The 107,960-nt window shown below is 35.5% G+C and overlaps 1 protein-coding gene and 1 long non-coding RNA gene across 7 annotated transcripts, besides 2 other annotated features; one reads left to right on the top strand and one right to left on the bottom strand.

Annotated features, from left to right (window-relative positions):
• Window positions 1-11,203: 11,203 nt before the first annotated feature.
• UBE2E3-DT (UBE2E3 divergent transcript) lies at window positions 11,204-14,886 on the bottom strand. Its single transcript, NR_187176.1, has 2 exons — window positions 13,940-14,886; window positions 11,204-13,540 (listed from the first exon to the last, which is right to left on the bottom strand). It is a non-coding gene; the product is annotated as a UBE2E3 divergent transcript (long non-coding RNA).
• Window positions 13,897-14,756: a silencer, noted in NCBI's record as "silent region_12155". NCBI's record gives its function as "represses an Ori minimal core promoter by ATAC-STARR-seq in GM12878 lymphoblastoid cells {active_cell/tissue: GM12878}" and the evidence as "EXISTENCE:reporter gene assay evidence [ECO:0000049][PMID:35858748]".
• UBE2E3 (ubiquitin conjugating enzyme E2 E3) lies at window positions 14,234-97,299 on the top strand. Of its 6 annotated transcripts, NM_182678.3 has the most exons (7): window positions 14,234-14,420; window positions 14,816-14,847; window positions 15,892-16,110; window positions 17,917-17,967; window positions 91,567-91,699; window positions 94,539-94,686; window positions 96,665-97,299. In NM_182678.3, exons 3-7 carry the CDS (start codon window positions 15,917-15,919, stop codon window positions 96,760-96,762), a joined length of 624 nt encoding a protein of 207 aa, NP_872619.1. In that variant the 5' UTR covers window positions 14,234-14,420; window positions 14,816-14,847; window positions 15,892-15,916; the 3' UTR covers window positions 96,763-97,299. The 6 variants fall into 6 exon arrangements, with proteins under 6 accessions (NP_872619.1, NP_001265484.1, NP_006348.1 ...); NM_001278555.2 differs by lacking the exon at window positions 14,816-14,847; NM_006357.4 differs by lacking the exon at window positions 14,234-14,420 and having other exon boundaries at window positions 14,479-14,847.
• Window positions 20,118-20,197: an enhancer, noted in NCBI's record as "active region_16822". NCBI's record gives its function as "activates an Ori minimal core promoter by ATAC-STARR-seq in GM12878 lymphoblastoid cells {active_cell/tissue: GM12878}" and the evidence as "EXISTENCE:reporter gene assay evidence [ECO:0000049][PMID:35858748]".
• Window positions 97,300-107,960: the final 10,661 nt, after the last annotated feature.

Consider the following 107,960-nt stretch of genomic DNA (forward strand, 5'->3'; position numbering starts at 1 on the left):
AGGATGTTTTGTTGTTGTTCTAATGGCAATCTCCCTATTTTTAGGCAACTCCAAAATCTGCACACTAAAATAAACAAAATGCAGTCAGTATATAGTTTCCAAATGCCTGACCATAGAATGAGGCTGGCATAGGATATTTTTAATTGGTCCTTGGATGAAGTGAGAAAAATAAAGACAATGTAATGAGTTTTTTCAAAATTAAATTTATTTATGTATTTGCTCTTATATTTCTATTATTATCTTGTAAAATTATATATGCCACTGTCGTGTTATAATTTTAAGCAATAAGTTTAGAATAAGGCAGTAAAATTAAAAGCTAGCAATTGGTTCCAGAACTTTTTGGAACTTTTACTGGTCTATTAAATTCCTAAGTTTAGTAACCATTTACCTAATGCAGATAATCACGAGAATTTTTCTACCTTATTAATTGTATTAGTTACTTATTGCTGATGTAGCAAATTACCACAAACTTACATCAACAGTGTATTATCTTACTCTTTTGTAGGTTAAGACGCCTGAGGTAGATCTCACCAGAAGAAAGTTCACTCACTTTTGGAGGCTCTAGAGGAGAAACTCTCTCTTTCCTTTTTCCAGCTTCTAGAAACCTCCCACATTCCTTGACTTATAGCTCCTTCCTCCATCTTCAAAGCCAGCAACAGCAATTGAGTCCTTCTCAAAACACATCTCCTTCTTTGACTCTATACTTCTGCCTCACTTTTCCATTTTTAAGAATTTTATTATTAAATTAAAATTTTAATTGAGTTATTTAACAATCATATTCAACAGTTTGATAAATATGACTAATCTTAAAAATTAGTGTTTTTTTGTATGTGCTTTTATCATATTTCATAAAATTGAAAATTTGATTCTAAAGTATGTCATTATTTTATAAACTTCTAAGAAAAATTGTTGTCAATTAAACAATAGCTCACTATTAAATCAAATTAAAAATTTGATTCTAATCAAATAATGAATCATTGTTTTATGTGCTACTATGGAAGAAAAGTCACTGCCAGTTAAACTACGATGATTTTTTTTTACTACTTAGAATTGTTACTTTATGTTTATTGAAATAATTTTCTTCAGCTTAATTGGACTTATATTTTTATCATACATCATAGCAATATGAAGAGCTACGGCCAAGTTCATGCAGTCACAGGCAATGACAACTATATCACCAATGCTGCCTGGCTGAGAGTGATTTAAGACATCATTGATTGGAAGGTATATTTTTATTTGAGAGAAGTTAAAATGTGCATGTTAGAATCAATGACATTATATATTACGGAGACTGTTAGATTATGTTGATTCTTGATTCCCACTCTTTGGTAGTAACTGAGATGGTTCTGGATGGGAGGTGATTTCTGCTTTGCTGGGAAACACATTGCACATGTTTCCTGTTTGGTGCACAGGACAGGGTTCCTCAGTTAGTGAATAAGCCTGGTGGATTATGCACTCAACTCGCACAGCTATGAGTGCACACTCGTGCAGAAACAGACACTCTCCTTGCCATCTGATGCCTAAATTTAAGTATATGCAAAGATTTCCTATAGCCTAATAAATAGCAAAGGTCTACCATGGGTAGTTACAGAAAATAGACATATATTCCCAGGGAGAAAAAAAAAGCAGGTTTTCAAAAAATCTGTTTGAATAACTAAAAATCGCTACCATTTATTCAGGGCTTACTACATGCCAGGCACTATGGTAAGAATTCTGTCAACATTTCCCCCATTTAATCTCCCACAACTAACAACCTTACACAGACGATGTAAATATAATCCTTTTATAAATGAAAAAAGTGAAACTCTAGACTAGGTAAGTGATGTGCTCCAGGAAACATGCTAGGAGGGGGCAGAGCTAGGTTTTGAGTCCTGGTTTGTTTGAGTCTAATCAGTGTACTAGACAGTCTTCTATATTCTACATTGATTATATCTAATCAAATAAATAACTGCTTCCAACTTACTGAAATTACATTAAAGTTGGAGGGAATTTTTGTATCTCTACTATAACTCACTTTTCTTACTGGATAACTCTAAGATACCTCAGGAAAACATACTTTATGAAAATGAATATAATTAAGGAATAATAGTAGAAAGCATAGATTTATCTTTTTTCCCTAAATTGAGAATGACTTAAAAATCAATTTCCCAAGGACACCTGTCACCTCCAATTACCCATTTGAAAATTATTCATTCTGCCTCATGACTACACAATAATGTGTATATTATACATCAAAACCACTTTTTTGAAAAATGATTAAACAAATTAAAAATAGTTCTTATATGACCACAGAGGAAATCTATAGGAAAAAATAGTTATCATACATTAAAATACAGGGGCAAGTGATTTACTGGTGTACTTCAGATCACATTTCTATAATTTGTAAATTTATTCTTTCATGCAATAGATGGAACTGAAGTTAGGATGTTTCAATAAATCAGAAAAAAAACAGCCTAATAATCTCTTTCTATACATCACTGGTCTATGGCAATTTGAACAGTCACTAATGTTCATTCTTTAATTTAGCGAGTAGATATTATTTTCTTACCATTTTTCCACAGTACTGATTCTTCACATTCCTACCACTAAGTTACATAAAGCAATGATTCTCAACCTTGACCATACATTGGAATCACCTAGGAGAGCTTAAAAAAATATTAATGCTGGGGTCTCACCCCAGAGCTTATGATTTAATTGATTGGGAGTATGGCCTGTGCATCAGGATTTTTAAAAGCTCCTCAATCATCCCCAGATGATTCTAATGTGTAGCCAAAGTTGACAACCACTAATATGAAGAGTTAGATAATCAAAAACACATCTGTCAGTTTGAGAAGGAAGGCTGACTCAAATAGCTTAACAGTGATACTTTTGAATTAGCTACAGATTTCTTTGTGTATATTATATATGTTCTTATAACACCATAGATAATGGAGACTTAGTTATGTTGCCAAATACACTAGGCATTTCATGAACCAAAAAATATAACCAGATCCTTATCTGATTATAACTTTGCTCCTAAAATTATCTTATTTGTTTTTAGAATTATATAACAATTTGTGTTTGGATCATACCACCATAAAATCCACTACTACTACTGTCTTGGGGGTGTACGTGGGAGTGTGTAGTAAAAAGGTTTAAAATTTATAACTTGCCATCTTGGGCAGCAATCCTGGCCAAGTTTCTTAAAAGACAATTTGATACACTAATAAAACTTCTGCCAAAATAATCTTTTACAGAGCCAAAGTAACTTTAGGTATGATAAGCTGGCCCCAATGCATGAACTTATGAAACAAACAGACAGTAACAGGCTATCTGTACTTCTGATATTACTGTTTTCTTGAAAAATATACATAGAAGAAAGTAAGATTTTGTATAACAAGTGGTAGAGATGCCCCCAAATAATACTTTCTATTCACATGTAACTTTATAATCTGTAAAGCTTCTTTACAATAAAATTCCTTATTTGGTTTCTGTGGTTATTTAAAGTCACTTGACTCCTTGGTAATGTTCTTAAATAAATATCTTTCCAGCTCAAGTGGTATACTAATAAGGTAATTTAAAAGAAAATTCATGATTGGTTGATGAGAAGCTGTCATGATGCTGTCAAGAAAGTTAAGGTAACTCACTATGATGTTTATATGTAGCATTATTGCAGTTTCTAACTAGCACATTTACCTCTGGTTCAGATTATACATCAATACTCCACTTTACCTAGCTCCTTTAATATTATGCCTTCTAAATAGACAATTGGCAACTACAATAGCAAATACTCTGTAAGAGGAAAATATGACCTCTTAAGAGGAAAGTGTCATCTACTGGGACTTGATGTCAGCAAATGAATATTCATTCAAATAAACATCTGTTACTTCCACAAGCCACTGCAGTAAATCAGTTTTAAGAAGCTGTACAGAGATGAATACCATATCACCTTTCCTCACCCCAAATCAATCTCTTTAAACTGGGATCCCTGTTGTCTGGATTTTACATTGCACATACCACATTAAAACACATTGTAGCTAGGCAATACAGAGCCTGTGCATGTGCTCCTGATGTCAGTCCCCGATATTGGTTTTAACTTACTTAATATTTGCAGTACTCAAGTTACATGTGTTTGTCAAGTTATGTGGTTGAGATTGCTGCAGTGTCAGTCCTCATTTGTAGTGTCTTTAACAAACAAGTGCTTGTTCCTGTAGCAAACTGACCATCTGTGCACACACACACTTATATGTATATACGTATGTGTATACATATTATATATATATTTGCACTCTGTTCGATTAGAGTAAGTACACTCAGATTAAGTCATTAGTCCAAACACTATTTGTGCCACAGTAGACACAGATGCCTGGTGATACTGGGAATTTTCCCCAGACAACTCCTTTAAATAACTAACAATTATTTTTATATACTCACAGTTAAATGCACAAATAACAGCTTATCAGTGATTTAGTGTTCTTTACAGAAACTCAGAGATTTCAGCATTCTATAAACTATCCCTCAGCCTACATTAGGCACACATGAACTTCTTGTTCCCGTTATAAAGTGAAGGGTCTAATCAATGTTCCTAAATCTAAATGGTGGATTTAAAAAAATGTAAAATAAATTGTTAAATTTTAATAGGAAATGCTTTGTATTTAAGATTTGGCCATATCTTCTAATATTGAAGTGACAGAGTACCAAGATTTATTTTTCATAATCTCTTACTTTTTATAGTCCACTTGGGGACACTACTCTTCTGTTAAGAGTCACTGACCTCCATGTTCCTCACCAATAAGAAATCATTTTTAAGTTACTTCAGTTGTTTTCTTCTAATGTAAGTGGAGTGTGTGACGATATAGACATTTGATTTAATAAATATTTTAAAATTTAGCTCAACATTATAATCGCCTAAATGGGATAGTAGAGGAAAGGGACAAAGAAAGGAAATGTCATAAAGAGAATGAACTAGAGAGAGTTTGGTAGAAGAAAAATTGCCCGGGAAGACCACAAATTGTTTCTGATTTTTACAGGAGCTTCTTTAAACACATTTCTTCCTCATTGGACAGTCACTGTCAATCCCACTATCCAAAGGCTGTCCAAAAGCAACCTCCTGGGGATGCCTGAAACCACAGCACTTCCCCACTCTTCACTGGCTGTCAACATCTCCAGGCTGTCCTAGACATCTCAATCCTTTCATGCCACTGTGGGGCCAATGATGCTGTTAATTTCTTCTCCTCTTTCTCATCTCTTCACTTGGAATGCCACTTTTTTCTTCAGAAATGGCAGCGCACAGCAGCCAAGAGCATGTGTTTTGGGGCACAGTCCAACATTTACTAGTCATGTAATGTGACCTCGGGTATGTTGCTTTCTTTCTCTGTGCCTCAGTTTCTTCATTTGTATTTATTAACATATAATAATTGGGGTTATTGCGGGTATTACCTAAGTCAATGTATATAACAGACAGCATAAAAAACAGTAACTGCTACAGACTTGTTTGCTATATTTATTCAACAAATGTTTACTAAGCTCCAACAGGGTGCTAGGAACTGGGGATACAACTGTGATGGTAGCAAGTGAGTGAGAGAGTCCAACATCTGAAGTATCCCAGCTGAAAGGTTGAATTCTGAATTCTATTTTTTTAAAAAAAGATAACCTACCACAATGTGAAAATAATTAAACTGCTGCTATTTAACCACCATATAATTATCCTTAGAACTTGTTTTCTATCTACTCAACTAGTCCCTATTTCTTCAGAGACTGCTCTGTGTGCATGCATGCGTGTGCTCATGTGTGTGTTGATGGACATGTCACCTATATTCAAAAATACAGTTTTCTCTCTGCAGGACTAGATATTACAAAACACAGTTTTTTCATTTGTTGAATAGGTACTCAATATTTGTTTGCTGAGTCAGTATATAAATCTACCTTTCATATGCTCTGGCCTACTCTCTAATGCATTTGAAGGTAGCAAAACAATTCCAAGGGGCTACTTATTACCTAAAGAATAGGTAAGTGAAATTCAGCCATTGTCTTTTAGGTAGGAAGTTCCTGTTTTTAGACCTTGAGGCCATCCCTCTTAAACTATCCTCCTAGATTATAAATCCTTTAGAGCAGAGATGCCATCCTATTTTGTTTGGCACATATCACTCTAGAGCCTTTGTACTATACAAAGTCCTTTAAAAGGACTTTATATATTTATTATATGAACAAATAAAGTCTCAGATATGCATGTAATTGTATTTCCTAAGTTCAGTTTTATGGGACTTTTTGTGTGTATAGCAAGAGTAGCCATAAGGTAGTAATAACTTTGTTTTTTAAGAAATTCTTCTAAGAACAAGAAAAAAATTAAGTTTAGAATTAATCTAACCAGAAAGTTGAAATCTCACATGATAGAAACAACCTTATTAAAAATGAAAAATGACATCAATTATTTTTTACTCAATTCTAAACAACTTGAATTGCTGATGTATTTTTTCCCATTTAAATTGACAGCTGGTTTGGATACACATATGCTCATATAGCCAAAATAATGGGGAAAAGGTGGCGCTGGTTATGGTATCCTTTACATAAGAAAGACATTCTAATTTTTAAAAGCTAAATTGAATTTTAACAGTTAATCGACTCATGTGGATACATATGGACTTAAATCATCACTGGCATAAGTGGTGCCTTTAAGCACTGTTAGTTTTGTTGTTGCTGTTTCTGTTTTTAAAGATGCTAACAACCATGTTAGTTAATTCAGTGTGTTCAACATTATTTATTTAAACAAGAGCATAAATCATAGGGATTCCAGAATTGGAAAGGACTTTCAGACTCTTCATTTTACTGATAAAGAAACTGGCATCTAGAAGGCTGAAGCATTTTAACTAGGACTTAAACTTAAGATGCTGGGTTTCTGGGTCAATGACCACGATGTTTTGATAAAGTAGTAGAGAAAGTTGGACCAAATGTATAACAGTTTTATTTTCCATCAGTTCTTTTAAATTGCTCTGCCAATGAGTCTGAGATTGATTGAGGTGATTGATTTTAATCTTAACTGCCAGACTTTAGCTTTATAGAACACAGAACTTGATCTCTTCTACGCAGACATTTTATTAAGCAGGTTAGAAAAACTGTGCTGCTCTGCTACACTTTTAGAAAATAGCGTAAGTCTACAGTCCAGTACTCATTCTCTGATCATGATCTTATTAGAAATTGGGTGAGAAAATGTGGTCATTGTTCTCCCTGACATTTATCTCAGAGGTTAGAGTCATATACCAAACATCTTTAATTTATTTCACTGTATGAAACTACTGTCCTTTAATTTCTCTAAATACCTTTCAATTCCTGTATGCTTGGCCTATGCTGTCTTTAATGAAACTGGCTCCATAAATATATTAGGCAGTGTGAAAAGATAATTTTTCTTGTTGTTATTATTCCATAACATTTCCTTCAGTTGGCTCTCTCTGAGTGTGAATGAAGGTAACTTGGTCTCATTCAAGAATTATTTTACTAAATATTATATGCCACGTATGCCAATATACTGTCTTAGGCACAAAAAATGGATATGGGACCTTCCCTCCTTCTAGTAGGGGGAGAAAAATATTGCAGAAATAATCACACAAATAAATATTTACTTATAAATTGTGATAAGTCTTATCAAGAATATATAGGATGATTATATAGAGAATGATTATTACAGGATTACTGAACTTATACTACCATATTAGAGAAGGTCTCTTTCATGTTTATGAACAAAGATGCAAAAAGACTGTTAAAGTTATAATAACTTTCTGATGACAGTCTTTTGACAATCTCTACAGGAGCTGGTGACTTGGGAGACTGGACTCTGTGCCCTGGTAGATAGGACAGCATAGCAGAATGGGCATAGAATTCCAAAGTGCTTTGCACAGTTCTGTCAAGAGCTACCTTTAAGACTTTAGGAAAGTGATTTATTGTCTCTAATCCTTAATTTCATCGGTAGAAAAAGTCTAGTACCTCAACATCCTTTTCTGGATTATTAGTACTGATACTAAGTGGTCATTCCTTTATGAATCTAAGTTGGAGATGTTCCTTACCTCTACCACACAGAACATATATTCTTTTTGAAAATTCTGTATCACTGTTTTTTTAACTCATTCACATTACTCTGGGATATTTACTTTGTCTGAGTTATTTTGGGATATTATAATCCAGAGAAGTTAAAATCATATACACTTTGATATTTTACTAGGCATAAAAGATTTTTGAGATCTTTATAAATTATAATGAGCCTTTAAAATGGACCTGAATAAAACTAAAAGTCTTACTCTTGAAACAGAAACATTCTGTAAAAATATTTTGTTTTACTACTTTAGTTATATAGATGTTCAACTGGCACATAAGCCTGATTATCATATCAAATTAAACTACTTTATTTGCAGCCCCAAAAGAAAGCACACTACTCCTTATTGAGTCTTTTCTAATTAGATAACCATTTATGCAGTATGGAAGAGGTAGCCAGAATCACAAGCAATCAGGCTACTTATTCCAAAATAATTGTTTGCATATTTCTTCCAAATCTCTATTATACATTTTTCATCCATCATGGATACAACTTTGTTTTCTGAAGCAGAAAGGATACATTTAACCTGATTTTACAGAAGATGCTATAAGACATCTCAGAAAAATTTAAGTGACAATGTTAAGTAAAAATATAAGTTAAAAAATGATGTATGACACTTTTGTTAGTCTTTTTAACTAAGCAGGACATGAGCTGATTTCATAGAAAAGGATTTTCTGACAAGGAGGAATTGATAAACTGTTAGGTATAATACTCACCATTTTATATTCATGTATCATATTCTATCGAGTGAATGAACCATAATTTACCAAGCATAGTCCTTATGTTGGACAGTTTGAGTGGTTTCCATTTTTATATAGTATAAATTATACTGGGATAAACACTGTCAGGCATATAGCATTTAAAAAATATTTTGGATTATTTCCTTAGGATAGATTCCCAGAAGTAGAATTACTAGGTTAAAAGAGTATGAACATTTTTATGATTCTTGTAACACATTGCCAAATTGCTTCCCAAAAAGGTTATATCAATTTACAATGCCATCAGCAATATAGGAAAGTGCCCTTCTCATAATACTCCTCCAGGTATTTGGCATTACGGTTTTTAGATTTGCAAATTTTGAGGGCAAGAATGTTGCACCTCATTTTAATATATATTTCTTACATTTTTAAAGGCAAAGATAAATATTTTTACATGCAGCTTAATAACTTCGAATTTCTAACATGTTCTTTAACTATTTTGATATTTTTATAAGCCTATTCAGAATTATATGTGATATATACTAATCATTATTCATAGTATTATACAAACCATTTTATCTAGCCTGTTGTTTCAACTTGCTACATGTACATGGTTCCTTTAGGAAGGCATATTGAGGCTTCAATTTTTGTATCTGGTCAAATGCGTTGTTTCCTGTAATTTTTTGTGTTGTTGTTGCTTTTTAGCATAGTATATCCTAACTCTCTATCTCTGCATCATGTACTCAAATTATTCTAATTTTCTTAAGTAGTGACTTTTAAAAATGTTAACTCTTGAATTCACTTGTAATTATGTTGATGTACGAAATAAGGCATGATTTTAAGTGACCTTTTCCATATTGGTAACTAGTTATCTCAGTCATTTATTGCATAATACTTCTTTTCTGTATGTTTTAGGTAAAATCTCATCTGTTACATAATTAAATGATCTAATTCTTGGTTACTTTTTTTCAGTGATCTATCTGTCCTTGAGCCAGAGCTTATTGTTTTATTTAATGTGTAGTCTCTTCACGTGACTTTTTTCAGTATTTAAAATTGGTTTCCCTATTTTTTCTTACATCAAATTTAAAGTCCTGACAAATTCTAAAACAGTTTGCTTGAACTTTCATCATTTCTTTTAATTTATGTAAGAACTTATTTTAAAAAACTGTTAAAACAAAACAGCATTTATTTTTGCCAAATCTACACCCCTGCATTTATTCACATCTTTTTTCCCCTCATAAAAGTAGTACCTGCTCATTAAACTAGAAAAACACTGAATATAGTAAAAAGAAAATAAAGTTGTTCATATTCATAGTCACTCTAAAATCTAGGTACTGGTCAACCTTTTGTTTTCAGACATTTTTGTTTTGCTTATTGTAAAAATATGATGCATATTCATTCAACAAATATTTATAGATGATTTACTTTGTGCTCGGTACCTTGAGAGGTATTGAGGCAGGCTCTGATTTCCCAGTAACTAAAATAGACAAACTTCTACCTTAAGTGTATTTTATAATAATCTGTTTTTGTATTTTAGCTTGCTTTTCACAACTGTTATTTTAATAATGGCAAATTTAATTATGTGGGTGAATCAGTATGTGTAATCATTTGCATATTGTTGGACATTTCCAGTTTTTCAGTATCATTTTTCTCACTTTTAGAATGTTTCCTTGAAGTACATTTCTTTTGAAATGGAGAAATCTGGTCAAAGGGTATGGCCACATTTAAGGCTCCTGAAAAAAATTTCCAAATTCCTTTTCGAAACATGTACCAATTTTCATTCCTACTAGAAATGGACAAAGGGATTTTTTAAAAAACAATTTGCCAGGAATTATTATAATAACTAAAAATTGTTTTTGTTATTTTGATAGATATTTCATTTCAACTTTCCTTTCTGGATAACTAGCAAGACTACATTTTTGTTATAATGTTAAATATTTCTTTAAAAATTTTTGCCTTTTGACATACTAAGGTGCTCACGGTTTTGTTTCATGTGTACAGGCTCCTTACCATGACATGAGCCTTTTTTGGTATATACCTTCCCTGAGAGTTATCTCAAAAGAGAAATACAGAAAATAATCACTGAGTTATCTGACGTCAAACCAAGGCTTATGCACCTTTCCAACTCCAGGGCCCAGCCCTTGGTGTAGGACACAGCAGGTTTTCCCCTCAGGATGCAGTGGAAGTGCACCCAGATGTCAAGCGGCACATTGGATTCTGGGGGTCCAAAGACACTGGGACTAACAATGACAAACAAGGCTGTGTAAACTAAGGCTGAGCCAAGAAATACCTTCCTAGTAAACCAATCCAGTCTTTATGGGTAGAGAAAGAAAATTTCTTAGCCAGAGAACTGAGGATACAAGTAACTGGAAAGCATCAGAAACAGCCAGTAAAAATGAAGGGACTCTTAGAAAAGTTATTGACTGGAAGGAAACAAAGTACCTTAAAATCAACAAAATAAATTCATATTTATTCTACATTTTTTACATGTGAGGGATGCTGCTGGTCATGGTGGATAAGTAGAGGTCTATACCCCAGCTTACATAATCATTCAATTCAGAAACTTCTTAGGTAACTCAGTGATAGATCCTGTGAAATTCTTAGTTATACATACTCACAGTTATGTACACAGATAACACTGAGACTCATTGAAAGGCGCAGGAAAAAGCATCTCCCAAACTAGGGAGGTGCAAAGGATTCTGGGGTCTGCCTTATTTGCCCTTAGGCAGGCCTCTTTTTGTCACAACATTTGGTGGATAAGGGGATAAGAGATAATCATTGTAATACTGCAATTGGATTCGGCATCTTCCCTCTTACCACTGCCCTTCTCAGGGTTGTGAGAGGCTGGCAGGACCCCACACCAACAAGAGAAAATAAAAGAGACTGAGAGGAAACAATCTTCTTTGTGGTAGCTGGTGTCTGCTTGTGGAACTATTCTGAGGGACCTTATGGGAAAAGGGCCCTTTTTATATTTTATGAAATAATTGCATTAGGTCAAATTTGTATGCTTCCAAGAGTGCCTGTGAAACATGATCCTTAATTTCAAGGATTGACATAGCAAAAACAAGAGAGAAAAAATAATTACAAAACAGGTTGTCACACAAGGAAGAACTAAACATTAGAAACAATTTACACCTTACAAGTTACTTCTGGTGGAGGTGATGCCAAGTCACCTGGGAGAGGAGCTGTGAGCTGAAATCATTTGAGCAACCCCTTGAGTCAGCTGAATGAAGGCAGCCAGGCACCTCACATTGTAGGGGCAGGGCACTACTGCCCCTAACCTTATGGAGCCATTCATTATCTTTACGGTGACTTTAACAATAGGTATTATTTGTTGAACACCCAAATTCCAGGTATTTTGCCAAGAGCATTATCTATATTATCTACATTATCACTGGCCCTAGTGCTCTCTCCAGGACCAATCTAATGTTTCCTTCTTTGACCTTTACCTCATGCCCCACAATTCCAACCTGAATTAATAGTTCCATTATTAGTTAATTGATGATTAGTAATGCTCTTTTCTCATTCTCTTTACTTCTTTAATACAGCACTTCTCATTCTGCAGGCTACGTTTCTGGCTGCCCCACTGCACAATTGAGCTTGGTTAAGAGCATGACCCATGTTTCACTCCAGTTTCCCAAGCAGTTAGTAGATCCTAAATATTCTGTTGGGTGAATGTTAAGTTAAACTCCATGACTTCAAGTTCGCCAAAGAATCACGGAATCATGGAATTTTTGAGCAGGAGAGGACTTAGAACCTTTGATACAATCTCCTTTTACATAAAAGTAATTGAAATAACTTAACTTGCCTGAGGTCATATGAACTTCGTAGAATGAGGATTAGAATACACTTCCCTGGCTTTTCAACCCAATACTATTTCTTCTGTAGAAGATGTTACCAAACAACTAAATATCTTTCTCCCCTAAGCTCCTTACCCCACTAAATCCTATCAGCAATTGGCCTTTGGGCCTTCAGGCTATTTCTGTTCTTAAATTTCCTAAAAGAACCCATGTTTAACGTACAGCTTTCCTTTTCTGTCTCCCCATTCCAAACAAAGCAAAGCTTCAACTCCAAATTGGCTGGCTTTTGCTGTAACATCACATCGTGTAAAGCTGGGGGAAAATTCTGCTTTTATTTTCACTAACAAGCTTTTCCCACAAGCACTCTTTGACCCAGCCAAATCAAAATGCTTGTCCACACACAGACCATGATCTTTTTTGAGGCATGAGATATTCTATCTGTTCATTCTGAGTGGAATATCCTTACTACTTATGAACCTAGCGAACTTTAATGAACTGTTCCCCTTCTGGACTAGGAGCTCTTAGCACAGAGTAGAGACCTGGCTTTAGTCACACAGCAATTGAATGAGTGTATGTCCAGCACCTAGCAACATATAGCCCTCAATAAAGTTAACTGAATGACTGTGTCTTTGGAAAATTATGGAAATGTAACTTACTCTTTAGAGTTGCTATCAAGCCTTTACCAAAAGTTTTCTATTAGGAGAAATAGTAAGCAAATACGTTGGCTCACTCAGTCTTTTCTTCTTTCCCTTAACTCTATACATCTTTTGACTGCCATTCTCACTCCCTTTGTGAACTGCACATTCTCACAGCACCCCTGCCCCTGGACACTTGTGGGAGAGGAATCCACAAATTCCTTTGAGGCTCCATCACCGGAACAAGTTCTCAGTAGCTGGAGAAGGCCTGGGTGGCAAACAGGAAGTTTTTGTATTCTGGCTACTTTGTGCCGTGGGGTAAAAACCGCAGAGTCCACCTGGAGACTGCAAAAAGAATGGTAGAACAAACAAAACTGTCACTATCTCCACCTAAAGCTTTTCTGGGTGGACATTCTGACTCAACATCACTCAGAACTTTTCTTTCCAGAACTGGCTCCTCATGTGCAAGACAGAAGAGTCCCGCAGAAAAGTGTCATGTTTTAGCTCTCATCGCCACCCCCCAACCCCAAACTCTTCTCCTTCACTTTTAAGAATGTTGAGCGGGACATTTTAAACACTGTTTTGGATTTTTAAGGTTTCAAATAATCCGAAGGACACTTCCCTTTGGCAGCGACAGTTGCAAGCTATGAGCCAAAAAGAAATAGAGGTTGTTCCCCTAATCTCCAAATACATTCTACCCTCTTCAATTCCCAGGACCCCAACTTGTCCCTTCCTCCAGCTTACGCGAGGGGCAAGTGGCAGCTCTTCTCCGCCTGCGTGCCTGGCCTCGTCAACAACACCCATTAGTCTCCCGTCTCCCGGGGCGGCGGGGGACTCCCAACCACGCGCCCAGGGCCCTTGCCCAGGTACTGGGGCCCCGGGAGCCACGACGGCCCCCGCGCAGGCGGATGGGATGGAACCAGCCCTGGGGACGCGGGTAGCCCAATGGGCAGCCTCGCCCCGGAGGCGGGCCCAGGCCGGAAGCCACCCCGCGGCACAGCGGCCCCGCGATACGGTGCCCGCGCCCCCGCCTTCTCTGGCACAGGCTCCGCGGCCAAGGGCGGCAGGGGCCAGCCCGCCGGGTCCCCGCCGCGCTCTTTGTCCTGGCCGCGCGCGGGCGGACGCGTGCACCCCCAGGGTGAGGGGAGGTGTGGAGAGCGCGCACGGGAGCGCGCGGGAACAGCTCGCGCCCGCCGGGCGTCGGCGGCGCGCGCCCCTCCGCCAGGCAAGCAGCGAGCACGCGCGTCGCCGCCGCGCCCGCCCCTCCCCCCCGCGCTCGCCTCGGAACTTGCTGACTGCGCGGCCGGGAGGAGCCGAGCCGGGCGGCGGCGGCGGGAGGCTACAGCGCGCGGGGGTCTCCCGCGTCCCCTCCGCCTCGCCGGGAGCTCGCGCCCTCGCCCAGCCGAGCTCCCACCCCCGCTTTTTTCCGAAGGCGCTGGGCGGCGCCACCCTCCGGCCGGAGCCCGGCACTGCACAACCCCCTCCGACTTTCAATGTTCCACACTCCCCGGCCAGAGCCTCCTCGGCTTCTTTTTTTCCCTCCCCCCCCTTCCCCCCCCCACAGCTGCCTCCATTTCCTTAAGGAAGGGTTTTTTTCTCTCTCCCTCCCCCACACCGTAGCGGCGCGCGAGCGGGCCGGGCGGGCGGCCGAGGTAAGGCGGCGGGGCCGGGGGGCCGCGTGGGGGGCGGCCGGGGCGGCGGCGGCGGTGGGGGAGGGGGCGGGGGCGGGCAGCTTTGTTCGCGCCGGGCGCCCGCGTCGCCGGTGTCCGCGAGCCGCGGCGGGGCCGGCTGGGCTGCTCGCATCACTTGGCGCCCGGCGCGGCGAGCGCTACCCGCGGCCCCCGCGCGGCCCTCCCCACAAAGGGCCGCGGAGCTGCGTGGCCGCCGCCGCCGGCCGTGGCTCGCCTCCGCGGGCGCGGAAATTTGTTGCACTTCTTGGGGCTTTGTTTATTTGTTTGTTTTTTCTCTGGGTTTCTTATTTTTTTCGTTATTTTGGACAAAATGTCGGTCCGTGATATAAAAATTGAGCGAGGAACCTTGGTGGCATTGGGAGCTTTGCAGAAGGTGCAGTTTGAATTCTGCTTTTCCCAGGGTGGCAGCTCGGTCTTGGCCGGATGAATCTTCGCTGCTGGCCGTGGAAACAGCTAGAGCAGCTCGTTAGTTGATTTTTAAATTTCCAAGTGTTGTGTTTAAAGGCTTTACGTGCACTGAGGAGGAATCGCCACCTTAAATAAGCATATGGGCGATTAACAGGGTGTGTTTTCCTCTCGGAAAGGGAATTTGGTAGCTTTGACCAATGTCAGTGTGTAAATATTTAGACGTTATTAGTGACTTTTAAACATTTTTCAGCGAGATCTGTTATTTACAGTGTGTCATATGTTATTAATGCTTGTTGCCTAAGTTCCTTGGCAAATCTGTTTCATGCCTTCTGAGAAAGTAGACAATTGATAGATTGTCCAAGAGACGGAAAAAAATGTGAGTGGGTTTTCTAACTTGAGTTCGGCAAATCCCTTAACGCTGGCGTTGTGTGACACATCACCTCCCTTGTACGTACCCCTGTTGTACGATGAAATAAGTGTGAACACTTTTGAAGCTTTTTCATTACAAGACGATTTTAGATGACTAGAAGAAAATGCTGTTGGTTTATTTCCTAGATTTAACATTTTCTCCTCCTCCTCCCCTGTTCTCTTTAAAAGTTTTCCAAGAGATAACTTCACCAAGATGTCCAGTGATAGGCAAAGGTCCGATGATGAGAGCCCCAGCACCAGCAGTGGCAGTTCAGATGCGGACCAGCGAGACCCAGCCGCTCCAGAGCCTGAAGAACAAGAGGAAAGAAAACCTTCTGCCACCCAGCAGAAGAAAAACACCAAACTCTCTAGCAAAACCACTGCTAAGTTATCCACTAGTGCTAAAAGGTAATGTGTAAAAGAAGGATCCAGCACACTTTGTCAGGTTGTCTTCCAGGTGGTTGGACGCTTTTGTTGGTTTTACCTCAATAGCAGTAGTTCAGAAATATTTACTTCATTATCAGTTTAATTGTACTTGAATGAGTTGTCATTCTTTAGGTGGTATGTAAGCAACATTACTAGAATTATACTTTTAAGCAAACTTAATTCTGTACTTCGGTAACTTCAGTTAAGAGTGTCCTTGAGTAGAGATTAGACTAACATTCTGACAGATTGTTTAAGGAGTTGGCAAGGAAAATTTGGTGAACCCAAATTAGATGGTACTTTGGGGATGTTCCTTTTATGAGTCATAATCTTCTTTAATGAAATTGACACTTCCAGAGATTAGCAGTGCCTCTCTTCATGAAACTTAATGATCAGAAATGATCATATTTGCTAGAAAATTTGCAAATTCAGGCCTTTGCTATATTTGAAAGCAGATTTAAAATTGTGCTGCAAATCTGCTTACAGTTTTACAAAACATGACTTTCAATCGTATATCACAGGTAACTTTCCTGGTTAAATTATGATTATCCCTTCCTGTGCTTGTGAGGGCAAATCAAACTGAAAAGTAGCCCTTTACAATTTGAGGTGTCACTAGTGATAGAAAACTTGCATTGTCCTTGGGCCTCTTCACTCTGAAACTTGTGGATGTGCTTGACAAGTTAATACTCAACAGCAGGAGAAACATATTTAATTGGATGTAAGTGAAAGATCATTTGTTTCCTATTGATTGATGTTTTCTGATGGAGAAAAAAAGATTCTGTCAATGAGACTCTTATCAGTGGTAGTAGTAGTGGAATATCCACAAACTCTAGTAATTATACATAAAATGTATAATGTTTACAGCATTAACCAATTTTGACATTTTGTTAATTTTTATTGATAACTAAAGGAAAAAGAATATAAAAACTGATCAAATATTGCATTCTGTGGTGATTCATAAATACTCATATTTTTCTATGGATTTTCACCCTTATTGTCTCAGTAATGAAGTATTAATAACTTGATAATATTTTTGAATGGCAGCAGTCTTTGACATAATTTAAAATTCTCAATTTGGTATAGTGTTGATGCGGAACATATTAGACACATCTAAAGTTTTGAAATCATCTTAAATTTGAATCAAATCAGAGAACTGCTTTTCTCCCCCTTAACTCAGGCCTATGTATTTTCTCCTCTTTCTCTCAATGTTTATTAAATTTAAGTGCTGTACCTAAAATCAGGGAAAACAGAAATGGTTAAATTAGAATGTCAAGTAGTCTTTGAAAGTTTTTCACAAGTAAAGATATTTGTAAATTTTAAACTTTTTTTTTGACAGATAAAATATTGTCAGAACTGTTAATGTGCTCTTGCAGTAGCCTGTTAATTTTTACCTCAGTAAAAGTCACTTCAAGTCCTTGTCAAATATTCCAGTGCTTTCCCTCCTCCCTTTTTGTCTCATTTGCATATAAGCTTGAAAAGAGAATTTCTTTGGTAAAAAGTGTTTTGAAATAGATATTATATTCTTTACTGAGTACTAGTGGATGAGTATTTCTCCAATCAAGTGTAAATGACTTACTTGTTTGCAGCAGCAAGTGAGAAAAAAAGCTGCAAAGTTTCTGTTAAGGGATTTGGGTTATGCCTCTGAGAACAAAGAGGAAGCAGCCATGTTAGCATTACTGAAGGCAGAGCCAGCCTTGCATTTAACTGCATGGTGGTAGAGGGCAGTGTAATTCCCTGGTTATTCTGTAGACTATATCAAATCCTTTTTGTCTCTTCTCATTTCACTAACAGAATTCAGAAGGAGCTAGCTGAAATAACCCTTGATCCTCCTCCTAATTGCAGGTAAGAAATGAATTTTGTTGTTTTGGTTTCAAATTGTGGAAAAATACCAAGAGATTGATGTATTGTCTGGATATGTGTGCAGCAGAGGAGACAACATTTGCTTCTTTACAGCTTTGCAAGTGCATTAAACAAAAATTGTAGAAGGTGAACTAGATAAAATTGGGAGAAAAAATACTTTTTAGCATAAGTATACATTGTGGATTTATGAATATACTGATTTTGTGCTTCTGATATTCATATGAATGGTGCTGATTTTTGTTCTGATGTATTTCTGTAGAGGGTGTTTTTTCAGAAGTATACTGAAGAAACTTCTAAAATTTTGCTAAGCTTTAAAGTTACTGCTTGTGTGTGCAATCTGAACTGACCTTCCACATTTAGAAATTGCTGAATGTGGTGTTACAAAATGTAAATGCAGTAAATAAGCATATAGTTGGTTCTGTTTGATTTATTCAGTTACTAGCCTTAAGGACAAATTTTATGGGCTAAGCTAATGGTTTTAGTGGTCGTTTTCTACAGAATGCATTGTTGGAATTATTTACGTTTTAAGCAAATGTCCTAATTGCTTGGGAACATTTTTAGTAATTTTGGTGGTTGGAATATGTGTATGAAAAGCAGTAAATGAATTGGAATTGTGGGAATTCATTTTAGTGGAACTCAGGTAGATGAATTTAAGATTATTGGTTGGTATAAGATACATTAAAAGTAGCTGGTTGATTATTTTTTCTCTAATAATTTTTTTCATTTCATTTGTATAGCGCTCTATTCTTTTTTTAATGACTATGGCTTACAAAATTGAACACGCATAGAAAACAATATTGTAGATAGTTTGTGAAGAGATATGTGCTCAATAATGCGAGTGGCTGCAAGGAATTAGGCAGTTTTATGGTTTGATAGGACAATGTTTTCATGTTTAACCTGTATTTTTGCTACAAGTTGTATTCACTTGGGATGATCAGACCCTGTCTCTGAAGTCTGCTTGTGATATAATAGGGTATAATCCAGTTGCTTCTTATTGTGTATGTTAACTGGATCCTCAGATAAGGTGATTTGATCCTGATTTATCCGATGAATGAACAGTTTGCTTGTATTTGTAATTTCAGTTCAAACAGGAAACATGAATGTAAACTAATTTTAAGGAGATGGTGGTATGTGAGATCTCAAAGTATTACTTAAGAGCTATGCTGTCCGGTAATGTAGCCACTTGCCACATGTGGCTATTGGCCTCTTCAGTTGTGGCTAGTCCAAAATGAGATGTGCTATAAGGGTAAAATTTATACACATTGGATTTTAAAAACTTAGTACAACAAAAGGATGTATAATACTGCATTGACTTAAAAAAAGTTCATTAATATTAAAATAATATTTTGGATATATTTGGCTATATAAAATGTTAAAATTAATTTCACTTTTTTACTATGTTAATATGTTATTAGAATATTTAAAATTACGTATGTGACTTGCATTGTATTTCTATTGAACAGTGCCGCTTTAGAGAACAAGTAAATGAAAGTATTTTCCCTCCAGCCTTCTAAATGGTGTGTCAAATCTGTAGCCATTTAGGGAGGTCAAGTTAAATTTGCTCCCTGGAAGAATCACTTAACTTGCAGAGTGTATTCTGATATTTCCCATTATGAAAAATGTAAAGATCTATCAATTCAGAACTCTTAAATGTTTTAAAATTGCATGTAGGGTCAAACATTTTTAAAGGTTTCTGTTGATTGTCTGCAAATGAAACAAACTAATGTACGTGCATAAATCTAGAGAGCCTAGTAGACATGTATTAAGTGCCCTCAGAGCAATAGCCTAGTGTTGCAGTTGCCAAAGAAATCTACTTTACATGTTTAACTCCGGAATGTTTCCTCAAGGTCACTGAGGATTATTTTAGAGGGAGTAGAATCTTTCAATGAGATAGGAGGTTTCACTTGTCTTTCTCTTTATATACCAGATTTCATTTAAGTCCTTGAAATAATGCTTCCTCATTTAGTGATCAGACTAGTGAAACATCAAAACTTTGGGCTTTCTGTGAACAGTAACATGGAACACCTCATCCCTGCTTTCCCTTGTCACAACCTGTGATGACTATCAACTGCTGCAAATGACATCTTTCAGTTCTCAGGTTCTTTTAATAGATGAGTTTATGTGTGGCTGTGGTATGTGAAAAACAGACATACAGTATGTCTTAGTAGGGAACCAGGATAAGTGGTTTCTTATTATTTGGAGGCAGTGTTTTACCATATGCCTCACATGTAAAATATCCAGATACTTTGTCTTCAAATTCTTGTGGGTGGAAGAAGACCTAGTTTTTGTCCTTGAGTAGGAATTGGAATACTGAGTGTTTAGTAAAGGTGTTTTAGAACTTTGACAAATAAAAAGCCTGAATTTGTATTGTATTTTTGCCTTCATGTCAGATCTGTGACAGACTGTGGTGTTATGTTCTTTTAATTGACAAGTGCGTAAATGAGAATTTTAGCTTTACGGTGATTGTACAGTTTAAATTTATTAATTTATGCTATAATTAAAAATGGAATCTATATTCATAAATTCTAGAATATGTGAATTCATATTGCCTGAGATCTATGAAACCTAATACATTTGGCTTTCGTGTGTAGTTATTTAATCAGAATTCCATTACAGTTTTGAATATGATTTTTACAAGCTTGTCAAAGTACATGACAGATTTAATTCTTCCTCAGGGAAGAAATGTAAAGTATATCTGTGTACATTCAGGAAAAAGTTGAATGAAACACAAGAAAACTCAGCAAAACCAAAATTATTCAGACTGGGATGATTTCTCTAAAATCCCTTCCTGTGTTTTAATTAATGAAATATTCTTTAATTAGTATATAGTTATGTCTAGTACATACATACCCAGGGTGATCTTAAGATAGATTTAATTGAATTGTGTATGGCTTTATACATGTTTTAATATATTTTGATAGCATTGATATTTCTTTTCCCGATAGTGTAAAAGTTTGATAATGACGTTATTTCCAGTGATTTGATGTTATTTTAAATGGTTTTAGGTATTGGAGGGCCATGGGCCATAGTGTACTAAACATAGGGATATGTTTATTTATTGGTTTCAGTTTATGCTGTTTACATAAAGTATAAATAATTTATACATCAATGAGAGTCAAGGGAAATTGTGTTATGGGCATTTCCCTATTTGTATTTATTGAGAATTGTTGACTAGAATTGTTTAGTGATGTGTTATTAAGACATTTACTTTCCATCTGTTTCCCAGAGGGTGTCCTTGTCCTCTCCTAGTCACCACTTGTGCAAACAGCGAAAGTTTAGAAAGGTACTGGATTTCTAACTTAACCCCTAATTTCTTTCCATATAGGAAGAAGCACAAATATACTGACGAATATTTTAAGAGTGTATGTTCAGATTGAATCTATACTGGAGATATTTGGGGGTATTTGTATTAATAAATAGTTTCTTGATGTGGGAAAGGCCATATTGGGGGATATGTATTACAGTTTCAAGTTAATAGTATTAATATATTGACTAGCAAAACCTGAGATCAGGTGATTTCGTTGACTTTCTTCTTTAAAAATAAAAAAATAATGAAATCATAAAAGAAGCAGTTGTTTCTAAACCAGTAGTTGATAATCTCTAGATTCCTCATTAGCCTAATTGTCTGAGGATAAATTCTGCTTTCTTCTGAGGGTTGCTACCACTTTCCATCATTTTCTAGGGCGGACTAGAACTTTGCTACTTAAAAGAGTGAGCTGCTGACTGTCAGCATCTGCGTCACAGATGAGGTTGTTAGAAATGCAGACTCTTGCTTCCCCCAACCCCCAACCCAGAATTTGAATTTAACAAGATTCCTGGTGAATTGTATATATAAGTAGGTTTGAAAAGTGCTGGTACTGGAGCAAGACTGTCTGGTTTCAGATCCATGCTCTGTCACTAACTTGCTATGTTATTACCTTAGATACATTTTGGAATATTTCGGTTCTTCTCCTCAGTTGTAAAGTGGGGATTAAAATGATACCCCCCTTTATAATAGGGTTATTGTGAGGATTAAATGACTTAATGTGTTTAAGTTTTGTAGCAGTGTAAATCGAGTCAGTAAAGTGGCCACAGCAAGATAAAAATGGGAGAGACAGTGTAGCCTGTAGTGATGTGCTCTCACTGTTGCTGGCATTTTCTCTAGTGCATTGACATCTTATGTAATTTTATCTTAGTCAGTTCACCAGATAATTGAGTACAAGTACATAACAAGCAATTTGTTTTTTAATGTCAGTAAAAGCAGTTCCTAGGAACTTGCGTAAAAAAGAAAATTAGCCTAAAAACTTCAGGCATAGATGAACAAATATTGTATTCCTTTTAAAGGAACATGCATAAGATTAATGATATTTAATTCAATAGAGAATATTATGATTGTCCAGTAAAGTATAATAAACAATTTTTAGATGAGTAATGATTATATTTTCCCCTTTTAAAATAGAAGAATTTGTGATTTTACTGTGAATGGGATTATATCAGCAGTTGTAAAATTCACATTCTGGATTGCTGTTACCTGCATTACCTAACCCCATAGCATTCTTTCCATGTCTGTGAACTAAGGAGAAATTTTGAAAGCTTTTTTCTAATTGGCGTATGAAAGCAGGTAATAATTGAAATAACATGTGATCCCTATATTAGCTTTGTTGGTTGCTTATAGAGTACTTGGTTTTAAACTCTCTCACACATGTAGATAGACTGCTTTTTCTTCTTTACTTAATACATTTGATTGTTTTTGTTTTAGTGTTTGCTACAAGATTGTATCTCATTAGTTATCTAGTCCTTTTATTTTCAATTCTTCAAAAAAAAAGGTCCTGGAACCCGCTTTTTATAAAAATTAAATCTTAATTGGAAGCTCGACTGTAAAACAGATAAATACAGAACTACTCTGACAAAGTATTTTTCATCCCATTATGCCGTGGGTGGTCATCTACAGATAGTTTGTATTATTAGTTTTATTGTTAATAAATTCATTTTGGCATCAGCATAAACCTCAAAAATCATGAGGGTTTTTCTGGGGACTTGGGCGTTAGTGATAATTTTAAATGGTTTATGATCAAAGCAAATTGACGTTTTATTTTTCAACAAGCTAATAGTTTCTTCAACACAACTGTAATAAAGTACTTTTTTCATGCTGTATTATAATATTTGTCTGCTTTCTGCAAGAGCGAGTGTTCCTTGAATGGAGAGATTGTCTCATTCATTTTTGTATCTTTTCCTTACTTCACATGGTGCTTTGCATGTGAAGGTCTGTTAATAAATAAATTGAAGTCTCTCAAATTGACATAGAAATAGCAATTCCAGGCAAAACAATGACTTCAGAGAAAATTTATTAAATATCCTATACATTCTTTACCTTTTTCATAATTATGATACTTAATATTTAATAACCTATTCAAAGTTTACCTAGCTACTGTTTTTGCTTATAAGAGGAAATTGATACTCACAGTAGGCCTAGTTATTTCCTCCATACGTGCCAGTGTAGCAGAAATACTCAGTACTCTGTGTGACTGGAAACATTTTCCAAAAGAGTGACCAACTGAAAATAATATTCTTCCCACTAAACTTCACATTTTTATTAAGGATCTATTAAGTTCAATGCAGATAATGTAATTAGAAGGTGGGTAAAACAGCATGTGCTTTTAAAAAAAGTTATATGTTTACTTCGCAGCTACATGCTCACATAACCAGTCATATTCCTCTCATAACCAATTAGTACTTTATGCTCTCCTTAAATGAGTTGCTGTAACAACAGATGGATATGTTTACTTTTCAGGAAAATCAGCAAGTCTTGCATAGAGTGTAAGGACATTCAGATTGAGAATGAAGAACTTGTCCTTTCAGTCTCTTCTTCCCTATCAATATGAGATAAAAACATAATAAAATCACTTGTAAATCTAGAGAAATAGAAAGTGATTTTTTTTTCCACATACCAATTTTGACAGGTAAGTATATTTGGGCATTTTAATTGGAATCTGGAAGCTGAAACATCTTCAAACTTTTAACCTTTCTTTTGCCTTTTGATCAGTGGTTCTCAACTGAGGCAATTTTTGTCCTCCCCTTCCCCAGCCACCAGGCTAGGCGACAATTGGTAATGCCCAGAGATATTTTTTGCTTTTCATAACTGAAGGAGAAGGGGGCTACCACTGACATTAGTAGGTAGACGTCAGTGGTACTGCTGAATACCCTGTAATACATAGGACAGACCCCCACAATAAAGAATTATCTGGGCCAAAATGTCTAGTGCTGAAGTTGAGAGACCCTCCTATAGATATTTGTTCCTGTACTTTGCCTCTTGAATTTTTGAATAGTTTGCTTTTGACTGTTTTCCTGTCTTATTAGTGATGCATCCTTAATATATTCACCTACACCTTCCTCAGCTGATTCTTCACTTCCTGCTACTTCTATGCGTAGTTTACATATGTCTTATATTATTTGTCATACGTGTGTGTTATTTTTTATGTGAAACCACAGGAATGACTACCTTGAGTACTTGCTAAATTATGGTCTTCTGAGGCCAGAAATGCTTACAGCAGTATTTTATTTCTTTTAGGTCTTGTGCCAGTTAATTATATCCCTGCGTGATCTAGCTTTAGGCTGGTTATATCTATTATGTTCTACTAGGAGTACTAAAGTAACATCATGGAGAAATAACATTGGACAGTCATCAAAATTCAGTTTGACATTGAATTACACACAGGTTAGAAATGTGTGCTCTTCATTTGGGTTTTATTTTCATCATTATGACAATACACAAGTTACTTCAATTTTTACAAGTTCACAATCCTTTATTTGAAACCCTTGGGGCCAGATGTGTTTCAGAATGCAGAAAGTTTCATGTTTTAGAAAGGTAGTATGATGTGTTTGTGGTACTTTATGTAATCTGTTCCACAGTAATGTTTCTCGACATTACTGTTTCCACACCAAAAATGTATTAATATTCATACAGGTGGAATAAGTGGAAGCTACAAATAGTTTCAAGTCAGTTCACATTTAGGGTTGCTACCAAATTATTTTGTAACAACCTTATTAAAAAACCTTTGATTTTTTTTTCTTTTTTTTCAGAGTTTTGGGATTCTAGAATTGTAGATAAGCAGTTATGGCCCTCTATAATAGTTCCCCCTTATCTGTGGGGAATACATTTCAAGACTCCCTAGTGGATGCCTGAAAGTTGAGATAGTATTGATTATATACTGTGTTTTTTCCTATACATACATACCTATGATACGTTTACATAAGGGTTACAAATTAGGCACAGCAAGAGATTAACAACTTCCCATTGGCATATCCAAACTGCCAGCATCACTACTCTTGGGCTTTGGAGCCATTGTTAAGTAAAATGAGGGTTGTTTGAAAATAAGCACTGCAGTAGTCTATAACCGATTTTGATAGTGGAGTCTGATAGCCAAGACCACTACCAAGTGACTAGAGCAAGCTTGTTCTACCTGCGGCCCTTGGGCCACCTGGTGGCCAGGATGTCTTTGATTGTGGCACAACACAAACTCATAAACTTTCTTAAAACATGAGATTTTTTTTGCGATTTTGTTTGTTTGTTTTTTTAGCTCATCAGCTATTGTTAGTGTTAGTGTATTTTATGTGTGGCCCAAGAGAGTTCTGCTGCTGCTGCTGTGGCCCAGGGAAACCAAAAGATTGGACACTCCTGGACTAGAGCATATACAGTATGGATAAACTGGACAAAAGTATGATTCAAGCCCAAGTGGATGGAGCAGGGCAATGTGAGATTTCATCGTGCTACTTAGAATGAGGTACGATTTAAAACTTAAGAATTATTTCTGGAATTTTTCCATTTAATATTTTTGGACTGTGGTTGACCTAGAGTAGCTGGAACTGTGGAAAGTGGAACTGCACAGATAGGTAGGGACTGCTCTGCTACTTCTGTTACGTGACCATGACTGAAATTACTTACTACTCATGATGAAAGGGTATTTTCATTTGCTTTGCTTTCTTTTTTACCTGTTTCCTAATAGCTGATTTTGGTTTCTCAGTTGTTGTTTTTGGTTTGTTGGGTTTTTTGTCTTGTAACTTGTATGCTTAAGAGTTCTTTTCTCTTAAGGTGAAACTATCAGTGTCTACTCGTTTTTAAGTTGTTCTTTGTTTACTGGGTTGTTTTTCCACTTTGCTTTCAAATACTCTTTTAATCATTCCATTCATTCTAGATACACAGTATTACACAGAAAGGAAGATAATCTTTAATTCTTAAACACAAGTATTAAGTAATACTTAATACTTTGGATGTATTTTGCCTTGCATTATTTAAGTGCAATTAGACTATAAAAGGAGATGTTAAATTTTTCTGGTTGTGTTGTGATTACAAACAAACCTAGAAGGCTCAGTGGCTCAATGTATAAAGATTTATTTCTCACTCATGTGAAGACCACTGTGGGTCCAGGGACTATCTTGGGCAGCTCTTCTCTGTGTTGACTTATATCTGTGTATCTTGTAGCTCTGACATTTGGAACATATGCCTCAAGCAATCCTCCCACCTCAGCCTTCCGAGTAGCTGGGACTACAGGCGCACCCCACCATGCCTGACTAACTTTTTTTTTCTTTTTGGAGACAGAGTCTCACTCTGTTACCCAGGCTAGAGTGAAATGGCGCAATGTCAGCTCACCGCAACCTCTGCCTCCCGGGTTCAAGCAATTCTCCTGCCTCAGCCTCCCGAGTAGCTGGGACTGTAGGCATGTGCCACCACACTCAACTAATTTTGTATTTTTTTTTTAGTAGAGACAGGGTTTCACCATGTTGATCAGGCTGGGATTTGCTTTTTCCAGTGAGTCTCTTTGGAAGAGTGGCTGCTCCACTTTACAAAACAGAACTAATGTTCTCAGGGCAACCTACCACATTTATATATTTCATTTTAAATTGATGACATTAATGAGTTTTATGAATCAAATATGTGCCTTGCATCTTGTCTAAATGCAGTAGTAAAGTTAAATTGTAAAGCCTTGGGATTTTTATCTCTGTTGACATTCTATCAGTTTTATAAGGGTGTATAGAGAAATAACAAAAGCTTGTTTATCACATCTGTTTTGGATGTGCCCGTCGGTAGGTGGTGATAAAGTAATACCAATAGTGAGGATCAGCTTAGGGTCATTCAATTTGTAAAAATCCCAGTTCCTTCTTTTTGGTCCTTGATGTATATAATACTTGTTTTAACTTTATGGTTATTCACAACAAATGAAGCTTTGAAAGGAACTGTGGTGTAGTCTGCCTTTTTTGGAAGCTTTTGGACTAGTTATGCCATTCCAAAGTTTTTTTGCTGCTTTAGTGTTCCAGAGCAAATATACTCTGTCATTCTGTTTAACTTCCAGCTTGTCTGGGGAAAAATAAAGACATCTCTAGTCCAAAATTGCTTTTGGGAGTATAGTTCCACATCTTTTGGTCTGAATGAAAGGCCTAGGGAAACATGAATTTTGTTACCTTTTTATTTTATTTTCCTTCACTTATAAATCATCATCATGATCCCCCTTTACATCCATGCGTCTCACTTTTTATAAACACTGTTTATTCCCTTTCTGAGGATGGTTATTTGTAGTTAGTTTTGCCATTTACAGTCTTATAGGTCCTTTACAAATGGATCATTTTCTCACATTAAATTCTAGTAGGTCAAGAATCCATTTATTCAGGGTCCCGAAGAGAATCGATCTCAGAAGATTGTGGCTACATATTTTTTATGGCTTCCTATTGCTTTCTGTAGTCTTCTTAATTTAAACAGTAGCAACAGCAAAATATAGAGGGTACCATAAGGCATTGGCTTTATGATTTATTCTTGCCTCATACTTGTTTCTTAGGGTATTGGTGTTATTTGTTAGATTTGTGATATATATGCTTGTACTAAATTTACCTGGTATCACAATGAGAAGAAACCTGGCATTTGAAGGCTTTGAACGCAAACTCAGAGACATGTAATTTATATGGAATTCAATGGCAGTTTTAACTAGTGTGCCTTTAATTTTTCTTCATTTTATGTTTACACCAGTGTCCTTGTAAAATTTTAAAAGACATTTTTCTCATCTTCCCAGGTGCTTACTATCCACATTTCCATTAGAAGATGCCAAATACTCATTTTCTTCTTTTGAAAACCCTAAAATAAGCACGTTGCAATTATCACTTTTCCCTTCTGCCGAGGTTTCTTAATTTTGGAGAACTTGAAACATATGCAAAAGTAAACAGGCTGGTATGATGAACCCCCATATATATAACCTTTATCCAGTTTCAGTAGTTACCTAATCATGGCTAATCTGGCTTCATCTATGCCTCCGTCCATTTCACCCTCCCATTATTACATTAAAAAAATCTCAGACATCATTTCATCTATATCTTAAAACATGCAAGTATTTCACTATGCACTTTCAAAAGATAAGACTCCTTTTAACCATTGTGACATCAGCATGCCTAAAAATTTTCAGTAGCTCCGTAATCAGTCATTGTTTAGGTTTACAAATGGGTGTTGTCCTTCCTTCCCCACAGTTATTTGAGTGAGGATACAAATAAAGTCCAGTTGACCTTTGAACAGCATGGATTTGAACGAGTGGGTTCATTTATACACGACTTTTTTCAATAAATGTATTGGAAAAATATTTAGAGATTTACAATTTGAAAGAAACTTGCAGGTGAATGGTGTAGCCTAGAAATAGTGAAAATATTAGGAAAATATTAAGAATCCACAAAATATATGTGGATACTAGTCTGTTTTATCATTTACTGCTATGAGATACACACAAACCTATTATAAAAAGTTAGAATTTATCAAAACTTACACAGTCATTTACAGACCACACATGGTGCCATTTGGAGTCAAGAGAATCGTTAATGTAAATATTAAATCGTAACTGCATAAAATTAACTATAACATACTGTATTACTGCAGTAATTTTGTAGCCACCTCCTGTTGCTGTTGCAGTGGGCTCTAGTGTTGCAAGTATCTTCTTAAAACACTATGTGATGCTAATCATTTCTGTATAAACAGTTCATCACTCCAGTAAATTGTGTATTGCGGTAAAAAGTGATTTCTCCTGGTTCTCGTGTGTATTTTACTGTGTTTCGTGCAATACTGTAAATAACACCATGGGACCCATGGTGTTAGTGGCACTAGTGATGCTGGAAATGCTCCCAAGAAGCAGAGAAAAGTCATGACTTTACAAGAAAAAGTTGTAATTGCTTGACATGTACTGTAGGTTGAGATCTGCAGCTGTAGGTGCCTGCCATTTCAGACAAGCTTACAATATTGATAAATACAGTATAGTACTGTAAATGTATTTTATCTCCCTTATGATTTTCCTTTGCTTATTTTACTATAAGAATACAGTATGTAATACATGTAACATACAAAACGTTTCTGTTATTGGTAAGGCTTCAGGTCAAGAATAGGCTATTAAGTTTTTGGGGGCATCAGAAGTTATACTCAGGTTTTTTCCTTTTTTTCTAATCTATAAGGTTCTCAGTGTTGTCTTCATTTTTGCAATTTATTTATTGAAGAAACTGGGCTGAGTTTCCTTAGAGTCTGTTTTGCTTATTGGATTTCTGTGGTATAGTTTAATATCTTTCTTCATCCTTAGTGTTTCTTGTATGTTTGGGAGTTAGATCAAGAGGCTTGATCAAATTCAGGCTGGATTTTTTTTTTTTTTTCTGACAGCTACCACTTTTTGTTTGTTTGTTTTGTTTTAACGAAACAAAACTCCTGGTGTGCTTTTCTATCAAAAGGCACCTAAGATCTGGTTGTTTTTCTGTGATGTTAGCAGCCATTGGAATACAGCTCTAAACAGAAACTTATTCTCATCTCCTATTTGGTTACCTGGTCATACATGGTAAAGGTAAGATATGTGCTTAATTTTTTTGTCTTACCAGTTTTTTCTTCTTTTTCAAAATAATGAGTTGGTGTCCTAGTATCCTTTTCAGAATGATTGTCACTTCATAATTGTATTTCAACCCATTGTAGTACTTCAGTATATTGCTGTTATCATCTTTATAGAATTTCTTAATTTAAAAAAAACTTCAGCTTAAATTGCTTTGCTCTAGGAAACCTTAGAGGGTAAAAGTCATATGGACCTATTTGGTGTATAACAATGCGAGTACATACATTCAACTTAACCATTGCTCTAGGTATTATTTTGAAAACTGAATACTTATTGAAGCTGTTGTTTCAAACATGACATTCTCCTAGCCACTTCCTTGTCAGTTGTCAGAGATAATTAAGTCTTGGCATTAGGAGAACTGAGAGATCTTTATTATAACTATAGGTCTGCTTTAAGTTTTGAATTAAACTGAGGGGGTAGTTTAAGGTAGAACGCAAACCTTTATCAGAATCAAATTAATTTGTCACAATAATTGAACTTAAATATTAACCCTGTTGTTAATATACAAGAAGCATCCTCCTTTGTTTAGTGTTTCTCATCAGGGGCATCTTGGTTATTTTTGACTGGATTGTGCTTTGACTTGGAAGACATTGAACATCCTCAGACTCTGCTGACTAAATGCTATGTTCTGGCCACCAAAACCTGCCTCTTCCCCCCCATTTCCAGGTATCTTGGAGGGGAGGGGCTGTCACTTGGCACTTGCAAATTACTGGCCTAGATTCCACATTGTAGTGATAGCAAATCATAATGCTGTAAGAAACCAATTTTATATAGCATTACTTTGAGTAATATATAATAATTTGTAATAGTTGTGTTTCTTACATAAAATGTATGTTGACCAAGATACATTTGTGTGATTTTTACTGCATATGTAATTGTCTGATATGCAAAAAAAAATTTCTTCCTCTAGCCCTTTAGTTTTTACACCTCCCCGCAATTCTGAACCCTCATAGTACATTTGAACTTTGTGCATGAGCTTAATGTGTACGTATGCACACATGGCTCTTATAAATATGTGACTCTGTGTATCCCTTTGATCTTTTTATTATTAATGAATTTTTTTTTTTCCACTTACAGGGAAACTTGTGTTCTTAAAAGGATTTCTGTTACCCCATTGCCTCAAACTACACTTTTTTTTTTTACCCTTCTAATCTCTCTTCAATTATTTAACCTCTTTCCTTTTCTAAGAGATTTTTTTAAGCTCATTTAATTCTTTCATCTTTTTCTACTTATTATCCACTATCCAGCTTCCCATTTATCTATCTCTATTTATTTTTTTTCTGTCCACTTTTGTGTCTTATATTTCTTTCATATTTTTGTTATCTGGCTTTTCCTCTTTCATTTTATTTTAGAAAGGTCATTTGGTAATACTAGCTGTTAGTATTTTTTCATATGACTTATTCTGTTTCTTTTTTGTTTTGTATGCGCATGTTCTCTTCAGTTTCATCTTCTTTCCTGATGTACTTGAAATGTGTCTTCTTTCTCCCACTCTCCTTAGTATTTAGTATTTCTTCATGTATGTGATATATATTCTTTTTTCACCCTTGTGTTGTTTATCCCTTCTCATCTCCCCTAGGCTCTCATGCCACATTGTATCACAGCTGCTTTTTGGTGATGGATTTCCCTTAGAATCCTAGTGGTTGTCTATCAAAAGTACCTGCATTTAGCTCTCTTAATTTATCTTTATTTTTATCTTATCTTTATTTTTTCTTCCATTATGTAGAAAAGTCTTATGTTGTAGCAAAAGTATTGTTTCCTATTACCTGAGTAAAAGTTGGGTTTTCTAGATTCTGCATCTTTGTTTACATCTCTCGTTGCCTAGGATGGCTTTCATCCTTCAAGTGGTAGTGATCTTTTAAAGCCTATTTCAGATGTTACATCTTTTTGTGAAGCCCTTCCTGCACATATCTCTTTTGAGAGACATTTGTACTACTAATATTTAATTCACTGGTATTGCCTCTTGTCATGTACCCTTTCATCCCAGCTGAACCGGGCACTAGGACTGGGTATAGCTCTTATATTTCTTTATATTTTCATCTCGGTAAAATGCCGTAGCACTAACTATGAGAATAATTTTAATTAACTTAGTTGAAAGTAGTTCTGAAACTTGCCAGACTCAAAGTGTAGAGCACAACAGCAACTGTGCTTGACCGTACTCCTTGGTTTACATCTATTGTCTTGACAAAAATATTAATAGCATTTCCTTTCACTTTTAGAAATACTCGAGTTTGTATGATAAATTTTAGGTTCACTTTACCCTCATGCTATAAATTGGTGGTGTTCTGGTTGGACTTGGTGAATCAGGAGATTGTATAATCAACAATTACCCAAAGCAGAGATTCTGATTTAGTAGGCCAAGGGTGGCCTACTAAATGTGCATTTTAAGAAGGCATGTCTAAGGATTCAGGTAGTAGTGTGAGAAGCAGTACTCTGTTTCTGGTACTGAGGCTAATGGTCTTAGTTGGGATAAGGAGAGTGGGGAAGGGGCAGGGGGAGATGATGAAATTCATTTATCCTCTGTGATGCTATGGAAGAACAATTAAGATCATGTTTCCTACTTGATTTTAGTTGCTAGTCATTTCTTAATCTAAGCACCCCCTATAATTTACCTATGTCATCATGCAAAATCACCATTGGTAATAATGTGGGGGCGGGGGAAGTCTATACAAGAATATTAAGGCCCTGTGCGTGAGCATGTCTATAGTTAAAGACTTAATGAGAAAGCATCAAATTGTGGTGCAAACAGCTGAAAGTAGAAGTAAATCAGAACGTAATAAGATGCAACTTTGGAGGAGCTCAAAGCAACAGATACGTTTTTATCCAAAAAGGAGTAAAACAAAAAAATCGTCAACGGCAGTTCCTTCAGATAATCAACAGATGATTCATTTGAAAACCATAATTAACTAGGTTGTTTGTAAAATAACTTTTTTCAATTTATACTTTTTAATGTTTATTAAATTACTTTTCTCTATAGATATGCAGATAAGATGTTTTAAATGTGTAAGTGGTATAAATGTCCCATGTGTCTTTTATTCTAGAGCATAAGAAAAGATGGGAAGCTACCTCAAACTTGTTTTGAGGCAAATGTAGTATGAATCCCTAAACATAACACCAGTACTGCTAAATGACAGTTATCTAATCTCACTGATGAACAAGAATATGAAAATTATAAAAGGTCGAATTTATTTATTATGATAAGAGAATAATACCCCTCCACAAAGGGTATTACATGACCGCAAAGAATGGCAGTTCCTAGTACTCTGACGTTCCACAGTAGGCTAAAGAAGAAAAACTGAACATTTCAAGAAATACCACAATACCAAAAAAAGCATTTGGTATAGTTTATCTCCTCACCAGTTGTGAGCCTTTTGGTTGTTTCCACCTTTTGGGTACTGTGAATAGTGTTGCTGTGAAGGATTCACAAATACACATCTGTTTGAATACGTGGTTTTATTTCTTCACTGTATATTCCTAGGAGTGGAATTGCTGTGTCATATGATAATTTCTCTGTCTTTGTGAGGAAACATTGAACTGCTTTTCACAAAAGCTGTACCATTTTACTTTCCCAGCGGCGTATGAGGGTTCCAATTTGTCCACATCCTTGCCATACTTATTTTTTGTTTTTTTTCATTATAGGCACCCTCCCGCCCTCCACCCCTCCCAAAAAAAAAGAAAACCAAAATATAAAACAGACCTTGTTGTACATCAAGGACATCCACATGACTCAGATAAAGGGCTTTGGACTTAGACAAATGGAAGTTCAAGTCTTGGCTTTACAATTGAGTAACTGTAAAAGCTTGAGCAAGTTATCTCCTCTGATTCTCAGAAATGTGAATAATACCTGTTTCATCATTCTTAAGTGTTTTAGATATTATGTAACTGGTATATTTTACATATAATGATATAAAAAGCAGTTATATGGACAAATAAACAGGCATGTTTATGAAAGAACATTTTGAAAAATGAAGTATTAAAACCAGTTGTAATAACAAGATATACTTTTGAAAGTGGTTCTGGCCCACAAATAGCAATGATCAGTGATACAGAATAAAGAATATTAATACAGTTTGGTGATTGTTTTGTGTTTCCAGCTGCCTTTTGCAATTTTTGTTCTTGGCATTTAACCCAATTTCTAGATGTATTAGATACATACATATTTATAGTTTTAAAGTTTTGTTCACTAGGTGTTCAGAATAAGACTCACTGTATTATAAAACAAACACCTCTTTAAAAAATCTATTAAAGTAGCTTTCTACAACATGGGGTTAAGATTATTAAGTGACATTGGGATACATGAATAGTGATTTAAAAAACTGTTAATCACAACTTCTATAATCTAAACATAAGATGGATGAAAATCTTACATTTTGTAAAGGGTTAAGCTATTGGAAAACTTTGCAAATAGGCATATATATTACTGGTTGAATCTAAAATGTTAACACTGTACAACTCCAGGGGGTACCATTCATACTGTACTCTGTATTCAGCATAGCACAGCACAGAGTAAGTATAGTATAAATGGTATCCCCTGAGTTGTATAGTGTGGTGGCCAGGATTAGACCTTAAAGAATAACCTTTTTTTTTTTTTTTTGAGACAGAGTCTCGCTCTGTCGCCCAGGCTGCAGTGCAGTGGCTTGATCTCAGCTCACTGCAAGCTCTGTCTCCCGGGTTCACGCCATTCTCCTGCCTCAGCCTCCTGAGTAGCTGGGACTACAGGCGCCCACCACCACACCTGACTAATTTTTTGTATTTTTAGTAGAGATGGGGTTTCACCGTGTTAGCCAGGATGGTCTCGATCTCCTGATCGTGTGATCCGACCACCTCGGGCTTCCAAAGTGAGAGTAACTTTTTAAATTCATAAGCAAAATCGTAAAGGCATTGATTGAAACTGTTACGTAAAGTAAGAATTCTTGTGCTTTGAAAAGGAACAAAATTTTAAGCACATTAGCATTTGATGTGTGTTTAAAATATTTGCATCAACATTACAAATAATGTATGTTGTGCATCATCAACTCATATCAGTAATGAAGATATTAAGATTTACTGTGATGAGATGGAGAATATGACACACTGACTCTTAAAGAGGCAAAAATTGGAAACAACTTGGGACAATTTGCATTACTTGGACTCTTTCAGAAACCTGTTGAAAGTTTTGAACCACTACTTCAGAAGAATGCTTAAGAATTTTTGGTTTTCTGTACTCCAGAGTTCCTTTAAAGCTCTAGTGTTTTAGAAACATGAGTTACTACATTTAATGTAAATTAGAGTGAGGAAATGAAATGAGGTAAAATATGTCACTTAATCAGGAAAGAGAGGTGGGAGAGAAATACAGAGTAGCCTCCAGAAAGTTGAGAGCTTGGATTTCGAAAGTAGAATTTTCGAGCTTCTTAAATGGCTGGGGAAAAGAAACATACAATTATGTTTTGCCTTGAGTCCCAGAAGTCCTCCACCCCCCACACCCCCAACTGTGAATGTAGAGGGTGGGACATCAAGAAGTGGAAATACAACAAAAGAGACAATTTGGAGAAGGGATGGATTGATACAGCACCAGATAAGTAGGTTTGCTTAAGCATAAGAGAAGGAATAGGCAGAAAAGTGAAGAAAAAAATAAAGGAGATTAGGAGCCTGAAATGGCCTAAGAGCCCTGTCAAAACTGAAGGTAAGGATTCTTACATGTAAAGGCCATAGGAAATCTTTACAGGGTATTGAAAAGAGGAGCTGGGATTTCGAAGGTGACAGATTAGCATATAACCAGTTGTGGTGGTTATAGAGACTTGGGTAACAAATTGGGGAGGGCGGAGAGAAAGAGAACAAGCTGGATGCAGTTCACCTTTCATATCTGTTAATATACTGTTTTCAAGTATGGATGAGGGGATTTTAAATTTTTATTATTTTTTAATCATCTAAAATGGCAAGACTGTCTTTACTATTAAGTATTTGTTGACGAAAAGAAATGTGTTTGTACATGTCTTTGCTTTAATAATGGAAGTTTACAAAGAAGTTGTAGTTTTCCAGCTGTTGCATATGGAGATTGAAGGGCTTGAATATCCCAAGCAGCAGACAGTACAGTATCATAGAAGCCTAGTTGGCATTAGCTAGAAATACATATGGCCTTCCACACCTAGCATTTGCTGGCAAATGAAATAGTAGGGATGAGGTTGACTTTATGGCTGGCCTACTGATCACATCTGGAATGTTTTAATGGATTTCTTTTTTTACTGAAAATGTATGCATATCACTTGTTGGCTGCATAAGAGTACTAGTACACAATTAACAATATAATGCCCTTTGATCTAGTTTCATGTTTAATCTATATTATTCATTAATGTTTATTTTCTGTTGCTCACTGCGTTAGGTAAGGCATCCTAAGAGGTTGTATGAAAAAGTATAGAAGGATAAAGTACATAGAGAATGTTTAAGCTGGCAGATACCTATCAATTCACAATACTTTTTTTGAAGACAAACTTAGGAATGATTACGAACGAAGAAAACCCTCTAAATTCATAGATTTGATTGCCATGATTTACAACAGTGCTTTCCAATAAAAATGTAATGCATACCACGTATGTAATTTTCAGTTTTCTAGTAGCCACATTAGAATTTAAAACAAAGGAAATGAATTTTAAGATTTTTAAACTCAAATATGAAAAATTACTAATGTAATATAAAAATTAATGAGATATTTCATAATTTTTTTGTACAGTGTTTTTGAAATGTAGTGTTAAAATATACACCACCTTTTAAGGACTTAAAATAGCCACAGGTAGCTAGTGGCTACTGTATTAGCAGAGATTTACAATTGCTGCTCTGTGTTCTTTCACTTATCTTCGATTATCTTTTGTTCCCTCTTACCTCTTTTTATTGTGCATAGATTTCAAGAACTGGGGCACACCCCAGTTTGTGAAAAGATGGACAACCTTTCTTGGCTAGAGATAACTAGATGTGAAAGGTCTGAAAGAAAACTCAACACCCGGTACAAAAATGCAGGCTTCTTTTCAAGGGTTTTTGTTTTGAAACACATCTCTCTGCCCATGTGTCTTTGTTGTTGGTATCTTATGTAGTACATGTGTGCTTTTTGTTTTGAGAGAGTCTCTCTGTTCCTTTTGAGAATGGAGTGTATGTCCTGAACATCACTTTTGTGACAGGAAGTATAATATATGTGCCTTAATTAGTATTCCCAGATAGAGGAGTTTATTTAGTAAGGAGCTTATATTAGCCTAAATATATTTTCATTGGTGTTCTGAGATGAAGTGTTATTTGTTATGAGTTTAATTTTTTTATATTAACAGCGTTTAAGCAAACATGAGCTAATAATGTATTTCTAACTGCTTTATCACATTATAGACAATCTTGCCATTAGCAGTACTCATGTTTCAGATGACCTCTAATGAGCAAATATGGTATTCTCACTTGAGACATTTCTAGAAGTACTTTGTAAATAACTTTAAATCAAATTATTTATGTCTACTTTTGAAGAACTTCCAGGGGGGATGACGCTGTCTCAAGATTTAAAAACAATCTAATTACAGTTGGACTTTATTTGATATAAATTAAGATGTAGTTAGTTTCTGGATTTTTGGATTGTGATTTTACTCAGTACCTGAATGTCATAAGTCAGTTTGCTGGTTTTGAACACTGAATTTGAATATTATAAAACTTTATAAAACAAAATTTATTTGTTTGCACATAGTACACTGTGGAACCAGACTGTATTTTCTAAGACTCCTAGCCATGGACATTTTTATTGCCGTTTACTTTTTCCTTATATGATGAATTGTTACAAGTATCACTTAATTGCAGCTATACATGCCCATTTGAATATGATTTCAAATGCATTACTTGTTCAGTGTGGTAGGTACTATTCTAGGTAATTTACATGTATTGTTGATATTTCTGCATTCTCTCAGGAAGATGTTACTATCTTTTTAGAAATGAGAAGAATAAATTCTTCAGAAATTATATAACTAGTCTAAAGACAGACTAATAAATGATGGAAGCAAGATTCAGTTTTAGGTCTGTCTGACTGAAGGTCATGCTCTTCATCACACTGCCTGCATCAGGTGTGAATGTGTGTGTGGGAAGGTCTTGGAGAGGCTGGGGTGGAGAGTTAAGAAATATCTAATACTGTGAAGTTAAATTTAATCAGTACAGCATAATACTTTGCTTTTCTCTTCACTTTCTCTGTATTACACAGAGTTTGAAATTAATTGACTCAAAGCAACTTTCAGAAATTATAATTTTTAGAGTTGAAACCAATGGTGCAGTGTGTAGTAGTTCTAGTTGTAAAACTTGATAACATAATGTTAATATTTTAAATTTCTTATTTGTATGCAAAAAATTACCTGATTAGCTGTAGCTTAAGAAACAATACAGCTGAGTGTGGTGGCTCGCACCTGTAATCCCAGCACTTTGGGAGGCTGAGGAGGGCAGATCACGAGGTCAAGAGATCGGGACCATCCTGGCCAGCATGGTGAAACCCCGTCTCTACTAAAAATACAAAAATTAGCTGGGCCTGGTGGTATGCACCTGTAGTCTCAGCTACTCGGGAGGCTGAGGCAGGAGAATCACTTGAAACATGGAGGCGGAGGTTGCAGTGAGCCGAGATTGTGCCACCGCACCCCAGTCTGGCGAAGAGCGAGACTCCATCTCAAAAAAAAAAAAGAATTGCGTTAAGTAACTTTTGATTTGGGACTAAATATGTTTAATACAAGGAATACTTGTCAGTTTATGTATATGTCCTTTGCACATGCTTACAGCATGTTTCTTTTTAAGAAGGCTAAGGCATCATAGCCTCCTATATTGTGAAAAAAGTAATATATATATACGTAGTAGGTGACAACTAAGGCCTTTATTGTTTCTTGGCCTTTTGCCAAATGTAATTTTGAATGCTAGTGTTTGTATGATAAATCTTCAGACAGACAATGTCTTACGAAGAAAATATTTTGGAAGGATTTTAAGTAAAACCCAAAACTTTTATTTGCATATACTTGCATACTGTCAGCCTATAAGACAAACTCAGCACTGTGTGTAAGTTACTTTTAAAAATTGACTTTGAATGCCTGTATCAGAACTTATTTGGTTGCAGCGGCATACAACTCAAACCAAACCAGCTTAAGTAAAACATAAATTTGTTGGCTCACATAACTGATAAAGTCAGAGTAGATTTGGCATTTGGCATGCTGTCAGCATCTGATTTACCTTTCCATTTGCTTGCTTTCCTTCCTCTTAGTTGACTCCATGATTAGACAGACTTTCTCCTTGTGATCATAAGATAACTGATAGTACCTCCCAGCTGTGTTCTTCAGATTGAGATGCAGTGTGAAATAGCGTGAATCTTGGCCCCAGTTTTTTCATCAGAAGTCTAATGCATTTCATTAACTCCAGCTGAGTATATTATATCCATATGGTTCATGCCTAGGCCACTGCTCTATCCCCAGGATAGGAATGGCATTAATTCCATTGGAAGCATGTAGACTGTGAGAAGGGGTGCAAAGGTGAACTGGGTTACCACAAGTTAAGTAAATGAAGCTGATGCTGAGTAGCAAAATTAGTATGTATCTTTTTGGACTGATAGGCATTATCTATTTCTCCATAGTCCTTACCTCTTCCTATTATGATGGTTCACTTAACTAATTTATATTACCTGTGTGGCACCTTACTGACATTTGGGTTTGATTCTTCTGGTTTATAATTTCCTGTTATCTATTGAATAATTTGTTACGGTTATATAGTTATATATTTTTTCTATTTAACAGACCTACATTTTTAGCTTTAATCTTTTGTATATGTATTTAATATTTTTGTGAATCTGAAGTTACCTTTGTTTGAGTTGTGAAATGGCAAGGATGTTTATAAAGGGTCAGGTTAATTAGTTTTTCAAATGGCTTTACCAAACACAGGTTTATGTGTTGGTTAAAGCTCAGCTGGTAGTCTTGAACTGCTTCTGGCAATTTCTTAGAAGAGGCTGTAGCCCAGATTTTGGCTCATGTGTATAATTATAGCTAAGCCAAGAGCTGCTGATGTAAACACCAGTTTATGGGCTAAGGACTGGGAGGCTGTCATAGTTGGAACCAAGGAGGTCCAAGCCTAGTCCTTCTGAAGAACAGAATTGGGAGGCATTTCCAGAGTCTCTTACTCTGACAGCAAGGCAGAACTGGAGAGGGTAAGGAGGCAGAAGTCTGTAGGGTCAGAATTCGTATCACCAGGATAAAATAAACAGTGAGAGCTAGAATTGAGCACAAATAGTACAGAAAAAATTCCCCAGTCAAGATTCCCTTGAGCTGGCATTAGGTTTAAGGCCATAGAGTTTGCTTAAATAGACATACTTTCACTTGTTTTAAAGTAAAGGCACACCTCCCTGTTCAATGTATATGCATTCTGTTCATATTGTTTGTGATTTCAGATTTTTGTTGCCTTCCACCTTTTGCCGTTCCAGATTCCATGAAGGATACTACTTCTGGATCTAGGATGGCCAGATAAAATACAAGATACCTAATTAAAATTGAATTTCAAATAAACAATAATTTTTATAAGTATGTCCCAAATGTACATGGAGCACACTTATATGCATGTTAAATATTAGGAACATGCTAAATATTTCTCGTTTAGCTGAAATTCAAATTTAACTGAGTAGTTTCTGTTTTTCTGTAATTAAACTTTTGATTTTGAGATAATTATAGATTCATATGTGGTTGTAAGAAAGCAGAGAGATTTTTTCTATATTTTTATTTGCTAAATTTGACAACCCTCTCTGGGTCCTTTCATCATAAAGCAACCCAACCTCCAAACATTTGTGTTTTGCAAATAGTAAATATTAGTTAGAAACCCTTTGGATCCTCTGATACTTCAGAGAAGACTGACTTTTGAAAGATCAGTTTTTAAAGTAAGATACTACTAAAATTACTTAAACATTTTCAATTTCTCAGAGTAAAATTACTTTAAAAGCCATGCAGAATTTATAATACCTAACAATCTAATATTTCTAGCAAGATACTGCATTGGAAATGTTAGGAAACAAATAATTTAGCTTGAGGCATCTCTGAGCAGGTAATATTTTGAACCATTCAGTCTCAGGTCTCTTTCATCTCCCAGTCCTTCAAAGTTCTTCCACCTCCTTTGACCTAAATTTAATCATTTTTTTTTCCAGTAGTCTGTGGTGACTTTATTAGTGATTTCATAACTATGGGATTACAATTTGGATAAATCAGATCTTAATGCCCACTGCCCCTTTGAGTAAGCTGAGAGAAAGAAGTGACCCTGCAGGTTTTCAGAATTTTTGAGCCTAATTAAAATAGCTTGCTACCTTATCCTTTTCCCTCATCTGTACAGTAGGTAGTATGGCCTGGGGAGAAAGAAGGCTAGCGTGTTTTCCACGCAATTACTTAGCCCTACATGTTGCTCCCTATTGATAATCAGACCTTGTGAGTACTTTCATCATTTTATAAATATAAGAGAGTAGACTGGACTCCGGAAAAGAAGAGAAAGTGGAGATAAGTAAAACTGTGAACTAAGTATAATTGTTTTTTTTTTTTTTCTTTCTTTATACTTGGAAATACCTGGGCAAATAGCTATAGAACATTGTTCTCTAATGAGATGGAAATTGGAGCTGGAACCATTTGACCTTCCATTGGTTGAACTTTGGTCTCCAGAGTTACCATCCTGGAAGGGGCAGTGTGTCAATGTATTCTTTCTGCCAAGACTGTGGAGGGGGCCCAACAGTGAATGGAGGCCAGTAGAGCCAAAGGTGCTGCTGCAGGTTTCTGTCTACACTAGTGCTGGACAGGAGAACTTTCCACAATGGTAGAAGGGCTTGATATCTGCCACATGTGGGAAATCGAACACTTCAAATATGGCTAGTGTGAATAAGAAACTGAATTTATAATTCAATTTTAATTATTTTAAATGTATAAATAGCCACAGCTAACATTTAATGAAGTCTTGAACCCTTATCAAGGAAGGTTTCTACAGGAAAAGTTTGTTAATCCTTATTCTTCAAGCATCCACTGAAATTAAAGCCAAACAAATACAGTACTTTGTATTCTGAATTGTCTTTTTAATCTGGCTTTTAAAAAAGTAGGACTTGAAAAGTATTGAGATTTAATCAGTTTAAAGTTGGGCCTGGGTGATAAAAATAAGCAGTTGTGACATTATGGGATCTCTGCGGTATAGACAAATATGATGGGTATGCCAATCAGGCATATGTTATTTTGCTTATGATGTTTTGTTTCTTCTGCATGAGGATTGGATGGAAGCTGTGCAAATAATTCTGCTAATATTTATTGACCAATTACTATGTGGCAGGCAATAGTGTAAGTCTCAAAGCAGCCTTATGAATGTTATCCTCATTTTGAGGTGAGAAAACTGAGGTACAGAGAGAAGTTCTTCCGAGGATCACATGGTTGGTAAAAGGTGAAAGCAAGATTTGAAATCAGGCAGTCTGGCTCCAGAGTTCATGCTCTTAACTGCCACACTGCACTAGTCTTGTAAATTGTTCTTAAAGTGGTCATAGATGCTTCGTATGTGCATTTCTAGTTCTGGCTGAGGTCCAACTGGATATATACAGCAGTCCTGACTGGGTAAGGGAATGTTTCCCTGTTCCAAGCCATGCTCAGGGCAGCATTAGGGGCAGCCCCAGGTTCTAGCAGAGAGAGGAATTAGGCCTGGCTGTGGCGGAGTCTCTAGTGGTGAGAGGAGGATGGAGGATTTCCTTAGTGGACTAGTTAAAGGGAACGTCAGTGGGAATGCTTAGAGCAGGTCAGAGAGCACTGGGTGTGCCTAAGTCAGGTATGTATCCCACAAGCAAATGTTAAACAGTTATTGAGAGTGATGGTTTAATTTCTTTAGAGCTAAGCTTGAAATAATTTTGTAGACAGTGACCGTGATTCTCTGTTGCAGTCTTTGACAAAGTCAGTCTTGCAGTATGTGCTTTTTTTTTTTTTTTTATCAGACTAGGGTATAATTTGTTTTATTTTTCATGGGAATGTAAAATTAGTTGAATGAAACATCATTGGATCTTGATGCATTAAATATTATAGCAGTGCTAAGGATACTTATTCTAAAACAACATAAACAGATAACCATTTGTATAAAATCGTTAAAAGGTAAAGAAGTAGTTATTTCTTCTAGCCAGTTCTTCTACATTTTGTCACTTGTCCTTCTCCTTTAGAATGTTCTATCTAGTCCCAGATTTTCTTCCTTAGTAATTGTTAATGTAATGCTAGAGTGATGTTTTCCCCAGGTCTGTAATATTTTTGATGCTAAGAGATTGGACACATTATAAAACAAATAACTGAAAATCAGTGACCTTTTATACTATTTATCTATAAAACCAACTTTGAATTACTAAATTATCTTACCATTTTTGTTTATTTTGGCATATACACCAAAATAAAAAATGCAGTTTTTACCCATTCACATGCAGTTCTTACCCATTCTTGATTACAGTAATGTTTTACTAACCAGAAACAAAGTAAGATGGAAGTCCACCACATACTACTACTCCTACCATAATGGTGTAATAATTGGAAAATATATATTTATACTAGGCTTTATTTATACTAGGCTTTATTATTTTATTTTATTAATTATGGTTCTCTATATAGTTCTTTTTTGTTCAGATAACCAAATATATTTCAGTATACACCAAAATAAACACTTCACTGCTTGAGGTCAGTGAACATACTATTTTCTTTATTTTAGTGTTTGTTTTTCTAACTTCTACTTAAGTGATAATTGTGACAATTTCTTCTGACTCCCGTACTGTAAAGTACAAGCTAAGACTAATTCCTTTATGAAATGTAAAATGTACTATTTTATGGATTTGTTGATAACTAGAATGTAAGTTTGTATTAATAAAGTGCACTGGCACTTAGCTATATACTTTATAAATGCTTTTTCTATTATTAATGTATAGCCTATTTTTCTTGATAAGCTAACTTTTCCAGTTTTTTAATACTTTTTTTACTCTTCATTTATTCTTCTCAAGTGTATTTGTATTTTGATATTTTAAATACTATTTCTGCTTTGTTTTATGCTACCCAGATATGTGGTTGCAAGTATGAACAGATTCTAGTCACATGCAGTTTTTACCCATTCTTGATTGCAGGAATGTTTTACTAACCAGAAACAAAGTAAGATGAAAGTCCACCACATACTACTACTCCTACCATAATGGTGTAATAATTGGAAAATATGTATTTGTACTAGCTTTATTATTTTATATTATTAATTGTGGTTCTCTATAGTTCTTTTTCATTCAGATAAATCAGTAGGCTTAATTTCAGGTGTGTCAGCTAGTTACAGGGTTAATATGTTACTATGATACTATTTCTTGTCAGTCATATTCTGTATTTTCAATACAGATTATTTTTTTGGGAAGGATTATTTTTTTGAGGTCGTCACTTTAGCTGGTAAGAGTAGTGGGTGTACAAGTCGCGCTCTTATTGCAGCTGGCAGCATGTCAGTCTTATAATCTGAAGAGTAGTGGTTGATATTCTTAGCTGTAGAAGAAATCAGGGAAATCAAAGGGATATTTGCATATTTATAGATTCTGCCTATCCTCCTGAATCTGTGTTCTCTAATGTAAGAAAGATGATCTGAGTTTCACAGGTAGATATAAAAGGAAAATAGTAGATAGCAGAATTTTTCCAAATGTCATCTTATACTTTACTTTTTCTACATTTGTATAAACAGTGTTTTCTGGTGGGACTTCAGAATAACTAAAACAGCCTGTGACTGATACAATCAATTTAGGGGCAAAAATGTTTGCTAAGAAGAGGTCTGATGTTATAGAATGTTGAAAATATTTACCTCCTGTTGTCATATCCTCCTCTTTTTTTTTTTTTTACATTTTGCATGGATGTGTTTATTGGCAACATTCAAATCTGCCTCAGACTTTTATGCGTGCTTTGAGTACCTCTTTGAAAAAATGAACCTACTGATTTCTTTACTAGTGAGTGTCTTGAATTAAAACTTCCTGCTGAAGGCTTGCCAGCTTCAACTTCGCATCATACAACAGCCAGAGCTTTCACAGACTTATCTAATATAAGCCCTTCACTTAATAAAATTAAAGAGAGACTAGGTGACTTGAGCACAGGGTCTTGACTTTTTTTTTTTTAATTAGTTAGAGCCAGAACAACAATTCAGATTTCTAGGCTTCAGTCCTGTCTTAATCTGTTTTGTGTTGTTGTAATGGAATGCCTGAGACAGTAATTTATAATGGACAAAATTATTTGACTCATGTTATGGAGGCTAGAAAATCCAATATCAGGGTGCTGGCAGGACCTTCTTTCTAGGATGCTGCTTATCCCATGGCAGAGTTCAAGAGAGAGAGGTGATGGGGAGAAAACGGGGGTGATAAGGAGGTAGGGAGAGATAACTGCACACAAGGGCAAAAGGGGGCCAAACTCAGTCTTTTATAATTAACTCACTCTAGGGTGGAGCTCCCGCAGCCCAGTTACCTCTCAGAGGTTCTACTTCCTAATACTGTCACAGTGGCAGTCAAATCTCAGCCTGAGTTTTGGAGGGGACATTCAACCCATATAACAAGTCCAGTACTCTTCCCAGTGCACCTAAATCAAAACTAAGTCAAAAATTTTTTAAGAAAAATAATGCACTGGCTGCACAGGAACGATGGTATAGAAGTGCCATTTTAACTGTTAGTTGCTAGGTAATGTCTTTCTATTCTTTAACTTCCAGCTTAATGCCAGCCTTGTGTGAGCTGTAACAATTTAATCATTCAGGTCCTCTGGCAAGTAGTGTTATAGAAATTGGATCATACCATTATTTGTTGTTTTTATTTTGGCTTTTAAAATGAATGAACCATGTGTCCTCCTTTTAAGTGATTTTAGGAAGAGCAAATGATAAGGATGGACTGTAACATTTTTTCCAGTTACTTAATTTCACTTTAAGAATAGTGATTTTTATTTGTTTTAAAATTTCCTGAGTGAGGGTTGTTAGGCAAAATGGACTCCATAGAGTGTATCATATTTTCCTGTCACTTTAGTGTCTCAGAATTAAACCATCATTTTATGTGGAAGCATAGCTCCGCTTTGCTCTACTGCAAGGTAGAGTGCTCAGTTATTAGGTTGGAAGGAAACAAGTTAATTGATGTTTTCTTTTGAGAGAGGGCAATATGATCAGTCAGCAACTCCAGGTTTTTGTCACTTGTGATGACATTTTTTAATAGTATTCATGTTCCTTTCTTGCGTCAACACTTACTACATTAACAACACTGATTAGTTTCAGTAAATGTACATGTATAACAAAGTATACATGTACTAGTATATACTGTAAATTTTCAAATATAACTGAAGCAAATATTTTGTCTTATGCAGTTGACAGGGTATTGGTTAGTTACAGTTGTCATTTGAATCAGTGCTGTCTTATTTACATTATTTTCTAGATAGTTTGCTATGTATTTTAGGTACTTTAATAGCTCTTTAAATTAAAGAATGTCAAGGGATGTGTGTGGCTAGGTGGGTGTACACACACACATACATGAGGTCGCTCATGGATTCAGGTTTGTGAGTGTAATTGATTTTAAGTCATTTATTTGACAACCACACATTGTCACATAAGCACACAAGAGGTTTAACATGTAATGGCCACAAAGTAATCTCTTTGTTATCTATGAAGCCGGTTTGGAATGTCTGACTGAGTAAAATGAGTGCAGTATATTCTGTGTAAACTAATAGTTCAAAATATACATATACCCATATCCCTAGTTGTTAGTTATACAGATATTTAGTTGTAATTACAATCTAGGTTTTGAATTATGGTGTTAAACCATTTGGTGGCATCACACATTAGACTAAAGTTTTATTATCTAACCCATGTATAGGCATGAATTTAGAGATACTAACAAGTATTGGTATTTCTCATATTGAATATTTATGGAGCCCCTACTATGTGTTAGACATTGCTTGGTATTTAGAATATACCAGTGGACAAAGTCAGGCCTTGTCCACTCCCATATAGTCCTTCCTAACAAGGGATCAGGAAGACATGCACATTAATTTTTTTATTTTTTACATGGGAGTCTCATTATGTTTCTCAGGCTGGCCTTGAATTCCTGGACTCAAGTAATCCTCCCACCTCAGCTTCCCGAGTAGCTGGGACTACAGTCATGCACCACCTTGGCTGACTACATTAATTTTTTTAAATTGCAAATATGTTAATTGCAACAAAGGAAAAATACTGAGTGTTATGATAGTGAACCATAGGAGTTGTGTTATCTATTGCTACTTAACAAATTACCCCACAATTTAGTGGCTTTAAATGGAAAACATTATTATTTCATACTTTCTGTAAGACAAGAGTTTGGGAGAGGAGTAGCTGCTAGCTGGGTGGTTCTGGTTCAGGGTCTTCCATGAAATTGCAGTTAAGGTATCAGCAGGCTGTAGCTGTCTGAAGACTTGATGAGATTGGAAGATCTATTTTCAAGGTGGCTCACTCACATAAAAAGCTGTTGGCAGAAGGTCTCAGTTCCTCACTGGCTGTTGGCAAATGGCCCTAGTTTCTTGACTTGTTGGCCTACCTGTAGGCTGCTTAAGTGTTCTCATAAAAGGGCAGTTAACTTCCTCTAGAGTAAGTGACCTGAGGGAGGGAAGGATGACATTTCCATGTAACCTGGACTTCTATAAACCTGATGACTGGGTTTCAAGAGCGAATATTCTGAAGCAGGGGAAGTGGGAAGAAGAGAGGGAGCTCATGGGTGTGTATATGTGTGCAGCAGATGAAATCCTCATTACTTTTTTTGACCTAGGCTTGGAATTCATACAGCATCACTTCTGCTGCTTTTGTTGGAGGTAATCAGAAAGTTCCACCCAAATTCAAAGGGAGCAGAAATAGACCATGCCTCTTCATGGAGGAATGGCCAGGTTCTGAAAAAGCATTTGGACCAATATTATTCATGTGGTCATTTTTGGAAAATACAGTTTGCTACAGAAGGGAGAGCAAGAGCAGATGCTGGAAGATCAGTAACATGCTTCTAATAGTCTAGGAAGGATTTGATGGTAGTGGAAGTGGAGGTTGTAAGAAGTAGATAATACAAAAGGTGTGCCGAAGTATGGATAGCATCTGTTGATTGAAAAGATGTGGATGGTGAAGGAGATGTATATGTCAGGGATGATGCCCATGTTTCTGACGTAAGTATTAAATGCAGTGCCATATTCGGAGATAGGAAATCCTGGAGGGTGTAAAGATGGAAGTTTTAGTTTTTGTTTTCAATGGTTGTGGTTGTGGTGGGTGGGGGAACATTTTAAGTTCATTTCTGAACAAAGTGAGTTTGAGTTACTTAAGGGATATTCAGTGGAAATGGAGTGTTGCTAGTTGGCTACATTTCATTCTGATACAACTCAGAGAAGCAGCCTGGGTTGGAAATTATTTGAGTATTTTAGGTGTATAGATGGCAGTATGTATCAATAAAGTTCACTTAGGTGAGTGTAAACGGAGAGGATGAAAAGAGGGGAAAAAAGCTTTGAGAAGAGTTAACTTTTAATGATTGATTAGGGAAGGCTAAGGTCAACTTTCAGTGATTGATTAGAGAGGGCTACATGAGCAAGCAAGGCTGAGAAGGACTAACCTGAGAGATTGGAAGAAAACAAAGAGGTTGTATGTCATGGAAACCTGAGGTAGAAAGTATTTCATAGGTGTGCCAGGTAAGTTGAGGACTGGATAATCTTTATTGATTGTTGTCTCTTGGAGGTGACTTCAGCAGAGCTGTTTTATTATTTTTTAAATTTTTATTGATATAGTTATACATGTTTTTGAGATACATGTGATATATGATACCTTTATATGATGTATAATGATCAAATGGGGATAATTGGGATATCCATCATCTCAAACATTTATCTTTATGTTGGTAGCATTACAGATCTTCTCTTCGAGCTACTTTGAAATATATAATAAATTATTAACTATAATTTCCCACTGTATTATTGAAGTGGAAGTGAAGTCAATTTAGAATGGTGTGAAAAGTGAGTGGGAAGGAAGAGAACGGTGATGCCTGATGAAGCAGCCCTTAAGATGTGTGGTCAAGCAGGCATTAGAGACTGAGGTCAATAGCTGCAAAGAAAAACGAAGTACAGAGTTGTTTTTTTCTTAATTAATATTTTTTTCCCTTTTAAGATGGAAGGGGTTCACAACTTTTATATGCTTATGGTAAGGATCTGGGAGACAACAAAAAGGGTGGAATCCTATACATGTGAATTTAGTATAAAATTCAGGACATGCAAAAACATATTTAAAAATTGAAACAGCATTTATGGCCCAATATTTTAAGCCTACATATAGTCACATTAGGACATTTTAAAATGAGGGCTTTATCACATAGCTTATATGTGTTCTTTGTGAACTAAATTGGTGACTTGCATTTTTTTTATTTTAATACATCTAGAACATTTTGTCAATAACTACAGTGTTTACTGAGACAAAGTAGGGATAGATGATAGTACTTAATGATTTTTGCAATAAAGACTAACAAAAACAAAAAGACTACTTATTAAAAAGACCAAGTGGTGAAATAAATGATAAAAGTATAATCTGGAGGAAATGCAGTATTAAAAGACAGTGTCAGAATTCTTGGAAAAATGAACAGTTTTCATTATATGATAAAGGTAAGATGATTTTTTACTTTAAATTTTTTATAATAACAGATAAGGATGGAATAAAAGCAAGTTAATTGGTTTTAGGAAGTCACTAGGAAAAATCGACATTTAAAAAATAAATACCACAAATTCCATCAAAGGTGAATGGTAAGAGAAAATCTTAAAAGAATGCACAGAAGCCTGGACTGGAGTATAATCACTAAAATGATTACATGGTCCTTGTTCCATATACTAGAGATGATACCCACAAAACTTAAGTCACTAGTTCAGCAATTTATAGCTAACTATGCTGCAAGTGCCCAAACTAGAAACTGGGTACTCTTCTCACCAGCAAATGTTGTTTCTGTTATATAGTACCATGGAGCATGTTAGAGCAATGAGAATGAGTCCAGAGTAATTAGCCATGAAGATTAAAATTTGTTCAATTCAACTAGCTTTATAAAGTTATAGGAAATTTTAGAAAGATAAAATAACCACATGCTACTTCTGGCATTCATATGGCAGACCTTGAAATAAATACTAGTGAACAATGTAGTGGGCCCGGTTTCAAATAACTGAATTTTAACCCTGAATCTGCCACTGATTTCACTTTGTGAGCCTGGGCAAGACACTAACCTTTACCTTCTTTATACCTTTTTGGGGTTTAAATTTTTTTTTTTAAATTTTTTAGTACAGACAGGATCTCACTGTGTAGTCCAGGCTGGTCTTGATCTCCTGGGTTCAAGCGATCCTGCTTCCTTGGCCTCCCAAAGTGCTAGGATTACAGGCATGAGCCACCATGCTTGGCTAATACCTTTTTGTCTTTATCAATAAAAATGACAGGGTTGGAGTCAGAGCTATAAAAAAACTCAAATTTATTGTCACCAACTATGTGGCAGGTCGTATCATTTTCTTAATATTTCTTATTTAATATGTAACACCCTATGAGGCTGCTTATGTCAGACTCATTTTACAGTTTAGCCTAGATAACTTGACAATTACCTGGCTTATAAGTAATGGAGGTAGAATCCCAGCTCAAGTCTGTTGACCCCCAAACTGATTCTTTTTGCAAAGCATTAGTGTTTCCCAAACCTTAGTTTTGTACAGCTTTAACAACTGTCGCCCTATCAGTCTCACGACTATTATGATTTACTAGAAATTTTTCTTTAAATGTGTATTCATATATTTTACTTAAATATATTTCAGAAGGAAACTGCTTGATAAATAAGAACAAAACTTAACAAAAAATTGGTATGAAAGTCTGAAAAGATAAGGAACTCTTTCTCCCCTCATGGGCAGTGGGGTGGATATATATGAAAGATAGGAAGGACCAAGGGCCCAGAGAGAGGGAACCTCTTTAAGTTAGAAGCCAGAGCCTGGAAATGCCATAACTGTTCTAAGAATTGTGCTTGAAACTGGCAATTTGATCCCATCTGATTGAGAACTTTATATCACAGACAGAGTAGGGAGAGTGAGGAGCAGCTGGATTTGATTTAAAAGAGAAAACTGGAGGTGGAGACAGAATTGGGCCAGGAATGCAACCTGTGTTATAGAAGGGCCTGAGACTGATAGAACATTCCCTGAGAGTGGGGAGAAGGTTAAAGCCTGAAGGAAGGACATAGGGATCGGGAGTATGGAAGAATCACAGGGGCTGGAAGTTTACATTAAAGTGGGATACAGTGGTCAAGACTCCTGGAAATAGATGTGTGCAGGTAAAGGCTGAGGTCCAGGAGGGGCCAGTGGGACGAGTTTAGAGCAGAACCAGTAAAGGGGGCTCAGAAATGAAGCCTTAGGGATGGTTGCGTCTGAGGTTGGGATGGTAATTTTTGAGTTAGGGGCATGAGGGGGGTGGAAACCAAGCATGATCCCTCCTGGATTAAGCCAACACTTTTTCTTCTGAAACTGGACTACGAATGTGACAATTCTGAGCAGTTTTCTCCAAGGGAAGACAGCGTGTATGTGTATTGTCTAAAGTCACCTCATGGAAATGCGGTAATATGCATACCATCCTTTTGGGAAATGTAGCTTTTTCTAGACTGGATTCATCTATGCCTTCCTACTCTGGACTCTTCCTTGATCCATTTTTTTTTTTAATACGGAAGTGTCATATGTTGCTTATTTAACAACAGCATAAAAGGTTTTTTTGTTTTTCTTTGTTTGTTTCCTAATTTGTTTAAGTAATAGTTAGATCTAGTATGCTTTGGACTTACCTTGTCTTTCAGCTCCGAACTAAAACGGGTATCTGCTAACTACAGGATAGGGGGTTTAAGATGCTTTTTTAAAGGGAGTGATTGACGAGGGCCCTGTTGCTACAGGATTTTTTGGTTAGAGGAATCCCAGCTTCATGTCAGCCATCATCTTCCAGCTCAGTCTTCTGAGCGTGACTCTCTTTTTTCTGTATTTCTTTTCACAGTGCCTTTACTTTCTGCTTTCTCTTTCTACCTAGAAGACCACCCTAATTTTGTTTTCGTTGTATTTTTAACCTAGCTCTACATTATGGGGCTGCTACAGTGATTGTGCTTTGGCTTCACTTATGCCTGTGGGACTTTCATTTTCTTTACTCTTCTTGGTACTGCTGGCTGTCTTCTAAAATGAATGTTCTTGAATGTATAATAAAAACAGTTATACTCTAGTAGCAATTTATGCCAATAAAATATAAAGAACACTAATTATGTTTAGAGATTCTGTCCACCTTGGAGGAATGCATTCTGGTGATGTACCTGTATACATAAATACATATCCACACATATAAGCACCTGTGTTTACACATGTGTTTAATATTTTTATCTCTGTGTGTGTGTATATATATATATATATTTGACCTAGGAAGATAATATTTTTATCTGTGTATACATATATATTTGGCCTAGGATTGTACAGTTTATCTGGGTGCAGATACCTATCTACCTTTCAGTGCAGTTAATCTATTCTTGATGAGCTTTTGTGCCCGAGGACTCAGGGGAGTATAGTAGTAAAACTGTGCCCTTTTTATTTGCTGATCTCCCTGCATTTTGTTTCAATTTCTGTGTTTTTTTTTTTTTTTTTTCCATTAGTGAGCTGATTCTGAAGAGCTTGAAGGAAGTCATTTTAATTGAAGGAGTTAGGGTTTCTTCCTCACACTTTCCCAGTCCTCCAGGACTCTTCATCTTTGATTTCATACAGTTGGTAACATCTTAACAAATGACCATAGTATAATAATAAATATGTATAATTATTTTCTTCTGTGTCTGGAGGGTCTAGAAAAGCTCATGCCTTTTATATAGGGGAGTGTTATTTTCCTCATAAACAATTACCTGAGTTGGATGTCAGGATAGATCTAGGTTCCATGCTCTCAGATTTTTCATTGTAAAGTAAGGAAGTTGGAAATACTACAACTCTTAAGTTCCTTTCTAGCTCTAAATTTTTTTTTTGAGATGGAGTTTTGCTCTTGTCGCCCAGGCTGGAGGGCAGTGGTGTGATCTCTGCTCACTGCAACCTCTGCCTCCCAGGTTCAAGCGATTCTCGTGCCTCAGTCTTCCAAGTAGCTGGGACTACAGGCATGTGCCACCACACCTGGCTGATTTTGCATTTTTAGTGGAGACAGGGTTTCGTGTTGGTCAGGCTGGTCTCGAATTCCTGACCTCAAGGGATCCACCTGCCTTGGCCTCCCAAAATGCTGGGATTACAGGTGTGAACCGCCGCACCCGGCCTAGCTCTAAAATTTATGAGAATACGGGTCCCTGAAATTCTTAGTTGATAGACGCTAAATCATTGGAACATGTTCAGCCGGTGCTCAAAATGTGCTGCCCATAAATGTCACTCAGAAGCATATTAACCTTGCATTAATCTTTTTTCTACCTGTAATATAAACTTTTAAACTTTCAAAATTCAGTGTTCAGTGTCATTTTTAACTTGGCGGTTGTTTCATCTTGTTACTTTGGAAACCACAGCATATATTTTATTTTGGTTTTGCATTTTGAAGGAATAATAGAAACTAGAAAACTCAGGAGATGGGAGCTTCATTTGTAATTATCTCAAAAATTATTTTCATTGGGGAACACAATGTACCAGTGATTTTTTTAAAAAGTCTACTTACTATTAGTTTTTTTAAACATAAAAATATGAGCTTTATTGAGATAATTGACAAATTTAAATATGTATAGTTAAGGTATACAGCTTGATATTTTGGTATGTATATTTTGATACATGTATATTGTGAAATAATCACCATAAGCTAGTTAACGTAGCCTTCACCTTACATACTTACCATTTTCTTTTAATTTTTTTCTTTTTTTTGTGGTGAGAACATTTAAGATCTACTTTCTCAGCAAATATCAAGTGTATGATACAATATTGTTAACTGTAGACACGTTGCTGTACATTAGATCTCCAGAACTTGTTCATCTTGCATAGCTAGAATTGTGTACCTTTTGACCAATATCTCCCCATTTCCCCATACGTCAACCCCTGACAACTAGTGTTCTACTCTTTGCATCTCTGAGTTTGACTACTGTATTTCTTATCTGTTTTTGTGGGAAGGTTGATGTATTAGTTTCCTGGGGCTGCCATAACCAAGTACCACAAATTGGGTGACTTTGAACATAAATTTATTGTCTCACAAATCTAGAGGCTAGTTCTCCAGTATAAGATGTGGACAGGGCCGTGCTCCCTCTGAAATCTGTAGGGGGAGCATCCTTCCTTGCCTCTATTAGCTTGTGTTTTTGACGTCACTCTACCTCCATTGTCACATGGCTGCCTTCTTCCTGAGTATCTCTGTCTCTCTTCTCTTCTTGTAAGGACATAACCCATAAAGATTAAGGGCCACCATACTCTGGTATAACCTCATCTTCACTAATTACATCTGCAGTGACTCTGTTTCCAAATATGCTCACATTTTGAGATACTGGGGGTTAGAACTTCAACATTATCTTTTAGGGGCCTACAATTCAAGCTGTCACAGTTGATTAAAAGATTTTGATCCTTAATAATAATGTAATAAAACTAGAATTATTTCCTTTGTTTTTAATTCATAGTCATTTCAATAATACCACTACGACTTTTCCATCTGCTGAGCAAATCTTATCAAATACTTCTTTGTTTCTTGTGTCTAAGTTCAAATAAAAGCCATAGTGTGGATTCAGAGGGAATGCCTAAACTAGTCTTCATATAGAGCTAAGGGAAAAAAGGTAAATGGTTAAAGTGGGTTTCATATGTAATGCATAAGGAAAAAAGTAAGGTAGTCATAAAAAATAGACAACTTGAAATTCACCTCATTATATCTGGATTTCCCTGACATGGGTAAATCTAGTGATATGGTTGTAGGTGACTGGATGGATTAAGTTTTATATTAAGTTTTTAGAGTTAGGGAATGGTAGAGGATAGGAAAGGGGAATTTTTATCCTTCCTGTTTTGTAATATTTTAGTTGGACATGTTTCAATATTTGTGTATGCATTTGAAACTGATGAAAGGGTTATTACATACTTTGTCAATCATTTCTTACCCTACTATATGTGAAAAGTAGTAATTATTTCAGGGAAAGGTGGTTTACAGAAATAGGATAATAGCTACAGCAATATACCAGTCTTCGTGGGCTTTCACATATAGTAATGTAGTTGCGACTACGAAACATGAGATTAGTCAGGATTGTGATGTTTTTGCTGACAAATAAGATATTAATCCTAATGGAGTATTGTTTTCCCTTGTGAAGTCATATATTCATTTAAGTTACATTTTTCTGTCTTTATCCGAGTGTTAAAAATTGATTATCCAGATAACCTCACCATTACAGTGTTTCTTCTTTTCTCTTCTTTTTTTTTTGTTTTCTTTTCTTTTTTTCCTCTTTTCTCTTTTCTTTTCCCCTCCCTCCCTCCCTTCCTCCCTTCCTTCCTTTCTCCCTCCCTCCCTCTCTCTTTCTTTTTCTCTTTCTTTCTCTCTCTCTCTTCCTTTCCTTTCCTTTCCTTCTTTCTTTTATTCTTTCTTTACAACTTTTCTTTTAAATATACTCCCTTCCTTCCTTCCTTCCTCCCTCCCTCCCTTCCTTCCTCCCTCCCTTCCTTCCTTCCTCCCTCTCTCCCTCCCTTTTTTCCTTCCTTCCTTCCTTCCTTCCTTCCTTCCTTCTTTCCTTCCTTCCCAACTTTTCTTTTAAATATACTATATCTATTAATGTCTGTGGTCATGGAACCATATAAAGTAATTTAGCAGTTTTTGACCAGTGGATTTCTTAATACTTTTGCAGACTAGCTTTCTATTTGTTTTTATTTTATCTTTTTCAAGGATTATAAGTAGGTTGGAAAATACTTCTGGGTTTTGCTTTCTTAAGTGATTTTTAAATGCATCTAAAAGTTTAGAGTAAAAGTGCCCAGAATCCTTGACCTTAGTCTTCCTTCTATGTGAAACCACCAATTTTTCCCTTTTGGTCACTTTTTTACTGTTAAGGGTAAAAACTGCTCTGCCTTAAAACTTTTGTGAAGGTAAAATAATAATGTACGTTAACATTTTGGAAATTGTAAAATGCAGTACAGATGTAATAAGATAGCATTAACAGTAATATTGGAAAGTAAATGGAACATTAAACTTTGATGTCCTATGATTAATATTGTTATGGCAAACATACTATAAGTTTAGGAGTCAGACTGCCATTTTTTTATGAATGTTAATAGTTATTTTATAGGAAATGTAACCTTTTTGGTTAGACTCTTGAAAATAAGATTAGTATTATTGCTAGCTCTATTTCAGGAAGATTTATCAAACATTTAGAAAAATAAACACAGTTGATTTTCATTATTCTCGGTGGTGTTATGTTCCATAAAGTTGTCAAACACCGAATTAGCGAATACTGAACCATTACTCCTAGGGGAAATAAAAGATTATCTTTTTTTGATCTTCTAGTTAATTATGTAAATTAATACATAACCATTTTATGTTTCTGTTGAAAAACATCTTCTCAGTGTATATTGTTGATTCATTAACATTTAACTCGTGGCCAACAGCACTATAACCATGCCTGAAGGAAGCTCATCTAAACATGTATTTTATCAGTAAAGCATGTCACAGCCTTCTTGCACTTAGAAACACTAGATAGCACTTTAGCATTATGTTGGGGACCATTTCAAACAATGAAATTACTAACAAAAAGCACAAAAATGCAAAAAGCATGGTACTAAGTAGGCTGCAAAAAAAAACAAAAAACAAAAAAAAAACCCCACAGGTTTACAGAAAGAGAGCTGAAACAGAAGACAGAGTGCTGCCTTGTTCAACCTCAGCTGGGACTCAAATTTTTCTCCACTCTGCGCATTGTCTGTAAATGACTGCAAAAGCCCCTAGTATTGATTTTTGGCTTACAAATACCAGATGTCCTTCAACTTACAATGGGGCTATGTCCTGATAAGCACTACTGGAAGTCAAAAATACAGTTAATGCTGGTAATAAACCAGATAGTCCCCGACCAACAGTGGTTCCACTTAATGTTTTTTACGATGGTGAGAAAGCAATATACATTTAGTAGAAATCACATGCATTCAGTAGAAACCATAACCCCGACATGAGTAAGTTGTGAGGAGTTCCTTGACTTACAGTGGGGCCGCGCCCCAATAAACCCATCCTAACATCTGAAAATCATTAAGTAGAAACATCAGGAACCATCTTTATATTTTTAGGAGTAGGTGAATTCACAGACACAAAATCCCCAAATAATGAGAATTGACTGTATGCTGAATAGTGAGAAAATGATTTGGATTAAGTTAGTATTTTAGTTGTTAAAATTTGATTTAGTTACTTTTATCTTGAATTTCTTAATCTTTCATAGTAAATAGAACATCCTCTACTTTTGTCTTCTGATTTCTCAAACAATGTATATTGCCACAAAAACTCCATTATCAATGATATTTGTTACAAATACTTAAAATTAATGCTTTCACCTTTCATTTGATAATAAGGAGTTTGCTACTTAAAGGAATCATGAATTGCTTTGTGGCACAAGAAGACAGAGGAATTCGGCCAGTGTGAGGCATCCCTTACTTTCTTTAACACAGCCGCCTGATAGAACAGTAGCCATGCTCTTTAAGTAACTCTACTCTGACAACCTCGAAGGATTTCTGGGCATAAAAATTGGGGGCATCCAATATAGCAAAGGGGTTGAGAGCATGGACTCTATCTTGGTACCATCACTTACCAGATGTGTGGCTTTAGGTTCATTACTTAAATTCTTTGTGTGTTAATTTTTAAATGACGATGATAAAATATCTACCTGATAATTTTGGTGTGAGAATTAAATGAATTGATACATGGAAAGTTCATAAACTGGTGCCCTCCACGTAAGTTCGTGCTAGATAAATGTTAGCTATAATCATTACTACTATTATTATTATCCTTAATTTAAGTAGACTCTTTATTTCTCCCTACTCCTTACTGTCACAAGTGATAAAGCAATGGGAATACCTGTGTTTTATATTTCTTTTGCATTTGTAACCTCTCCCAGTACTCATGTTTGTTACTAATATGGTTAGTCATTTTTCTCCTATTGATACTGTCGTTGTAGGTCAGGTAAACATGTATGTTCAGTCCTTCACTATGAGTGAGCCAAAAGTTCATATGAAGACTTCAGCATTGAGTCCCCAAAGGATTTTTTAGAAAGTTCATTAATATCTTCATTTGTCTTCTTCCAAGATGAGCCTCTTGACTGACTCTTCTCAGAAAATGATTGACACTTTATGTGAGAGTAAAACTTAAAGTGAGCTATGAATTAATGTTAAAACCAGATTACGAAAAAGTAAGACTTCATCCTACGATTCTACCATCCTATTATCCACTCACCTTGTACAAAAACAAAATCCAGAAACATTTTCAAAAAGGAAGGAAAATTCAGTCAAGTATTTTGGAAACTGAGTTCCAGTCATCATGGAGTAAACAAGCAATAAGCAGATTAGGTAGCGCTGCAATAAATTAAAATTGTAACAGAGCTATAAATTAGATTCTGAATGTTTTCTAAATTTATTTTCAAACTTGACTTTTAATATATGTGATTATTAAGATGTAATGGTGATGTGCTATGTAGATATGAATCTGTTACAGTAATCTATTTTTCTCTTAACATTTTATTATGAAAATGTGTAAACATACAATAAAGCTGAAAATTTTAGTGACTACTTATATGCTCATCATCTAGATTCTATCCTTGAGTAATCTATTTTTATAAAGGTATTGATGTAACTATTTTATAAATGAAAAACTACACACTAAAAACCAAATATGTGATCTCCAGCATCACAGAAATGAAATAAGGATTTTTTTTTAACTTAGGTAATATTGCTTGAACTGTAGTAATTCAAATGTAGCAATTTCAAAGGTAGAATTTCCCATGTATTACTATACTGCTTCACATCAGCTCTATTAATAAAAGTAGAACAGTTGCAAAGGAACTTTTATGATCTGTTTTGACAGGACAGACAATTTAAAAAGTTGTTAATAAAGGTTTTTAGAATTCACTATAAGCCTTTCATGTGGCTTTAGTTAGCCACATGGAGATACGTTCTGGGACGAAAGTTGGAAGTATTCTCAAGAAGTAAAAAATACCAAATAATTTATAGGGGCACGAGTGGTTTGAAGTACTGTTTAGGATTAGAGTGGGTCTTGGCATTTGTCCAGAAACCAGACTACTTTGCACAATTATACTTGAATTCCTAATCATATCCACTAGCCTACTCTCTTAAATAGACCACAGAAACCTTGCTCTTAACATTTAAGACAATGGAGTGTCTTGCTTTCTAGAAATGCTTTTATTTTTATTACCACTATGCAAATAAATGTAATTTTCACAGTGTCATAACATTGATTTTGTCATTGAAGATATTATCTATTTTTTCCCTGACAGTTTATGTTAAAATACATTTAGCTTTGTTAGGTAAGAGAACTTTGATACTTCCTTTTCCTCTTTATTGTGTATACAGGTATATTTGGGATATATGGCATTTAAGGGTATTCTTTTAGAAGACTTGTCTAAGTTGTTAATAGTTGTAAAATACCACATATTAATTTTTTTTCTACATTTAAATGACCATCGTCCTGTGTTACTGGACTTGTCTCAGAAATGAGGGAAATATAGGGCCATTATTAATTTTGTATTTGAATCATATCATTGGCTATTAATAATCTTCTACAGTCACATCTACATATATTAGCAGTGAAGAATCATTTCAGTGACAATTTGTTAGTCTTCAAAGAGAAAAAAGAAAAATCTGAGTTTCATACCAAGTCTTCTATAAGAACAATTCTAATGTCAATGTAGAGCCCTTTCTTTTTTGTTTTTAAAACTCTCTAAGATAGCTCTACTTTATATGGAAACAAATTTTCTAAAGAGCAGGCAATGGATTTATGGAAATTTGCACATAAACGTGTAATCACATTTTGTCTAAAAACTGTAAAAATATTTTAACGTCATTCAAAACATACGTTAAATGTTGAGTAATACCAAGAAGCAATTTGATCTCATTTGCAGGGTCAACAGAGCAGTTAATACAATGACAGTAGATTTGGGGAGGCTTTTGCGTAGAATCAAATCTGTTGGGATAATGAATACTTAAATAGTTTTAAACAGCAGGAAAAGATGAAAAAACACACTGAAACCCTTTGGAGGATTAAGTTAAATTTTGAAAATAATGATTGAAGCTAATACTTTAGATATTCTCATAGAAACAGAAAAACCAGTTGTTTAGTATAGCAAATATAGATTACATATTCTGTAGATTGTCATGGCATTTTTTTGTAATCTGATTTTTTTTTTCAATTTCAGAAGATAATGAATAAACCCTAGGTAACTCTTTCATTTCCATTCCCTTAACAAATAACTGCAGTCTCTCATAGACCATTTTGATTCCTGCTGGTTTCTCTATCTTGTTTGTCTGAAGGTAGAGCAGAGACACCTCTGTGTATTGTATTTTCTGTCAGCTAGTTCTTAGATCTTTCAACTATTTTTTTTTTTTTTTAAATCCTTGATACATGCTTTCCAAAGGCTGAGGAAACAGAAAGTGAGAGAGGGGTGAAAGCTGTATATAATGGGGATTATCTGGAGATTAGTTAAAGTTTCACTAATGCCATTAATTTAAATATTTGACTCCGGCCCTTTCGTGTATGAGATTTGTTCCGCCATTACTTCAGGTAGATTTCATTACCTCGACTGGACTGCCTAAATACAACTTTTGTGTCAGTCAATATGGTTATACTTATACTTAATTTACACATGCTAATGGCAATATTAGATCTATTGAACAGATATCATCAGTAAACAGTTAATGATTGATATTCAGGTCCAACTTTGATTATTGATCATATAATATTTTGTGTAATTTCTGTGGTTATTATAAATATATGATTGATAACCAGTTATTCAGGCAATTTGCATTTATAATTTTTTATGTAGATTTTACTAATCAGCTAGAAATATCTCTTCATGAAGGTAATTATTAGTAAAAAAATTTGTGCAGAGAATTGCGCAGAGTATCTTAACTTTATTCTAACTTATCCTACTACTAGGAATGTTCTTAATAATCTTTATTAAAAACTTAGTTTCTTAGATTGTCTGTACCTGTGTTAAAATGTGGTCTACAGCCATTTAAATAAAAGGTCTCTATTTTATGACTTATGTGAATTTCGGATTTGTAACGTATATATGTATGTATATTTATGTTTGTGCATTTGTGCATAAGTTAAATCTTTGACTAAAAGATGGACCTCAACAAGTGTGGGAAAGTGTTATAGTTACAATATCCTGCTTTTTGCTTTTCTGTATAAGAGACTTGGTAGCTGCATCATATATCATGGTCATCCAAACCTCTTGTTTTAAATGAGAGACATAGTTAATCATAATTAAAAATGCTAAATAAATTTGAAATAGGAACTATTTGACCCATTAAATAAAAAGATCCCAGGAATTCTTAGATGTAAAGTTATCTAATTCTTGAGATTTAACTTAAAAATATAAGTATTTATTTATGGGTAGTTTTAAATTTGTCTTTCAAGCATTATGGAGATTAGAAATTTTGTGTGCTTTTTTTAAATTTGAAGGTCCTTAATAAAACAGTATGTAATTGTGAGAAGCAAGAGTGCTGCAGCATGTTGTGTCTTTTAAATATCTTTGAGAGTAACAGAAAAGCCCAAATTCTCTCCTAGTGTCGTTTTTAAAATCAAGTATTGAAACTGAATATAGTTCAGCTAAGCTTTCTTTGCTGTCACTCTTAACATTGCCATAACTCTACTTTCCTAGTCATTTGATTGTACAGAAAAAAGTAAATTCTTTTACTATGTAAGTATACCCTTATCATCAATCATGTACTGCATAATGCATAGAAAAGAATACATGTAACATTTTTTGAAGCATAACAGTAACACAATACTGATGATTTCTCACCCAGCTTAAAAACTAGATGGTATCATTGAATCTCTATATGTTGTCTGTCCCTATTCAGTCACTCTATTTCCCTTCACCCAGATGTGATCATTATTCTAAGATGTTTTCATTCATTTCCTTACTTCTTATAAAAATAATGGTTTCTGAATGTATTACTAAACGGCATATATTGTTTAATTTTGAGCACTATACATTACATAATGTAATTACCTATTAATGTAATTATTATAATGTAATTATACTTTTTTCTCTTAAATCTTGTTTTAAGATTTATTTGAGTCTTGGCATGTAGCTATAGTTAAATTTCATGCTGTATACGATTTTATTACGTGGATATACTTGTATTCATTGTAGTAGGGTATATTGGGTGTTCCATGTTTATTTTGTTTTTTGTCACTATGAACAATCGTACTGTGAAGATTACTGAACATGTGTTCTAGTAATATGTGAGTAAATTCTTTCATTGTATATCTAAGAGTGGAATAGGTGAGTCTCACAGAGAACGTGCATATTCAACCATGCAAGATAATGCCAAATTGGTGATACACTGATACACATTTCCACCAGCAAAGTGCAATAGTTCTCTTTGCGCTGCAGGTTTATCAACTCTGACAATCTTCAGACTTCTTGATTTTTCCTAATCTATGGGTATAAAAATAGTATTTCATCATGGTTTTAATTTGCATTTCCTAATAATGAGGTTGAACAATTTTTTTATGTTTATCTTCCATTCTCATTTCTGTGAAATGCCTTTTTTTTGTTATTTGTCCCCCTGCCCCCAATTTTGTTTTATTAGGGGTTCTTATGTATTGTGGATACAGATGCCTTTTGTACATATATGTTGCAAAAATCTTCTCTCTGTTAATGACTTGGTTCTTTTATGGTATATTAGTGAAAAGAACTGAATTTAAATGGTAGTTAAATTTATCAGTCTCTTATATGATTAGCACTTTTTGTGTCATGGTTAAGAAATTACTTTCTGTCCCAAGGTCTCGAGGATATCTTTATTTTTTTTTCAAAGGCTTGCCCTTAGTGTTCCAAATTTATTTGGAATTGATTCTTTGAAAAGGGTAAGGTAGTAGTCCAATTTCATTTTTCTCCATATGGATAACTATTTGTTTTAGTAACTTTATTGAATAGTCCAGTGGCTAGAGTGCCATCTGTCATTTCATGATTCTTTTTTTGCCTAGTTCTGTGTTGGGCTCTTCCATTCTATTCATCAAGTTGTCTATCTCTGCACAAATAGTACATGATATAGTTTTAATTACTATAATTCTAATGAGTCTTGATATCTAGTAGGACAAGTATCTGTATTTTCATTAGGAGCTGCCTGACGCATTCATATAAAATGAGAATCAGCTTATCAAATTCCTTGGAAAAGTATTCTTGTGGTTTTAATTAGAATTTTATTGAATTTGAGAAATTAGAAGTAGAATTCTTAAAAATGTTGAATTTTCTTTTTCATAAACATACTGTATCACCCTCATTTATTTAGGATTTCTTTAATTCTGATTTTGCTTTGTAATTTTCTGTATTCAAGTATTGTACATCTTTTGCTAAATTTATTTCTAGGAGTTTAATATTTTTGATGCTTTTGTAAGTTTTATCTAAAAACTTGTTTTTTATCTAGCAACCTTGTATAAATGTTCTTTTTAATTCTAATAATTTGCTTATACATTACATTCTTTGATTTTTATCTGTAGACAATCTTTTTTTTTTTTTTTTTTTTAAGTTCTGTTTCTTACTTTACTGTCTAGGACAACCAAGTCATAATTGAGCTTCTTTTCTTGTTCCATGTTTTAAATGGAGCGGTATAAACTTGTCATCTTTAATATTGATGTTTGGCGTGGGTGTTTGAAAAGGTATTCTTTATCAATTAATTCGGTCCCTTTTTTTTTTTTTTTTGAGACGGAGTCTCTCTCTGTCGCCAGGTGGGGGTGCAGTGGTGCAGTCTCGGCTCATTGCAACCTCTGCCTCCAGGGTTCAAGTGATTCCCCTTCCTCAGCCTCCCGAGCTGGGACTACAGGCGCCCGCCACCATGCCTGGCTAATTTTTGTATTTTTAGTAGAGACCAGGTTTCATCATGTTGGCCAGGATTTTCTTGATTCCTTGACCTCATGATCCACCTGCTTCGGCCTCCCAAAGTGCTGCGATTACAGGTGTGAGCCACCACACCTGGCTCCTCTATTTTTCCATGAAAGTATTTTGGTTGTCTTTGGTGGTGGTGGTGGTGGCCTTATGTAAACTCTTCATTGGGCATTAAATTTTAATGAATACTTTATCTACTAAAGTAATAATCATATGGTTTTGCTTTAATCTATTAATATGATAAATTGAATATGTATATTTTTCTTTTGTATTTATTTATTTATTTATTTTTTGAGACGGAGTCTTGCTCTGTCGCCCAGGCTGGAGTGCAGTGGCACGATCTCATCTCAGAATGTGTATATTTTTCTAATGTCAGACTAACTTTGCATTTCCAATTTGGCAATATATATTATCTTTTTTCAATATGAACAGTCTTGGATATGATTTGTTACTAAGAGTCTTACATGTGTGTTCATGATTTGAGATTGGCTTCTTTTTTTCTTACACCTAATTAGCCTGTTTTTAATACTGGCCTCAGAGAAAAAAAATTATTTTTTTATTTTTTATTTTTGATTCTCAGAAGCGTTTTAAGAGTGGAATGATCTCACTTGAAATTTGATAGAAGTCTCCTGTAAAACTATGTGGACCTGGTGGTTTTGTATTTGGGATAAGGTGGGGAAAAGGTGGAAATTAACTACAAGTCCCATCTCTATATTGTATAACCAGTATTCACTTAGTCTGTTCTTTTTAGTAGGTTGAATTTTTCTAGGAATTAGAGCATTTATTTTTTTCATGTCTGTTATTTCTGTCTTCTCTCTGTCTTGTCACAAGGTTTCTATGTTTTATTAGTCTTGACCCAAAAATTTAAAAAAAATTTTAGTTTTTATTGACACTATTTTGTGTTTGTGTTGTGTTTCACTAGTTTATACTATTACGTTTGTTACCTTTTCTATTTACTTGAGCTAATTTTGCTGTTCTTTTTGTAATTTTTTAGATTGGGTTCTTAATTTTTAGCTTTTCTTCTGTAATACAAACATTAAAGCTGTACATTTACCTCTAAGTACTGATTTTTGTGGCCTCTCATACTATTTTTTTAAAAAATTTGTTAAAAATTGCTTTTGGACCTAATGTATTGTTAGATTTTATACATATGTCCAGTGTGCTTGAGAAAAATATCTCTTCTCTGATTGTTACATATAGGGTTTGCTATGTTTTCATTAAATCATGTTCATTTATTATGTGGTTCAGATATTCTGTATCTTCATTTTTTCCCTCTGGTTGTCAAAAACAAGATACGTAGAAATGTGTTTGCTGTATTACTTTTTATTTATATATTGCTGTATAATCTTTGCTGTATTACTATACCTTGAGGCTATTTTATTATGTAGAGCAAGCTTACAATGTTTCAGTAGCATATATTTTTACCGTTTTTGTTTTTTTGTCATTTTAAAGTACCACATTACTCTGTGTGTTTTTATTTATTTAGTCTGACAGTCTTTTAAGAGTTTGGTTTGTTTGTATTCATTATGATAGGGGTTTGTTACTACCATTTACTTAACGACTACTTTCTGTTTTTCTCTTTCTGCGCCCCTCCTCCTTGCCTTGCCTTTTTGATTGATTGAGGACTGTTTGCTTATTAGTTTTGGTGTTTTGTTTTGTTTTGCTCATAATTCCATTCCTTCTTTACACCCATTTTTGGAGGCTATACACTATTTCTGTATCCTTAGTGGTTCTGAAACTTTACTGTGCTTACTTAAAAAGAAGTCGTAAGTTAATAATCTTAACTCATTCTAGTATAAGACAATGATTGTGAAACAGTTTAATTTTAATCAGCTCCTTTCCTGATTAAATGTTTCCAGACTAGTGACTTTTAAAATGCCAGTTGCTTCTGTTTAACTCAAAAGTTTGTCCGGCTCACAAATGCCATTTTGGAAATGCCATGTAGCCTGTTCTTACAATCTAAGAGTATTCTGCAATGGAAAACCAGCTTCAGGGAGGTGCTCCATTAGGAAAATCTAGAAACCAAAAACTGTGGATAATCACTTTGCTGAGGTTTTCATTCCCTGAAGAAGCAAAAGTTGCTAGTCTCCCTTTGAACAAATTTTATGCCTAGCTTTTCTTGGGTTTAGAGGGCAAAATTAACTTTTTTTGTTGAAGTAGTGTGTTATGAAGGCTAAAGCGAACATCATTATTTCAAAGGAAAAGTAAAATAGAATATGGTCTTACTCACCTGGTAGCAATTGCATAAAATAACGTGTATCCAACATTAATTTTTAATCGGTAATATTTTTTTCCTCTGGAGAGCCAGCTTCTGCTATCTGATAAAAAATATATATTATCCTTTTATATACATGGGTTACAAAAAAGTCATTTGACTAACTTATTCAAATGGCCCCTATTTAACGAACCTCTGTAGTAGATAGCGTGGATAAGATAATGAAGTTTCAAAGAAACATTTGAGTCATTTAGTATTTTTCAATATCTTTATATCTTAGGACTTTCTCATTTGTCAGTGTCTCATTTGACCCATTTCTTTATTCTTATTCTTTATTCTTAACTCCAGATTTTTTAACTTGATATTTATTTTCTTCTAAGAAAAATTTACCATCTCTTTGAAACACTGTAATTTGGACATGCAAAGAAAACAAAGTTGCAAAAATGTAATTATTAAATATGCCTCCTTATTCCCAACTGATTCAGAACCACTGCAATTTTTGGGCAAGCGCTTTAATTTAGGATTATCAAACACTGTCTCAGCCCAAAATCTCCTTAAGCTGATAAGCAACTTCAGCAAAGTCTCAGGATACAAAATCAATGTGCAAAAATCACAAGCATTCTTAAACACCAATAACAGACGCAGAGCCAAATCATGAGTGAACTCCCATTCACAATTGCTTCAAAGAGAATAAAATACCTAGGAATCCAACTTACAAGGGATATGAAGGACCTCTTCAAGGAGAACTACAAACCACTGCTCAACGAAATAAAAGAGGACACAAACAAATGGAAGAACATTCCATGCTCATGGATAGGAAGAATCAATATTGTAAAAACGGCCATACTGCCCAAGGTAATTTATAGATTCAATGCCATCCCCATCAAGGTACCAACGACTTTCTTCACAGAATTGGAAACAACTACTTTAAAGTTCATATGGCACCAAAAAAGAGCCCGCATTGCCAAGACAATCCTAAGCCAAAAGAGCAAAGCTGGAGGCATCACGCTACCTGACTTCAAACTATACTACAAGGCTACAGTAACCAAAACAGCAGGGTACTGGTACCAAAACGGAGATATAGACCAATGGAACAGAACAGAGCCTTCAGAAATAATACCACACATCTACAACTATCTGATCTTTGACAAACCTGACAAAAACAAGAAATGGGGAAAGGATTTCCTATTTAATAAATGGTGCTGGGAAAAGTGGCTAGCCATATGTAGAAAGCTGAAACTGGATCCCTTCCTTACACCTTATACAAAAATTAATTCAAGATGGATTAAAGACTTAAATATTAGACCTAAAACCATAAAAACCCTAGAAGAAAACCTAGGCAATACCATTTAGGACATAGGCATGGGCAAAGACTTCATGTCTAAAACACCAAAAGCAATGGCAACAAAAGCCAAAATAGACAAATGGGATCTCATTAAACTAAAGAGCTTCTGCACAGCAAAAGAAACTACCATCAGAGTGAACAGGCAACCTACAGAATGGGAGAAAATTTTTGCAAGCTACCCATCTGACAAAGGGCTAATACCCAGAATCTACAAAGAACTCAAACAAATTTAGAAGAAAAAAACAACCCCATCAACAAGTGGGCGAAGGATATGAACAGACACTTCTCAAAAGAAGACATTTATGCAGCCAAAAGACACATGAAAAAATGCTCATCATCACTGGCCATCAGAGAAATGCAAATCAAAACCACAATGAGATACCATCTCACACCAGTTAGAATGGCAATCATTAAAAAGTCAGGAAACAACAGGTGCTGGAGAGGACGTGGAGAAATAGGAACACTTTTACACTGTTGGTGGGACTGTAAACTAGTTCAACCATTGTGGAAGACAGTGTGGCAATTTCTCAAGGATCTTGAACTAGAAATACCATTTGACCCACCAATCCCATTACTGGGTATATACCCAAAGGATTATAAATCATGCTGCTATAAAGACACATACACATGTATGTTTATTGTGGCAGTATTCACAGTAGCAAAGACTTGGAACCAACCCAAATGTCCATCAATGATAGACTGGATTAAGAAAATGTGGCACATATACACCATGGAATACTGTGCAGCCATAAGAAAGGATGAGTTCATGTCCTTTGTAGGGACATGGATGAAGCTGGAAACCATCATTCTCAGCAAACTGTTGCAAGAACAGAAAACCAAACACCACAGGTTCTCACTCATAGGTGGGAATTGAACAATGAGAACACTTGGACACAGGAAGGGGAACATCACACACCGGGACCTACCGTGGGGTGGGGGGAGCGGGGAGAGATAGCATTAGGAGATACACCTAATGTAAATGACAAGTTAATGGGTGCAGCACACCAACATGGCACATGTATACATATGTAACGAACCTGCACGTTGTGCACATGTACCCTAGAACTTAAAGTATAATAAAAAAAATTAAAAAGAAATTTCCTGGAACTAGCATGTCAGAATACCATTTTATGTCCAGCTTAAAGTTTAGTGTGAACCTTGAATTTTATTTCATTTCTATTTATATTCAGGTTTCTAAAGAACAAGTTTCCATGAACAAATGTGGCTTTCAACAGGTGAAATGATTTGAGTAATAGAAAAAAATTAGAATTTGAAAAATTTGAAGAATTTAAAAAGTTAACATATTTGAAGAATATGAAATACTAACATTAGGGAAGATTAGTTTGATACTTTTAATTTAGGAACTATTAGAGAAAGGGGAAAGACAACTAATATTTTAGGTGATTCTATTTAGATAAATGGCAAAATCCGCCTTGGAAAAGCTACATAATAAATATACAAGTCATTTGTAAACTATTCGGATCACTTAGGTGCTTTATGGTTAGTATTCATATTTTAAAATTAATGTACATTACAGCAAAATAACTGTTTTGTTTTAATATTTATATGCATTCTATATAAGGGATAACCTTTTGAATTGTAAAAAGTGAAACCTACAAAGTAAAACCTACACCTATTATACTATGATTTGCATGATGTAAGGCTATAAATGTATATTCCTTTTTCTGAACTATTCTTTCAAGGGTTGCAGTAGTACTGTCAGCTGCTGATTTTTCTTTTTGAACTTAAACACAGCTTTTGTCATTGTCATGGAAATGTTACCATGTTCTTTATTTTAAAATGTATTTATAAAAAATATGAATTACTTTTTAAATAGTAATAACTACTCTTACTAGTGATATATATTACTTTCAGTAGATGTATTATATATTACTCTTAGTAATATTATATATGTATACTTTAATAAACATGTAAAAAGCATGCAATGCTAAGCTCATTAGTAATATATTAGTAATGATACATAGCAAGCTTGTTCAACCCATGACCCGTGGGTCACATGCGTCCCAGGACGTTTTTCTAGCCCAACACAAATTCGAAAACTTCCTTGAAACATTATTAGATTTTTTTTGCAATTTTTTTTAAGCTCATCGGGTGTCATTAATGTTAGTGTATTTTATATGTGACCCAAGACAATTCTTTTTTTAGTGTGGACACCCCTGATATATAGTTGTACTTGATTGTTCCCAAGGGTTTTTACCACAGGAACAGAGGAAGGTCACATAATAGGTAATATAAGCTGATGATGAATTTTACTCATAATTTAATGGCCAGCTGTCTCAGAATTTAAGATTTATTTTGTTTGGTGTTGAACTCTATAGGTATAAAGTAAGCCTCCAATGTGGTAAGTGATGTCAGTACAGTGCATTCTTCAAACAGTAAAGTCAATCCTGATTTCTTGAGTGGTATGTTTGAAATACCAAATTCCTTATTGAAATGGACAGAATGAAGGACTTGGCTCACAGCAGGCAACAGGCAACATCTTGTACATTCTAATTTTTGCAAAGAAAGAACGAAGTTGGAGGACTCATACTACTTGATTCTGACGTACTAGGTAAACATAGAGTAATCAAAATAGTGTGGTATTGGCATGGGTTGGGCATATAGATCAGTGAAACAGAATAAGGAGCCCAGAAGTAGATCCACACATAAATGGTCAGTTGATTTTCAGCAGAAATGCCAAGGTAATTCAGTAGGGAAAGGATTTCGACATAAAGTGTTAGAATAACTGAGTATCTATACACAAAATACAGCAGGTCCTTGAATAATGGTTCATTCAACATTGTATTGTACTTACAACGTTCATGAGGAAAAAACCTGATTCCTGGCAGGGGCCATTGTGTGGAGTTTGCATCTTCTCCCGTGTCTGTGTGGGCTTTCTCCGTGTATTCTGGTTCCCTCCTAAATTTCAGAGATGTGCATGTTAAGTGAATTGGTGTGCCTAAATTGTCCCCACCTGAGTGAGTGAGGGGGTGTGGGGGTTATGTGAAAGTGTGCCCAGTGATGCAGGAGCATCCTGTCCAGGGATGGTTCACACCCTGTGCCCTGGGCTGCTGGAACTCTTCAGCCACCCTCTACCCTGAACTGGAATAAGTGGGTAAACAATACTCTAACTTGTTTTTTATTAACTTTTCTTAACTGTATGTATAGCTCACATTTATTTCAATGCTTGATATTAGAAATATTTTGGTCTTTATTTAGTAAATTTTGGTGATGTTGTGACCAGAAATATGACATAGGAACTTAAATCTTGTTTATGTCAATTAGCCTGTGGTTAAATTGGTTTCAGTATATGTCATTTCACATAAAGTTGCAGTTTCCAAGAACCTATCCACAACATTAAGCGAAGACTTACTGTATTGAACCTTGATTGTGACCTCACATCATCCATAGTTATGCATTGTATAATGACATTTTGATGAACAACAGTCCTCATATATAATGGTGGTTCCAGAAGATTATGATAGAGCTGAAAAATTCCTGTCACCTAATTGAGGTTGTAGTCATCGTAGCATCGTCAGACAGTGCATTACTCACATGTTTGTGGTGATGCTGGTGGAAACAAACTTGTGCTGCCAGCAAATATAATTATATGTAGTACATACTTGATAATAAACAACTGTGTTCCTGGTTTATGTATTTACTGTACTTTTTATTGTTATTTTAGAGTGTACTCCTTATTTTTTTAAAGTTAACTCTAAAACAGCCTCAGGCAGTTCTTTCAGGAGGTATTGCAGGAGAAGGCATTGTTATAGGAGATGACAGCTCTATGTGTATGTTATTGCTCATGAGGACCCTACAGTGGAACAGGATGTGGCGGTGGAAGACAGTAGTGATATATATGCTCCTGAGCCTGTGTGAGCCTAGGCTAATGTGTATGTTTGTGTCTTAGTTTTTACAAAAAAAGTTTAAAAAATTAAATAAAATAACTTTTAAAAATAAAAAAGCTTATAGACAAATACAAAGGAAAATATTTTTGTACAGCTATACACTGTGTTTGTGTTTTAAGCTCAGTGTTACTACAGAAGAATCAGAAAGTTAAAAAAAAATTTTAAGTTGACATAGTAAAAAAGTTACAGCCAGGCTCACACCTGTAATGCCAGCACTTTTAGGAGGTTAAGGGGGGAGGATTATTTGAGGCCAGAAGTTTGAGGCCAGCCTGGGCAATATAGCAAGACACCATCTCTACAAAAAATTTAAAAATTAGCGGGCATGGTGGCATATGCCTGTAGTCCCAGGTGCTTGGGAGGCTGAGGTGGGAGGACCACTTGAGCCCAGGAGTTCAAGATTGCAGTGAACTATGATCATACCACTGCACTCTGGTCTGAGTGACAAAGTCAGATCTTGTCTCTAAGCACAAAATAAAAGTTATAGTAAGCTAAAGTTAATTTATTATTGTGGAAGAAAAGTATTTTTGTATAAATTTAGTATAGCCTAAGTGTTTATAAAGCCTGCAGTAGTGCACAGATACATCCTACGCCTTCACTACTCACCCCTGACTCACCCAGACCAACTTCCAGTCCTGAAAGCTCCATTGTGGTAAGTGCCCAATACAAGTGTACCACTTTTTATCTTTTATATCATTTTTACTGTACCTTTCCTGTGTGTTTAGATACACAAATCACATTGTTTTACAGTTGCCTACAGTATTCTATATAATAACATACTGTGTGAGTTTGTAGCCTGGGAGCAATAGGCTATACCATATAACCTAAGTGTGTAGTAGGCTGTACCATCTAGCTTTGTGTAAATACGCTATGATGTTTGAAAAATGACAAAATCCCCGAATGACACATTTCTGAGGTCATATTCTTGTTGTTAAACATTAAGTGACACATGACCATACAAAAATTAATTCAAAATGGGTCATTGACCTAAATGTAGGAGCTAAAGCTATAACTTCTAGAATATAATGTAAGAGCAAAATTTTATGCCCTTGGATTAAGTAAAAATCTCTTAGGACAAAAGCAAGAAATAAAATAATTGGCAGGTGGAACTTAAAGTAAAAGACACTGTTGAGAAGATGAAAAGGCAAATCACAGAAAGGGAGAAAATAATTTGAAAACCTCTGTCTGATAAAAGACTTGTATCCAGAACATGCAAGTCTTAACATACAAGTCTTATATCTTAATAGACAAACCAATTTAAAATGGACAAAAGATTTGAATAGAGATGTTACTGATGAAGCTGTATGAATAACAGTGGTGCTTACACATCATTAGTCGTTAGAAAAATGCAAATTAAAACCACGATGAAATACAACTACATACTGACTAGAATGGTTAAAATAATTATAAAAAAACAGGATGAGGAAGGATGTGTAGCCGTTGAAACTCTCATACATTACCATTGAGAAGGCAAAATGGTATGGCCACTTGGGATAACAGTTTTGGGGTTTCTTACTATAAACATACACTTACTACCATGTGACTCAGTGTTACTGGTTAAATTACATCCTCCAAAATGGTATGTTTAAGTCCTAACCTCCAGTACCTCAGAATGTGACCTTTTTTTTTTTTTTTTTTTTTTTTTGGAAATAGGGTCATTGCAGTGGAACGAGGAAACATTTTTGGGGTGGTGGATATGCTCTATATCATGGTTGTAGTGATGTTACAGGACTATACATTTGTCAAAACTTAGCAGTGTTTATTTCAAAATGGTGAATAAATTTTATAAATAAATTTATACTTCAAAGCTGATTAAAAACATTTGAAAAATACAATAAATGGCTACATTGAAAATGTAATGAATATACTTTTAGTTCAAAAAGTGGGTGCAGACGAGCATTCTGGCTCCTGGAGCGGCTGGGAGGGCGACTTATAACTAGAATGCCTGTGGTCGAATGTAAAAACATTGTCTTAAGAGTGTACAGGGACTGGTGTGGTGGCTCACGCCTGTAATCCCAGCACTTTGGGATTTCGAGGTGGGCAGATTGCTTGAACTCAGGAGTTTGAGACCATCCTGAGCAACATGGCGAGACTCCCATCTCTACAAAAAAACAAGTGTACAAATGCTAATTTTGGCTATGATAAAATTTCTAATAGTGTCACTTGCAAAGTCGAAAAATTCATCTCAATAATTTTATAATGACAAAGACACTGATGTCTAGGAGTTAAATAAAATTTTCGTAAAATGTCATCCCGTGGTATCCTTGGGGGATTGGTTCTGGGACTTCCACAGATACCAAAATTCTCAAAATACTCAAGTTCCTTATATAAAATGGCATACTATTTGCATATAACCTATGTATATCTTCTGGTATACTTTGATTACTTATAATACCAAATACAATATAAATAATAGTTGTTAAACTGTATTGGCTTTTTATTTGTGTGATTTCTTATTAGTTTTTTTCTGCATATTTTCTGTTTGTGGTTGGTTGAATCTGTGTATGTAGAACCCATGGGTACAGAGGGCTGACTGTATTTATAATTTACCACATGGGGTGATTTTTAATATCTGTAGCTAATAATTATTTTAAGTGGCCATTTGACTGTTTCCTTGACATTCCTAAAAATTTATATACTTAAATTGGGGAGGAAAATATGTTTGCGTTCTTCTTAGTGGATAAATGGAAGATTGCGTTATAGTCATATATTCATAGAGCTTTCTGATATACCCAGTTAAGCAATTTTGATACATCCTTCTTCGTCCTTCCACGGGACATTGACCTGTCTCTAGTTCTGCACATGTTACACTGTATTGCATTTAGCCTTTTCATAACAATAAATTCAATTAGATGTCATTTATTTCTTTTATCCCTACTACAGTGCCTGGCTTATGATGTACATAAAATAAATATTAGTGGATAGGAAAATTTTTTTATAAAGAATCAATTTTTTGCCACAGTGCATTTTTTCATGGTTGACATTTATTCAAGAAGCATTTATTGAGCAACTCTTATGTGGAAAGCATTATACTGGCTGCTTTGAGATATATAAAAGAACTATAACATCTAAACATTTAATGTTAGAATGAAATGTAATTTCTATTTAGTATAAGGTATACTACAAATTATAGGATGAAGGTGGGTAATCACTAGAGGTTTCAGATGGATCATAGGTAAAAAATACTGGAAAAACAGTTTAGTCTGATGACAAAGGAAATCACTTTTTAGTAGCTATGGTATTCAAAATAATCATAGTTTAAAATGTCATTTAACAGTTTCTGGAATTTTTATAAAATCATTCTCCTTGCTGTCATATTGTTAGATCCAGAGAGTTAGACTGTGCAGTAAATGAGCTATTTTTTTACCTTAGAAAAGCAGAAGACTTGAATTTTCATAAGTAGACTCTTAGAGGTTCCTTCTGATGCTTCAGCACATTTCCTTTTCTCCAAAGAAATGCTTCAGGGCCGAGTGCAGTGGCTGACGCCTGTAATCCCAGCACTTTGGGAGACCCAGGCGGGCGAATCACGAGGTCAGGAGATCAAAACCATCCTGGCCAGCATGATGAAACCCAGTCTCTACCAAAAATAAAAAAATTAGACGGGTGTGGCAGCACGTGCCTGTAGTCCCAGCTACTTGGGTGGCTGAGGCAGGAGAATTGCTTGAACCCGGGAGGCAGAGGCTGCAGTGAGCCGAGATCATGCCACTAACGACAGAGCAAGACTCCGTCTCAAAAAAAAAAAAAAAAAAAGATAGATTTTTTTTTTCTTCATATAGAGTGTCAAATAGCGCTTGAACCAAAGCCCTTTACCTCTCCTCATAGGGGCATTGAACAGTAATAGAAGCTTAGAACATACTACTTTTTATATAGATGTCAGTATAGATCTATTTTAATTGTTAAAATGGATGTCAGGGTTTTCTGTGAGCAGTGTGCAACATAAGGAATTTTTTTTTTTGAGATGGAGTCTCTCTCCGTCGCCCAGGCTAGATTGTAGTGGCACAACCGGCTCACTGCAACCTCTGCCTCCCAGGTCCAAGCAATTCTCCTGCCTCAGCCTCCCCAGTAGCTGGGATTACAGCACGCACCACCATGCCAGGCTAATTTTTGTATTTTTAGTGGAGACAGGGTTTCACCATGTTGGCCAGGCTGGTCTCGAACTCCTGACCTTATGATCCGCCTGCCTCAGCCTCCCAGAGTGCTGGGATTGATTACAGGTGTGATGTTGCACACTGCTCACAAAAACTGTGGTAAGCTCTTTTCAAATAAGAATTATATTTTTGGCCAGTGCTTTCACTAGGTGAATTGAATGACAACCAAACCACTGTCAGGAGGCAGCGTGGTCTGGAAGAGCAGTGGAGTGTGAGTCAAAACACCTCATCCTTGCCATCACAAAGTGTGGAGAGTCATCTCAGCAGACCTTAGTACTGTTGACTATAAACATTATTGTGATATACCTACCCTAATTTAGACTGGAAAGCAAGTGTAAATGAGGATATAATTGTGGAGCCTTCTGCATTTGTCAAAACTAAGAAATTAATATTGGTAACTTAATATTAACTAAACTCCTGGCTTTATACCAGTTTTTCCACTAATGTCCTTTTTGTTTCAGGATATCACATTGCATTTAATTGTCACATCTCTTAAGTCTACCCTATCCCCATCAGTCATTCTAAGCTTTCCAGATGTTTGAAAATTAATGTTTGCCTTGTCTTAGGAATCAGAGAATATGTGCTGAGCATTGCTCAGTCTTTCCTTGTTAATTCAAGGGTATTGTGAAGCATCAGTTAATATTCTGTGCCTTCAGAGGCTGTTTACATGTTTAAAGTTTTCTGACTTTAAGTGGCTGTGCTCTTCTGGTTAGCCCCCCATCAGTGTGACCTAATCAAAAAGCCAAACAGCAATCTGTACTAGAGTTCAAAAAGAGGGAGAAGTCCCTTTTGGAATTAGGGAAGTCCTTCTATTTATTAATTGAATTCAGATAAAGAATATTGAAAGAGGCAGTAGTCATCAGGGAGGTAGGAAGAAATGGCATGAGCAAAGTCCTGAGAAGTTTTCTAAGGATGCTGGTGAAAGAGTGCCAAACTGGAAGTCATGGAACAGGTTAGAATTCAGGTTCTGCCACGTATTAGCTCTGGAGCCTTGAGCAAGCACCTGACCTCAGTTTCCTCATTTGTAAGACTAGGGACCCATACTAAATGATATCTAAAGACCTTTCAATTCTGAACATCCATAATTGAGTCCCAGGCCAAATGTGCTAAGTATCTGGGTTGGAAGTAGTGATAAAGAAAATTACATAATAGTAGGAGCTGTCAGCTTCACTATAACCCCAAAGGCAGGTGCCATCACATACAGATGGAGAAAAATTGAGTAATTTGCACAACGTCACACATCTGGTAAATGCAACCAGATTTTTAGATCTTGTGTGATTTCCAAGCCTTTTCAATACAGTTTACTGCTTCCTCTTTTATTGTTACAAGAAAGATTGTTCAGAAGAACTTTCAGGATGTCTGGTGAGCAAGGAAGCTTAAAAGTCAAGTCTTATGCCTGCACAACTAGAAAAATAAATGAAAGTGCCATTTAAAAAATTGTTTTAAATAAAAGTATATAACAGGTTGAGCATCTCTGATCTGAAATCTGAAATGCTCCAAGACGTGAAACTTTTTGAGTTCCAACATGATGCTACGAGTTAACCTGAACACATTTTTTCATTGTATCCATGGTATGTTCTATTTTTTTACTAAATACTTACATGTGAATAAATATAAGAAAATGAATGCTTACTAGTAGCATATAAATTCAAGAGTAAGGAATGATGGTGATGCCAGTCAACCAGATTGTCCACATGAGTGGCTGAGATACAGTGCTTTCTGATGGCTTAGTGTGTTCAAATCTGTTTCATGCACAAAATTATTTAAAATATTGTATAAAATTACTTTCAGGCTTAGTGTATAAGATGTACATGAAACATAAATGAGTTTTGTGTTTAGACTTTGGTCTCATCCCCAGTATATCTCATTATGTATATGCAAATCTTCCAAAATCCAAAAATATAAAAAAAGTTAACACTTCTGGTCCTAAGCATTTTGGATGAGGGATACTTAACCTGAATTATTGTATAATATTTGATAAGACAAAAACACAAGAAAGTAAAATATAATAATTAACGATAATCACCATAGACATAATCAATGTTATTTCCACCCATCCTCTTTTAAAATACACATACTGTATACACATATACAAATTGTTTACACAATATGATTACTGGTGTGTATGTATAGTTTTGTGATCTACTCTTCTTTCTTAATCTGTCATGAATATTTCTCCATGTCATTAAACAGTCTTCAAAATCTTCAATTTTTTTCAGTGCCTACATCATGATTGATTGAAAACCGTAAGTGATTTAACCGTTATTTCGTTGGACATTTAAGTTATTTTGAGTTTCACTATTGTTATTTTGCTTTGAGCCTTCTTTTACAAAAACTTTTATTCACGTCTCTGTTTTTTGTCCTAGGATAGCTTCTTGGATGTGGGATTACTTAATCAAATGACTCTTGATACATGTGGCTAAGAATCTTTAAAAGGCTGTATTTCTCCTCCGATCTAGTGGTATTTGAGCATAACTGTCCCTCCACATTTTTCCCAAGTACTACAATTTCTGGTCTTTGGTAGGGCCAGGTTTTGTGTTAAAGATTATTTTTATTTTGTTGAGTTTGAGATGACGGTTGGTCAGAAAAAGTATAATGTTCAATAAGTACTGAAAAAGTGAATAGTGCAAAATATACAGTGCTACAACTAAAAATTTAGAAACTGACTATATGTAATTTATATAAAATAGGATGAAATCTCTAAGCGATAAATATATATAGTTTGTATTATCTATGGCACTATGTATGGCAAGAAGGATGCCAAATATCACTTCAGGGCAAACCCAGATCATAAGGGATAGAAGTGGAAAAAAAGAATCTTTAGTGGCAATAGAGAATACTAGAGGTGACAGATAGAATGCAGGTTTACTTTAATAGGAGATTGTGTTTTCTATAAGGCTTTATCCTAAGGAAGATTCAGTTTTAATTTACTGTGTAGAAACTACTTTTTGTAATTTCAAGATTTGTGACATAATTCCACTATTATGCTGATATAATTTTTTATGTCACTAGATTAGTGTATTGATCTTCTTAATGCATCTTTTGTTGTTTTGTATGCTTATAGATGGTAACATAATTCCTAAAGTCCCTGTGAATGGTTCTTACATTAATCACTATGTTAAAAGTCTTAATTGCTCACTAGTTTCTGATTTAGCTTACTGTACTCTCCAGTAATTGTTCAGTTCTAAGAATATTTTATGGCATAGTAGTTATATAATGTCAGTGGTGCACTGGTTAATGTTCTAGAATTAATAATACATTTTCTCTTTTCATATTATGTAGAATTTTCTAAATGTTAGAATTTAAAGTCAGAGAACTTACTAAGTGTTTACATAGGACACTAAAATAAGATTTTACCTTCCTCTAGTAGTATACCTTGTGTTTATGCTTTTACGTCTGCTGCTTTATAAGCAGAAAGAGAGGGAGGGAAATGGCAAGAAAGCATACAGCAGGAAGAGCTGAGAATCTTAAACTGTCATAATCTACTTTTTAAAGACAAATGTGTAAGCAAAATTACTTGTGCTGTGTATGAGTAAGAAGGTTGTAGAGACGTTTTCTCATTTGATCAATTTTAAAAAGCTGTTATATTATGCTGATTATTGTTACAGCTTTTTGAGGTGGTGATAGGGAAGTTTTCCAAGGAGGCTGGCATGCCCCTGGCTGAGCCCAGCAAAGCTGCATTACCTCAATAAATTCACCACAATCTAAAGATGTTAATGAGTTTTGGCAAAAGTTATAATAGCTTCTTACATCTTTCTGCACAATAGGAGTAACAGTTAGAGAGCCCAGGCAATTATGTCACATCTGAGGATTGGAATACTTTCTTGTTTTCATTCTTTTTTTCCCCATTCTTTCTGCATATCTGCTCTCCCCGTCTCCAGTTGTTTTGAATCATGGCTGAGCATTTTATCACCTGATGAGTTTTTAAAGCTCTGTAAGCTCAGACCAAGCCCCAGACTAATACATCAGAATCTCTAGGGGTGGGACCTGGTATTGGGTAAGTTTTTAAACTCCACAGGTGATTACATTTGGCAGCCAAGGTTGGGACCCATGGTTTCAGATGTAGTAACCACATCAATTAACTTAGTACCTCTTAAGAAGGTTGCTTATTAGAATAACCTGGGAGATTTTCTCCACACTGTTCCCTCCCTTCCACTTCCCTTATTAATTTAGTGAGCCAGTGTTAACTGATGGGAATATACACATACCCTTGGATATGTTGGGACAGAAAAAAAAAAGACAACAATCAATTTGTTAAGTACTATTTTTCCTACACTCTTTTTGGAATATAGTCTGCTTATATAAGTGACTTTGTATCTATCCAGCATTATTTTATGTGGATAATTTTGTGTTGTTCAGTATTTGCATAATCACTGTGAGGGCAAGGACCTTGTATGTTCTTCTGTTCATCACTGTATTTTCAGTACCCACTAGTGCCTGGCACATGGTAGATAATCAGTAAATGTTAGAAGAGTGAATCAGTAACACTGAGTACCCCACATAAGTGCCAGCTATAGTATGAAGCTTTGTAATTACATTGTCCACCAAGGAAAAAGATCTTCCATAAAGCCACAGATAAGCAGGAAATAGATTTATTGAATTTTGAGTCTTTCGCAGGTCAGGGATTCCGTGTAGGCATTAAGGTTCTGAACAAAAATGTAGCACAAAACACAAATACTTGCTAGCAGAAGATACATTTCCATACCTGCCCTCGTATATCAAACTGCAAAACATACAGAAAAAAACTAATGGACAAACAGGTGCTGTTAGAGTCTGTGTTTAGTTTAAGCCTCATGATAAACTGGGCTAGAGCTTGACACATTTATCAACTGTTAGTTGTATTTTACCTAATCATAGCCTGTCTTAAAGGCAGAAAATGAAAACAAGATGATCTGTCACATATGGTTAAGTTGTAATTCAGATTTACAATATATTGGCGAAATGGCTTCAGTTTTGGATGAGCCCTTAAACTGTACAGTGTGCAAAGAATGGGGGAGGGAAGAGACCTAAGAAGGGTTAAGTAATCTTAGCCAAGATTTCTAAAAGCTCTTATTAATCTGATTTTTCAGAATTAGAAAATCTCTGTTGTCAGAGTTCTCCAGTTTGGGGTTTGATAAGAAAGCATATCATAGAAATTACTCTGCCTACCTAAAATCCTTTATGGTTTAGATTTTATTCTGTAGTGCCTTTACAGCACTCTTAGTGCTTCAGCCATAGCCCCAGTTTTGACTTATTGGGCCCCTGTCCCTCTTATTTTTCAAATTAAAAATTACACAGAAAACTATTCAGAGTAGAAAGAGTATAAGTGAAAACTAGGTTTCCTTTTCACTACAGAGCACCACATCCTTTTTAGAGGTAACCAGTATTAGCATTTCCTTCTGTATTTTTACAGAAAGAGTTAGTTCATATTGCCAGCATACACATGCAGGTAGTTTTTGTAGTTTATTGGCATGATCACCACATGACTAGATGACGTCTTTAGTTTCTAACACACTTTTCAAACCCAGCTTCTTTCCATATCTCTTCATGTAATTAATCTCTCCTCTGCTTTGTTTCCATTTGCTTTTTTGTCCCTCTGTTAAACACCTGTTAGAGGTCTGACATGTATTATTGGGACTTAGGTGTGGTGGTCTCATCTCAGGTATCATCTCGCCTTCTTACTCTGTACTCTTTACCTAGCCTGGCTCATCCCACCTGCAGGACATTAAGGACCTGTGTATCAAGGTCTCACAAATTTATATCTATAGGACCAGGCCCCTTTATCTTACTTGTCTGTCTCTTTGACATACTTATCTTTTGGATATCTCATAAACTTCTTAGTCCCAGTGTATCCAAAACCAACTTTTTTTTCAACATCCATATCTTAGTTAATGGCATATACATTATCTCAGTCATAGCAGTCTGAAAACTATAAGCTATTCTCGAAACCCTCCTTTTCCTCACTTGTCCTATTTCAAAACGTAAGTCTGGTTGATTTTTGTTTTGTTTTGTTTTTTTCCTCCTAAATAACTCTCAAGTCCCTCTTCTTTGTCTCTGGTACCATATTAGTCTAGCCTATCATCATCTTTCACCCAGATTACTGCAGTGGTCCACCCACAGCCCCTCCGGGCCTCCTCCAGACCATTTTCCACAGAGCAGCCTGAGGAGGCCTTGCAAAATGTCCATATTAGTTTAACACTCCCCCTTTGTTGCTTAAAATCTTTTGATAGCTGCCTATTTCTTTTAATATAAAGACAAGTCTCCTTCATGTAGTCTTACAAGGTCCTGCCTAGACGTTTGTTACAGCTTCCCTCATTAGGTCGTTTCATTGTACTTCCCATGTTCTCTTCCCTTCTGCCACATTGTGCTTCCAGGCCCTGCTACTTGTTCCTGATGGCCTCAGGGCATTTTCCTATGCTTTGAAGTCCTCTTTCCCAGCCCTTTCCTTTCAGCTTCTACTGATAAACCCCCACTGGGGTATTTGAAATAATCTTTTAAATATTGCTTCCTCTGACTCTTCCCTTATCTCTCTAACATTTCCCCGGCATTCAACAAGGAATACCTTGCCTTTGTAGCGTTTTCTGTTTTATGTTTTTTTGTGAGTTTATTTGATTAAGATCTATATCCTCAGCTTGGCTGAAATCTCCATTGTATATTTAGTTTCTTGTACAGATTCCTAGCCCCAAATCGTAGACACTCAATAACTCCTTAATGAATGAATGAATTTGTTTTCTTTATTGAATCTAACAAGTACTGTATTTTGTATATTGTTAAAGCTTAAATACTTTTTTTGATTCAAAGTAAATTCATAGGTTCACAAGGCACAGTATGGATTAATAAGCAATACCATTTCCTGGTTGGTTGTTATAGAGATTACATAAGAATTCACACATTTACCAAAACGAGGTCATTCTTGGGAAGAGGAGTAGGAAGATAAAATCATGGGAACCACTAGCACATACCTAGGTCTGCCCTTTTAGTTAGTAGAATTATTTTTCTACGTTATTTCCCCAGCCACTCCTCTCACCCTAATTGTCTGTATTATAGCTTTCCCTAATTGTGAACTCCTAATTGCTTTCAACCTAAATAAATATGATTCTTTCTAAAACACTCAGGAATAACAACTGTTCACTTATAAACAGTTTTTGAAGTTTGGAAAGCAATATAGAGGTTTGGCTTTACTTTAGAAAAATATTACAGAAGCTACCTGTGTTCTCCGCCTACTTCACACATGCCCATTTAGCATTTGATGTACTTCATATAATTAAATTTGTTCTGCATCCTAAGGATTTTCCTGAGCCCCAGCCGCCTTGATAAGGTTGTTAAAATGAACAACTCATTGCTAAGATTACCTTTTCTCCCTCTCTTGGGCAGTAGAACTCAGCTGAGAGAATAGCGGCAACTAGGAGAAGAAAGGGTGATGGGTTGAGATTTCTGGAGATTTCAGCTGAGGGAGTAAAGAAGCTTCAGAGGATAAAGATATTCTTTATGTCACCATTAGCAGAGAAGTCAAGGATCTGCTGGACAGAGCAGCTTTTTGAGTGTAGGTATTTTAGCTAAGTTGGATATTATACACCACAATGAATGTGAATATAAAAAACAAGGGATTTAAGTGTGAAATTGTGACCACAGTATTGGCTAAAGACAATATACTTATAGATGTTGATATTTAATTTCACCACACCCACAGTTTATCCTGGCATCCCAGTGCCTGGTCCATAGTAGTTATTCACAATGTTGTTTAACTGACTGGACTTGGATGTGTGTTTGTGTGTGTTTTTTAAATTATTTCACCTTGTGTATGGTTGTACTTGTAGAAATGTTTTCATCTACATTTATATAAGTGTACAGTACTTTGCAATAAAAATACCTGTACCAGAATTCTTCTCTTACAAAGTGTTTCTTATGATTATACACAATAGACTTGACTGCGTTTGGATGATGACTGTCATAATAGGCCTTAAGATAGACAAAGCACAAGCTTTATAGTAATAGTTTTGAAGAAAGACTATATGGTAATTACTAGATCAAGAAAGCATTATTGCATTATCTGTGCAGATAGAAGCCTTTAGGCAGATGCCATAGTTTTTTTACTTCATCAGTCTTTTTATATGTACACCTGACTGCCAGAAATAGTTATTAATTCTTCAATGAAGATGGTTTTGCAGACTGAATTTATGTGTATGTATATAGCACGCACACCCAGCCATTTTATTTTTATGTTCAATCTAATTCCTTTAAACAAAAGACTATGAAATACTACTACTTTTCTGTAGGCCATGTGATAAGGTTGTTAGGGCTGGACAGAAAGAAAAAATATATTTATTTGCCATACCCTGAATATATGAAATGAAGACTAGATTTCAAAAATCTTACTTTCAGGCATCACAGTAATTTACAAAAAGGCCAATAAGTTACACAAGCATTTGTAGTAATTTATGTAAAAGATGTGAAGCTGGTAAGGGATGGTTCAAAAACTTACATATCAGAATCTGCTTAATACAAATTTTAGGAAAAGAATCCACTTCTTTACAAGGCAATACTCTGATCACTATTTCCTGAACAGTTATTGAAGGTGTTTCAAGCAAGAGTTACATACTAGTATAGATTTTTAATGCAAATGGCCATATTTGTTTTGAAGGTGATACCTTGTGGGTTTTCTTCAACTCTTTCAAAACTTGAATTTTATATCATTTTGTTTTTCCTCCCATCCCCACATCCTAAGTGCTAAAAGACTCTAAAACTCATCTTGTCACCTGCTGTTTTGTTCAACGGGATTCTCTTCAGAAATATAATCCTAAAGTTTGGGAGGGACTCTTAGAGTAGACACTTAAGCAGAGATGGAACAAAGAATTAATAATCCAAATTATATGAAGCATTTAAAAGTCTGTAGAGTAGAAGCCATTACAGAATCACCTTTAGTACGTGATTAGATACCTTTATTTCTGAATCTGTTTACATTTTATTTTTGGCAGGAGCTGGGTAATTAAAAATATTTGTATGGATTTATTGCTTTCAAATTTGTGGTGAAGACATTTTAGAAGAGAATCTTAGCTCTGCATATACGACCCTAGGCAAGTCACTTAACCTTTCTGGCTCGGTTTCTCATCTGTGAAATTGTGATAAAAATACTCGAACAGGATTACTACTATTGAGTTAGATGTGATATAAAGCACCTGGCAAAGAGTGGGCACTCCATAAAATGTTCTTTCTTTCTTTAGTTATGTTAATAGTAAAATAGAGCTCTGGTGTGCTTTGAAACTTCCTTCTTTCTTGTTTCAACGTACAGTAATAGGTAAGACTTGAGTAATAATCCAGTAATCCTTTCATGTATTCTAGCTTGAACATTTTTTTAAAGGAAATAAAACTATATATAGTTGAAGTTTCTTCGTACTTTCTTCCCAGTCTCATTCCTTTTCCTTCCGGCCCAGAGGCAATAACTATCCTGTATTTTTGGTCCATGATTTCTGCATGTTTTCATACTTTCACGGTGTATGTATGCATTCATAAACAATATGTGGGATCTTTTTTATGTTTTTAAAACTTGAATAAATGGTATTAAATTACATGTTTAATCCTTCAGCTTAACTTTTTTCACTCAGCATTATTTTTGAGAGCTATCTCTTGCTGAAAAATATAGGTCATTCATTTTAATTGCTGTATAATTATCTATTTCCTTATTGGTAGACATAGTGGTTTTATGCAGTTTTTTCAGTATTTTAAACAATGCTAGGTTGGATATCTTCTCATTTTTAATATTCTTCTTAGAACTCAGGTGTGCTTACTGAGTTGCAGCTTAATCCCTGAAATGTGCATTACTGACCTACAAACGTTTGTAATGAACTGATTTATAATCTTAATTACCTAACTCATTCCAGTCTTTTCTAAAGATTGGTCTAATTTAAGGGCTCCTCTTTCTAATCTCTCCTACCCCCATTACTCATACTGAGATGCTAACTTGATAGCCTCATTGTGGGAAAAGTCGTATCAACATTAGGAACAGTTATTGCTTATTTTGGTGATATTAATAGTGATTGATTTTAATTTTCAATATTATGCATTTTAAGTATACCAATTCTGAAGTATACTTTTGCAATAGAATATGTGTGCAAATTCTTAGGACTATTAAAATACTTAGTCCAACCTAATGGAGTAACCTTTTGTATGTAATTTCTTTTTAAATATGTATTTATAGTGAATACATGAGCTAGTTTTATAATTACTATTCTCTGTGTTTTCTAGACTGCTTTTTTATGCAGTGTGGCATTGTACCTAAAATTTTGTATCTGTTTTTAAGTCAAAAATACGTTTTCCAAATAAAATTTTGTATAGAGTCTGAAGACACTGGATACATTTCTGAGTCACTGAGGTATTTCCATATAGTTTGGCACAATGTAAAAATTGTGTGATTTAACTTAATTATGACTGAATCATTGTGAAGTGTCTCCTTTTATTAGCCATATTATTAATCTGAGTGAATCTTATCTAGTTGTTAAGGTTGAGAAAAGAAAGGTGGCTGACACACCCACATCCTATAAGAAAATGTAATACTTAAATTACAATCATTAAGGTGTAACTAATTCTCCCATTTAGTTAGGATGTTGGTGATGTCAAGAATTAATTAAAATACTTTGCAGGGGTGTCCAGGGGAAAGAATACAGTCGTAGGTTCTTGAAGTTTCTGTTTCTGGTTAGGCCAGTAAAGCCCCTTCCTCATCCTCTTTTTCTCTTATCACTAGAGACAGAAACTAAAACCCATGGCTTTAGGCTGTTAAAAGCATAAAACAAAACAGCACAACAGCAGCAGCAAAATAAGGCAGGTTGGACAAGTTTGCTAGAGTCTGTGTGACATTTAAATATCTTCGTTAACCCAGCTGTTTAAGGTATATGCTCATTGCTTTTCAGAAATTTTGAATTTTAAAAATATCTGAAAATGGTTGAGTGCTGAAAGTTAACAGTGCAGGCAGTTATCATTGAGAACACCTGACTTTCACACATTTTAACACCACTAACATTGGCTAGTCCTTTTTATTGTCTAGCAATAGCCCAGAAATACTCCTTTCCTGTTTACCTCCCAGTTTGTAGTTTCTAATCATATCAAGACCTAGTTTTTAATCACTTTTGCTGAAAGGTCTACCCACTCTTAAGGCCAGGGTAGACTCCTTGTTTTATTTTCTTTGTTCTGCTTCTTCTGCCTCTGCTGTTCCAGGAGTCTTCCATTTTCCTATCTGCTGTGAAATGCTTGCTGGTCACTTTTCTACCTTGGTTTTCTTTTATCCTTACCTCCCTTCTATCTGGCTGATTGGTGGGCTTTCCATGTGCCTCTCTGTGCACAGGACACCTCGCCATCACTTTTACAATGCTGTTCCCTCTTAGTCATTTCTTAGTCGTTTCACCACCCTTTAAGTTTCCAGGAATAATCTTTTTCTTTTCCTCTCGTTCTTTGTGACCAGAATTTCCTTATTTTTACATCTCTTTTCTCCTTGGTTTATAAAGATATGTTTGAAAGAGTAGGAAAAGATCAGAGGCCAGAGTGAATACCTGCCAACTACATGAACTTTGAGAGCCAGAGTGGTCAATTCGAAGGCACTCTGGTTTATGTAGTTTTAAAATGTCTAACCATATATCATACTTTTCAGTATTTTTTACTGCAGATATACAGTACCTTATTTAATATTATAGAAGAAATAGTTTAAATAAATTTTGTGGACCAGGATTTAAACCACCTTAGTTCTATGGTCCAAATGTGTTTCAAGTTCCAAAATACCTGATTTCAGAACAAATTTTTGGAACATACTCGTTTATAAAAGTTAGTAACTCTTTTTATAAACCATTACTTACAGAAACATTGACCTCTTATTTTAATATATAAATATTTGCTTGTTCTAAAATTTATTTGTATTTTTTAAATTAATAGCTTTTTCTGGGCAGTTTTAGGTTCATAGCAAAATTGAGTGAAAACCCCTTGTATCTCTGCCCCTGCACAGACACACAACCACCCCTGCTATTATTGTCCCACACTACAGTGGTATAGTTGTTACATTCCAATCGATAAACCTACATTAACACATCATTATCATGCAAAGTCCCTAGTTTTCATATGGGTTCACTCTTGATGTTGTACATTTTATGGATTTTTACACATATATAGTGACATATCCGCCATTCATACCATACAGAAAAGTTCACTCCCTTACAGATCCTCCGTGCTGTGCCTCTTCATCCCTTCCACCCCACTAACCCCTGGCAACCACTGATATTTTTACTGTTTCTGTAGTTTTGCCTCCAGAATGTCATATAGATGGAGTCATACAGTATGTAGCCTTTTCATATTGGGTTCTCCCACTTACTAATATGCATTTAAGTTTCATCCATATCTTTTCATGGCTTGATAGCTCATTTCTTTTTAGCACCGAATAATATTTCGTTGTCTGGAGGTACCACAGTTTATATATCCATTCACCTACTGAAGTAACATCTTGATCACCTTCAAGATTTGGCAGTTATGAATCAAGCTGCTATTCACATCTGCATGCAGAATTTTGTGTGGACATAAGTTTTCAGTTCATTTGAGTAAATACCCAGGAGTGTGATTACTGGATCTTATGGTAAGATATGTTTATGTTTGTAACAAGATTGCCAAACTGTCTTCCAAAGTGGACATCCAGATGCATAAAAATGAATCTAGATATTTTGCATTTCCTGTACCATTTTGTATTCTCCACTAGCAATGGATGAGAGTTCCTGTTACTCCACATTTTCTTCAGCATTTGTTGTTGGTGTTTTGGATTTGGGCCATTCTAATAGGTGTGTAGTGGCATGCTTTTCTTGTTTTAACTTGAAATTCCCTAATGACATGAGTTTGAACAGTTTTTCATACGCTTACTTGCCATCTGTTTATCTTTGGTGTGAGGTATCTGTTCAGGTATTTCACCCATTTTATAATCAGGTTGTTCATTTTCTTTAGTTTTAATGGTTCATCGTATATTTTTGATAACAGTTCTTTATCAGGTACATCTTTTGCAAATATTTTCTCCAAGACTGTTGCCTGCCTTGTTCTCTTGACATTGTCTTGCAGAGCAAAAAAAATCTAGGCTGCAGTTACAGATTTGGAAGTTAAGAGCATATTGGTGGTATTGGGAGCCGTAAAACTGCATAAGATAACCAAAACAGTATATGTAGGTAGAAAAGAGAAGAGTGTAAGGTCTTAGCTCTGGAGGACTGGTGATATTTAAAGCTTAGGGTGATAAGGAATAGGAATAGAGAGTGAGAACGAGGGGCCAGGAAATGTAGGAAAGCTAACAAAGTATGTTATTCTAGGAATGAAAGAGAAAGTGTATCAAGGAGGATGTGATTGGCTGTGTCAAATGTTGCTGGACCAGTCAAATAATATGAAGATTGAGAAATGATCATTGGGTGTAGTGATGAGGTCATTGGTGACTTTGGATAAGAGCTGTTTCAGTGGAGTAATGGGAGGAAATGCCTGTTGGGAATGAGTTCAAGTAACAACAGAGGAGAGAAACTGAAGATAGCAGATGTAGATAAGATTTCCAAGGAGTTTTGCTGTCAAGGAAAGATGATTGAGATGGAAACTCGAAGGGAGAGAGAAATAGAGATTTTAAAAAATAATAATAAAGTTGGGAGAAAGGGCATTGTTGGATTCTTATTGGCATCACTCACCAGAGAAGGAAAAATGGATGATGATTCAAGACAGTGGAAGAGACAGAGAGTGTCGGTCAGTTGCTAGCCTCTAATATGATTTGTTTAAATTACAGTGGACTCAGCCCTGCAACTGCTCATGTCCCTTCCTGACCCCTTCCCATCTTGCCGTATGTTTTGACTAACAGATGGTACATTTATGAGAATGAAAAGAGGCCCCTAATCCAGACAGGTAGCCAACACTACCTGGATTTTAGGACTGGATTTTAGCCTTCACTTGTCCTAAACTAGGTGTCTTTGGGTACAGCAAAGTAATCATACTACCATAGCTTCTCTGCTTAGTCTACTCCAAGACAATAGGAAAAGTTATTTACTATCCTGCAATAGTTAAATGTACACTTTGTCCTATAGTTAAATGTACACTTTGTCCGATGGCAAATAGCATGATAAGTGGGAAGAGAGCACATTTAAGAACTAAGAATTTGGTGTGGGAATCCAAGCTCTTCTATCAACTGGCAGTAAAATATATTTGAGGAGAGTTTAAGGCGTATGAGTCGTCTTACCAACAAGTAATTATGAGTTTAGATTTTATTTGAACTATCTCTCTTGTTTGTATTTTATAAAGTAATGGTGTGTTAAGCGCAGTGCACCAAAATGTAACTAAGACTTAGTAGCACCTAGGACTCAGATCTTGGTTTTTCTTACAACATTCGCACTGAAAGGAACCCTGGCTCTTTGGAAAAATGTTTGATTCCAAGGATGGGATTCCTTATGCCAAAGGAAGGAAATGCTTAAAAAAAAAAAAAAAAAAGATGCTAACATGTTGCAAGGATATAGGAGTCATTTTGAAAGGGTTCCCCATCAGCCAAATCTGCAATAATTTGGGTATCAAAATAATTAAAGTCAGTAATGACTTATAAAGCATTGGGAAAAAATGAGACCATACCAGTAATACTTCTGTACATACGTACAGGCAGGAGAAGAGGCTCAAGGGGTAACTGTTAAGTGTAGAGAAAGTTCTAGAATTGGAAAATCATGATTTTATTGCTGTAACAGAATACCTGAGACTGAGTAGGTTATAAGGAAAAGAGGTTTATTTGGTTCACCTGATGGGCATCTGCATCTGTTGAGGGCCTCAGGCTGCTTCAACTCACAGTGGAAAGGCAGGCATCAAGTGCAAAGAGATCACAAAGCAAGAGGAAGCAAGAGAGAGAAACCAAGGAAAGCCACTCTTTTTAACAATGAGTTCTCTTGGGAACTAATTCATTCTTGCTAGAGTGAGGACTCACCCCTGAGGGAGGGCATTAATTTATTCATGAGGGATCTACCCCTCTGACCCAGACACTTCCCAACATTGCCGCGTTTGGGGGTCAGATTTCAACTTGAGTTTTAGCAGGGACAGATCAAACCATAGCAATCACAAATGGATGCTAAATCTTGGGAAGAAATTTTGATAAGAAGCAGGATATTTGCCTGGTCTTGAAGTGTCTGTCCAAATATTGCTTATTGGTTGCAGGGAAAAGATAGTAACTAAGCAGTAGGAAAATTGGATAGCAGTTTGTCTGGATGATGAAACTTAACATCACCAATGAGGTACAGGTAGGTGCTGTGTGCCTCCAAATGTGATACCATGAGAAGGACACATACTATTTCAGCCAGACACCTACTATTTCAGCCAGAAATGCGTTACATGAATCAAATCATGAGGAAACATGGCAAGCTCAAAATGATGAGCATTTTTTAAAAAAGAAGACTAGATTCTGCAAAAAACGTTAATGTTATAAAAGTTAAAGAAAGGCGGAAAGGACCCATATTAAAGGAGAATAAAGACACAGGAAATAACGTGGTTCCAAGACTGGGTCCTGCATCGGAGAAAAATTAATTTTTTAAAAGGGTATTACCGAATCAGTTGACAACATTATAATACAAATTGTACTTTAAAGAATTGTATTAATGTATTTACTGAAATTGTAACTGTATTGTAATTTATAGGAGATTGTTTTTAGGAAATGCACACTGACATGTTTATGGGGAAAAGGCCGTGTGCAACTTTCAGGTGACTCAGAAAAAAGTATGTCTCTATGCATGCTTGCAGGTTTAGAGGGGTGTGTGTTTCGGGAGAGAGAGGAGCAAATGGGGCAGAGCAGAATGCTAATGGAGACTGGGTAAAGTTATACCAATTTTCTTTGTACTTTTCTTGCATTTCCTCTGTAAGTTTGTAATATTTCCAAGTAAGTTCATACACACATGCACATGCAAACACATTGGGGCTTATTTCTTTTATACTTATTTTACTTCTTATTGCTCTAGATTGCTAATTTACCTTTAACACTTCCCTGGTTTTAGGATATTAACATTCATTGCTAATATATGTACATACTGATTTTTAATTTCTTTTAAATAGTGCTGGGCCTAAAGGAGATAACATTTATGAATGGAGATCAACTATACTTGGTCCACCGGGTTCTGTATATGAAGGTGGTGTGTTTTTTCTGGATATCACATTTTCATCAGATTATCCATTTAAGCCACCAAAGGTAAGAAGCTTGAAGTGCATTCTTTAGTATTTAATCCTTCTCCTCTAAAATCGGTTATTCTAGAACTTAAATGTGTATTGATGCAGTTATTTTGATTTCATTGCTTTTCATGGATTGATATGGAAATTTTCGCATAATCAAGAATTTTAAAACAGTAATTGACTCCTTTCACAAATAATTTGTAATAAACAGAAAGAGTTTAATTCTTAATTGTAAATAAAACTATACCTTGCACATCAATAAAGCAGATAAATTTTATGCTTATGAGGGAGAAGATCCTATGAACCTTCATTAATACCTTAATTAATAATACCTTAATTAACTATTAAGGTATTAATGAAGGTATTAGGATAAAAAGTAAAACTGTTTGACAGCTTCCAGAAATAAGGGTTTAATAATGTGAATTTTGTGCTGAATACCTTTATAGATAAGCAAAAACTTCATAGCCAAGAAGAGGGAAACTAATAATATTTAGTAAACTCATTTTGTACCTTCTGTGGGTATGATGTAGTAGTGGAAGCAGAATGCCTGAGTTTTGTTGGCTCTGAGTTCATTTGAAGTATGAATTAGATGGATAACAGAGAACGGGGTGAGTTGTGCCTTCTAATGACCATCAACTTTGCAAAGCTTAAATATAACAATTACTTGAATGGCTCCCTCCGCTAACTTCTGTTTCTACAATGGTCAAGTCAGCAGGTAAAAACCACTGGAATTAAGCATGAGCATTATTATGCTGTTGTTACAGAGATGTCTGACATAGCAGGGGAAAGTGTATTTTCAAGTCCATAGCCCTTAACTATGGTGAAATGTTTTTCTTTTCCAACATGGTGACTTTTGTTCTCTGTACTTTTAAAAATTTATGTTGCAGTCTATACCATTTAAAATTTATGTAGCCTGTGTGTATATGTATATGTGCACATAAACGGATTTATTTTGTGAATAAAAGAGGGTTATTTCTCAGTAACTTATTGTCTAACAAGGTAACGAGTGCCATCTAGTGGTATTTACCCCAAACCGCAGACACCATTTACTCTCAATTACAGCTGTTAGTGTTTAAAGTGCTTTACCGTGTGGTCCCATCAGCATGTAAGATCTTGAAATTATTTTTGCATATGGGGAAGATTAATTGAAGAAAAAGACTCTTAAGTTTTCCTGGACACCTTTTAATGAAAAACAGAAATTGGCTAATATAAGAATTTCACACTATATAGTACTGTATATGATTTGCCGTAATTTTGATGAATATAATGATTATAAATTTAGCATGTTGGTTTTTTGCTGAAATTGCAATATATCATCTAATTCTTTAGTGTTCACTCTGTTGCTGAGATATACAGTATTAACCATTAAGATCTATAGTTGGACAAATGAAAAATAAGATTTCTGGTATAATCTTGGTATTTGGAACAATTATTTCTCTGCAATGCTAAATCTTTTTGAAGTTTGGAAAAGTTGAGCTTCTTGAAGGATAATAAATATTTAATAGAAATCTGCTCATGAATGCTATTCTGTTCACTAGTTATAGCTGAAAATATATTTGTAAATCACATATGTATTGAGCAGTAACGTCAGTGATCTGAACATAAATTATTTCTATATTCTAGAGCAGCATTAATGGAAATATAGTAAAATCTACATGTATAATTTTAAATTTTCTAATAGCCACATAAAACATAAAACAATTTTAATACTATATTAGTTAACCCAACATATTAAAAATATTGTCATTTCAACATGTAATCCGTGTAAGAGTATTGTTAATGAAATCTTACACATTTTCTTTTTGGTACTAACTCTTTGAAATCTGGTATTTATTTTACACTTCTAGTTCGTCTCAATTCACCTTGCCACAATTTAAGAGCTGTATATGCACATGTAACTAGTATATGCTGTATTGGTCAGAGCAGTTCTAGAGGGGCATACTCTCCTCCTCCCCCACTAAACTAGTGTGTTGGTCCCCTACCCCCTCCCTGTCATGCATTCTTTTCAGGAAGACACTTTTGAGAGCATTTAATGTTTTCCTCCCAGATTCAACTTTTGCGCTCACAGTACACTGCTAGTTTTCAAATGATCAGAAATTTTTTTTTTTCTCGGCAACTCCAATTATGAATTAGCTATCCAATTAGTGTTTGTGATTGTTTTGAGACTTGGCAGTGTTTGTTCTTATGATTTATCTTCTTTTCTCACACATTTCAGGGATATATTAGTTTCCTTTATCCAGTAGCTAAAAACCTTGTTTATTTTATTTTAATATTTTAGCCTAACAAGACAGTGAACCAGCTGTAGAAATAAAAGGCTAAGAAACAGAAAGGCAGGTAGTGTGAATGATTTTACCAACCGTCTTCTAAATCCTCCAGTATTTTCTAACGTTTGGTAAGAAATTAGCTGAATTGATACTGATCTTTTCTAGTAAGAAACTGATGTAACTTTTATGTTTTAAAAAAAAATCTTCATCAGTTCCTCTTACCTTCGGCACCAAAACATTTCTTTTCTTCCTCACTTTCTGTCTTTCTGTATGTATGTGTACACACACAGTTGTATATGCTGTGGATGTGTATGCAAACAGACGTACCCACACACATAGATGGAATTACTGTATCAGTTATTTAAGTATAACTGATCAGTTCCTCACTTTAGTTCTTTCTATACAGGGTAAAAACAAAAAATTTTTTTCAACTGAGTCAAAAGCATTTAATTTTGTTATTAAACCTAATCTAAGTTTAGCTCCAGTCAAATAATTTAGTATCATCTATGATATATTACCCTTCATTTTTTTTTAGTGTTTTAATTGGTAATACAGCATTCATTTTCCTTCTGTTTTTAATGTGACTGTGCTTAGGTTACTTTCCGCACCAGAATCTATCACTGCAACATCAACAGTCAGGGAGTCATCTGTCTGGACATCCTTAAAGACAACTGGAGTCCCGCTTTGACTATTTCAAAGGTTTTGCTGTCTATTTGTTCCCTTTTGACAGACTGCAACCCTGGTAAGCAAATCTTTATTAACATGTACAATAAGACTACAAAAACGAGTGCTTTTTTTTTTTTTTTTTTTTTTTTTTTAGTTAGCTTTAAATGTAGATTGAGAGGTAAATGTTATTCATAGAAAGATCCCCATAAAACAGTTTGTGAGGAAATTACCAATGCCATTTGAAGTAGACTAGGCCAAAAGTTTCTCAATACCTTCATTTAATTTGTTAATGGCATACCACTCTATAATTATTTTGTCACCATCATTAATGGAATCTCTACTTTTAAAAGTATTTAGGTGCACAGACCACTTCTTTTTTTTTTTTTTTTTTTTTTTTGAGACGGAGTCTCGCTCTGTCGCCCAGGCCGGACTGCGGACTGCAGTGGCGCAATCTCGGCTCACTGCAAGCTCCGCTTCCCGGGTTCACGCCATTCTCCTGCCTCAGCCTCCCGAGTAGCTGGGACTACAGGCGCCCGCCACCGCGCCCGGCTAATTTTTTTGTATTTTTAGTAGAGACGGGGTTTCACCTTGTTAGCCAGGATGGTCTCGATCTCTTGACCTCATGATCCACCCGCCTCGGCCTCCCAAAGTGCTGGGATTACAGGCGTGAGCCACCGCGCCCGGCCGACCACTTCTAACAAGAGTAAAGCAATGTGTCTGAAACCAGTGCCTCCTTTTCCTGCTCCTTCCATGCTGCTGTATGCTTTTAGGCAACTACTTTAATAATAGAAGGCTTCTTGTTCTCCCTTCCTTTTTTAATTAATTAGTTATATAAAGTGTAGTAGTAATGGATATTAAAATGATAGCCAATGAGAATTGAACTAGATTATGATTATATAACCTCAGATAAAATCATTTGTGTATAATTCATAACTTTAAAAAATGCCTGCCACATGTGAACTTCAGAAACTTGGGTAGCTGACTTGATAAAGTGATGTTTAGACCTGAAATTTCACACATTTTGTTTCGTTATGTGACCTTTTTTTTTTTTTTAAGTTGACTTACTTCTAAATATTTGATAAGTCACTAAAGACTGTTACTGTTGTTACCTTATGCTCGGCAGAGATACATATGCAATAGATAGTGACAGATGGATATTCATTGTGGTATCCTTTATTAGAGTATTGGAAACAACCTCAATGCCCATTAATAGATGTAACGTTTAAAAAGAATGTGACAACTCTATATGAACTAATAGGGAAATATCTTCAAGATATATTAAGTATAAAAGGCACTGGAAAAAAATACATATACACAACATAATATTCTAAATGCTTGTCAGTGCATGTAAGAACTCTGGGAAGTAATGTTGTAAATGGGTAACAATTGTTTGCCAGGGAAAGAAACTTCTGAGCAGTTGGAGTCAGGAAGGAAGATAGTTTTTTTTTACTGGCTATGGTTTGGTACAATTCAAATATTGTACCATATGTACATATTTTTTTGTTTTTAAACATCAAAATAAAAATTTATATCAGGTTCACTCTCTAGTTCAGAATTCTACTTAAAACAAAATGGCAAGTAAGTTTTCAAGTGTAAATATTGATAGTGATTAGAGTCATATCAGGCACAGAATGAAGGAAGCATTTTATTTGAAATAGCATGGTATTGTAAGACTGGGGTTTTATTTTAAAATTAACCATTTTTGAACTATTCATAAGCAGAAATATAACCACCTAGTATACTTCCATTTTGAATGAAAGGCCAAAATTACAAAATAGTTTTTGTATATTAAAGACATATCTTTTATAAAAGTCAAATCTAACTTTTTATATATAGCTCAAAATTCATTTTTTTTTTTATGAAGGGGACTTTCCTAACTGGAATATTAAAATATACATATGATCATGTTACTTTAAACTTTTTCTTTTGAAAATTTAGCTATTATATATGAAGATACTGCTGAAAAATAAGCATTTCATTTTAATAGAATATTAGAACTATACCTTGAAGAAGATACCACAAAATAGCTTTTAATGTTCTTTCTGCTTTTCCAGCGGATCCTCTGGTTGGAAGCATAGCCACTCAGTATTTGACCAACAGAGCAGAACACGACAGGATAGCCAGACAGTGGACCAAGAGATACGCAACATAATTCACATAATTTGTATGCAGTGTGAAGGAGCAGAAGGCATCTTCTCACTGTGCTGCAAATCTTTATAGCCTTTACAATACGGACTTCTGTGTATATGTTATACTGATTCTACTCTGCTTTTATCCTTTGGAGCCTGGGAGACTCCCCAAAAAGGTAAATGCTATCAAGAGTAGAACTTTGTAGCTGTAGATTAGTTATGTTTAAAACGCCTACTTGCAAGTCTTGCTTCTTTGGGATATCAAAATGTATTTTGTGATGTACTAAGGATACTGGTCCTGAAGTCTACCAAATATTATAGTGCATTTTAGCCTAATTCATTATCTGTATGAAGTTATAAAAGTAGCTGTAGATGGCTAGGAATTATGTCATTTGTATTAAACCCAGATCTATTTCTGAGTATGTGGTTCATGCTGTTGTGAAAAATGTTTTACCTTTTACCTTTGTCAGTTTGTAATGAGAGGATTTCCTTTTACCCTTTGTAGCTCAGAGAGCACCTGATGTATCATCTCAAACACAATAAACATGCTCCTGAAGGCATAGTTTCCTGTCGTAATATTTTAAGTCAGTCTTGTTAGAAAGTGTGTCTGAGATGATTGTTGATGAAGTAAAAATGTGGCTATGAAGATTACTAAAGACTAGCACAAATAAACCCATTCTTAAATTGAAAACATTTAAAATCCTATTAAATGCATAGAGTTTTTTTCCTTTGTTATTGAAAGAATGACCTTAAATAATCAAAAGTGGATTTTGACCCATTGGTCTCAAACACATAAAGTTGTACTTCGGTAATATGATGTTTAAGCCAAAAAGAATATGAAATCCTGGCTCGCTCACTCAGGAATCTGGTAATGTCTTATGGAACATGTTGCTTCCAAATTGATGATTTTTGTTCAGCACTGGGCAATATTGTCAGATGGTAACTGTGATGTGGTAGCTAGTCTGTGATGCACTTTTTACTTCTAATCCTGGTCTTGAATGTTCATGTTGTGTATTACCATTCTTACTATGGCAAGTGGCCAGCAAATACAGCCAGAGGCAGAGATGAACACAGAAATCTTTGTCTGCCTTGAAGGTAGACTAGAACTGTGTTAGTGTACAGATGTGATATTATTTCTCAATTGGTAAAATACCAAATTGTAAGGTTTTTAGAAGGTTAAATTTCTTCTTTCTAGTTGTAATTCTGAAGTGTTAGATTTCTTGAAAGTTAGAATTTCTTTGCAATATTTAGATTTGCTAAACAGAGTATAATTGTGTGTGGTGGTGGTGTTTTGTTTTGTTTTGTTTCCCTGTGACTAAGGTAATCATCTCTGGTCATGTAACCAAGGTTGTGGTATATGGGGCAGGTGTCTTCTCCAGTCCTCAATATGGAAATGAAGTATCATCTTAAAAATGTATAGAGTGAAAATATTAACATAAAAAATGCTTCCGGATAAAGTAAAACGTGTAGTTGTGTGTGTCACTAGAATAGCAGACTCCTGTTTGTCAGTAGAAGTCTTATATCAGAGTAAAATTAAAATTACACTTACATATCTGTTTTTCACTTAAACTCCCCACCCCCAACATTATTACAGAGGAGCACTATACAAAGGTACTATTTTGAAGAATTCAGACTTTACCTCTGTGAAAACCTAACTAATAATTTATAATGGAGTCCAAGTGAATGTGATGCAAGTGGAGACCGTTTAAGTTGTAAGGTTTTTTATCAACCGTAGTTTTTCCTCCACTGCCAAAATTGTACATTCTACACCCTAGAGTAATAAACTTCTCTCTTGGTGCTAGAAAAACTTAAATCATACTGAATGTTGGGATGTTTGGGGATGCTATGATTAGACTTCCTTTAGTTACCATGAGCCTAATTACCACCGCCAAACTATTTTGCTTACTTGTTGGCTGTGTCCATACTGGTGTGGGATAAAGTGGAGGGAATTGGTTACTTAAAATATTTGCAGCTCTTCCACAAACTACCATTGTGGCCTTAAATAAGACACTTTAATTCTTTGAGTTTTAGTTGGTTTATATATGAGACAGAAGAGTTGATTGGATAATTTCCCTCTTCTCTGTTGACCCTCAAGCTCAGTAGTTTTAATCTTGTAAATTTTGTTGTGCTTGTCCTGCTTTTTCTTTTGGGGAACAGGCTACTCTTTGAAGTGGACTAGTAGTATCTTGGTGTTCTAATGAGTAGATCAACCTATGACATGAGAGCCACTGCATGCCAGGGCACTGTTCAGTCACTGATGTGCCTTATCTCATTTGAGACACCTAAAGAGGTTTAGGAGAGCAGACACTGATGAATCTTAGTTGACAGTTGACAGTGTGCATAGACAAGTTTAAATAACTTGCTCTATATTACACAGCCAATACGATACTTCCTCTCCCCCTGCACCTTCATGCTTTCCCGCAGTTTTTGTTTATAACGTCACAACTTTATATTGAACACGCGCGCACACACACACACACACACACACACATACACACACATACACAAGTTATAACTGTTCCCTATAAAAGTAGATATTCATAGATTATAGCTTCTGGAGTTTATAAAGTACAATATTGCATTTTAGCAAATCTTTATTTTAATATTTTATTTTAGTCTCAAATGGAACCTTACAAAATATAACTGCTGTTTGCAATGAATATGAGGTAGGTAGGTTTGTATTCTCCCTTAGATATTTGTCATAGAAATACTTTCAATATCACAGATTTCACTTTATCAGTTTGGAAAATGAGATAATGTTATTTCAAATTTATTTAACCATATATTGCATAATCACATTAGAAAATTTATATTGATAAGTAAAGCAAGCATTTAATAAGGTGGTGTTTTCTGATGCATACTTAAAGAACTTGGAGTCTGCCCCACTAACTTGTCTAAGTGTTCTTACAACAATATAAGAATGTGACTGTATGGTAAGATTTAAGTCAATTTCAGTCCTGTGACTTTAGATAGTAACCTACATTATAGTGATATACGTGCACCACATTAACACAATTTCGTTAACATTTACATTGTAAATTATTTGGACAGAATTATGGCATGATGTGAAACGTCAATTATTTTTCTCAAATGTTTATAAATTGTCTTAAGAGAGTGAGATAATGGTTCTACATAAGCATTATCTACTTATATTCCAGTTAGTGGTCTTTATTTTAGGTAAATACAATATACAAATAAATTCATTTGTTTCATATTTAAATAAATTACTAAATTTTCTCAAGTAATAGCCAAGTAAAAATTACAATTACATTTTAGTAGATATTCATTATTTGAAATGAAACAAAATTTTTCTAACTAGTTTGTCAATTTTTTCTTGTAAAGTTCTTCAGTGATTTAAATGTGTATCTGCAATGTGTAATGGGATGTTTCTACAGAGTAAACTGATAGACCTTTCAAAGTGGCTATAAAATGAATGACTAGGAGTGACATTTATAACTGCATTGCTGATAGTAATAGGTAATGTTAAAGCCTTTGTCTTTGTCAAACAGAATCAATCTTGTTAAATTAGAAATGAGGAGTGATCCTGTAAGGTGTATACCTATCATATCTAAGGCATACACACACAAGCCTCACTTCCTTCTTTTTCTCCCTGACTCTCTTACGAGAGCTCCTAAACTCATAAGCATTTCTCTTAAGGGAATGTCCTTGGAACTCCAGCAGTATCTCTCTTACTTCAGTTTACCACCTGCTGGGCTCTCAGCTTCTGTGGTTCTGGTAATTCATGTAACAGGAAGCCCAAGGTGATTTTTAAATAGCAACATCCAATATATTAATAAGACCATATATTGAAAAGCTAAGTTTTGAAAAAAAAAAAATAAGCAATACATTACCCAGATTCAGGCACAAGTACAGTATAAATAGTCTTTAGTAGTCTTTGTTGTTAATTTAACTATACATGAGAAAGAGTGATTAAACCATGATTAGGCAGCAGAGCGTTGGTACCTAGTCCTGGATATATTTTGAAGTAAACAGAACAATGCATAGCAAAAGGAATTTTTGACAAATGTAGGTATTATCATTGACATGTATTTACAGAAATTTAAGTTCACACGAAATCTTCGTATCTGTAGGGTTACCTTGTTGAAATCTGGTGAAGCTAAAGACAATTACGCAAGTCCTCCAAACACAGGTCACTAAAAGCAACTTTTTTCCCCAAATCCTCCAATCTCTAATCCCTAAAGTTTATCTCAAGTCCAGCTCCTTTGATGGAAACCTTTCTGTTACACTGCTCTCACATACCTGTTGGTCTGTTTCTCTGAGATGCCGTCTTCACAAACACCAGAAATAATAAAAGGGAATCAAGTATATGCATATTTCCAAGTGCCAACAACAAGCCAGGTGCCTTCCTCAACAATGTGTGCCCTAAAGCCAGGAATTCTTTTTCCTTTTTCTTTTTTCTCTTTGGAAGGAGGTAGGGGGAGATGAAAGGTGGTTATGCTATATAACTCCTTAGCTGATCTTCACTTTGAGTTTATCTGCTCTACAAATTTTATGTGTTTGCTAATTACAAGGTTCTTTCTGGCACTGTGATACATACAGAGATGAATACATTTTCACATCCTTAAACAGTTTATCATTTCCCTGTCCAGATAGACTTTTCCCTTTGCTAATGTATATCCATTTTTATTGAATGACAAACTGAACAGATGTTCCTGATGATTTAGCAATGAAAATATTAGTATAATATTTAGTAAGTTTTACTCTCTATATATTAAATATGCTTAATACTATTTGATGCTTTTAAAATAATTATCTTAAACTACACTTAGTACCCTATGTTTCTAGCATGCGTTTTGGCATTTTATTCAGTTTTATTCCATATCCATATTTCTGGATAATGAGCTTTTGGAGGATAATATCTATGCTTTGTGTCTCCTTATTTCAGTATCTAGCCCAATATGTAACATGATGTATGTTTGCTGAGTGAATGATAATTATATCATGGGTGTAAGTCTTCTCCATAAGGTTATCCAGAGACCATGTGAAGCATATCTGTCATGTCTCCTTTAATTCCCCATGTTGATTCAGTGCTTTGTATGTGGTTGGTGCCATATATATTTAAATTGTTAAATTTGAAACTGTTAAATTGAAATATGGGAAATAGCAATGGGTTGTTCATATAACCTACTTAATGACAATGTGTTTAAAATAGAGACTGACTTAATCTTGTAATTTTAAACTTTCCTTAAATTCACCAGAATATTTTCTGTCCTACAAATTTTACATAATTTCTCATTATCATTACTGTCTTCTTAATGGATATTTCTCCTATCCTTTTTTATTGGTAAAAAGAAAACAACTAAATACATGTATCTGCTTGCTGTATTTTAAGGAAATCTAATAGAAGAAATGGAAACTGATGGCCTTTGAGAACATCTTTTAAGATAAATATTTTAGGGAAAGGGAACTAGTATACCATTTGGTAATGTGGAACGGAGTACTCTGGAATGTTGGAAGTCGTTTATTGAAATATTTTTCAAGTCTTTTTGTTTTCTGTATGTGTGTGTGTGTTTTTCACTTCTCGCTTCTGGGAGAAAAGGGAAATGGAGTAGGATGAAGAGTCACAGGGTCATTTTTTTCTGTATTGCCCCATGTTATTTCTTTGCCAGTAGGTTGAATTGAAAGGTAACTGGGTAAGAAGCACCCTAGTTTCAGAAGTATAATTTCAACAACTTCTATTTTGTCTCACACCATGAGTATTTCTTAAGTTAGCTTAGCAAACTCAGATATGTTGGCTGCTCCCACCTTAGTCCAAGAGAAGGAAAAGGTAAATCTGTGAAGGAATGGGTTGCCGAGAGGTGTGTGGTACTAAGTCCTGACAGCTAGGGGCCCAGGTCTGTAAGGAAAGTCAGGGATTCTCTAGTGATTGAGATTGGGGTAGTTAGGTCTTCATATGAGCATTTCAAGTTTTCATCTACAAAGTGATGAAGAAGAGTATTAATTTATGAGATAAAGAGTATGAGGGGATAACACTGTAGGGCTTTCACTGGCACCCCTTACCTGATTCCTTTATCATCGTTTGAAGAGCACTTTTTAGCCCTCTGCTAAACTCTTGCTGTGGTCACAGAACTCTCAAATGGTGAAGATCATTTTAAATATGCATGAGACACCATGTTTTTTCTTCCATGGTTATTTTTTTTTAAGGACATATATAATGTTTTACTTGTGTATGTATATCATCTCAATTATGAGCCCCTAGAAATAAGGGATCCAATTTATTTCATTCAGTAAGTTATTAGTTGTGTACACTGGAATATTGGTTTGGGTGCTTAGGATTAGCAGTGAATAAAATACACGAAAATTCCTACCCTTATGGAGTTTACTTTCAATTGCTAGGAGACAGACCAAAAAAATTTAAAAGTGTATATATATATGTGTGTGTGTGTGTGTGCGTACGCACACATTCTCACACACATATATGTATGTTAGATGGTAAGTGTTATGGAGAAAAACAAAGTAGGGAAGGGAAATAGTGTGTGCAGTGAGGGAGAAAGAAAGGGGAGGTTGAATTACAGTTATAACAAGGGTAGTCGGGGAAGACCTCACCTAAAAAATGAGTCAAGAGCTGAAGATGGTGAGGAATAAGCCACATAGGAAAAGAGTCCTACAGGCGGAGGGAATACCAACTGAAAAAATCTTGTAACAAGAGCATGCCCAATGCATTCAAAAGGTAGCAAGTGCTTAGGAGGGCTGGAGCAGGTGAGCAACTAGGAGAGGAATAGGAGGCCAGGTCAAGAAGATGACAGGTGGGCAGATCACATAGGGTCTTGTATTTCATTTTAAGGAGTTTGGCTAGTATTCTAAATAAGATGGGACACCACTGGAAGCTGTTTTTAGCCAACGAGCAACAGGACATGATTTATTAGAATCTGATCAGTCAGAGAAAAACTTGCTGTGGGGCTAAGGAATTGGGAGCAGGGGGACCAGTTAGGAGGCTAATGCAGTAATCCAGGTGAGAGATACCAGTGACTTCAACCTGGGTGGTGGCAGTGTAAGTAGTAAGAAAAGGTCAGGTTCTGGTTAAAAATAGAGCTAAGAAGATTTGCTGATAGATTGAATATGTGGTGTGAAAAAGGAGTTAGAGTTTAGGGCCTGAGCAAACTAGTAGGCTGTAGTTGTCATTAACCAAGGTGAAAAACTCGAGGGTGAAGCAGGATAGGGAGAAAGATTATGAGCTTAGTTTTTGACAGGTTAAGTTTGAAATGCCTATTAAACATCCAAATGGAAGTGCAAGATTGGATATACAAATTTGGAATTCAAGAGTTCTGGGCCAGGGATGTATATTTGTGACACGTGAGTGTGTAGTTGGTATTTATAGCTGTGAGACCTATGATCACTCACTCAAGGGAATGAGTGCTGCTAGAGAAGAAAGAAGCTTAGGCACTCCCAGCATTAGGAGGCTGAGGAGAGATGAGTCAGCAAAGTAATCCAGGAAGGAACGCTCAAGAAGTGAAAGGAAAATCAGGAGAGTGTGATAACCTGAAAGGGAAGTAAAAAGTTTCAAGGAGGTGGGAATGATCTACCCCATGAGAGACTACTGATAAGCCAAATAAAATAAGGACCTAAATAGCCATTAGCAACTCAGGAGTCCTAGACACTGGTGACTTTTATATGCAATTTTGTTGGAGCAATGAAATTAAAGCTTGATTGAATAAAGTAACAAGGAATAGAGAACTTGGAGACTCCTGACAATTTTGCAGTGAAATAGAGAAGTAGGGAGTAGTTGGAGTTTCTTTAAGATGGGAGAAATTACAGCATGTTTGTATATTGATAGGAAAGATTAGAGAGGAGGAAGTGGATGGTGTAGGGGAGGAGGAGCAGTGTCCTTGAAAAAGTTATCTGCTACATAATTTATTCAGGGTGTTTTCAAAGTTCTGCACTACCTTGGACATCTGTCTTTCTCCCTGACTAGAGCAGAAGCTCTTTGGGAAGTGCAGCATCCAGCACTTACAGCAGCATTGTCATTCACCAAATTCTTGAGTTCCCCTAGATAAGCAAGAGGGGATAGGATCTAGTACAAGTGAGGTGTTTGGCCCTTGTTGTGAATTTGCAGAGGACATGGGCATAGGTGAGATTGGAGGGTAGATGTGGTTCGTAGGAAGTTCTTTGGTAGCTTCTACTCCTCCATGAAACGAGATGTTATTGGCTGAAAGTGAGAATGGGGAGACGACAGTTCATACATCTGTGTGACCCATTAATGTCCAGCAGAGTAACTAGTCGTTTGTGGTCAAGTGTAAAAATGAATGATTGAGTTGTCTATCTGGATGAGCCTTTCGTTTATTTCATAGTTAACATGTTAATGAACATGCAATTAAAACATCCATATCAGCTCGAATGGCTCCTCTTTTTCATCAGGTATGGTTTAGCAGTTGTTTGAATCTTTAGCACCTTAATTTTTGTTTCATTCAAGTGATTTTCCTGAAGTCATTGAAGAATCTACCTTGACACCAATTTTAACTAGAGAAATTCAATTATTTGCTGAAAGTTAATACTGCTTTAAATGCTGGACACAAAAATAGTTACGCTGTGTTTCCCAAAGAGGTCATCATGGTCTAGTCAGGAAGAGGGGTGTCCAAGGTGAGTTACACAGAGCTTTGGAAAAGCCTCAGTGGATGGTGTGGCAGATGACGTCCCTGAGTTTGCTAGAGGAAAAATGACTCTAGAAAACTGAGTATTCTTCCCTGTTCTATTTTATGGATGTGGTGGTCAGAGAAGGACATAGTGACCAATTTCTGTGACCCTCACTTCCACCATTGGTCCCGTGGCAAGACTCAGTTACAAGCCTTCTCTCCCTTTGGATTGTACCTCACTCAGGAAGTACGGAATTTGAAGATCAGATTTCATTTCCAGAAAATCCATAAGGCAGTCACAGCTTATGACCAAGGCTCACACCTTTTTTTCTGCTTACCTTTCCCTGCTATTGTCCTGACTTCTTGCCTCCCAAGATTGATATGTAAGAAGTGGGGCCATTTTTTTGCTTTTCTCTGAAAAACTAGTCAGCAAAGAGGTTGGAATTTTAATTGGTTTAACTACTTAACTTAGAAAGCCAAGAGTTAAATACTTAGAAGTGAAACTTTTTTTCTTTTCCTGATTGGGTCTTTCTGAACAATATTTTTGCTGTGATTATTGCACATTTAAGCCCAACTGTACTTTTTATCTGAAAAAAAAATAGGATATGACTCTTAACTGTCGTAAGCAGATTACAATAATATTCTTTAGAACACGGGTGTCTAATCTTTTGGCATCCCTGGGCCACATTGGAAGAATTGTCTTGGGCCACACATTAAGTACACTAACACTATAACGGTAGCTGATGAGCTAAAGAAATGGCCCATGCATAAATATCATAATGTAAGAAAGTTTACTAATTTGTGTTGGGCTGCATTTAAAGCCATCGTGGGCTGCAGGTTGGACAAGTTTGCTTTAGAATATTTCACATTTAGAGTGGTAGTTGCTTTCTTTTTTTCTTATTTCTGAAGGAAGTCATGTCTTGATTCTGTTCTCTTCCTTCCACTCCTACTGTCTCATTCAGGCCCTTGGTTATTCCTTATCTAAAGGAATCTTTTAAAAGTTATCCTCTTGTTCATCCAAACAACACCAACCCATTCTTCACACCACTATCACATTAATCTTCCCAGAGTAAACTGTTTATCAGGACAGTCCCTGCTTCAACTTCAGTGGTTGTCTGTTGTTTACTGAATAAACTCCACACTCCACTTTCTGTCATTACATCAGTGTACTCCCTGGATGAAGCAGCATCTATTTCAGTAGCAGCTTCGGATGCATTCATTTCCTAGTGAAATACCAGAGTCACTCTTACCAGGGGCAGCAGTTCCGTATATCACTGAAACATATTTCCTCAGAGAAAGTGATAGTGACTCATTGAGAACATTTCCTTAATTCACCAACTCTTCTTCAAGGTTTTCTGTTCATAGGACTACAACTCTTTGATGCCCTGACGTTTTTATAATTTTACTACTAGCAGTTGAATGTATTGATGCATGTAACCTTGTTGCTAGCCATGTTAAGTTTCAATCAAGCATCAGAAAATGGTTTGCTTAAGATACTTGGCTAGGCACACCAGTATTTTAAATGTGAATTGATATACTTGGTGCTTCAAGACAGATGGTGCATTGCTTCTGTGCCTAAGAGCATTTGGCAGTGCTGAAATTGAGCCTTCTGTTCGTTCAAAATAATTCACTGATGAGTGGGCAACTTTATACTTTTTTGAGGGTTTTTTTTTTTTTTTTTGCTGAATTCGAGTATTGGAAGTGTTTTAGCTTACATGTTAGCTATATGTAAGTACCTTCAAAAAATGACACTACAGGCATAGGCAAGTACATAATCGGGATAAGTACTGTATATCAGTTTGACATATGGTGCCACATGTTTTTATTTTTATTATAGTGATATGTTTCTAGTAAGATTTACAAGATATTTGACCCTTCAACAACACGGGTTTGAACTGCACAGGTCCACTTAATAATGCAGATTTTTTTTCAAAATGTATCAGAAAACTTTTGGAAATTTGTAACAATTTGAAAAAACTTGCAAACCATGTACCCTAGAAATATTTTTTAAAATAGTTATGTCATGAATGCATAAAATATATGTAGATATTAGTCTATTTATGTGTTAACCTACTTCGTTATCAGACTCCTGGTCCACTGTAGGCTACTACTTTTGGGGAGTCAAAAGCCATGTGTGGGATTTTCCACTGTGTGGCATCACCCCCCTGTGTTGCTCTTCAAGGGTCACCTGTTTGGCCACTTTGGCCACATTTAAACATGGGCCCAAACTTTTCAGATTTAAAGTTAACAGACTGATGTTAGTTAAGCTCAGAGGGAAGGCTTTTCAATGAAGTGAGTTTAAGAGATCAGAGAATTTTAAATCTCATGTTGGTCACCTTTCCTGTTTCATGTTGTTAATACTTCTCCTCAGGCACCTTGCTAAAACAGCGTTTTCTTATTTAAGGCCTGGCTGGACTATTGCCATGAATAGTATCTCTGAAGTCTGTATTTAGAGAATAGCATCTCTGAAATCCTATATATTGTTAACTAAAATTAGAAATCATTTGTATTTCTTTTGACTTGCAGCTTGTTAGAGGCTTCTTAGTCATTAGCTAGAAATGTATTTTTTCTCTTCATGTATTTTCAAAGAAGGATTTATGTAACCATGTTGTCATTTGGGAGGCACTGAG

The sequence above is a fragment of the Homo sapiens genome, chromosome 2, assembly GCF_000001405.40.
Source record: "Homo sapiens chromosome 2, GRCh38.p14 Primary Assembly".
NCBI lineage: Eukaryota > Metazoa > Chordata > Mammalia > Primates > Hominidae > Homo > Homo sapiens.

Coding starts and splice junctions, on each gene's coding strand:
- UBE2E3 (NM_182678.3), top strand. CDS start 15,917: ATGTCCAGTGATAGGCAAAGGTCCGATGATGAGAGCCCCAGCACCAGC. Junction 16,111..17,916: donor TTATCCACTAGTGCTAAAAG/GTAATGTGTAAA, acceptor TTTCACTAACAG/AATTCAGAAGGAGCTAGCTG. Junction 94,687..96,664: donor TTTGACAGACTGCAACCCTG/GTAAGCAAATCT, acceptor CTGCTTTTCCAG/CGGATCCTCTGGTTGGAAGC.